The 104,802-nt window shown below is 38.1% G+C and overlaps 2 protein-coding genes across 7 annotated transcripts; one reads left to right on the top strand and one right to left on the bottom strand.

The window, feature by feature from the left end:
- Positions 1-4,695: 4,695 nt before the first annotated feature.
- On the bottom strand, positions 4,696-90,494 carry ROCK1 (Rho associated coiled-coil containing protein kinase 1). Of its 6 annotated transcripts, none has more exons than XM_051610476.1 (34): positions 89,271-90,494; positions 61,427-61,508; positions 57,616-57,716; positions 56,690-56,827; positions 55,300-55,475; positions 52,880-52,964; positions 50,555-50,699; positions 50,110-50,248; positions 49,110-49,201; positions 48,732-48,891; positions 46,034-46,100; positions 41,447-41,520; positions 39,809-39,857; positions 39,098-39,233; positions 38,637-38,728; positions 38,266-38,512; positions 37,281-37,387; positions 36,039-36,189; positions 34,971-35,131; positions 34,193-34,377; positions 33,467-33,536; positions 31,994-32,088; positions 30,011-30,176; positions 27,841-27,934; positions 26,305-26,393; positions 25,872-26,060; positions 25,182-25,347; positions 18,435-18,505; positions 13,240-13,328; positions 11,777-11,855; positions 11,401-11,662; positions 10,443-10,650; positions 7,001-7,042; positions 4,696-6,206 (listed from the first exon to the last, which is right to left on the bottom strand). In XM_051610476.1, the coding sequence occupies exons 1-33, from the start codon at positions 89,361-89,363 to the stop codon at positions 7,024-7,026; spliced, it is 4,077 nt and encodes a 1,358-aa protein (XP_051466436.1). In that variant the 5' UTR covers positions 89,364-90,494; the 3' UTR covers positions 4,696-6,206; positions 7,001-7,023. The 6 variants fall into 6 exon arrangements, 5 of the variants coding, with proteins under 5 accessions (XP_051466436.1, XP_051466434.1, XP_051466435.1 ...); XM_051610474.1 differs by having other exon boundaries at positions 41,447-41,535; XM_051610475.1 differs by lacking the exon at positions 7,001-7,042 and having other exon boundaries at positions 41,447-41,535.
- Positions 90,479-91,856, top strand: LOC127380793 (uncharacterized). Its single transcript, XM_051610275.1, has 3 exons — positions 90,479-90,492; positions 90,750-91,373; positions 91,471-91,856. The coding sequence occupies exons 1-3, from the start codon at positions 90,479-90,481 to the stop codon at positions 91,529-91,531; spliced, it is 699 nt and encodes a 232-aa protein (XP_051466235.1). The 3' UTR covers positions 91,532-91,856.
- Positions 91,857-104,802: the final 12,946 nt, after the last annotated feature.

Here is a 104,802-nt window from a genome sequence, read left to right on the forward strand (position 1 = left end):
TGGGTTCCAGGCGTGCTGGTAGTTTGTCTGAAGGCTGTGATTGAGCAGGGACCAGAGGGAGGAAAAAGAGAAAGCGGTTGTGGGTGAAATGGGGTAATGGCTTTAAACTGAGAGAGGGGGGATTTAGGTTAGATACTAGAAAGAAATTCTTCACTGTAAGGGTGGTGAGGAACTGGAATGGGTTGCCCGGGGAGGCTGTTGATGCCCCATCCCTGGAGGGTTTTAAGGCCGGGTTGGAAGAGGTTTTGTGCAACCTCCAGGGTTAGTGACTTCTCCGCTTGCCTGGGCAGACTGTTCTAGTGCCTGACAACCCTGTAAATAAAGACTTTTTTCCTGATATCCAATCTAAACCTCCCCTGGCACAACAGAAGGCAATTTCCCCTTGTCCTATCACTTGTTACTGGGGAGAAGAGACCAACCCCCACCTTGCTACCACCTCCTTTCAGGTAGTTGCAGAGAGCAATAAGGTCTCCCCTCAGCCTCTGTCTTTCCAGGCTGAACAACCCCAGTTCCTTCAGCTGCTCCTTGTAAGGCTCATGCTCTAGACCCTTCAGCTTCTCGTTTCCCTTCTCTGGACTCGCTTCAGCACCGCAGTGTCTTTCTTGTATTACTTTGACTTGCTTAAAGGAGCTTTCTAGAAGAGCTTAGTCCAGTTCTAGGGTGAGATCCTGCACACCATCCATTCAGGTGGGTGCAAATCCCAGCTGTCTGCCCACATCTGCAGGATGTCTCCAGTCTAGCCGTGTATTCTTAGTACCAACAGTGACCTGTATAGAGGCCATTTATTTGTGACTCCTAAATGAAATTCAAATGCTCTGCACTCTGAAGGTGCAGAGAATACATTTCTCACCCTTGCAGAACCAGGTCTCGCAGACCGTGAGTTTTTAGGATGTAGCAAAGGCACTAGAGGGTGCTGCTTCCCACCCAGAGCTGGCCAGATGTGAGCCAGCTTGGATCCGAAAGCTGGGCCTGTATCACTAGCACAATACTGCTTGCAGGCCAACAGGCCTAGCAGGATTTATTAACGCTGGAAGGTGGTTCAGAGCAAGTCCAGATCTGCTTACAATAGGTTTTTACTCTGTGAAGTCTCCCGTGGCTCAGTTCTGAGGAGCACCAGCAGCAAGTGTGCCTTCAGACAGTACAAGCAGGTGCTGCCACACAGCGAAGGGCATGGGGAAGCAAGGCAAGCCCCTTTGCCAGCCTTGCTTCAGGCACCTCTGTGATGCCTGCAACAAAACAAAGAAGGTAGTTGTCCTGGTTTGAGCCAGGATTAAGCCAATTTTTCTTTTCACTGATTTTTTCTTTCCTTCAGTAAGCTTTCTTGTAACTAGCAACTGTGTGTTCTGCTAGGCTGATAAGACAGTGGAATGTTTTTCTAACTACTGAGGTTTCAAGGTTACATCTTCACTCTGCTGGCTCAGACACTATGGGGAGATCTCTGACCCCCCCGTGGGAGGCTGAGTTAGACAGACAGCAAAATTGGCCAAAGATATTCCATTCCATATATCTACGTAAGCTCAGAGGAAGGACAGAGATCTTAGAAGACAGCTTCCTCCTTCTTCTCGTCGCGCTCTTCCGTCCATGGCCGGCGTCCGGGGAGGACTCTGCTCATCCATCACCGTCGACCCTTAGGCTCGAGCTCTCCTGACCCTCATAACTCTCCGCTTTCTCCAGCAGCGGCTCCGGGATTTCTCGGGACTCTTGCCAGTTCAGGGGAGTGTGGTGGGAGTTGCTGGGGGTGGGGGGAGGCGAGAGGCTTTTGCCCGTATCTGAATATATCTGTATATAATTGTATATATTTTCTTGTGTGATTCATTAGTGTTTTTAATTAAAGCTGTGTAGTTTAGTTTTCAATCCAGCCAAGTCTCTCTCCTTTTCTCTCTCTCCTTCCCTGACTGGGTGGGGGGGGAGGGGATCGAGAGCATTGTTGTCGGACCTGAGTCAAACGGTGACAGTAGTCTTAATTTCAAGTAATCAGAGTCTTAGCAATTAAAATACTGCATTTACGTTTCTTGTTTCCTTTAAATCCTAGATTCATGTGCTTTAAGTCTGATTTCCCAGTCAACTCATATGTTGTAGTGCTTTACCTGTTTAAAAAAAAAATATTTTTTGTGACAAAGGTAAGCATTCCACTTCTCTGCACTGCAAACCTTGACTGCCTCCCAACGAGCACCCAGAAGATGAGGAACAGAAACAAGATACTTGAGCAGGACTGTGGCATGCCCGATGTCCCCAGGGCCATGCAGGACTGAGCAAGGCTGAATGGAGATCACCAGAGCTGGCCTGTGGAGCAGCAGCTCCTCAGAGCTGACTTAGGGGCCTAGGTATGGCACGGCTCAGGCACTGCTACATTTGTTCCGTGTCTCACAGCAACTACAGTGTCAATAAGGTTTGAATTCCCATAATGGATAATGCAGAAAATGTAATGGCTGAGTAAAGAAAAACATAGCTATCCAGGAGATGTTTAAACTAAGATAGTCTCCCCCATGTCAGTGTGACCTGTTCCCTTTCAGAAGTTTTCAAACTTTACTTTCTGGATCACTATGAATGTATATCTGGGGGAAGGATAAAGAACAAAACTCTGTTTGCATTTTTAATGTTGGTAACTAGTACATAAAACACTCCCAGTTGAGCTCACTAGCTCAGAAGGAAGCTGAGCACCTGCTGCCCCACCTCCTCTCGCTGCACAGTTGCTGACTTGCTTCTGGCTGCAGCCTCGGTGGCTGCTGCTGCTAAATCCCACTTGTGGGAGAGGCAGAATCCTTTTCTTATGATGCAGGCTGTTTTGCTAGTTAGCTACTCGTCATTTTCTTTTCCTGTTTCTTTCAGCAGGAATAGGGAGGCTTGAAAAGGGAATGAAAAAGAGCAGATTTTGGCATTCCACCAGTGTTCACGAACTTTCAACCCAATACAGTAGTAGAAAATGGAAGAGGTGGAGGCGAATTAACACCAAAGTATCACCTAAGAATCCAGACTTCATGTACCAAACTGTAAAACTACAGCTTCAATGATATGAACAAAGCTAGGTTGATTTATGCTAGCTCTTCTTAGCTTACACTTTCACATCTCTTGATTACTCCCTGGCACTGTATTAGATGACAGTAGAAAAAATATTCCTGTGAGAGGAATCAGTGACAAGGGTAAAAAGACAATATTCAGAAAAAGTGGAGCTGTAGCAAACAGCAGCAAACCGATTATTTTTTGTCCTGGATCGTAAAGCTGACACTTACTAACAATTTAATAACTGTTTTTTCCCCTGAAATATCTGTTTGCACAGTTGAGATGGTAGGCATTACTTTTCCTAACAGTAGAACCCTTTGGCTGAATTTGTTATTCAAAGTACAGAATATACTTTGAAGAGTAGATAGGCACCTTGCTTACAGTAAACAAGTGCCAGCATCAGTCTACCAGAACACACAAACTGTAATTTGCATGTCTAGACTTTATTACAGCATTTTAGTTACAACTTATCCCTGACGTACAAGTCAATGTAATTTTACACTTCATTATGTCTGCTGCTACTTTCCCAAGCAAGATCAGCGTTTAAAAAGAATTGCAGAATTTCAGCATTGCTAAAAGGCTATAGAAGTGACAGTATGTGCCAGTTTGTAGAGAAAATCCATTTTTTTCGCAATCCTTCCCTCTTCCAACTAGTCATTATCTATTCCTAACTGTTTTTACACTATTTTTCAGATTCATAAAATATGGAGCTACAAGATACGATTTTTTTTCTTTTAGTTAATAAATTATTCAAGCAAGATTTTTTGAGCCTGCAGAGGTAGCCAGTTACACATAAAGGAAAGCAGAAAAGCCTAATCTGGCTCTGTAGAAATACCTGACTATAGGCCTTTTCTATTGCTCTAAATTTCCTATAGTAATATATGTATTTAAGTAAAATGCATTTTATCATCTTACTATATTATTTCCCCTCTGGGTATGTGATTAAAGCAGGTCATAATTATTCCTTGCATTGCTTGACAAGCCAGCAGCCAATGTGACTGGTGGTCTGGAAGGGAATCTTCAGCATGCTCCAGCTGCAGCTTTGAAATTGCTGACATTTCTAATACAGCAAGATCAGCATTACAGGAACTTTCTGAAATTACCACATCGCCTACTTCTATTTATCTATACTTCCCAGTGCTGTGACCTTCAAAGGGCATACAGTCATTCACATGTAATATGTCCTTACTGCTCCACTGTCCTACAGGTCTTGGTGGATTACCCAGGGAGATTTATGGACAGCTAGCTTCATGGGATGCACAGGCTGTTCTGAAAGACAACCAACCACCCCATCCCCCCAAAACACACCAAAAAAAAGTCCAAAATCCCCCGCCAACAAAAACAGTCTTCTATCTTTTCAACAGGATTCAAAATCACAAGTAAGTGGGATTTAATGAAGCTCCAGACCTGTACCACTAAGGATGAACCAATCACAAGGCAAACTCAGGGTGGTGGTTGAACAATCAATACAAATTAGGCTACTGTAGCAGGTCATGAGAATAAGGGAGTGGAAAAAAAAAAATTAATACAGTATTTACTTAGTCAGGTAGAATAGTTAAAAAATGTTTCAGAGTCTCCTGGGCATTATGTTGCAAATGTGCCTTGTTGTGGGGAACTGTTACAATATCTGATTGCTTAGAAAGACATACAAGCTGCAGTCAGGAGAAAACACCATGCCAGTCATTTTCAAAAGGGTCTTTCCATAAATTACTTTATTTCTCATTAAATGAGCACAGAGTCATTACCATATTAATAACAGATATGTTTATTATTACATATCCATCAGTGCGGCTTTCAATACCACTTGAAACATGCAAATCGTCCTAAGGACGAATCAGTTTTCCAGTGCTTCTTATTTAATACACAACTGCAAAGCCATTATAAATTACTGAGGAGGTATTTGGTTAAGAAATAAAATAAAATAAAACCATACTGCCCATACCATGAATGTATTCCTGCTACAAAGCAAGAGTCTGACAGCATTTACTTAAATTCCTGAATAATTACCCAGAGCTTTTGCGTTACATGCTTTTTTTTTTCATTGCCTACACATCAAGACTTATTAACCATAATCAGTCTTTCTTTGTAAGAGGAACTCTCATTCAAAGATTGTACTTAATTTAGAAAATGAATCTAGCATCTACAATACTTCAACCAATTAAAATTCAGTAAAAACCACTGATATGCAATAGTTTTTTAGAGGTTTCCTTTGTTTAGTTTTTAGATTTCTACATTTATAGACATGGCAACAATACAATTATCTCAAATTAAGGCACTAAAAGGACAATGTAAAACCCAGTAAAAGTGTTCTAACAATAATTTACAGTTCAAACAGTGCATATATTTCTTAAATGTTTGTTAACTTAATGTATGTATGTTATCACTTAAAACTGCAAGGCAATACATTATACAGTTATAGAAATTATGTACCCCCAAATATGCTTCCAAACTCGGTGGTTCTTTCCACTGTTAGTTTCTAATGCCTCTAATAGTAAAATAATTCAGTATGGCTTGGCAAAAATGCATAGATTAAAGGCAATTACTTGTTTTTCCTCCTTTACAAACCTGCTGAATCAGTATTTTGTAAAGCGTAATGTAAAATATTTAACACTTTGATCCATTCCATAGTGGGTGGTTAGCATTAAGGCTGTTACGAACTCTGCAGTGAAGGCACTGAAGTTCAAGTGATAAGGCTTCATTTTTAAGCTCGTTCTGCAGTCTTCAAGAGCACAACTTTGAGTCTTGAAAGCAATTGCAGTCCTCATTGAGAAACCTTCCTTCTCTTCTCCATTTCATGTGCTCATCTTGACATAAATATCCCCGTCACAGGGTAAACAGTCCTTTTCTTTCACTGACACGAAGAAAGTTGGCTGCATTTCATCATGATTGACAGGCTTTTTTTTAAATCCAAAAAGGCAGCACCTTTTTTTTTTAATACATCTAGCTAAGCTTTATTTGCTTTAACTTGCATTACATAGTAATAATTAATCTAATCTACCTTTAGGCAAACCCGCAATTAAACACCCTCAGCGTGCTTTTGTGCCAAAGCAAGGAGGAGACAGTAATAGCAATCTTAACCCTGAAGCCTGTGATAGTTATGTTGAAAGGAACAACAGCCCGTCTGCACTGCTCTGTGTGGTTAAAAAAAGCCCTGTTTCTCAGACTGCATCCCATGAGATTCCATTAAGCACTGTACATGTGGTTAGCTGGAACAAAGAAGAAAACAGACAATTAATAACAAATATAAAAATTAGCTTCGTAACACTAGCATAGTGCGTTTGTCAAGAGTTTCCGTGAAGAGAAGTATTTTACGTTAACAAAATATTTTTTCAATTGATGTAGTAAATACTAAGATCATACCTACTCAATCTTCCAGAAACTGTGCTTAATTTCAAACAACAGTAAATGAACACGGAGAACAGACAGATTATAATATTACTGCAGCTTTACAAGTCAACAACAGTAAACAATCATGGTGTATTAATGGCGAATGCAAGGTGACCCTCTTTCACTTGCAGGACAAGAAAAGGCTCCCTAGCGGGCTAAGAGCACGCACATGCAGTTGCCAGAGCTCATCTGATGCGCAGGAGTTTTGGCTGGTTGGTTGTTTTTAAACATGCATTAACTCAATCAGTTGCCCAAGTCCAAATATATTAAAACAAAACACCAACTGTGCTGATACAATGTGTATAAATTAGCATACTAGAAATAATGAAGTATAGATCAAGATCAAGAAGCAGTACTGCAAATGCTAGCAAGTTCATAATGAAGTTCTGATTCATATTTAATAGTGAAAAGTTACTAAAATGAGGAACAGAACTTCAGATGAACTTACATGTGAAGCTCCTTTTAATGGGTCTGATACACATTTCTAAGTCAGTGAAGCGCTGCCTATCAACTGCAAAGAAAGATGGATCAGACCCTAAATTAAATGTACTAATGTCTTAAAGCATGTGTTAAAGTCTGTATCCATTAGACAAAACAGTTAATGCCTGCTTACATGGTAGGACTCCATCACCAAGATCAAGTTCTGCTACGCTGTCTGACAAGAGAACAATTTTCAGATACTTAATAAAAGCTAAACATGTACATCCTATAAATCATCACTGCTTCTTACTCCCAGGTCTTAAGAGGCCAGGATGAGAACTGCAGGGTGCCATGTCTAGAGTTCAGAGAAGATGATCTAACAACTCACTGCCTCATGAAAGGAAAAGGGTCTGTGTTCCTCCACTTTATCACCTTAGGGAAGTACCCTCCTAATTATTCATCCTCAGATTTGTTACTTCTCAGTGGGCTGATTCTACTCACTAGCTCAGCAAAATAAAGTCTACATTTTTTTGACAGTTAGGAAACTGAATTATGGATCTTCATGGAAGGGTCCAAAATGGGTAATTTAGAGCACTTACCCAGGATTCAAGACAGATTAGGAGGGAAGAAGACAGAGAAGGAAAACCCTCCTCCTTAGGTAGCAACAAGCTGTCAGATTTGCTCACCTACTTATTGTGCAATCACCAGCTTAGTGTTCAGTACATAAGATACATTGTAAATGTATTTAATAATCTAAATTTAAACATGTGGTACCTCACCAGTGAATTTTCCTAAAATAAATCCAATGCTCTTTGGTCTAAATAAAAGAGATGGAATATGTAGTAATAATCAGGGCACAGGCTGTCCATACTACATCACAGCAGTGACTGCCTACTTTATAGAACGAACCAACATCAAATTTGTCTGAGAAAGTCACAAAAGCATCCACAGTAGAACAGCTCAAAAGAGACCTTCCTATCTGACCTTTTTCTAATGCTTGTTTGCTCAATGTAAATCTGAATCTTCTCATTGTTTGCTCACATTGCTCTGCAGGTGCCACACAAGGCCCTCTACATTCCAGTCAATCCAGTGGCCGCTGTCTGAGGGGGACAGAGTGTGCCACAAAGCCACCGCAGCAGATCCTCAAGCATCAGCCAGATGTGGGAGCTCCCCACTTGCCTCCTGCACATGTCTCCATGCAGCACAACAGGCTGGCAGCACACACGTCCCTAGCACTCTTGCTGGTCAAGTACTGTGCCTTTCTAAAGTGCTTATGCTCAATATGCTTCTTCCTTCATACTCGGGGCCTACAATATGCAGTGTTAAAACAGAGTTTGCTGTAAATAAATTATACGTTCTAAGATGCTATGTCAGTATTAAAGATCATTAAGAAGCAAGATTTTTAAGGTCAAATATCAATTAAGTCATCAAACTCACTGATGGAGTTAGGCTCAGTCTAAAGAAGTACTATAAATGTTAATTGTATGATTGACATCACAGTCTGTTAGAAAAATTCAAGAAGTTAAAGAGATAAGATAAACAGGCATTAACTTCTCAGGTACCAGAAAATTTTTCTTCCTGAAAATCTGGGAGATCCCACTGGGTAATGGAGAAAGGTGTGAGCAGATGAAATGCAAGGCTGCATTATTCTGAACAGCTAATGTGACCTGACAGTCACTAGCACAAGACAACCACCGTCATCCTACCTCCTTCCATTCTAGAGACAGATTGATGCTTTCTGGGCTCTTCCACAAACCACTGCAACTTCCTAACCCAACAGAAAACCACATGCTTTTCTGCTGCAGGGTTAGGGGTTTTTTTTGCTGATATGCTTGGGTTTTGTTTTTTTTTTCCTTTTCTTTAGTGAAAACATTCCTGGATTAATTCTCTGCTGGAAAATACATCCATTTACTGTGGTAATCTGTGAAGCATGAGCTGACACAAGATAAAGTGCAGGAATGTGCAGCTCTTCTCCTTGTGGTTCTGGGGAGATATTAGGCTCATTGTTATCTCTAGGATCTTAAAAAAAAAAAAAAGCAAAAGCTTTAAAAACAGTGTTTCTCATTTTTAAAAAAAGTTCCCATTCACTACTTATGTATTTCTGTTATTCTCTAACACTCTCACTTGACAAACACCAACAGGATTAATAATGGAAAGTGTCTGAATAACTGATCTCCCCAGACTCATTCCTTTAAGAGCTACCGTAAATTTTCAAATATGCAAATCTTTTCATTCTGTAAGAGATTAGCTGCAAAGTTGTTCTTGCTAAAGGCAACCTCAACCAAGCATTTCTTTTAAGACAGAGTGAAAAAGAATAAATGAAGAACATTATTTTGCTCCCATAAAAACATGTGGATTAAAGTTTCTGTGCTTTTACAATTAGCTCTAAAACACCTGGAAAAAAGTTAAGATCTTGAAATTTAAAACCTTAGAAATCACATTATTATGATGGAAGAAAAATAAAAATCTATTGAAAAGCCAACAGCTGTAAGACACCTGAATACCAGAGCTGTTTTGCCTGTAGTAGCCCCCATCCCCCTTTTTTTCTTTAATTCTGTGTCTGCAAGCACATGTAAATTCCCCCTTCACACCCTAGCATGAGGTATATTCCAGTAAGTGCAATACTGTTCATCTGAAGACTTTTCCAAAAATTGGAAAAAGAACATGCAACAGACTTAGAAGAAAATCTGGTTAGTACAGCATGTTGATACTTGAGGGCCTTCACTGAATATTGTCAGCATCTCAAAACCATGATCACTTAAGTTTTAGTGTTAATTATGGAAACAAGAAAAAACAGCACTCTTTGTATCTTTCAGATTTTTTTCCCTACTCTCCTCAGCAGGAGCATATTCATATACATATATATATTCACAAGCAAAGGTTTGTTTTTATTGCACTTCATGCAAGGAATGTTTGCAGCACATTTATTTTGATAGCACTGACAATCTAGGAAGGCTCTTTGCCTACTGAAACACTAGTTTCCACTTCATACTGTTGACCAGATTTTTTATTTTGGGGGAAAGGAACACAGATACAGTATGAGGAAGCTAATGCAAGTTAAAATACAGCTCACAGTAACCTAGTATTAAAAAAAAAAAAAGCATATTTTGAATCTTGCTCTGCTGAATGCAGAGAGTCACAAGCTATTTACAAAAACAACTGCTTGGATAAGAAAAGACAGGGAAGGAGCAAGCAGGGAGAAAGCATGTATTAATATTTAAGCTGCCTCACACCACAGAGAATCTTTAAGTTCCTCATTTTGCCTCCATTTGCAAAAGACTTATCACACAAGCTCTATTAGTCCATCAATGAATGACTGCATGGATCATCCTTGCAGTCAAATACCATTGCTGATATACTGAGCCTTGCCTTTAAACAGGAAAAAATGCAAACAGCTCCCTCACGTACATGGGCAGGCCAGGCACTGCCATCTCTACAGTACCTTTACAAATACCAAAAACTGATGAATTGACCAGAACAGCACGAGAATTCTGTCCCTTCCTTCAGGATTGAAGCAAATATTTAGACCAGCAGTTCAACAGTCATAACTATGGAATTATTTCACAATAAGTAAGATTTATAATCAGAGATTTTATTTTTAGTTAAAAAGATCTGTAGCTTTTGTAGTATCTCACCTAGTTTTTCCAGAAGTATTTTTAACAACTTTTCGGAATGACTGATTTGCTGAGGATCTTGTAGATAGAGTTCTAGGAGAAGCACGAACAAAAGTAGATGGTGGTGTCTTAGGGATCTTCTTTACTAAATGAGTCACCCACTTCTTCTGTTCATCTTGACACGATGCCAATAACAACATATCTCTTGCTGAAGTTACATCGTAACTCACTGTAAGTAAAAGTAGAAAGATGATTCAGTGAAAACTAGGACTCGTTATCAGAATAAGAATTATGACATACCAGGTGTGCCACTGGAAAGAACAATGGTGCCTGTATACATACTTGTATGGGAACTGTTTATAGATTTTTTGGAAGACAACAAACAGCAGGGGAAAGTATGAACATATTTTCTTTCTGCATTTACCGCTCTGCATTGAGATTATTGATTCTAACATGAATATTCAAGAAATAAGAAAAATTACATCAATTTCATTTTTAATAATCTGGAAAATTGTGTGGGTGCCTTATGGCTGAATTCAGACCCCAAATACTCCACAGGTGCACAGACAGGAAACCTTTATTCCAATTTGTCAAGTGGCTCAAGAACCACTCTTCAAAGGTCTTAGAACAGCTTGGTGATGCTGTCACTGCATTGTCCCTAATGTGAGCCACGTGTAAGGGAGAGAATGGGAAGCAAGGAGCTGCCAACTATTTGGGCACAAACCTCTAGGGACCCTTGTGCTCTTGAAGCCCTCTGCAGAGCCACATCAGTCACACCACCAAAGGCCTCCCTACAGAGACTTGTTACAGCTGCCTATTCATAAGCAGTGTTAACAGTCTATTATTTCATGATTTTAGATGTGAAAGGTGCTACTGAAGTTGAAGAGCAGAAAACTTCTATACTGAAGTGGTTTTATTTGCTTTCAATAGTTTTGCAGGTCTGGCTAAGCACACAGGATACAAAAAGCCATGACTATACCTTTGCATGGTGCAATTAATTCCTCCTTTTTATCCAAGTGGTCTCTGTGGCACTTCACGTGGCATCTTCGACATTCTAGGGCAGCAGGGGGTTTAAAGACATGCCAAAGAGGTTTGGCACAGGCCTCACAGTTGGCTGGAAAGTGGTATAACGTTGGAATAAATTCATGGCCTTTGTGATTTAGAAAATTTGTCTTCTCTGCTGGCTGTACTGCTTCTACCTCCAAATCCTTCCTGCATTCCCCCTCATTAGCATAGAGAATCTGAAAAGGAATACTGCTGTTATTGTTGATGCTCTACAGGTTATTATTCACTTTGCAAAGAATGTGCCCAACTTTTCAAGAGTTAAACAGAAATGAGAACACACTTCCTTTTACCTGGAATATCTTCGGAATTTCTTCAGTTTCAGCTCTGTATACATCTCCTTGAGTTACAGGCCGGACATGAAACAGTTTACTAGATTAGAAGAAACATGAATCAGAAAATGCTAAAAGGATGTGTATGCTTTTAAAACAGCTATCAAAGTGCTTTGAAGTTCTAATAAATCTTATTTATGCAAGCAATTCAATATACTTCATGGCTGCAATATGATTTTAGTAATGAATTCATAAACCATCTAGATCTTGTCTACCCAAGTAAGACCAAAATATTTCATTGCATGGAAACAGTTATCTTGCAATGGGTTCAAGATCCAACATGGCAAATTTACCTGTGGAAAAGGCTTTCAAATTCTTCTTCAGATCACTCGGGAGTCTAACAGATTATTTGCTAGGAAAGCTTGTTGATAACCCTGGATAGAAATAACTATACTAAGTCTACTACTTCTATGTTTTTACTATCAGTTGATAAACAATCAATGCCAGAACATCACAGAAGGAAATCTGGGGCACCAGCTGTTGAAAATGCTACTAAAATTGGAACAAACATCATCTTACACTGCGTCAAGACTGTAAGTCCATCTATCCCAACATCCTGTTTTCAACAGTTGCCGTAACAGATGTTTATAAAAAGAGAATAAGAAACAGCTCAAAGAGAAAATAACTCTTTTCCTGCTTATGAGCAATTGGCAGCTTAAGCACTTCCTGAGTCTGAGATTCCTTCCAGACCACTGTATTTTTTAGTCACCGATAGACCTATTCATGACTTTTAAAATCTTTTTTCAATTACTCCTCTATAAAGTCCCATAATGTTGATCAGCTGTTCAAACATCACACTCTGTCATGTTCCAGTGATGGGCTTCAGTTATTCTTGACACAATATTCCTCATGTATAACCAATGTAAAGGGATCACAATTCATTTATTTTGTCACTCTAAACAGAAACCACCTGGAAAAGCTTGATCAACACTGATCCTTTCTCAGACAGAAATAAAAAGGTATGAAGCAAGGGAATAAGACCTAAAATCATACAGCCAGTTCTCTATCTATCCCACAACTATCATGCCCTTCTTTAGAAAGCAGCTATTGAAGCAACTGGAAAAAACAGTCATTACACTGAATCATAAAAAGCAACAGCATAATATCTAGGTTCCACTGTCTGTGATCCTTCTCTGTCATAATGCGACAAGGCACTTAATTTCTGTACATTCACACCAGTGACAACAGATGGTGCCACACTATTGTGTGTTTAACTTTTTATCTAACTTTTAGCAATAGTAGGACAAAAAGTAGTATCTTCTGTTAACAGCAAACTGAAATAATCAGGCATTTTCCAACTAGCATGGGAAATTAAAAATTATTTAGGGAATTTTTACTTCAAGCTTCTAGATTTGTTATCACTTATCTCTCACACAATGCTTTTTTGCCAACATGTGCCCAAAACTAACAGTAACTTTACTTACTCTATATCTAGGACCATGGATGGATTGGACTGGTCCTTATCCTTTTCATCATTGTAGAACAGTATCTTTTTACTGCTCACCACAACATACTGGGGAAAGAAAGGGTAAAACCAAGTTAAAACTGCATTTTAAAAAGCAACGTTTATCCTACTGTAGTTATGCACATAAGAAACCTAAGTAAATTACGTTTTTAAAACTAATATCTGAAGTATTTAAATCATGATGCAGGCAGCTATACTACTGACAGCTGTGCAATGCTACAAGCTGCTGTTGACTGTGTATTGTCCCTGGAGCACCCTAAAATGCTTGTGACTGGAAACCTATCTGTACACAAACTCATAAATTGCAGTTGCTACTGGCATGTTACTATGAAAATTATCATATCACTGAGAAACTCCTGGAGTGCAGAATCTATCACTTATTGATAAAGTTGTTAACAACTTCTCTAGTTACAGAGACCTGAAGGACTCATTGGTACTTTGCACCAAACTACTGGTAGGCTAAAAGAGATTTTCAAAGCTCTAGTTAACTATTTCCTACACTTTCAATTTAATGGACTGGTAAATAAAGAGCCAAAATGAATCAGCAGTATACATTCCAAATCTAGGAATACATTGAGACAGTAACGGAAAGGTTTGCAGAAGAGAAAAAAAAAGGACATTCTTTTGCTATGTTTCACTTTAAAGGTCAAACCACAGTTTTTTTGCAGAGTGGTAAAGATGTTACAGAACAGAAATATTTGATTTGTTTTTTTTCCCTGAATGATTAAAAAGTTTTTGCTTAAAATCTGCAGATTAATACATTACACCAACCCACGCCACTGAAAAAGTGGAGTGCTCCAGAATGCACAGGATTCTGAGGAGTAAGCAAGAGCTACTGGGAAGGTACTGTGAGTAGTAGACTGCAGGCCTCACTTCCAAGACAATGCCCAAATGCAGAATATGCCTGCAGTGTTCACCCTGTCACTCCAAAAAAGACTTAAGGATCCTAAAGTACACTGCTGCTCACAATCACACAGAATTATAAACATTTGATCATATGAGAGAAAAACAAAGTATGCTGCTCAGACAAAAAAAAATTGTAACCCAGAGGCCAGTCAAGATCAAACACCTCTAACCTAAGCACTTCCCAATAAGTTCAGGCTTGTAGAATTCACTGCTTGTTGCTCTTCACTGGGAGCTGCCAGTCCAATGTCTTGGCTAAACCTGGCCATAAGCATAAGCTCAGTGACAGCTGTGGCAGTTCCCTCCCCTGCAGTTTCAAATGTTTTAGAAACAATGTATTAAAAGGTATGAGGTACTACAGAGGATTAAAGAGAGACAAACTGCTCTGTCTATATTAAGCTCCAGATTCAGGTAGATTATGACCCAGGAGCAGAGGAAAGGACAGAAAGGCAAGAGAGTGAATACACAAACAGTTCATCTTGAATTCCAGTTACTGGTAGGTAACTGAATGGGTTTCTGCACGATGCAGATAATGACAATTTAAGTAAATGGTGTCTCATCCTCCTACAAGAGCTTAAGCCTCCTCATTAAACAGGACTTCAAGTCTGACCGCAAAACCTGAATATGAAAGTTACCTTAACAAGTTTCTAGAATAGCCTTTTAAAAATGCGTTGTGCAAGCTGCGTGCTACACTTATAGATCTTGATTACTGAAATGCCCCTAAAAAAGCCAAAAAGGGTGTTTCCCCACCCCCAACTAAAAGACTTTCAGCCCCTCAGTGAGGTTTCTTTAATAGAAAGCCTGATCAATGTGAATCAGTACAAACTTGTAAGGGTGTGACACTCTTGTGATTTTTCCCCACTGAATCAAGAGTCTCTGCTTGAATTCCTTTGATCTGCTTCAACAGAAAGCTAATGCCTTCCTTGTCTTTGAAGTATGCACCTCTGCCTTTCACAGACAAAAGCAAGGCTTAATAGGACGACTATAACAAATGCAAACTCTGACTGCAATGAAATTCAGTTATCACCCTGTATGCAAGAATAATTCAACTTTACAAAAGTTATGTACAACAGGCTCAATACCCTGTTGTGAATCCCCAAAAAAACCTTCTAACAGTAGTTCTGTATTACAGCAGTTTTTGAAGGGTATTTTTATCATCTCCGCTTGGGATGAAATGAAGTTCCAGATAAAAATATGGCTAACGCATTTTAGTATTAGCTTGAGGTTTATCTCAGCTGTTCCTTCTCAAGTGAGTTTTCACACTCATTACTTTCTAACTTAAGCCATATGACTTGGAAGGCATGGGGCAAAAACATCATTGCTACCGATACTTGAGTCAGAAATCAAGAGAATCACAGAATCTTAGGGGTTGGAAGGGACTTCGAAAGATCATCCAGTCCAACCCCCCTGCCAGGCAGGGTCACCTAGAGCACATCACACAGGAATGTGTCCAGGCGGGTTTTGAATGTCTCCAGAGAAGGAGACTCCACAACCTCTCTGGGCAGCCTGTTCCAGTGCTCTGTCACTCTCACAGGAAAGAAGTTTTCTCTGATGTTTATGTGGAACCTCCTATGTTCCAGTTTGCACCCACTGCCCCTTGTCCTATCACTGGACATCACTGAAAAAAGCCTGGCTCCGTCCTCCTGACACTCGCCCTTAACGTATTTGTAAACATTGATGAGGTCGCCCCTCAGCCTCCTCTTCTCCAAGCTGAAGAGACTCAGCCTTTCCTCATAAGGGAGATGTTCCACTCCATCATCTTTGTGGCTCTGCACTGGATTCTTTCAAGCAGTTCCCTGTCCCTCTTGAACTGAGGGGCCCAGAACTGGACACAATATTCCAGATGCAGCCTCACCAATGCAGAATAGAGAGGGAGGAGAACCTACCTGGACCTACTAACCACACCCTTTCTAATGCACCCCAGGATGCCATTGGCCTCTTGGCTACAAGGGCACATTGCTGGCCCATGGTCATCCTCCTGTCCATCAGGACCCCCAGGTCCCTTTCTCCTACACTCCTCTCCAGCAGGTCAGCCCCCAACCTGTACTGGTACATGGGGTTGTTCTTCCCCAGATGCAAGACTCTACACTTGCCCTTGTTGAATTTCATCAAGTTTCTCCCTGCCCAACTCCAATACCAAATACAGCAGCTCAAGTTGTAACAACTCAGGCATCAATTCAGCTGCACTGCTAAAACAAATTTGAGGTTGCACACCTCCCATAATTAACCCCAAAACTGAAAGTACAAGAGAATTTGGAACCAAAGCACCTGAGGAGGCTGACTAGAATCCAGCTTGTTTCAGACACAGTACAGTTGAGCCAACAGAGCCCACACGTAAGTCAACATGGCTCCTAACTACTGTGTCTCACTGGTTTGAACCTCAGCTAGTTAAAGGCATCTTGTCAGCATGACTAATTTATGACAGGGATGTCCATCTGTAGCTCAAATTCTTTCAAAGTGCAAGAATTATTATTCAAACTAGGAAAGTATGAATGGAGTAACTGCGTAAAATATCTTGAGGGAACTAAGTATGCCTATACTGGGCTTGCCTACAGAAGCTCACATACAGTCTTTCACTGGAGAAGCTGCATTTATCCTAAGTTTAACATTTTAATCATCAGAGGATGTGAGAATGATCTCCATTTCTAGAAGACAACCAGGAAAGGCTGCTGGACTGATCTGACAGGAAAATGATGTGTTATTTTAGATAATCCAGAGCAGAGTAAAGCTACATGACTTGTGCCTAGGCACAGTCTTTTCTGTTCATTGAAACTGCCAGAAGTCTGACAGCAACCTGAAGAATCAATTCTGGATCAACAGAAGCCAAGCAGCTGTAGCTATCAAACAGAACAAGCTGTGGAACAGATTTAGAAATAGGTGTGTTTTGTGAGACACCTGAAGGACCTTCAAACACTATTGGCATTTGACTCAAATATGGCACCAAGAACATTCTTGACCTCACCTTGAAGGCTCCCTGCTAATAGTGCTAATAGTTCTGCTAATAGTGAGACAAGTGAAATGCAAAGAGACCAGAAAACAACTGAAAAGCATTTGAGGCGTCTGTCGCAAACTCTAAGTTCCACCTGTGGTAAGCAAGCAATTTCAACATGGTACTTGTTTGCACTGCCTCTCATCTGAAAATCACTAGTTGAAACAGGGCAGAGCTTAACACATACTCTCTACAAGCTTAGAATAGGTGGGGGTTTTAACTTGCAGGCACATCACCAAGAAGGCAGGTCTAGAACTCAAAACACTTCCATTTTATAAAGAAGGTCATGCTAGTCAACTGGAAAACAGTACAGTAACTAAGGGCCCAATACAAATACTTCAGTACTTTTTTGACAGGAATTAAATTGTTCTCCTTTAAATTTTGTAGGAACCACTTCTAACACTTATATAATGTGAACATGAAACAGAAGCCTTTGAGAAGGATCTTTCAATAGCAGTTTATTTCTTTTCACATTCCTTACTTAAATTCAAAGACCAGTATTGGAAATCACTATTTTTTTTCATGACAAGTTCAACATAACTATTTCATACAAACTGCTTGCAAAATGTACAAAATTCTAGTAACCATGTTCACCTTTGCAATTTGTTACACTAAATGATGTCCAAAGAGAGAAACTGGAAAGCCAGAAAATATAATCATTAGCTGGTTCCAAGCATCTCAATTTGAACGTCTGAAGTTTCAAAGAACGAGATCGTAATCTCTGCAAAGGCAAAACAATACTGCTTTGTTTAGAGTGGGACTTCTAGGACAGAGGTCCAGTTTCTGAAAGTAAACCAGTTATTTTCAAGAGACACTGCCCATTTTAAAAGTAAGGGAGACAGAAATGTCCTTGGAAATCAGGTGTGGCAAATTATAGTGATGCACTCTTCCATGGCTTTCAGAACATGTGTGGTATTCCCTCTGTGCTGTCAAGTTGGACAAAGAGCTTATTTTTCAGTAACGGGATTATAAAGAAGCTTACTTAAAGGAGAAATAAGCTTTTTAATGATTCAAAGATGTCCATTGTAAAGCATTTCCTCACCCACCTGTTGTAAATTTGCACAATGTTGTTACAAGTTTTCATACTGAACTTGTTTTTTTTTTAATTGGGTTTTTTCCTCTTCAATAAAGTTATGTATACATACTAATTCTCTCTAATTATTTTGTTTGTTTCTTAAATATTAGCTGCAAAACCTATTCACTGTATGTCTAACAAACTTTCCAAGGGAGTTGAGGAAGAAAAAAAATAAATCCATTGGTACCTGTTTCTTCCAACCATGCCGCTTGATATTTCCTTTGTTTGGTATTGAAAGCCAACCTTCAAGTCTTGATTCTGGTTTAAAAAAAAAATCATATTAAGTAATTTCATTTATTTATAATAAAGCACAAAAGCAAGCTATTACTATAAAGGAAGATGTACTACATGCAGTAATAGGCAATTACCTATTCAGCAAAGCAGAATAAAAAGCACAGCTAAATAACATGAAGATATGAGCATTTACTTCATGCTTCATCACAAGCTAACACTTGATGATACAGTTACTGCTGTTTTCATGATACCATGAAGCTGTTTTCCTTGATGCCAATATTTAACACTGTATGCAAATAGTTTGCAAAGAGCCAGGCAGGAAAGACTTTACTTTGAAAATGTGTTACAACTTGAACAGAGGATAATTAAGAGATTTTCAATATAAACATAATTGAACATTCAGAGGGGCTATACAAAAATAATCAGCAGGAAGATGCAGCAAGTAAAACAAAAGACATCCACACTTTCCAAGGGAAACAAAAAAACAGGGAGGGCGCACAAGAGCAAGCAAAGCTACACGGGTGTCCCATTACTCACATAAGATAAGCATAGGAGATAAATAAATAAGGAATGCAGGAAGAATCAACTAGATATAAAGAGACAGGAATTTTATTTAAAATTTCAGTAGACGTTTTTCCAAAGAGTAGTGTAATAATGTCTTCTCCTACCACAAAACTACTACAATAATTTAACAATGATACAAAGAAGCATAATGTGAACCATAGGTTTAAGAAAAACCCCTCCAGCTGAGACCAGTTATGAAGCCTAGTACTGAGAAACTGTCTTGATTCCATTAATCTGAAATAACACAGTAATCTCACAATTTTGTAAATGTGAGAATGAAGCAATCAAAACGTCACTCCATAATTATAAATCTATTTCACAATTGAGAAAAATTGTCATTTTTTAAGTTATCATAAAAATGTGATTGGTAAAAAAAACTTGTTAAGTGTACAGAAGTATAGCCAATAGCTATATTTAGCTAATGTAGGCATTCTTTACAATAAGCTTAACTGGCAGCACTGAAAAATGAAAAAAATATTAAGCTAAAACTTGCTGAAACAATCTCCACAAATATTTATGTAAGAAGGAGGTACTGGCCCCTTTTATCCTCAAGGAATAACTCTCTGTGAGATTTAGCGCAGCAGGCTCTGAAAATACATACAAAAATATTAAAAATATAAAAAATATTGTCCCCCCAGGCCCCTCTCCAATTCTTTGTATTCAGTAACATTGGAATAGGAAATCTATTTCCTTCATGTCTGCAGGCACCACAGATGAACCTTACCCTATTTTGAATACTTCAATTTTTTAATCCAGATAAGTTTATTTCATTTTTAGAAATTTCTGAAATATCCTAAAATGTAAGTCCTCTATTGCAAAATAAAATTATTAACTGCTAATAAAGAGCACAGTATGGAAAACTGCAATTCAAAAGGAATACAGTAGTATGGACTAAATAAGTAAGAATAAGGAATAACTAAGCATCTGTAGAAATTGTGACATAGGAAAATCCAGAAAGGTCTAATTATACATTTTAAAAGATGTGCCAGGTACTATGCTGCTTATAGGGACAGTGTGAGTAGAAGTTTTTCTAAGTTCACTTCTATTTCAGCATGTTCTGAAAGAAAGACTGCAGAAGGTGGATGAGCTGTTACAAATTAATTGGTTGACAATATTTTCTGTCTACTACAAGTCTATTTTGCTGAGGAAATTCTATTTGCATGAGATATTATTTCTGAGCTGTGAATAACATCTTGCAGCTGAAAATAAGTTTCTGAATGTACTCCTTTTCAACAAACCTAGCATTTGTCTAGAACTAAATGGACTCTTGAAACGGCAGATGAGCCCTTTCATTCCAACCTTGCCCCAAAGGTTTGTCTCAAGTAATATTTATAGTGATATAAATATAGTAGTATTTCTTTCCCTTGACAGATTTAGCTAGCACAACTAAAAATGCTCATCTGGCCATTTCACAAATATTTGATCCAGAAGAATAATATTTATGAGTGTTCTGATTAAGTAATTAAGAAAATATGGGCTATCTGGACTACAAAAAGGAATCTTCCATTACTTTCTACAAAAACAGGCTCAAAACTATTGCCTGACAATTTCCCTGTATTTTGGAAAGAATCCCAGAATTGAAACTTTGTATTTCTAATCTGGAAAATCCAAGATAGGGCTCAAAAATATCTTATGGCTAGCTGGACCTGAATAGAATATGAAGAAAGAATTCCATGAAGGCTGCAGATCTTATCATTATCTCTGAATATATTTTAAAATGTGGATTTGCATTCCCAACATCACCATGGTTAGTATTCATATTTCAACAAGAACTCTCTTAACATTGGAGACATCAACTGAGACATGAGCTGCTATCTGAATCAATGATCAATAATCAGCAGTGAGAGTTACAAAAAAAGCTTAGAGCTGAACACAAGGAAAATCTTCCTCCAAGTCATGATCTTTCCCATCTGGTGAAGTAAAAGCCTAAGAACAGCCTGGATTGTCTAAACAAGTCAGTCTGTACCTTAGGAGCAGCATATAAGTAGCCCTGGAAGCTACCAGAACTTGGGGGGGTATTTAGCTCAACAACAAACAGAAAACACTTCCAAGTAAGATGCAGCTGTAAGGTGTGTTGCCATGTGAATTCTCTGTATCTACCTTTAAATACAGAAGAATTTTCCTTATTTTTTTCTCAGTATTAGGAATCCATTTCAGTATTACCTTGAGTTTAGTAAAAGAGTACAAAACTTTCTGACTCGAAAATTTTGCAAGATGCTCTTCCTGAGGAATTCTACTCTTCAGTGGCTGGCAACCTAAGCTCCCTGATTAGACTAGACACTACTCCGTATCTTGAACCTCTCTGGCATACAGGAGCACAGTGGAAAATGCCTCTGAACCAGGGGTCTCTCTGGAATTCCACCAACATTACTGTCACACTGTTTCATACCAAGTTTCTTCTCAATTAAACCAGAGACTTCCCAAATTACAGAATCATAGAATCATAGAATCCTAGGGGTTGGAAGGGACCTCGAAAGATCATCTAGTCCAACCCCCCTGCCAGAGCAGGGTCACCTAGAGTACATCACACAGGAAGGCATCCAGGCGTCACCTACCTGAAGACAAACAACTCCACACAACTAAATTGTAGCAAATGAACTGCTGTGGTATGCCACCTTCTGTTTTGAAGACTAATTACTTGGTTTGCAGAAGAATAAGTATGTGCTGCATAATTTCCTCTTTCTGTGGAATGGGATATTTCTGCTTTGAAGACTGGCTTTTTTTTTCCCTCCTTACAACGCTAGTGCACTCCTTCTCTGCCCTCTACTTGGCTCTTTGACAAACATGTGAAATCTGACTATACCAATGTCACTTAATCTCTCTTAATTACGTATATTAAGATCCAGATCAAATCAGAGCCTCTCTCTCAAAAAAGCAGCATTCACGGACATGCTCTAAGCATAGAAAAGTCCTGGTATAATGTATTAGAGTAACACCAGCAGCACAACTGCATTAAAAATCAGAGCTATGTGTAGAGAAAAGGGCAAAAAAGAAGACAAGAAAAATGGAAGGCTAGTGAAAAAGCAATAGTTATGAGAGGTCATGAAAATAGAAGACAAAGAGGAAGACCAAAAGAACTTCCAGTAATCGTGGTGTTCTAATTAACAATAGAAAAATAACAGCTGACTTGAAAAGATCTTCACACACCAAAATTTCTGTCCCAAAATTGAAGCAGCATGTCATACAGCCAGAAGCCTGACTTACACATGCCTCCACAGGTAAAACTGAAAATAACTTACCTTAATGAAGCAAAGAAAGAGCTTAATCCTACAGTCTTTCCAAGACCTAAGACACAATAGGGTCATACAGACATACTACTGTGCTTAAGAAGAAAACAGGGAAGGTGTCTATGCCCAGATGGAGTTTTCAGTATAGCACACAAAAGCCGTTTTGCTGAAAATAATGCCGTCCCCCAAAGGCTGCTATCGGACCCAACACTATTCAGTATCTTCGTAAGTGATCTGAATAATGGGATCAAATGCACCCTGATGAAGTTTGCTGATGACGCCAAACTGAGTGGGAAAACAGACACTTCAGAAGGTAGAGCCACCCTGCAGGAAGACCTGGCTAGGCTGGGAGAGTGGGCTAACAGGAACCTTAGGAAATTCAACAAGAGTAAGTGTCATGTCTTGCACCTGGTAAAATGTAATCCAGGAGTGCAGCACAGACTGGGATCTACTTGGCTGGAAAGCAGCTTTGTGAAAGGGACCTGGGAGTCCTGGTGGAACACAAGCTCAATATGAGTAAACAGTGTGCTGCTGTGGCCAAGACAGCCAACAGTATGCTGGTTTCATCAACAAGGGCATCACCAGCAGAGATAAGTCATTCTCCCACTGAGTTCAGTGCTTGTCAGGCCACACCTGGAACACAGTGTTCAGTTTCAGTGCCCACAATACGAAAAAGATGTGGATACAGGCTGGAGAGGGTCCAGTGGAGAGCCATGAAGATGATGAAAGGACGGGGAAACCTGCATGAGAAAAGACTGCGAGAAATGGCTTTGCTCAGACTTGGGAAAAGAAGGCTTAGGGGAGACCTCAACACCATGTTCCAGTTTTTACACAGAGTCAAACGGAAAAGATGATGGGTGATGAGTGCAAGTACTCCTGGAGAGGTTCCGATTGGACACCAGAGGAAAATTTTTCACAATGAGAACAAACAGGCACTGGAATAATTTCCTCAGGGAAGTGGTGGATTCCTCAACATTGGACACTTTTAAGACTCAGCTGGACAGACTTGCTGGGCCATCTTGTCTAGATGGTGCTTCTTCCAAGAAAGGCTAGACCAGACTGTCCTTGAAGTCTCTATGACTGCAATTATATGATTCTATGAAAACGGCTGAGAAGGAAAATGTGAAAGTTCAAAACTACACTTTTCTTTAGAATAAATTTAGTCTCTTTTCTTGTAGAAAAATGTAAGCTCTCCATTTACAAGAATTCAGAAACTAAATAAAAAAACACAAACTACAGTGTTCTTAATTTAGGAGACAGTTAAAAAATAAGGCTTGATTCCAAATAGTAATTTTAAAGGAAGAAAAAACTGCTTTGGTAAGTAAAAGCTCTGATTTCTTTTTTACCCCCATTCATTGGAATACACTGAGAATTAGTATCTAAAAGAAAGCTCTTGAGAAGTACTGACAGTTCAGAAACACCAGAGGCAGTTCCTAGCAGATAACAGCTGAAAAAAAAAAAAGTTCCTTCATTAATCTAATAGCTCTAAGAATTCCCTATCCCAAGTTTCAAAAATGTGTGGAGGTAACAGGACAGGGTTTAGTTAGCATGGTGGTATTGGGTTGATGGTTGGACTTGATCTTAGAGGTCTTTTCCAACCTTAATGATTCTATGATAAGCTTGGCCCAGATCTTTTTGAAAGAAGAAAAAGTGACATTTACTTTACAAGGTGGCAAATGCCCAAGGGTTTACAGATCAAACTTTGAAGTGCAAAAGGCCTCTTGGGCAGAATGGAAATTGTGAAGAAAAGGATACAACATTATCTGAATGAAAAACTATTCTATAAAATAACTAATTTACATATTAACTAAAAAGGAAATCTAAAAATATGCTAGGGGAAGACAGTACACAAAAATAAGGCACAGAAAGGAGTAACTACACAAAAACATATACAAAGTCTCGTAACCTACCTGAGCGCACTCTAAGATCCCTGGGAATACTCTAGAATGTGGCAATCTGAGCAGCATGAAGTGCATTAACAGGAAAAGAGACACCTAAAGTGATTCTGTTTATTTTTATCTAACTGCTCATCCACTGAGGTCTTAAAATACCAACATGGTATTCTACTTTTGTATATCTGAATATATTTTTCTACAATAAAAATAAGACAAGCATTAATTAAGAATGTCACAATTAATAATAACTACCTAACTATATATAAAAAAAATAACCTAGTGCCAACATATGGAAATGGTTAAGCACAGCATTTTTACCACTAAAAAATGTTTTCTATATCTAAAGATACAGAAGTCGATCATGTGACAGTACTGATTAAACTCTTGAAACACTGGAGAGGGAAGAATCACTAACCAATGTTAACAGTACATTTCAAAATGCATTGCCTGGAACTGACACTACATGGAAATGGCTCACTACACTGCACTATATATTCTTATTTTAATCTGCTAAATCTGAATACATACAACCATTAATGCATTTGGGAAATTCCTACAATTATTTTTCACGTTGGCATTACTGTCACTTGTCACAAAGGTGATACATGACTGTAAGAACAGACAAGACCAAGGCAACTTTGCATTCAAGATACAAAATACAAACATGATATTGTGGAAGGGTTGGCCCTATATTATTTATATTAACTGGACACTGCAAATTGCATACACTAGGCTCAAACAGCAGCAGATGTAAAGATACTCTTTCCACAGAAGTGGATAAAAATTAAGCTAATCCCAAGCCGTTCAGTGGGAGGAGTGATGTGATAAGAAATTAAGACTTAAACATAAACAGCTAAGCTACAACATAACAACAACAACAACAAAAGGAAGTGGACATGTGATATAGAAAGAAACAGCCATATAATTTTAAAGGCAGTAACTTGTTTGAAACAATACCTTCCAAAACTATGTGTATGCACAAAATCAAGTAGTTCAAATATGCTTTTCTCTTACCTGAAAGATTTCCATCTGTTTCATCTGGCTGGAGACTAGCAACACTGGTAGAATCCATTCCTTGCTGCAGGTCCATAATTTTCCTTCGTAGTTGTTCTATGTCACTCTCTTTACTATCCAGCTGCATCTGGAGCTCATTCCTGTACGTAGATTCTTCTGCTAGTTGCTGCATTTATATACACATGCATAGTTACTGTGATACCAAAGATAGGGCAGCAGAATATTCTGAAAACAAAACTCAGTACTTTTTTTTAATTATCTCTAGATACTTTTGATAGCATTAGCATAAATTATTATAGTAGAAGTGTTTGCTCAGCCTTGGGAAGGAGTTAAATATTAAAGATCCAGCAATGCATTTAAGTACAGAACAGTCTGATTAATCCATTAATTACTGCTTGCTTTGAAAGGGAGATCACTTAACAGTCAAATAAACTGCATTAATAGTATCCTACACAGTAGCCAGTTTTCAGTCTTCCTAATATATTAGTAACTTCTACAGTTAAGAATTTAGGAAGAGGAAATTAATGAGAACAAGCACAACTGCACAGTTGCCAAGTTCTCTGCCTCACTAAAATTTTGTAGCCTAGAACATCTGGAACAGAACCTGTAATTTTTTCAAGTAGACTATGAAATGCACATTTTTCCTTTAGAGAAAATTCCATAGTGTGACAAAAAAACACAAGATTTTACCGCTTGCATTTCATTGAGCTCCTTTTGATATTTCACTACCATCTGGTTAAACTTCTCTTTTTCTTGATTAAGCTCTAATTGGAGCTTTCGGTTTTCCTTCTCTTTCTTCCTCAAATCTTGCATGTTAGCTTTCTTCCTGTCTATCTTAAAATCTTTCCGATTCATTATCTCAGCCAGTTTGTTGACAGCCTGTTAAGAAATAGAAAAAGGAAAACCAATAAGAAAAATTACATATGCAAGCACGTTTAATGCAAAACTTCTAAGTTCAAAACTTAATCTTTCAACTGTAAACATCAATAATGCACTTTATACATCACAGTTAATACAAACTTTCTCAAAGAAACTAAGATTTAGTTGCACAAAAAACTATAAACAGAAAATACATCTGATACGCAATGTAATTATTTGTATTATATTGCATTAAAAGTTATACCTGTGTCTTCAGAGTTCTTTCAGTGTTAATGCTCTTCTCATAATGCATTCTAATGTTATTGATTTCCTCCTCTTTTTTCATTTTGTATTCTGTTAAAATAATATTCAACTTTGAAATATTTTAGGACAAGGTAAAAAAGTTCTAAGCTTAATCACTTCTGTAATTTCATCTATTTTTTTCCACCATTTTCCTGTTGTGTCACTTAATATATAAATTACAGTTTACAACGATAAAAGTTACTGGTTTAATGCTACTGTAATGACAGAAAATTAGTAGAAGGATATATTAGAAAGACACCAAGATGGAATACTAAAGCAAATGTATGTATTTTTGTTTCCTGGTGATGACTAAGTTTGTTGTCCCACTTCCTTCCTGTTTGCACTATCAAAAGTGTTTCTGAGGTACCAAAAATTCTTAAGTCAGTGCCCACACTTATTAAGACTGATATGACTGGACTTCAATTCAGTACAGATTCTCAAATCAGGCATAAAGAGAACATGGGGGAAAAAGATTTTCTTTAAACAAGCAGTGACGTTCCCCCCATCCACTAGTTACTCAATTCCTCCAATTTTTCTATCACACTTCCAGTCTGCTCATTTGTTCCCAAAGTTTCTAGAAGTATGCGTTTCGATAGTAAGGATTTATCCACCCTAACTACAAACAGCGAAAGAGCAATTTTCAAGTACGTAAATATAACAAACTGCAAGAACTAAAAAATACTGAAAACTGCTTACTCATCCAAACCCTGCTAATACAGAAATGCAGAACTAAGGGAAAACATTTTATATGCCTTCCTGCCTATACAGTGTTTGTAACAACATTGGTAACATAACTGGTAAGGACTTTACTCTCATAGTCAACAGACATTAAAGCATGCATTCTGATTTTATAATGCTTACTTAAATGGAGAACCAGGAGAGTAAACTGAGTAACAGAGTAACTTCCCATATAGTCAGAATGCATGTAAATAGAATGTCAATCCACTAACATGCATGAGAACACGACTTAGATTCTGCATCTAAGTGATATCTTCAGGAAGTTGAAATACTGATACTGCCTTACTGTAAATACTGGAGACAGAAACCAAAACTTCAATAAACACATTGTGTATAATACGAAAGGAGTAAAACACTCTTCCTTAATAACCTTCGTGCACACACAAAAGCATGGATGGCAGACAGGGAGTAGAAAGACAATATATATGGATGAGCAATCCCGGACACACATTCTTGACTATGCCTGCAGGAACTTAGTGATCACTTGCAGAAACCCACATTTTCCTACCTACTACAGCTGAGATTTTAATCATTTCAATGATAAAAGCAGTCCACGGAAATAAAAGCAACACAGTAGAAAGATAAGCAATTTACATGGAAGATATATTTTCAAGATTTAAACATAGCCTTATTTTTCATCAAGCCCAAAGTAACAGGGAAGATAAGCAGCAATGTCTTCTCCCATTTCCATTTTGCCACATACGCTTCAGATTCAATTGTGCTTCACAACAGATTAATTAAAACTCCAAACGTGACATACCTTCCTCCTGTTTCTTAATTTTTTCACTGATCTCTGAATTCTCCTTTGTTATTAAAGCAATGTCTTTGGTTAATGTGTTATTAGTTTCTTCCAGCTAAATGAAAACAAACACATTTTAAAATAAAGAACTTGCCATAAATTCTAAAAAAATTGGTAACACTATTATTTCAAATACTCTTAAATCTACAGCAGACATTAATTTGGAACTTCTTCAGATTATCTATTAAAAGAAAACCTGTTTAGTTTTCCAACTGGAATTTTTTAAAAACGGAACTTTGAAGCCATCTTCATTTACTAGAAGGCTCAAAATTCATCTGTCCCAAAATTACTATTTTTTTTTAAATGATCTCAACAGAACTGACAACACTATAGTGTGTCATGAAAAGCTCAACTCAAGCAAAATTAGATAGTCAGTTATTAAATGCGGCAATTTTCAGTGAATCTATGGTACTTTGGAAGAACCGGTCACCTAGCGGCCTGATCCAGAAAGAGAAGTGACTGATAGAAGATACAACTCCAGCATTCAAGGCTAGACTAGATTCTTGCCAACTGCTGCTAAGTAATTGTCATACATCATAAAAACAGGTATAAATCAGCATAAAAAGAAAACTTAATTTAGTCTAAGTCAAATAATACATAAGTAAGTATGTACACAGGTCTGAAAAAAGGGAATTCAAACCATTACACTTTGAATGTGTGAGCTACCAGAATACAGCCAGGATAACTTTGCTAATCACTTAACAAATATGTATTAAAACCAGACAGAACTGCATTCCTGAAAAAAGGCTTTATTTGAGCCTGTGTAAATTATTGTGTATTGAGCTGCCTGGCAAAATTATCAAAATATTTGAACCAACAAACATATTAGCAAGAAGGTATCCCTTCAAGGCCATTGAGAGATAGTCTTGTAAATGCTTCTTCAGAAATGGTGGCATTCTGGAAATTTCATGCTTATGAAAGAAAACACAGGTAACAAACACTTCTGCTGCTGTCTTTACACAGAGATGGAACACCCACGGTAGCACTAACAGAAGGCCTTGAGCTACTGACCTGAGTTCACAGGATCACAGAATGGTTTGGGTCAGAAGGGACCTTCAGGATCACCTAGTTCCAAACCACCAGCATAGGCAGAGACACCTCCCACTACATCAGGTTGCTCCAAGCCCCATCCAACCTGGCCTTGAACACTTCCAGGGAGGGGACACAGCCTCCCTGGGCAACCTGTGCCAGTGTCTCACCACCCTCACAGGAAAATTTTTTCCTAATGTCTAACCTAAATCTACCTTCTTTCAGTTTCGAACCATTACCTCTTGTCCTATCACTACACAGCCTTGAAAAAAGCCCCTTCCCAGCTTTCCTGCAGGCCCTTCAGGCACTGGGAGGCCACTGTAAAGCCTCCTTGGAGCCTTCTCTTCCTCAGACTGAACAGCCCCAACTGAACAGCCCCAACTGTCTCAGCCTGTCTTCATAGCAGAGGTGCTCCAACCCTCTGATCATCTTTGTGGCCCTCCTCTGGACTCACTCCAACAGCTCCATGTCCTTTTTGTGTTGGGGGTGATTTATGCTTATAGTTTTACTGAAGTTTTACACCCTCAGAATTCTTAAGAAAATCCGCTTAGCCGACAATAAATGAGAAGAAACAATATTAATAAGTTAACTGTGCAAAATATGTTTTGTTATTTGAAATTCCTCAGTTAAGACATTCATCAACCTGATATTAATACTCAAGAGCTATGCTACAAAATACCATCAAAATCTACAGTATGGGGTTTGTTTGTTTGTTTAAATAGTTTACCAGCAGGAAGAAATTAAAGATTCAAAGGTGTGTGATTTTTTTAAAGAACAAATAACTTTGCAATAAGAGACTAAAACAGCTTCACAAATTTAAAAGATTAAAGAAATACACTGGGCAACGACAAGAAGTTATTACAAAACGCTTAACAACTGAATTGTAGTAATTTGCTGGATTTTCAATCCGGCTTCACTTCTGACTCAGCAAGTCTGCCTTTCTTTGGGAGTTCACATGATGGGACTTAAATGTTTAATGTACCAACCTAGTGCAAAATTCAAATACTTAAATTAGGACCATAACAATTTTATAAATTAAAACAAAAATATAAATTTCCATTTCCAGCTGGAGGTTATAGGTGCTTACAGTGGAAAAACTTACCCTTCTTATGATGCTGTCCTTATCAGTCATTTCTTGCCTATGTCTTGATGCTGCTTTTTTGCTTTCCTGACTCAGTTCAAAATACTGTTCTTCAAGGAGTGCTCGTGCCAACCGTTCCGACTCAGCTTTGGTTTCAGCTAAATCCAACTGGGTAGTGAGCGTTTCTCTGTGAAAAGGACAATAAGATATTGCTCTCCTATGAAAAGCATTCCAAATTCTCAGGAAGACTAACAAACCCATATTACACCATTCAGCTAATTATAATTATTTTAGTTTCTTAAGAAAAACAAGATTTACAAAACCACACTCTGTACAATTGTACCTTTTGATGGTCCACACAAACTAAAGCAGCAGCTTTACTATAATCCAACTGAAATTCCACACAGCCATGAAACACTAACCCTTAGGAAACCAGATGTCAAATTCTCCTGCCTTTGAGGAATAAAAAATAAATTGCATGTACAGTATGGTCCATCAAAAGACACTTATCCCTATCAGTATAATCTATTTTTTCACACAATATTACTGCTTATGAAGATGCGAGCTCCAAACTGTTTGGCCAATAAGGATAATGGCATAAAGCTTCTGAAAACATATAGTGGCTCTATGCAACCTTTCACAGAAAGGCCTGCAAACTCTACAGCCTGAGAGGCAAAGGGCAGTAACTTACGTGTAGTATCTCATTAATATATACATACATTCTAATCAGTTCAGCACATATGCCAAACTTGCTTGGAACACAGGCAGAGCTCCTATATGTTTGCCTGCAAAGGAACCCACATAAAGCATGGTGGCCAGTCCAGCAGCCACAAGTCAGAGGTACCCAGTACCATGTGACACAGCCCACAGGATGCTGAGATAGAAGAGGCAATACATTACTGCAGTGCAGGCTCATGACAGATGCCCTTCCTGCACTACAAAATAAAAATAAATTTATGCAATGAAGTATGTATTGCTTTGGAGTCCACTGATTTGATACACACGTAGTAGATATGGGTCCCTACTATTGAAGTACACTCAGTTTGTCAGAATTCCCATAGCTGTATATAGGTGAAAAATGATGATAATGAACACAAGACTGCGCAAAGCAGTGAGAGAACAGAATAAAAAGAATCTACAAAAATAAGTAAGAAAACAGAAAAAGAAACAAACAAGAAGACTAGTGTCTTCTTCCTCCCTCTTTTCAAGTTTTATACTACTCCTGAACAACTTTGCATAGAAAAGTATTTTCCTCCAACATCATATTTATTAGCTTAACATCTTTTCTTTGTCCATTTCTTAGTGCACTGAAATGCATCATGAACACTGTACATAACTTCCTCCCTTTAGATTGCTCTGCAATGCTGATGCTCAGCTAGAACAAGAGACCCAAAGTTTAGAAGAAACTCTACTTCATGCATAAGGCTACAGTCTCCTCCTTCAGAATGAATACATATTAAGTTAATTAATTGAAAAAACAAGCTTACTTGCTAACTTAAAAACAATGTATCACAATTAATTGTTGTTGGATTAACTGATTTTGCTGTAATCAGAAGTATGCTAAACTTTGAAATATATTGAAATATAAGTATTTTCCTTATATTTTCTTCAAGTTGTCTTATTTCATATAGAAATATACCAAGTAATTATCAGGACAATATAACAAAATTTTAAAAGTTGTTAGACAAGCAAGATGATTACCACAAACTGCAATGTTTTTTCAAAATTTTTCATCTTTCTCAATTCTCAGAACTCATCATTCTTCTTCCAGACATTATAAATGGAGTCCAATCCATTTGTATAACTGTAATAAGAACCATATTTGGCTCTGTGAATCAGTATATGTAACATCCTCGGTATTTGTCATCTTACAAGGTGTTATGTACACTTTTGAGACCTTCTTCTGAAGGAATTAAACATTTTCAGTCTGAATCGAAATCCTCATGAGTGAGACCATACTATATGGAAAAACTTTTGTCTATTTGAGAAATGCAATGGGCATACTTTTCATTTTGCAACTCCTGCATTTTTCTTTGAGTTTCTTTATTCTTTTCATCAATTTCCTCTTTCAGCTCCTTAACCTGAGTTTTGTAAAGTGTCTGCAAAAGAAAGCATAAATAAAAGAAATTAATTACTTAAATTCCATACTGAAATTCTTCATTTTTTGGATACTAGTTTGCTTGAATCTGTCAAATCCCAACACACCAGTACTGTCTTTAATGGAATTTCCTCCTTCCTGCCTGTACAAGATGCTCCTTTCATTTCCCTTGTGTAGTTTTCCATTTTCTACTCTGTTTTCCTATATAGTTTTACAATCACACCTGCTGACAAAAGAGAAGGAAGGCACTAGGACACAACTGAGCAAGTCTCATGGAGACAGCATGACAAAACTTCATCCTCTTGTGGCACCACTTAATGTCTTAAATGTTCGTCAAACAAGACTAATACTGTTCCTATGCTCCTACTATTGTATTCTGTTCATAGTCATGTATATTTTCTCTTAGACTGCAAGTTTTTTATGCACAGACTTTGTCTTAATAACTGATTCAACAGAGGTCTGTCTGACATGAATTACTTCATTCTTAATTACTATATTGTTATTAACACCACCAGTAATTCTGAAAGATAAAATTCGATCTTCTGTAGTAAAGTACTTTTGTTAAATATTTAGACTGAATTACAAATATCTTAACTACATGCCAGAGGAAAAAGAGAAAAATGAATTAAACACAACACTCCAGATCTTATTTGGAGTATGTTATGGAGAAATGCACAAAAATCTGTAACACAATGAAATTACAATCACATGCAGTTCAGTAAACACAAACATTTTTACTGCACCTTCAAGGAAGAAGTTAATTTTAAAAGTACTTTGCTAAGTGAAACGAAACTATCCATATTCACAAATGTATCTGAAGTTCAGCCATTATGGAGCATCTCATGCTGTTGCTTCTTTTCACAGAAATGAAACAGATCAAACTAAATCTGTGAAATACACAATTTGGCTATCTGGAGTAGGAAAGAATGCTCTTTATGGACTCAGGTGCAGAGAATGTATCTTTTTAGAAGGATGACAAATACTTGCAAAATGCTACTGGATGTATGTTTCTTAAATATACTTGTGATAGATCAATACAACGAAATACATTCCAGTAAGCATGCAGATTTGGAACTCTCTACAAAGTTTGCAATTACGTCAGAAAGCATCTCTTTTCCAACCCCAAAAGGGGAACTACTGCGATGAACAATTCAGGTAGGAGTTACTCATAATACATTAGATTTGACAAGCAACTACTAAGTAATATTAGGCAGACTATCTAATGTTCTCTCATTTTTTGTTCAATGTATTTTAAGCATGATTTTGTGAATTACTGATTTATGTCAGATTATTATTTACATTCAAAAAATTTCAGTATGTCAAACTGTTCAATGATTTCATGTCAAGATACAGCACTCATAATTCTTTGCACGTCTTACCGAAAAATACTGCTCAGCTTCAAGCTGATCCTGAAGCTCACGCATTTGACCTTCATTTCCTCTGTACTGTCTTTGAAGGAATACGAAAGGAAAAATGTAAATACTCAGCTACCAACAAATGACAATTTCTAACCAGAACAGCACCTTATGAAGGTTTTACAGTTGGTGCACACAATTTCACAAAGACCAACAGTTTTCTGTATCCTAAAATTCTGATTTAATTACATTCTTAATTCTATCCTGATGATCCTTTCAGCATGTAATTTAGAAGACAAGTACTCTAAATGGAGAAATGTTAAGTCAGCATAAGGAAGATATGACAGAAGTCTAACTAAGAAAAATGTTTCAGTTAGCTTAAGAAACATTAAAGAATGAGGTAGTTAAAGGGAAAAAAAGCTATTGATTTCCATGTAGTAAAACTAAGTCACATATGATTTAATAAGCAGTGTCACAGTCAATCCATAAATAAGTCACTCAAATAAAAGTGGCATATATGCCTTGACACTGAATGATTAGCCAAGAATTGTTCTGCATCATAGCTCATGACAAAAATACTACAACACTGAAAGCTACAAACAGAAATCATAACATGCAGCTAAAAATATTCTTTTCGTTTAGGAAAAAATGCCTACATGCCAGAGAACTTTTTTTCACTAACAGGAACAGGCAAAACAGTACATTTATAATTAAGCAACATTTTCCATTTTACTTCAGATTTTTACTTACTTAGCAAGTTGAGCCAACTCAAATTCCAGTAGTCTCTTTGCTTCTAACAATGTATTGATTTCCTGTTTCAGCTGCTTCTCAGAACCCTTCAAGTTATCTGCTTCAAAAGCTTGTGTCTTTAATTCATTTTGTGCCATTATTCGTTTATTGGTCTCTTGTTCTAGCTGCAGTGTTAGATTCTTTACCTAAACGACAAATTTTTCAATTTAGGAGCGTTTGTTGACCAACTAATTGCATGTGGTTGAAAGTGTTTCATATATGGATTATTTTATGTCAAACAACATTGCCTAGATGCTACATATTGTACGATGTGTCAAAATATTCCTGTATCTCCAAACACTTCAGTGCAACAATCGTACAGATCGTTACAGGATGTATTGATATGACACTGCATGATGATAAACCTTCCCCATACTCAGCTTACTTCAAAGTCCCCAAACAAATGCTTTTCCAGAGAATGAAAACTCAGAATTGCAAACCAATCAGACTACACAGTCAAACCCACAGGAACCTTTTTCCTTTTTAAAAAAAAAACAACAAACAAAAAAACCCACCAAAAAATGCATTATATTAAATTAAGAGCTCAAATATGTAAGGCATCCAAAAGCTAGGAAACAAACAGAAATTACCTAACACCATTTAGGCCAACAACTGTCTTCAGCTCTGCTGAGAGGTGTACTGCACAAAGAGCTCAGTGGGAGTTTTATTTTGTGTTTCTCAATGCAGCAATAATTTCTCACTCATATAGAAAATTATTAGTGATTCACATTTTACTTACTTCATCTTCCAGTCTCTCCTTTTGCTCAAGAAGGTGTTCCAGTTTTTGCTGAGATTGCTTCAGGTCAAAGTCCAGCATGGAACACTGTTTTTCAGCTTGAACTATTAGATTTTCTGCCTTTTCTCTTGCTGCCCTTTCTTCCTTTACTTTTTTTTCCATTTCTAAACAAGATTAGGGAAAGAAAAACAACAAAAATGAGTATGTTGCATCTGCAAGAATGTTTTTGTAAACAAAGTCTTAAATATCCTAACATTTTTCAGGCCCTCTTCTTCAGCTATTTAAGTTCTTCTACTGTTAGATGGACTGATTACTGAGTAAAAACTTCTCTGCATGATTACAGAACAATAAAGCAGAAATGTAATTCAAATTTGCATTCAAAGCACTGGAATGTTATCGTGACAACTGAGACATAAATAGTGAATATTAATAGCAAACTAAAAAAACCACCTTATTCTTGAAGTAATAATTCTGAAATAAAGGCAAAGTTTCAATTCCATGAATGAATAATAGAGGGAAAGAAGTGAAATGCTATCATTCATGTTAGCTTTTTGGGAAGTTACAAATTACACATGCAGATACCAATAACCTTCACCAAGAAAAAATGACAGGATCTCTGATTCATGGATATGCACCTAATAAATGAAACTTCAACACTTCAGACAAGCCTAATACAACACCAGTATTTTTAATGCAGTTACACAGGAGTGAATGATTCAAGAAATATGTCTTGAAAAGGCAGTCTTTCAATTCTGTTTAGCATTCAGCCAGAATTTCAAGATTCAATGTAATTTCAGAAGCCAAGGAAGGCTCTGAATTGCAAATGCAATAAGATACTCAAAACATAAAGAAACAATGCAATTTTTATGACACAAGTACCATGTTAGAGAAAATAATTTTAAAGGTGTACTTTTCATTAAGCATGTTTGACAATTCTCATATGCATTTTCTTTTTACAAGGGATTAAAGACTTGTGTAACAGTAATACATTATAAGGCAATGTGCTTTGAGATACCATAATCAAAATATCTTTTGTTTTGCATTTAACTGAAACTTGCAAGAAACACTTACCACACATTGCAACTGATCTTGCCTCCTCTATTGACTGATGTTTGTCAGTTAACCGAGCTTTAGTCACTTTGTGTTCATTTACTTCCTGTTCTAACCGGTCTTGTAATGATTTGAGTTTGTAATTCAAATCTATCTCTAAATTATTCTTTTCCTAAAGAAAAGGAAAAAAAAAAGTTACTGGATTTCTGTAATACTTCTACAGGATCTCAGGGAATCACAATTCCTTTCTTCCCTTTTTTAGTGTTAACTTTTTGTTGTGAAGACATTATCAATGTTCTTTTCAAAGCTTAATAAAGAATGGAATCAGAACTGTACTCCGTACTCCGGAAAAATCTTCATTCGATTTTTTCCGTAATCTATAAATTCCTAAGATAGCAGAAACTTCTCAGTTTGAATAATTAGTAGTCACTTAAATTGGACATAAACTAACCAACCAACAATACTAGAGCAAAGAGGAATCTGAATTACTGTTACCTGGATGCAGTTCTGCTGTTTCATTGTTGGGACTGCCAGCCATTAACTGTAACTCATGAAACAAGTACTGGAGATGAGCTTTAAGAGATCTGGACTTGCCTTCGGATCACTGCTTCACTTAAGACCAAGTGAGGACAGTAAATGCTTGCACCTTCCCTCATACATAGTCATCTCTCTGCTTTATTTGGATAGACTACATGGCACAGCAAATCTGATCTCAAAATACAGAGTTAACTACGTAGTCTACCTGGAGAAAGGGTACCAGATTTCCTTTTACTCTTTTTTACTTGTTTCTCTATCTTGGGGCAGGGATCAGAAAAGTTAGGGGAATACGCTGTTACTGTTTTTTAGGAAGGAAGGAAAAAAAATGAAATAGTTCAGCTCCAAAATTGATCAAAAGGTCTGTCATCAATTCAGGCAAAATAAAATCCAGTAAAAGGAGAAATTTAAATTTCAGGTTTTTAAAAAGTTCAATGCATAGATTTTCAGGAGACAAGTCTCTGCAGCAATAGTTAGGCAGGCAGAACAAAAATTAATTGCTACAGGCAGAAGGGTTTCATCCACAACAAACAAGAATTTTACACCTAAAGTACTTGAGGACTTTTGAGAATTACCATCCTAATGAGAATCTAGGTTAGCACTATTTAGTTACTGATTTTAACACAAGACTGATTTAGAGCAACATCACAGGACTTAGCAAGAAATATCATTTGAAAATACAGTCAAAAGCTGACAAAGAACATGAGCCTCAACATCATTTGACCATACCTTTTCTGAATGATTAAGCATATCTTGTGCTTGTTTTCTTTCTGCTTCAACTTTTTCAAGATTGTTTTTAATGTTTTTTACTTCTTCTTGTAAAGTTGTAATCCGAACTGTCATAAGACACAAAATATTACTCAACTTAGATCAACAGACTTTTCAGACTTTACTGATTTCTGGGCCCCTAAAACATTTACACGTTAGTTTTTCAGACGTACATTGTAAAGGAAACTGGTATTTTCAGACACTGCTCATGCATGCCGTCAGCAACAATTCACAAAAGCAACTGCATGCAAAAAACTTGTTCATCCTCAGTATCTAATATGCAAAACTTCTTCTATGAATCCAAGTTCTGCTGTGCTATGCAAGAAGCACCTTGTCTGATGTTGACTCCACTAACACATAGATAGCACAGGATGCATCAGCATAAGCAGTCATGAACTAGTGTAGCCGAATAGTTTCTATTACGAAGAATTAGAAGTACAAATGGCAAAACAAACTTCCAAGCATTGTGAAAAACAGGGATTCCAAATCTGCATCCCTTACTTAGCTCTTCATCTTGTTTATAAAGTAGTGTAGAAGCATTATAAAAGAAAACAAATGGAATTTAACAACAAAATAGCTTTCTACACAAATGGAAGAAGAGAAAGTGCAGGGTACGACATCTTGACTACTGCAACAATGCAGTAAGACAAGGTGTTGTGTTTTTTCTACCACTGTATGAACTTTCTTTCTTTTTGTACACCAGACTCAGACTTGTAGTCCAGGCAGCCCCACAATCTTACAACCAGTAGTTTTCCACTCTTTGGTTTTGATATTCTCCCTCCCAAGACACACACGATCAGAAAGCAAAATCCAATCTTCAGAAATTGTTCCATTAAGCCACACATGGTTTGCAGGTTGGCTTTCTTCCCTCTGTGTAACTGTACTTTAGTTAATAAAGTAGTGCTGTCACAGATTTTTTGGTAAAGTATAAATACAGAAGAATTACCCTGTAGTTCTCCAATCATTTCAGATCCATGACTTCTGTCCCTTCGTTCTGACTCCAAAGCTGCTTGCAGTTGGTAATAATCTTTCTCCACCTGGAGTTTTGTGCTTTCTAGAACTCTGCACCTTTCTTGGAGTTCTCTGTTCAGTGATTCTACCTGACTTAAAGACTTGCTCATTTCTGTGTTACCCTTTCTCAGTCTTGCTGCTGTATCTGATTCTGTCCTCAGCAAATCATTTGCTTCTTCTAGCTGTTAAAACAAAATAGACAAGGTTTTCAAATATAAAAACTGGAACCGTTTTTTTACATTTAAATATTCAATGCTGCTTTTCACATCTAAGAAATAATGAAGACAATAAACAGAAGCAACATACTTGTTTTTGTAGTTGTGTTATCTTCTCATTTGTAATTTGTGAATGCTGGCTGATTTTTTTCAAGTCTTCCATCTGATCTTTTAGTGTGGACACTACAGAGAAATTACACCACAAATACATCAGATTAAAACAATTCTTACCTTTTTTTTTATTTTACACAAACACACTCAAAGTCCCAGCATATAAAAGGTTTTTTGTTGACCTTTTGCTTTTTAAGGTCAAGTTCTGTGCTTGCAGAACAACAATGCATATTGTAGAGAAAAGAATTTGAAAGTAAGACCAAAATATTGTAGTCTTGTTAAAATGAACTCAGTAATACTAATAATAAACTCAAAATTTATGTTCATTAATTAAATGAACTTTAAGGTTGCACAGCACTTAAGATTCTAAGGTAGTACATTATTCTTCAAAACACATCATACATCTCTCATTAGTGTCAATCTTTGGACAAGATGACATACCTTCATTTTCCACATTCCGTCTTTTTTCATTCTCTTGTTCAATTTTTCTTTGGTAGTCATTTATTTTGTGTTGCAAAACCATCTTTTCCTTCTCAATCTGAGACAGTGTTGATTCCAAGTTCTTTCTTTGATTTCCCTAAAATTAAAAGCATTAGTGATTCCTATGTACATTCTAAGGAGTGACTGCTAAACCAGTAGCTCTGCAACTAATTAATCAAAGAAACTGATGCATCGTTTCCAATGAACGAGTTTCTGGCTTTCTTGAAAAGGGTTTCAGAAAAGATGGCTTTTTTAAATTCCACATGGCAAATGTATGAAATTGCTAGAAAGTTATCCTTAATGTGGCTGGATGCAAGTAACTATGAAAATTATTATTAAGAGACGACATAAGGACTCAACAGAAAATGACCTGTACATTAATTTTTAGAGTTACTGATTTTGACAAACTCCAGAGAAATTGTGATGAGCAAGACTAAGCAAAACATTTTGCAGAGGAAATAGAATTCAGCATGACTTGCAGATAAAAGATGTCTTTGAAAATATGTACAAATAAAAATGTATCTCTCAATGCTATGTATTGAAATGTGATAGTTTGGTCCAAAATTTGAACTCAGAACATTTTTTTAGACATAGAAGAAACATCCTAAATCATGATAGTGCTATCTGCATTCTTTACCCAACTAAGAAGGCTTCAGGAAGGAAAAAAATTACCTCTTCATCCAATTCTTTCATTATCTTGTCTAGCTTTATGTTTGAAGATCTAAAAGTAAAACAAAATAATTTCAGTAATATTTGAGTACATATTATATATAGTGTTTTTCTAGTGAAATATTCTGGGTCTGTTACCAAAGGAAACACTTATATTTTGGCTAATGCTATTTTGTAATAAACTTTTGAAATTTAAGAAAACAATAAATCATTGGAAATAATTTGTAAAATATATTAATAAGCATTCATCAACTTTGCTGCAGATAATATACGCAAAACTCGAGGTGCCACATTTTCTTGCTACATCTGCAAATGTAAAAATAGTGCATATACACAACAGGCTATCATTAAAAGTAGAATAGCCCGGTGAACTGCTAAAACTTCTAGCTGTGAATTTTCTAAGTATCTAAAACGGTTCTTTAATTCAACAGTATACAGCTCCCTACTACGGATAAAGATACTTGAACAACATAACTTAAAAGTCTCTCTGTTGTGGCAATGTATTAGAACATAGTACTATGAGAGAGTGAGGTTAAGTGCACAGTAAAACCTCAGTTAACTCACAGTAACATTGACACATCCATTGCACTTTTGTAGCTAGCTGTCCTCCAAAGAGATTTAAAAAAAGGACCCAGACAATGTTCCCTGGCAGGTACAATAAGGAGCAGTTACAGCAACTTGGCAGTAAATGGAATGACATATCGGAAGACACAGTTTTGCTCTGACAGCTTCAGTGGTACTGCAGGAAGACAGCTACTGAATATCTTTCAAGCAATTAACATCCTGCCTGTGGAAAGCAATCAGCACACATGAATAGTGAGTTATGTTTAAGTAAGTGACACTGTAACACAGTCTAAATTCCCACCAGACTACTGTCGCTACCAGTTCCCACATAAGTAGTTTGTACAGTGACACACTACGGTCCTAATTCACAAGCCTACATTCCTCCTATATCCTGTACCTAATGTCGCCTCCTTCAGGAAAAGACTTCAAATGTAGAAGGTAGATGAAGGGGATTTTAGTTTACGTGACTGAGTACAAGGTTCTGATTATCAAAAATGAAGAATCCCAATTGTTTGGTCATAAGTGTAGCTGCAAAAAATATGCAAATTCTCATGTAGCTACCACTTTGACATAGCAGAAGCAAGACTTCAGAGAGTAAATAGTTTATCATCTTATTTATCAGTCACAGAAAAAAACCACGTGATTTTCCAACAAGTACCGTGTATTTAGAAGTCAGACCATTAATTTCAATAATCCAATATATGATGCACATACAGCATTTTATGGGGTTTTGTTGATTTTTTTTTTTTTTTTAGAAAAAAACAGTATGATCATTGTTACCTCAGTCCAATAAAACAGCTGAATTGCGAGTATCAGGTAAACTTACATTCTTTCTGAACACTTCAATGTTTGTGTTACATGGGTGCCAAGGAAAACAAACCTTTTTCTTCATACTCTATTCAAGAAAACTATTCAAATATTGTTTTAGAATTACTTAAACCTGTGCCTGGAACTCCTGGGGAGAACTACAATACAACATTCTTAGTGTTAGTCTGGTAATCCCTAAAGCAGTAATAGAGAAAACTGAAGGGTTAGATGTATTTAAATTATGTAAATAATTAAACTTTAAAGTCTCACCTGCACTTTTGCTCCATTTCATCTTTCAACTGCATTTCATTATGTAGTTGTTCTTCCAACTCATAGATCATCTTCTGCATATTTTCCAGCTTTAAATATATATTTTTACATGAAAGAACATGCATTAAATTTTAAAACAAAAAAAGTATTTCAGAATATTCAGTGGTGCTTATGTTGTATCACTTCTATCCATGCACTAAATGTTTACCCTATTAATATGTGATAGCCCCAAAAAATGTCTAAAGATCAGACTAAAGGTATTACTGCAAAGATATAAGAAAGCATTTTAATTGGTCTCAACATTTCTTTTTTTAGCATGAACCACTACATGTATTTTGCAATACATCTTCAAGCTCTCAATGAGTTCAGGAAGCAGAACCAGGCCAGTCTCTTACTAGCAAGGGGGGGGAAATGGTCTTAACATCCATTTAGTCAGAGGTAATTTTTACAGCTATCACTGCACTACGGTTTGAAAATAGTAGGAAATTTCAGATGTTAATATAGAACATTACTGTATAGCAGGTACTGTTTGCCAGCAAATTCAGAAGTTCATTCTTTCAATGTAGTTCCAAAATATCTACCTTCCACATCATCTCTGGGCCAAATAAGCCCACTCCAGTTTCAGCAAAATCCTCAATTAACCAGATGGTGTCAACTTTGAGGAAGCTCATTAGGTCAAGCCCATGCTGACTCACTGTTTTAAACCTTTTTGCTGATCTTGTCAGAATTTCAGCCTTACTCAGCTTTCCCACATTCCCCTCAACTCTCCTAGAACTGCATAGAGAAGCAGTACAGTGCTAACCTAGACTCTCTTCAAAGCAACATATTCAAGTGGCTCTGACCCTTTGCTTTCTTGTTCTTTGTTATAATTTCAACAACTCTGAAAATTGTCTCCTTTTGCACAATCATTCCAGAAAAAGGAGCTACAGAAGAGTTCCCTCCTGCATCTGCCTCTTCCTTTTTTCTTTTTCCCACAACATATGCTTAGAGAAACTAGAACTGTTCACTGAAATAATGGTAAGGAGACAAATTACACTTGTCTCCATTCTTTCTTGATAGCAACAGTAAGTTTTCTAAGCAAGGACTGCCCTTAGTCCTAAACTAAGATTTCAGTTTGCAGACACATTACAACACGCTTTATCCATATTAAATAAGAAAATTATAAGCTACTTTTTACTACCTCCAGACAGGCATTTTCCTTCCTACTTTCAATCTGTTCTCCTTCCCCATGTAGAAGAAAATAAAGCATGGGAACAGTCAGGTGCTCTCCATAACTGGAGATCCTTTCTTTCTTCCATGTTCTTAAGCTCCCCTTAAGTTTTTTTTCAGAGGAAGAACATCAACATGGCAACTGGGGACTAAGCAGAAACTATGTATTTTATACATTCATCACTCTCTTCTATATATTTACCACTACCTATCACAAAGCCTTGTGAAAGCAAGGAAATACTGGAAGAAACAGACTTCTCAGCACCTACAGATCAGCTCTGGAAAACCAATTACAGGTGTGATATAAAACATAACACCATGTGGATGAGACAGTGGTTGTAGTCAAAACCCATGTAGGTGGCCTCTAAATCTAAACTTTGAGGAGAAGGCAAGGAGAACCAGTACACAATACATTTATCTCCTTGGTATGAACCAAGAAATCAAGAAACAAGAATAAAGGCTAGCTCTCACTTTAGTAAAAAGGGACCACAGTTAATAAAAAATTAAAAAAAAAAAAAAAAAAAGGAGATTTCAACATAATTGCTCATCCATTTCTTGGTTACTCATTTTATAGCCCTTCCTGGCAGGCTGCATAAGGGAACTAAATAGGACGGATGAGGAACAGGTCCAAAAAGCCATCTGGCAACTGATGCATTTCTGTATTGACTCCTACTAGTTTGGACAACTTTAGACCCTGCTTGCTCCTTTCTGTCTCTGGATGCTTTACAGTGCTGTACCCCAAGGGGCCTATCTGAGCTTGCTGAGCAGTCTAATTACATTAGTATGAGAAACAGGCCTCCAGAGAAGTTTTGCACAATCTGATATCAATAGACTAAAAAATACCTTAGGAAAATCCTGAGTTACAATTAACTCAGTATAAAAGTATTCCTTTATGGTTTAGTTTGTTCTCAATTTCCATTTTGAGTAAGAGGAGGGGGAGGAAAGGAATATGGAAACGCCTGCCTACAGCAGAGAAGCCAAGAAAAATCCCTCTGGAACTGTGAAACTTTTTTTTTTTTTAAATCAGCACAGAACAGTGTATCTGTTTCTGCACCCTCAACCATGAAGAAAACCGAAGACCCAGTGCAAAAGACTGTTCATCTCCTCTTTCTTCATATCTAAACTGTTTACAGGTGGTTCTGGCACACTAAACCAAAGTATATCATCAGAACTTCAGAGAGGTTTGAAATTCAGTTAGACACTGAATGGCCTCATTCTGTCAAGCTTTACACTCTTTCAAAATGCAATGCATTTGTCAGAAATTTCTGGCACTTGGTCCCTCCGAAAAGACACTCAGTACTATGCCAAAATGCAGATAGACAAGGTAACATCTTGTGTTTCATTTCTAGAACTAATTAATTTGCTAACCGTGTGTCAACATCACCGTTTTCATTGCAGCATGTAATGAAAGAAAAACAGCTGAGAAAGAACTGTGGGGTAAAAATGCCTTGTAGTAAAGAATTAACATTTATTTAAGCCTCTCTGTATCACTCATATTCTTCCAGAGGCTTTACCTCCCAAAACTCTTACAATCACAAGACATTCAAATACACTTGACAATATGAACAGGACTCCTGAGGGATCTTTAACTACATGCAGGTGCCTGTATCCCACTAATTACACAAAGTCATATAAACATAGAACTATTCAGGTTGGAAAAGACCCTTGGAATAACCAAGTCCAACCATCACCCTACCCTACAAAGTTCTCCCCTAAACCATATCCACCAACACCACATGTGTGTGGTGCACAGGTGTGGCCTCACCAGTGCTGAGTACAGGGGGACAATCACCTCTCTAATTCTGCTGGTCACACTATTTCTAATACAAGTCAGGATGCCATTGGCTTTCTTGGCCACCTGGGCACACTGCTGGCTCATGTTCAGCCACTTGTCAAGTAGAACCCCCAAGTCCTTTTCTGCCAGACACTTTCCAGCCACACTTCCCCAAGCCTGGGGCATTGTATGGGGTTGTTGTGGCCCAAGTGCAGGACCTGGCACTTGGCCTTCTTGAAGCCCAAACCATTAACATCAGCCCAACAATCTCATCTATCCAAGTCTCTCCGTAGAGCCTCCCTGTTCTCATGCAGATCAACACTCCTACCTAGCTTGGTGTCATCTGCAAACTTACTGATAATACACTCTGTGCCCTTATCAAGATCATCAATAAAGATGTTAAACAGAAACGGTCCCAACACTGCACCCTGAGGAACACCACTGGTGACTGGCTGCCAGCTGGATCTGACTCCACTGACCACTACTCTTTGGGCCCGACTGTCCAGTCAGCAAAATCCCTTCAGTAACTCTCTTCAAAGCCAATCCAAGGCCACCATACAGCTTTAAACATCTCCAAGTCCAGCTCTGCTTTTAATTTTACCATATCAACAGCCAAATGCTTATGAGCAAAACAAAATGTATGGAACACATCAACATAAAGAAATCAAGACATCAATGCAAAATCAGTTAGCCCAATAAAGTACATAATCAGTTCCTGTCTTTTACAAATTTTCTCTGGGTAATAGCATAGCACATTAACATTTTTATATTGCAAGTTTAAGAGGAACATACATGAACACCTGCTTCTCTTCTACTTTGAATGGAAAACATAACTGAACAAAATACTAAACAAGTAAATAATAGTCAAAGCCAAGATGTTTTCTTTTAGAGATAATTATCAATTTTTAGACTGTTTTCTTCTGCTAAATATGTGATTTGTAAAATATTAGACCATTCTAAAGGAATAGCTTGATTTGCATCAGAACTTACACAGAATCCAAGCAAGCCTTGTTTCCAACACCTCAGCATACCTTCCTGGAAACCTGACTGCCATTTCTTCCTAGATGAACTGCTCTATAAACATGGATTCTCAGTGCCCCAATTTCCAATAGCTTGTGGGGGACCCTTGGGAAGGAGCGGAATACCCAAGCTTGGTACATTATCTGCCACCTTCCACTTAGTTCACAGGAAATCCAGCTTCAGTGTTTAACTGGCGGGTTGCTGGAAAGCATGCACACATCCAGACTCCGTGATTTTCACAAAGTCAGCGTACACCTGGGATCAATAAGGAACTCTAAAAATACTGCACAAACACTCTGGTATTTCTAAAGATAAAAACTGCGATCCAGTTCCACAAAAAGAGTAGGCAGTTTAGGCTATTGAATCCCAATTCAGGAAAACCAATGTTATATGAAGAGCCGAAATTCTGCTTTTCCAGTAATTTCAGTACACAGGCCATACTAAACAGTTAAAATTTATGCATTGATTTCCCATATCCAAGGACTAAAATAGTCTGAGACATTTAGAACTTGAACAGTTTAATCCCATACATGCAATAGATTATTTGCTAGGATCCAACAAAACTGAAAATCAGTGAGACATACCACACTTTTATCGACGCTCGAGACTGTTCTGTTATCGTTGGAATTTTCTGCGGAGACAGCTAAATACCTGTAACAACATTTTTAAAGTTTTATTTTAAGAGTTGTTTAAAAGCAAGGTTATGTGAAAAAAACAGAATACAATCACCCTAAAAAAGTCTCCAGATTTTTTGCTTCAAAATGTGGATAAGCAAATAGTAACAAGAAGATCTTTCATCATTGTATTTATTATACTTAAAGATTAAGGCACATTTAATTGAAAACCTCACATCATTTATTGTAAAGGATAAAGCAGAAAATTGCAGCAGAAGACCTCCAGAAAAAAGGATTTTTGCCAAATACTAATACAACCACTTTGGTTTGTTGGGTTTTTTTAACAGTAATTTAAAAAAATCTAAGTCTTCCATGTTTACAACATTCTCACTGGCTTCCATCCCATAAATATTTACTCAGACACTTATGCAGCAAGTAGCAGTAATGAAGCAAACTCTGCAGAGATTGTGTAACTTCCAACACAGTTACTAAGAATTCCACACATAAAAAAAGTTTGCCCTGAAGCCAGTATTATTTTACATAAGCGTTTTCTAAAAATATCACAAATTTCTATTTGTTATGATTCTGAGAAGTCAGGTAAATAAAAACAAATCACTATCTTTAAATTCCTTTGGTATTTGATGTGATATTCTTGGCCTGATAACTAATCTAGAGAAACAGAAACCACCTCCACCTGCATCAGATAATGAGAGGAAAAACTCTCCAATGCATGAACTGAGGAAGATGGACTAATCTTTTTTGTTTTGCCTGGATAATTTCGAACACATAAAACACCCCTCCAAAAGATCAAGGAGGGTAAAACCAAAGACATCTTCAAAGTTAAGGCCAAATTAAACATCAAGACTGCTTTCAGACAATCGGAAGATGAAGAGGAAACAGAGTAATTCCCTACAGAAAGCGGCTTGCTGTCCTGAGTACTATAAGCCATCGTATTTTGCACACCAGGGCTGCTGAGAATTGAGAATGTGACATTTAAACAGGCACAGCACCAGCTGCATCAGAATCCAGAAGAGAACGCACAAGCCAGATAGGGTTGCAAAGTGTTCTCAGCTAGCAGTTCACTAGTAAAAAACCATACTTCCCTATTTACAATCAATGAGAATGTATGAGAAAGTATTATATACCAGAAGATTGTACTACTTCCTTCAACACCAGAAGTCCTATCATTTTCCCTAGATTTGTTTCTTCAAACTCTTCAGCATACATGAACAAGATTAAGTCAAAGGACAGTGGGGATAAATGTGCAACTTTTTTCAAAATATGCACTAAAAAAAAAAAAAAATTGAACTATTTTCAATACAAAAAGGGAATAAAAGTTAGGATTACAGGTTTAGCAAGTATGTATGGTCACTTCAGACTCAAGACTGTCACACCAGAGTAACAGCAGAAGAATATTACGGGACAATATTCAATCCCAGGACAATATTTTAGTTCTAGTAAGGCTACACAGTTATTACAGTACTTAGTAACAAAGCTCTTCAATTACAGCAAAACACCATCCACTTAGTTCTCTAAATTCCTGATGCTGTCCCCCAGGATGGAAGTCGGGAGAGAACTAGTGTCATTAACAAGCTTCTGTATGCTACTTCACCTTATTGATAATAAACTCCAAAATCTTCCTACAAGGCAAAAATTAAGTCTTTTTAAATTACAGACTAAAATCAGAAAAGTAGGTGAAATTCCTGAACTGCTGAACTCAAACAAACTGTACGCAAAGTTTGCAAGACCTGCTACTCCTCACTATGCAGAAAGCAATTAACAAATCCAACCCTTTACAGAGATGGAAAGAATTTCACCACAAGCTTGGAAAAGTGGTTCCTCTTCTTTCCAAGGATGAAAACCAGATTTATTTCCTTTAAGATTTTCCTATCCAGAAATACTATTAAAACTAACAGTCTCTATCTGACATGGTCTACTAGAAGTTTTAGCCCATTTAAAGCCTGACTGAACATCCATTAAAATTAACAGCATCTTTCAAAGTAAGAAAAAGTTATCAAGTTTTCTGATTGTAGGTATAACAATAATGACTATTGAAAGCATGAATTAATACAATTTTTACTCATGTAATTTAAAATCTAAGCAGCAGTGAAAATGGTAAGGCATCACAATCTCACTCTGCAGTGGATGAGTAAATACTTTGGAAAAAGAAAAAAGGAAACATTATGAAGCAGGTAACAGGCAAGCAGAAAATATTTTCTTTCTAGCAAGCCCGTATTTAATTTATTACATGCTAAAACACTCATGTAAAGTATGGAATCGGCATATACAGCTCAGGAACAGTAATTCACAATAAAACCAAGTGACATTCATACCCCTAATCCATGACTCTACATACGTAATTCAGTCCTTTTCAGGCAGCTCTGCTTAGTAGTGACAACAGTGGATTTTTCCTGCTTAGCTTCTGCAGCACCACTATATAATACTCTTAATGGAGAATAAGATATTCACAAATTCAGCGTGGTGTTTTAAGGTACTGATAACTAGCAGTACTGGTTATCATTACTGAAGTGTGAAAAGAGTAAAATCTATTAGGATTTTGAATCATTATTAGCAACCTGAAAAGGTTTCTCTTACAAATACTGGTTAGTAAGAGTCAGATACAGTATTGACAGAAGATTACACTATTAGCTTGCTTCAGCTTACATACCGACGGTTGCTGTAATATGTGAATCCTACAAAAGGAAGCTGGTTGCCCACAAATGCTTTTGGTATGGGAAACGTTTCTTCCTCTCCTTTGTCTTCTTCCAGATCATCAAAATTACTAGTGTCAATGTCACTACTTAAGTCGGGCACAACTGGTGCTACAGCTAGAAAAAAACAGAACAGAATGTTAATGAACACTGTCCAGGGACACAATCAGGAATTTAGGGGGGGAGGAGAATTTATCTTTGGCGTCCAAGAAATCACTTTCCTTGGTATAAAGTAAATAAAACTTTAAATTACATTAAAAAGAAATATGGAAGTCTTTTTTCTAACATAATGCATAAGGCAGATGACAGTCTATGAAAAAAAGCATTATACTTACTGTCTCTTAGAGTCTCCCAAGCCCATTGATCATTTTTGAAGAAAAGGTGACGTTTTATTTCGTCTACACCATTTCGTCCTAGCCTCACTTCCCTGTTAAAAGAGTGTTTTGATTAAGCATAGAAGATTACATAAATTGTTCTCAAGGAAAGACCCATTCTAAGACATAATCTAACAACAAAGACAAAAAATTACCTCCCAAGCTAAGGTAAGAAATAGACATATCTCACAGTTTCATATGAAGATATCTATAGAAGCCCAGCAGCTACATTTCAGAACACAGTCTGAAGACAGGTTTTAAGTTTGGTCCATAAGATGTCCTGCTGTTACTGTATCACCATCATGGACTAGCTAGACAGCTGACAAGCAGCAGACAGGTTCCACTTTTCCTAGGAGCTCGTGGTGTTGTTTGAATCCCATTCGGCCCAGCAAATGCAGCAGTCCTCCTCCTTTGTAGCACCAGCGCTCAAGCAAAGGTTATGCTTATATTAATAGTTGGTGTTGGTACAACAGGAGTGTATTCACAAAATGAAACAGACCTAACACTCAAATTTTAGATGGGCTTCCTTTGGGCTGACTCTACCCTGATCCTGAATGCCCACTTAGAGCCAGGAGTCCATCAGGGGCACTACTGAAATACACCTTTTGCTTTAGCTTAATCCAAAAGGAATTAATTTTGTGTGCCCCTCAACACTGTGCAACACAGACCAAGGTAACAGTAACTGTTGCTATGGAGTAACACTTCATATTCAAAAAAAATTTGTAATGTAGATGTACCCATAGCAGCAGCACTTCCTTTCCCCCAGTATACATACTACTACCACAAAGAGCAGCATCAACCACTGGTGACTCCTCTCCCAAATACTCACTTCTGTTGAGCAGTTTAGAAACTCACACAAAACACACACACACATCTATATATATATATATGACCTTTCAACATGAGAAGAAATTATCTTAACTAAGGCTTACTTTCATTTTGAGTAAAGTTTAAATCTTACCTGTCAGTTAAAAAAGCACATATAAGGTTTTTTGCCTCTTTAGAAATCTCATTGTCATCAGGGAAAGTAAGGGAGTTCTTATGGTTCATAATCTTACTATATGTTCCAACCAAAGAATCTGCATAAAAGGGTGTATCACCTGGAAAAGCAGCGAGGCAAAAATTAAAAACCATATCAAAAGTATTGTGGATTTGATTTAAAATATTTGAATTACATATGCAACAATGTGAGCAACTAAATGAACAAGAGGCAAGGCCAAACGAACAGGAGGCAAGTTTGAGAACTGTGCCAGAATGCTTCTAAACTGTATTCTGTAAATAACACATGATCAGTAAACCAAAGCTTATGCCAGAAGGTTAAGAAATTAAACAGTTAAAAACATAGTGATTATAACAGAATCTAGTTAAGTCAGTAGTGCAATCAATTAGATTATCCTACTACTCACCTACAAGCATCTCATACAAAAAGACTCCAACTGACCACCAGTCACATTCTCTCCCATAGTAACCATCACCACCCTGAGACTTCAATACTTCAGGAGATATATAGTCTGGTGTTCCCACAGCCGTATCGCATCGTACCATACCTTCCTACAGACAGGAGGAAAACAGCCACGCCCAAACATAAGATCCCAAATTGCAAGCCTCTTCCTAGCGTTTATGCAGCCTAAGCAACATCAGTTTTCATCAACAAATGTTATTTTTCATCAACAAATGGGTATTTTAACATTTTTAAATTCTACGTTACTAAATCCAGAACCAAGCACCAGATTTGTCAAACACAGTGAAAGTTACTTTATAAACCTTAGTTAATATTCAAGAGGTAATGAGAACTGCATGTAGGCTCTGTGAACACTGCATAGCCTCTCCTGCTTGTGCTAGTACGTGTCATATACTGACAGGTTGTACCATAAACAGGGACAACTCTTCAGCATAAACAAGTCAACACCAGGGATTTTGCTGACAGCATCAGCTAAAATGCTGGCTTATGACCTCTGACCCAATACACTTAATACCAGGAAGACTAAATGTAGACAGGGCTTTGAAACTCTAAGTAGACACACTTCAAAACAGGTAACAGGTGAGAAGAGTGTCTGACATCCCTCACATTCCTGAGAAAGGGCTGGCAGAACAGCAATCAAACTGGAGTTGGCATCTAAAATGCTGAAGCTGCAAATACGTGCCCCATTTCAGTGCCATTCAGGCATTTCCGAAATAATCCTATGCCATTCCTAGAAATGCATCAGTAGAAAAACATATTAAAATGCATAAAAATTTGTAACTAAGTAAATACACCAAACATAAAGGGAACCTACAAGAAAGCTGGGGAGAGACTTTTCACGAGAGCACGTAGCAACAGGACAGGGGCTAATGGCTTTAAATTGGAAGAGGGGAGATTTAGGTTAGACATCAGGGAGAAATTCTTCACCATGAGGGGGTGAGACACTAGAACAGGTGGCCCAGAGAAGTTGTGGATGCCCCCTCCCTGGAAGTGTCCAAGGCCAAATTGGATGGGGCAACTGGATCTGGTGGACAATGTCCCTGCCCACACAGGGGGCTGGAACTGGGGGGTTAGAACTATGATTCTGTGATCCTATTAAAAAAAAATAAAAATAAATCCAGTGTTGCCTGCAGAACAAGTTCAGAATGAAGGTAAAATAAGCTCCCATGCTGAGCAGTTTCTCTCCCACAGAGTAACCTTTCTCTTTCAGAAGGCCAGAAAAACCCAAGACTAAGCTCAAAACCACTCAGCTTTGTTTAGAACAGCACAAAACACAAAGTGTTGTTGACTCAAGTTTACTTCTGTAATGCTAACATATCACAAAGTTTCATAAATGTTCCTTTTTGTTGGCACTTGCAGCTTAAACACTAGGATAACGCTTTTCTGCATTTCAAAATTCCTCATTGTTAAAAATACAATCAGTCAAGGATAAATCTCTATTAAATCAAAATAAAGCCACATTTTGTCTCAGCTATTCCACTGACAAGGACTGTTTGTGACTTGAGGCAACTCCTTGAATGTGTGCACTTAACCTGCACTTGTTTTTCACTGGTGGCCTTTACTTACGGCAAAGCAGCTAAATACAATTATTTACTCAAAGCTCCTGGTGTATGCTGAGAACACAATGTGCATATTAAACAGACTCTATTAAGTACCATGTATTTCAGATTGTTATGCACGTATATGTATGTGCAGGCTGAAACAAACCAATCAGAGCTTTATGTAGGGAACAACAGTTCTTCAAAGGACATGAAATACTGTTGAAAACTACTTGGTTTTAGTAACCTCAGGATATATTTTAAAAATTAATAATTCCATGCAATTCTTTAACCTGTTTCCTTCAGATCTGCCCTTTTGCTGTGTCAGCATACGGCTAGTAAGTACAACTGGGACTCACCAACTCGTACATCAGTTCTGATACCTTCATTACTGACACACTACGTACAAATAATCTCACTTCGCATTAACTTTTGAAAACCAAAGACTTAAACAAATAATCCAGAGGATCTAGAGACTATCAAAGGCTTGACTTTTCTCTAGGAAAGTTTCTCTAGAAAATAGTGCAGAAGTTGATTCAGTCCCTAATTCAAGAACCATTTCTGCATTCTACTTTGCCATTCAGTAGAACACATAAAGAATAGTAACGGGAACAGAGTGGAACTTCCAATTCCTCTCATCTAGCTAAAAACTTTTCAGTATATTTTCTTTTAACTTTAAAGTATGTTTTCCTTTCACAAACAGAAAAGCAAAATTAAAAACATATGTTTACCTTGTTCATCTTCATACAAGTACCAAAATCTGCTAGTTTTAAATGACCAGCTTTATCTAGCAGCATATTATCAGGCTTCACATCTCTGAAAGGACAAAAACACCTTTTAAAAAAGTAAATATATCAATTTAACTTACAAAAACAATGATAGTCAACTATTTTTCAGATGCAATATTCCATTAAGAACAAAACCATGAAAGCACCACTATTTCCTCAGTTTTTTTCCTGCTTCTCTAAGTATCACGTACAACACAGACTGCTAAACAACAACATTTGAAAAAATTATAAAGGATGTGGGAATACAATCTTAAGTCACCAAATTTAACACATTTGTACATAAATATTAAACCTCAAGTTCCTAAAAACACTCACTGGTTTAAGTACCTCTCCAGCTACAGAAAAAAATGCATTCTGGTACTGAGTTAGCTATTTCAAACATAGTTTGAGAACAGTTTCTTCTCCATACCACTCCTAGTTAAAAGAACAAATTGATGTAATTTTCAGAATTATATTAATGTGACTGTGGCTCAAAAGCAGTGCTACCTTATGTCCTTTTCCACAAAGTACTTCTGTTACAGTTTTCATAAAGGAACTAGCAAAATTCAACTCATCAATGTTATTAAACATATTGAAGCAGTACAGCAGTAGGAAACAGTTATGAACAAAGCATAACATGAATTTCAGAAGAAATTATAATTCTGGGACCTCAAAGGAGAACTCTAGCCACAACTGTAAAGAGTAGTGTAGTAGATATGTATCAGTATACTTACAGAATAATTTTAGTTGGGAAGGATTTTTTAAGACCATCTGGTTCAACTGCCTGATCAAACTACAGCTAATGAAGTTATGTTCCACTTGCAAGTCATATTGGGTTCATCAGAGCAAAACCCAGTCAAATTTTGAATATTTTTTTCAAGGATGGAGACACCACAACCTCTCTAGAACTCTACTCCATTGTTTGACTGCCCTCATAGTGAAAAAATTCCTAATGACCAGCCAGATACTTCTTCCGCAACCTGTGTCATCCATTGCCTTTCATCTTTTCAGTGTGCACCTCCACGTCTGGCTCCACCTTTACTACAAAGTTCAGAGGATGATTGGTGCTTTTTGTCTCACCTGAACACTGTTCAGGTTGTAAGTAAAAAAACAGCCTCCAAGGAATTGCTGCTAGCTGTTGGCTGGACATTGTACTACTGAGCACAGCCCCTTGTGTTACCTGTTCAAACTGTATCTTTCCATTCTGGCTACATCAAAAACCTGGCTAAAGTCAAGACAAACAACACATACTGCTCTCCCCTCGTCACAGGAGCCATCATCTCACCACAGAAGGCAATTGGGTTGGTAAGGCATGCTTCACCCTTGGTAAATCCATACAGACTGTTCCCAAGCACCTTCCCATCCATGTGCTTGAAAATGGTTTCCTGGGAATTTAGTCCGTAAGATTCCCAAAAACTGCCCTTAGGCTGATCAGCCTGCAGTTACCCTAATCTTCCACTCCTTGTCCTTCTTGGAGCAAGGTGAATGTGTCATTTGCTTCTTCCCAGTCATTAGGAACCTCTGAACTGCTGCAACGTTTCAAAGGTGGCAGAGAGCAGTATCACAGGGATACTAGCCAGCTCCATCACAACCCTTGGTAGATCCCCATCTGGTGCCTTGGACATGTGTATGCCCAGTTTGTGTAATTCAGACTCAGCTTGATCTTCCTCTGCCACAGTAATGCTGGACTCTCTCAAGCTTTGCCATCAGCCAACATTTGATTACTAGTTTGTTTTGCACTGCTCTGGCTTTTTTTTCAAAAGCTTACATGTTGACACTCATCTTCTGGCCAAATTACAAATTCATAGTTTATATACTATGTTTTCCTCAAACTCTTCCTGTATTTTCTGTTGAAAACACTGTTCTTCTGGAGAACTTCTCCTATGAACAGAGGCTGAGAGAGCTGAGATTGTTCAGCCTTGAGAAGAAGACTCTAGGGAGACCTTGCAGTGGCCCTCCAGCACCTGAAGTGCCTACAGGAAACCTGGGGAAAGACTGTTTAAAAGAGCGTGTAGCGAGCAATAGGATGAGGGGCAACAGCCTTAAACTAGAGCAGGGTAGATTTAGATCAGATATGAAGAAGTTCTTTACTATGAAGGTGGTAAAACACAGGAACTGGCTGTCCAGAGGCTGTGGAGGCCCCATCCCTGGAGACACTCAAGGCCAGGCTTGACAGGGCTCTAAGCAAACTGCTATAGTTAAAAATGCCCCTGCACATTGCAGGTGGGTTGGACTAGATGACCTTTGAAGCTCCCTTCCAACCCAAGGCATTCTGTGATTCTGTAACATCACACTTTTTAAAACTGTCTAAACAATAAATGAAATCATTCTGGCAATACCAAGAATAAAACGACACTACATAAGAAACTTTTTTTTTTTTTTACCTGTGTATAAAACCCATTGAGTGAATTGCATCTAATGCAAGTACAACTTCAGCAGTATAAAATCTTGCCCATTTCTCCGGAACATCATAGTTGCTCATTAAATTCACAAGGTCCCCACCAGGCATATATTCCATCACCATGTAAAGGTAACGGTCATCTTGGAATGCATAAAATAACTGTAAAAAGCAAATAAACAAAAAAAAAAGGTCACAGAATGTTCTGGTTATCTTTACTCTTTTGCGTGTTGGAAATCAAATAAATTTCAGTGCAAATTACAGCGTAACAGAATTGCCACCACTACTGCAGGAAACTTGCACTATCCAGCAGACTGTCAAAAAATGAATTAATCTTTAGAGTAAATTACAGCTTTATAATATAACGGAAGGAGCAGAGTCTTGATTAGAAATCAAGATTAGTAAATTTGGTGTAATATATTTTGAGATCATTTAAAAGCATGCTCCTTGCATAAGACAACAAAATGCTTCCTTTTTCACTGGGATGTTAGTTCATAAATATACAAACATGAAACTACTGTATTGCAAACATCTGCCCAATTCTATTTGTGTTATCACTAAATATTTATTATTAATTGGTCAATCTATTATTGTACAGAAAGTGAGCCTAAAATTTAAAGAATTAAGTAGAAATATTTCCCATACAGTTGTCAATGCTCTGTTCAACATGAGTAGTGCAAGCAGATTTAAGTTTCCTAACTCAAAACTTTCTGAAGATCCTAAAAGTACTACTCTGGCCAGTCACTAACAGAGGGATAGTAACATAGTTATCCATTTGACCTAGGTAAGTCTTCAATTATTTTGTTTAATTGTAACCTTACAAAAAAACTTAACATGCTTAAGGGTAAGAACAGTTTACATGTACAAGTTAACATGTGCACACACACGACTTATGATCATTGTGTCAGCTGTGTTCCTCGTAACTTCAAAGCCAGCAGTGCTTCCTAAGAAATTGCCAGTGATAACACTGCAATGAGGAAAAAATAACCAGAGTGGGTGTAATTTGCAGTCAAACATACATACAGAAACTAGGAAATACAGAAGCTGTGTCTTAAGCATATCCTTCTGGTATGCTGGATGCCTCAACAAATTACTACAGAGTAGGCTCACCAATAGGTATCTGGCAAAAAGTTTTAATAATACACAGAACAGCTTATCTTGTAAATGTTCTGACAAAATACAATTTTGAAGCAAGAGCAATATCTGCTATTTCTTGTGTACGTTCCTACTGTTAATAATGTATTTCCCTAACAAACGAATACAACCAAAAAGTGCCTTAAAAAAAGCTAAACTTGAAAACATGTAATTCCAAGTCCTGCAGTGTTGTAATGAAACTATTCTATAATGACAGTATTTTAAAAAGACTATCACTGTACCTGAACAACCCAGGGACTATTAGCAAAAGCCATAATATCCCTCTCTTCCCAGAAGAACGCAGAATCCGATCTTTTTATCATCTCAAATTTGCTTAGAAGCTTCATGGCATACACTCTCCTTGAGGATTTATGCCTCACCTATGAAGACCAACACAACACATTAGTTTGCCACATTAACAAATAAAGGACATCACTGAATATATTATTTTTCCTACTTCACTATTTAACAAGTTTTATAAGAGTATTCACATTTTTATAAAAAAATATGTAATATTTATCTACAGAATAATTACATTCCATTTTCTGACAATATACGCATCGCTCTTGAAATACTTGCTAGAACACAGAAGTCCATAGGTGTAACAGCTGCTTCACAATTTGTAGGCCTTTAAAAGGACAAATATTAGCACCTGTTAAATTCTATAAAGATAAAACTTTAATCATTTTCCACAGTTCACTAGCAGAACTCTCCAGTCTCTCCCACCAGTTCTCTAATTTAATAAAGCAGTGTGAACAAGCCTGGTTGTTAATCTATTGCAAACAATGCACAACATCTCTCGTCTGTGACGACTCTGTCCACAAAAACCTGGTGTAGTCCCTGAATTGGCAGAAATTCTTCTAGTCCTGAAGCTTTGTTCACATGTCCAATATATACAGGGGCAAAGGCTAATTTCCTTGATTACGAAGAATACACATACAATTTTAATAGAGATGCATGACTACAATGCAAAACTAGTACTCACGCACGTTGAGAGTAGTGAAATAAGACATTCTCAAAAACGTTTCCATGGAATAAAAATAAATGAAATTTCACTAAGCTACAAAGGTTTTAATACTATAAACCTGCATCTTCTGAACAGTGTATTTCATAACATGTGAGCAAACACTACAGAATACATTCAAATGTACAAATAAAAACAACTTACCAGCTGAACCTCCCCAAATGCCCCTCTACCGATCACCTTCACCACTTCATAATCTTCAGCTTTCATGCGCAGATCTCTCATTTTATTTACTGTGTCTTTATCTACATAGAACAAAATTCACATTTCATATATAATCAATTTAATGAAACCTATTAATCTCATTTCAATTTTTCATAGTTATTAGAAGACGTGGTGCTTAAAGAAGGGACTTCCTTTTGAACCCACCTTCTTACTGGAAACTTCTCTGCAGAATGCATGATCTTGTTCTCACTACCATAGTAACCAAAACCCAACAAACATAATGCAATTACTCTACTGTACAATCGAATTACTGGAATTCTTAAATTGGGAATTTCTTTACAAATAATTACCTGCAAAAAAAAAGCTATGCAAAATTTCATATCCAGCATGATCTTTCTAGTTAGATGATCAGTAAAAAGATCATTTCTGGATAAACACATCTGAGAAAATACCATAAAGTACACAAACAAGACACTTGAAGAAACTTTTTTTTAAAAATAAGCTTTCAATTTTCTGCACTTTTATTATTTCTTATACTCAAACAAGTAGATTTTAATTTAAAGCATGCAGTGGGAATGATTGCAATTATTTATATAAACCTGTCATTCTATAAATGACAATAATTTACAAACTCCCAGTGGGTAGACTGTCTAATTCCAAATTTGGTCAAAGATTAAAACAGTCTATTTTAATCCATGTGGGTCAACACTGGCATGAGATTACATGGAAAAGCTTCATGCTTCAGCATTTCTAAAAGCAAGGAACATCTACTAAAACGGATATGCTTCTAATAAATTATGCAATGATATTTTATTTTCAAAAATAGTATTTTAGGCCTAAAAACAAGTTTCAAAAGAAGTAAGGACAGGGAAAGAGAAAGGAGGAGAAATGTCATTTTTAAAATTCGTATTTTAAAAAAATAAGGCAAGTGTCAGAAAACTACCATTAGATTTCAACATACACTGGCCATTATCTGAAACAAAAGCAGCATTGGTACAACTTACATTTGGTAAGGTATTATTACCCCAACAGGGACAAACAACTTTGTTTGACTAGATACCCTGTGGTATTACTGTCTAATGTAAAGCCATTCCTTTACAATGCAGCATGCCATTAGCTGATTTCAATAAATTATATTTAAATTGTAAATTCTAACAATTTCACACAAGGATCTAAATTTTCAGTAATTTTACACAAGGATCTAAATTTTCAGTAATTTTAAAAAACAATGCATTGCCTTATTTGCCACAGTGAAAATTGTGGAGGATGAGTAAGACTTCAGGGAACTAAAACGCAGCAATTCTCATGACAACAATTTTCTAGTTATTGTCAACTGGCTGCCTACTAACCTGGCAACAGGTGGCCCAGCACTTCTGAATGAAAAAATGTTGACACTGGTGCAAAAGAAAGCTAGGCACAATATGAAGCCTTTAAATATTTTTTAAACACAAGCCTTGCCTATGGCCGGAACAGAATCAAGGAAAATACATCTGAAGAGCAATCTAGACTAAGGATTTTTAAATAATGCAAACCAAACTTCTAACCAATTGCAAATTGCAGTTTTCTTCTTGAGAGACATATTAATACTTGATTATCTTTAGACAATATGTCACAGTAACAACAGTGTTGGAAGTTTGACCTGTGTATGCTAATATCTGTCAAACAAGGTTTATCAGGCTGCAATATATTTAAACAGGCAGTTCCTTATCTCTCATTAACAGTGGAGGACCAGTCCAGCTTACACTGTGTGAACAGGTGGGGTAGCTCACATGGCAAATCACTACATTCTCCAAATTGCCCTGAAGTTTTATTATAAGCTTACATGCCATCTTGAAGTAAACCGAGTCCCTGCTACAAAGTAGGGCTCTCAACCATCCTGAATATTGTTTTCTTTACATTCTATATGGTTGAAAATTAATTAGGTTCTACATTTGCAAAAATAACTCTCACAACCTTAGCTGCTAAAAGCAGATTTTGGAGGGTCCACAAATACGCAATATAAACCAGAGAAAAATAAGACAGGATATGGACTTGCTCATAGGGCAGTCAGTCTATATTTTACTGGCAGTCTAGAAATGTATTTTAAAGCTCAGGAATAATGGTGTAAACTGTTTGGACAGCTAATATTGCAAAAAATATTTTAAACAGTTTTCTATTTGAACTAAAATAAACACGAAAATGTTCCTGTGTACCTTTTTTTAAAGAGAATTTTCAGACAAACTAGACTACACAGTTCCTTCTAAGGCCAGTACTCACACATCCACAGCTTGCTTTCATATGCCAGCTAACAAAGCAAGCCTATTGTTCAAAAGGCAGTTTGAAGTGAAATAATACATGCTGTTCTCCACCTCCACATTACTTCAGGTCAGTTCTTACGGTATTTGTAATTTATACCTACAAGATATTCAGTATCAGACTGTAAACGTAAGTTCTCTTTTCCATCATTCAGCCCCAACAGCAAAAGTGAAGCTCTCCGAGACTCACTAATGATTTCACTATTCATAAAAATTACATTCAAATTATCTGTTGCAATGAGTATTTCCTCTGCCTAATATAACTTCTCTTTTCTCCCAGAGTTTCACCACACCTTCTCTGTAAATAACTGAGTATATAAAATGTGCATGTAACACAGTGTATGATATCAAATATAGTTTGAACTGTGAAAAGTTAAACAGAACATTTGAACTTGGGCCTTTCAGCAATCTACTTACATGCAAGTGAGCTATTAACTATGTCTAGTGGACTCATATATTCCCACAAATGGGGAGTAACAGAATAAAACCCAAAACCTCACTATCATTGCTTACAATTGCACCAAGCAAACTATTTGATAACAGAATCAGACCCATGATTTTGATGACACAAAGGCAAAAATTATTATAGTCAAATTACTTTCTATTGGCCAAAAAAGCCATTAAATACAACATTTAATTGAGATGCTTAAGCCAGTAAAAGTGTAACAACATGAGCTTAATTTCAAGGCTTGCCCATTCGGTCCACAGAAAGACAAGCAAGCAAGTCCTGCATCAGGAAATGGTTCTGCCATGATTTCCAAAATTTGTCAGTCTGGCAGCCTTCAGAAAATATTTAACTCTAAAATGCCTTTGTGGATGGGTTGTTTGATTTTTTTTAATTGTTAATATTATGGAACCATGACTTCTATAAAAAGAAAAAAATTAACTTAATTCATTTAAAATGCTATTACAGAGTAGAAAGTGCAGGAAATTTGATCGTGGGAAAATATAAGTAAATACAATTCTGCGAACACATCAGCTGTATGCACAAGTAAATACAGCACCTACACAGTGCAAAGATTTAATGGGATAACAATTATACTTTAAAAAATAGTCTACAAAACACGTTCTAGTCCATCAGTGAACTAATTTTTAATATTATTTCTTCACCATGTATACATGTAATTTAATTGTACTGTTAATTTGTTAATGATATATTAGTAAAAGAAATTATAAAGAAAGTTACAGGAATCTAGAGGGTTGCCAAGAACAAAAACAACAGGCCTTTCTCTTAAAAAGCTTTGTGCCACTTTGTGCCACTTACAGTGGCAACGAACTTGTACATTCAATTGCTGGGTATCATATTTGTACAGGTAGCTGTCAGTTCTCACTGGGAAATAAATACAGAATCAGACTCTTAAAACAACATGCACCCAAGAAATTAATACACCCCAAACCCTTGTTGCCATTCAAAAAGCTAGAACCACTTTCATTTTTAACATTTGCTTGTATTTACAGCTTTTTGTTACTTAGTAACTGAAACATTAAATACTTACACCTGTTTAAGAAGTTATCAATATTTTTGTTTTTTCTTAAGGCAGGAAAATCCAAGTCATATACCAAAGCATCTAATCCATCCTGGGGGAAAAAAAAACAACAACAAAACAAACAACAAAACAAAACACAACAAGTAAAATTAAGTGTTTGGAAAAATAATGACACACACTGCTAACTGAAGAGACAAGATAAAAACAATTGTCCCTATCAATTTTCCACACTAGTAACTTACATTTATTTAATGATTCAGTTAGTTATAGGAAACAGCTGTTACTCCTCCACTTTCTCTGGACTCTTCAAAACTTAATTTCCATTCATCCCAAAACAAATATACTTCTATGAATTAATTACCTTGATTAGCTCCACATTTACATTAAAAAAATATTTCCAAATATAAAAAGAATGAGTGGCATTTCTTATGAAGCTCATTATTGTTAAAAAGTCACAACATATAACACAGTAGGCACTTGAACATTAAGTGGCAACTGGCAAACAGGACTATGATGGTGATTTAATTTCAAAAGTCAACTTCTACTTTTTATTCACTGAATTCAGAGAGAATTTTTATGAACAATATATTTGCTTTATACACTGTAACTTAAATCTAGGAAAGAACAGCCACCAGCCCACCTGGCACTACTACCACAGAAAGACTGACAGAAAAATATAACACTAGCAATGAAGACGACAGTTTTAAGGTCTTGTGAAGTGCCACAAACTACCTGACTCTCAGCAAATTCTACAATGGGTATACTTAATTCTTCAGAGGATTGCATCTCCTCAGAGAAAAACTAAACCAGGTATTTTGTTTGAAAACTACAGATATGGCATGAAAAAATCAAAAAATACAGGGAATTGTATCACAAAGAATTAAATAGCATTTAGGGAGTCTCCTTTTGTAACTAGGCAATGTTTAAGTGACAACTGCAAAAAGAGGAAGGTCATAAAATACAAATTAATGGAGCTTAACAAAGCTTCCCAGGTAGTACTGCTAATTATTTCCCCAATTGCTACCTACATGTCTGAGCTATCTGTTATTGATCTGTTGGGAGTGAGATACTAGACCAGACATATCTTTGATCTTATCATTTCTGATCCCTTAGTCCATAGGAGATTTTAAGCCGTAAAAAAAGCAAAACCATTTATTCTATCTCATTTTTTAAGTATGTGAGCTAGAAATTACTTCAGATATGAGAATAAGCAGTAAAATCATGCTGGAATTTGAAAACAGGGCTAAGGAAGTAAAACTACAAGGATAATTAAAATTACTCTAAATGCTAGATGTTATTAAATTTGTTAATTTCATTAAAACATCCCTGTTTTAAGTTACCTCTCCACACAGTGGCTTAGCTTGAACTAAGAAAAGTTACAATGAAAATTACAGAAGTCAAGAAAAACATCATAATATTTTTATGGCACTTCAAATAAAGTCAGCTTTTGCATCTTGAGTGTATTAAAGGATCATCTTTTTGGACTTTCACTACTGATCGAAAGCAAATGGCAACAAAGAAACATTTAGTGGGTCAGTAATATAAGTAAGAGGCCAAGAATAATTTGGACTCAAGACAGATGTAAAAACAGCTCCACAGGGCAAGAGCAACTTTGTGAGAAATACTTTGTAACCTACTAAAAGACATGTTTCCCAAAGGTACATAGTAACTATCCAGGAAATTTGCTAAAGAATTAAAATAAAAATCAATGTTTTGGTAAATTCACCAGAGAAACCCTGATAACAGCTTGTACAGCAGTACAAGCTGCACGGGCAGCTCTATGCATTGAGTCCCATGCTGTGAGAAGCAGTAAGCAAAGAACACCTACGAGGCTGCTAGATCACATCCAGGGAATTTTAAAAGCAGATGAGGGATGATGATGGACTGTCCAGGTTATGTCTCTGCACTTATCTCTTCAAATCTGTTGAGTCAATCACTTTTTCCATCTAACAGAAAACCCTGGATTGCTTTGGGACAGTGCAATTCATTTCAGGTTTTGCTTCAAATGTCAAAATTCAGTCTTTTTCCTTAGAGAAGAGGGTATTTTAAAGATCGAATACAATATAGGGCAAGTGGGAATCCTTACAATTTTTTAACATCAATTTGAGTTTCGTATCATACTTTTTCTTTCAAAATATTAAAATAAGCCTATGCAGAAAGAAGTAAGTACAGAATATGTCATCGTTTCATTGATGTCAGGAATGTTGAATGTTTGTTTCTTGTTAAAAGCTCTAAAATAAAGATTAAAAATAGTATACAAATTCATTTTTAACAGGCAAAAGCAAATTCCAATACTGTTTAACTCAAAACTCACCATGAAAACATCACTCTTCAGAACTCTTTCAAAGAAAACACTTAAGAATAAAAATTTGAAATAAAGATTCAAGCTATTGATCTCTTACTCATTTCAAATTACACTTCAGTATCATACAAACAACATTTAAGGAAATTGTGTGCCAAAAGTTGTTTACTGAAAAGGCTTTTCAAAAATCAGCTCCTCTTTGCAACAACAGCCAGAGAACACACCATCCTCGTTCAAAACATTCATTAAAGAAAAGTAAATCCTTAACTCTCAAAATCATTAAATTCTTCAACTAAAGTATGCTTCTGAAGTAACAATGGTATAGTATTATTTTAATGGTGGACTGCAATTGCAAGATTAAGCACAAGGTTATTTTAGAGAATTGTGAATAACTGATCAGTGCCTAACATAAAACACAGAGTAGCCTTCTTATTTCACTTATATTAGCAAAACTAGAAGGACCTATGAATGCTACAAGCTGCCGCAGTACTGATAAAGGGGGCTAGCACATAAGGATTAAGCAGGATGGGATTGTTTTGTTATTGCACACATCAGTACAAAGCAAAAAACAGAAGCATGGCTATTTTAAATGGTACCATTAAATGGTTCCAACACTTCCCAGGGAGCAGGCATCCACAGCTTCCCTGGGCAACCTGTTTCAGTGTCTCACCACCCTCACACTAAATAATTTCTTCCTAATATCTAACATTCATCAATGCTGAATTTTACCAGCCACACTTGGGCACCAATAAATATTAATTTCTTCTGTGATTTACTGTAGCTTTAATTGTTATTATTATTCTGTCATCATTAATTAATCAATATTCACCATTTTAGATGACTTCTGACTGTGAAACAGCACAGACTTGTTAGACTCTGTTACTGATCTCTCTGTTTTGAATAAACTGATGACCAGCTCTCGTTTCATTAATTCATCTACCCACAAAACAAGCCTAGCCAAAAGCAGTTTAGTTCTTAAAAAAGCTTAAAAGCCTTCTAAGAAGCTTTTTGTTATCCTCATACTCAGCATTTACTTCAAGGAACTCCACTAGGTCTGCAAAGCAAGGTTTTCTCCCACAATAAATGCATTAGCTCTTCCCTATCATTAACACTTGTGGGCTCACTTGTTCTGCTGCTGGGCTAGGGGCTTCTGCATTACCCACAACGTTTTTTTTCTTCAATAGGCAAAATAATTCAAAAGCTATGTACTTTTCCTTTTCCTCACCACTGTTGTCAAAACAGTTTTAAGTACTAATGTAGATACACTCTAAGGTTATACATACAGTTACATGCCTTAACAAGACACCATCATGTACAAAACCATGGATAAAAAACAAAGTCTCAGCAATCTTATTGTTCATGTCATTTTGTCAAAAAACCCCACAACTTTCCTAGTACTACTTTAGCTTTAGAGAGAACCTCCAGCATGAACATTATGAAGTAGGATTCCAGTATGGAAACTCCTCTAAGCTTCTTTATGAAGAAATGTACAGAAAGATTTCTGCAACAGCCTCTTCCTTTACTTCCCCTTCAGATTTTCTAAAAATACAGAATGCAATAACATAAAAGTTCATCTTAACATACACATTAACTATACAATCTATTAGCATTTAATTTCTCAGGCTGTTATGCTAACTTCTCTCATTAGATCCCTCAAAAATGTAGTGGTTTTCTTAAGTTTGACTTAACAGTCCCATATTCATTGGATTTTTTCCCACATTTTGGTCTATACCTATTTCAAAAGTTGTAATGCCTCAGACTGTCAGTCCTTGCACAACTATGCTGGATTGCTTCACTCTGTAACTACATCCCTTAATCTGAAAACTCACTATAATTACATCATGGTTTTCTTGAGATGTATGAAATTATAATAAAGAAGTTTTACAGCAAAATTTACTGTTAGGATATTTAAAGTATATTGCAGCAAGCAACTTCAATTCAACTAAATATATCATCTCAGGATTCATAAGTGATATCAAGTAAAAAATATAGTGTATGATCTACATTATCAGGTTACAGTTACAGCATCTTTTTTTTTACGTCATACACATTTCACTATGACATAGTATCATCTAATGGAAGCATATGATAAATACAAATGTATTAAATCCAGCTGAAACTTTGGTATTGAGACACTTATTAAATATTTATCTAGTATTCAAAGAACTAAAAAAAAAAATCTTAATGGGTATTACTAACATACAAAATTTGCATTCCTTGGACTAACTGGCAGTTACCCAAGTTTAAAGTCTTCACTACTTTTCCTTTTTTGGAGAGACCAAAGTCTTAAGATCTACAACTCTATCCATATTTTAGTTGCTTGCATTGTAGCCATTTTCCTAACTATTTCTATCATAGTAAAGCTTCCCTCCACAATTTAAATTAACAAACCTGACTGATCTTTGTTTTCATATGTTCATTATTTGTCATAATGCCCTGTGATAGGAAAGCAATCTCTGCGATCAACTATCAATACTGCTAGAGATTAATTAAGCACTATAAGTGAGAAGCTAGTTTTTTTATCTTATTTTCAAACACACATGAAAAGTAATACCTCAACTCCATCATTAAAGAACCTAGAAGTCTCTTTGAATTGTTTGAATAATCAGATCTTTGAATTTTCAGAGGAGCCTGGAAAGGCTGAAGAAACTGGTAGAGAAGAATCTCAAAGTTCAACAAAAGGAAATGCCATGTCCTGCACCTAGGGAGGAATAGCCCCAGACACCAGTACATGTTGGGGAGGGGCTGATCAGCTGGAAAGAAGCTCTACCCAGAAGGGTCCTGGTAGACAACAAAGTGGTGGTGAGCTAGCAGTGCGCCCTCAAAGCAAGGGCAGCCAACAGCATCCTGGGCTGCATTAAGCAGAGTATTGCCAGCAGGTCAAGGAAGGTGATCTTTCTCCTCTAGACAGCACTGGTGAGGCCACAGCTGCAGTGCTGTCTCTGGTTCTGGGCCCTCCAGTACAAGACAGACATAGGTATACAGGAGCGAGGTCAGCAAAGGGCCATAAAGATGATTGAGGGACTGCAAAATCTCTCAAACTATGAGGCTGAGGGAACTGGGGCCATTCAGCCTGGGGAAGAGAATGCCTGAGGGAGGAATCTTACTCGTGTATAAAATGGGAGGGAATGAAGAAGATGAAGCCAGACTCTTTTCAACTGTCTACCAACAAGACAAGAGGCAATGGGCACTAATTAAAAACATGAAATTCCATCTGAACAAAAAAAAAACACTTTTTTTACTGCAAAGATGGTCAAATACAGACCAGGGAGGCTGTGGAGTCTCCATCTGTGGAAATACTCAAAACCTGACCGGATGTGGTCCTGGGCAACCTGCTCTATCTGATCATGCTTGAGCAAAGGTGTTGGACCAGATGATCTTAAGAGCTCCCTTCCAATTTAAACAATCCCATTTTGTCTACAACACCAAGCTATGCTTTTGATTTGCATAAAGATAGCTCCTGCAATGAATTATCCCATTAAAAAATATCCTTTTACTCCTACCAGTGGGGCAAGTTATAAACAGGAACACTTCATTACAAGGCTTGACGTGTTTCATGTTTTTCAGCCCTCCACATAAAGTTCACAGCTGCCATTACTCCTTTGTGACAAGGACAGACTTTTTCTGATGCTACTGACTGAACCAAGAGAAAACCTTGGACCTCTCTCTTATACTTTTTTTTTTTTTTTTAATTAAACAAGCAAGTGGAAGTCTACCTAAGAAACAAGTACTAAATCTAAATAGACCTACACAATTCACTAGTTTCAGGCAAGAACACTGTTTGAAAGCCAACTTTCAGGCCAATGCCAATACTGCTGTATTTATCAACCTCTAATAGAGTACACAAAAGATCCCTCTACCTAGTTTTAAGTTAATCACATTTGGTTTGCTGTCCACAGAAAACTGCAATTTATTACCTCAGCTTTTAAGCAGACAAGTTAACGTAGATAGAGTTAAGACACTTCACTTAAGAATTTTCATTACATTGTTAGGTTAGGCAAAGTATACAAACTGACATATGAGCCTGAGCACAAGGCAATTGATTCATCGCTCATTCTTGTTGCCAGCATGATACAATTCTACAGAGCTCGTTACTTCTTAGTATCTTGCAATACTCATGAACAGCTTTTGCAAATTTAGGTTAAATACATAGCCTTTCATAAAGACATTTTTTTAACTCAGTAAAGAGCTAAGAGTTTAATTCCATAAAGGTTTAAAATCTCAGTAAGGCGATCTTGAAACCTTAAGGTAGGATTATTTAAAGTACAGATTATCGCTTTAATTTAATCCTTTTTAAATAATTACTCCATGTGAAATTGCAAACTTCACCCATATCACATTCTGTGCAGTTACATACATAAGTACATGTACTTGAATTCTGTTGAAACACCAAGTGTTCAACATTTTTACTGACAAATTCTCATACACTTACTACATGACTTAGTAAATTATAAGCTAATATCTATATCTAAATATAAATTAATACGGACACACACATATCAAAACACACACTGTCAGTAACATGAGAGCCCACAGACCTCATTATTGCTAACATCCACATTAGCACTGAGGAAAGCCTCAGGTGCAAGGCTACAGACAGTAACGTTCTTTCACAGGCACAAAGTTTTTCTGGGTGCTGTCATTTTTCCACTGCAGCAGTGAATCCTTCCACCTGAACCATCTCCTAAAATAAAATGCAGTGCAAATCTCTGAAATCAACTCATACACAGTAAGCATGCAAGAGCACAGTCAGTATCCAGGACATCTATAATTCAGAGAACCTACAAGCCTCAGTCTTCTGCTAAAACCAAGGGCAAGTCACTTCACACTAGAGCCTCTCTGTCCACTGACTAGATGCAGGAACCTTCGATCTATGAATCTGTTCTGAATTATATCTATTTAATGCACTGTTTTATGCCTAAAACTATGGAAAGTTCACATTGTCTGAAGATGCATTTCAGGGAACATACTTCAGTGGGGTTTTTCTTCCCCTCCAAACTCAAGCTTCTAACACTATACTAACATACTAATTCACTATACTAGGATATTTTATTGCAGTTAATAGTCTTTACATTCAGACATCAATCTATTACATTTGTTTTATCATTTCAATTTAGCATCACAATGAATTCCATTTGATAATACTACATCTTTAAGAACAACTATCTGAGAGAGCACTGTGTTTTCAAGGAAGATGAAGACTATAGACCAAAAATTATTTCAGTAAAATTTGTGGAAAAGAGGTATAATAGATACTGTTTGAAAATAGTTCAGGGAGATGTGTAAGAGCAGCAAAAGCTGATTGCTATTAAGTCAAATGATATAATTTCATTTTGCAGCAAGTGAGGTCTCTGGATACTCGTAGCTTATTTTTCTTAAAAAAGGTTCACTTGCATAGGTTGATATGCTCTGTGGTCAAGTTTCATGAACTACAAAGCTTCTATACCAAATGCAGCACATTCTGCCATCAACAGAACACCTTACATAAAAAGACTAAAACAGCTGAATAACTCTCTGGAAGGCTAGGTAGAAAATTAGAAAATAGATGGCATACTTTAGGCTTAAATGATGTATCAAGCTGTATCAGTCTCATGCTGGGATTAAATAAAGAATAAGTTCAGCTTCTTAAAACTGCCATTTTCAATAAAATGGTATTAAATGCATTGAATGCAAGTACACTTAAAGCATATATATTTTAACAGAGTTAAAAGAAGACAGGAGTACTACTAGTTAAAAAACTGACTGACGTTTATCACCATGGAAGCAACATTCCACAGTGACTTCGTTACTTGGCATTAGGAAGTGCCTCATAGGTCTAGAGTTCCCAGCTACCCTAACAACTGCAACTGGAGATGAGCAGCCAACCTGACATACAGCAGGGTAACACTATCCACAGAAATACCTTGTGGGGGAAAAAAATTACCTCACATCCTCTCGAATTCTCAAAGTTATCTTATTCACCAAAAACATACAGCAAGCCCTGTCCCTCCATCTAAAATGTAATTAGTTAAGAAAATTAATTTTTAAAAAAATATAAGCCAAATGACATCAGAAAAAGTCCTCTGAGGTCTCCAAAGCTTCAAAGCTTCCTTGGTCACCCTGAGAGGGCAGATTCTTCCACAGGCAGCACATATAGATCTACCCCTTCTCATTTAGAAGTCCTAACATTTTCATTTTAAACACACACATGCAGAACTACCATCTTAGACAAATGGAAGTCAATGCTCTCAGGAACACTCACTAGAAAGTAAGAGGAAGATGGATAAAAATTAACACTAGGGATGCAAATGTTGGTACATAACTTCCCATCAATAAAATAGAGAAGACAGACTGATCAGTGATATGAAAGAATAAGGGAAACTGCTGCAGTCCCAGTTCAAAAGTCAGACTTCTCTAGGAAGCAGCCTGGAAGGAATCAGGTAAAGACTTCAATGAAAAGAAAGCAACTTCACAAGTCCGTTAAGAAATAATAGTGGTATTTGGCAAAGGAAACAGAACCCCCTCCACGTCTGTTGATTAGGAAATTGCTGTCTGCCTCTCAGCATTTTTCCAGGCAGGTATCCATGAATCCAGACTCCAGGAAGCAAGCTTTATTCAGTTGGATAAGATGGGAACTAGCAAGACACCAACATGCTCAAAAGAAGAAACATAACACAGTATTGCAAATAACATAAAAGAAAGTGCACTAACTCTTGTAAAAGCTGTTTAATATGCAAACAATTTTAGCTTAATACATTATTGTAGAAGTAAATAGCTTGCTGTCTCCTCTAGCTGCCACACTATCTCTTAGTCTGAAAAGTGCTAAAAAAAAACAAAAAAACAAAGAACATCACTAGCAATGTTTGCAATCTAATAAGGCAGTGGGAAGGTAACATTTTTTTATAAAGCAACAATACCTCATCAGACATACAGTACCTGTTGTCACCCAACCTGGATTATGTTCGCTGCAAACAAGACTGTTAACTATCAATATAAACAATAAGCTATAAAACAATAAAAGGCAAGTTCTACCTTTAGCCTTGACAACTCAGTCTCTGGAGATTGTATTAGTTCAATGACTATGTTTTAGAAAAGATTCTCTAAAAAGCTGTGTCAAAGGAAAGGAAACTCTATTGCTAGTAATACCATCTATCCCACAAAGAACACAACAGTGACTGGAGACAGAGACTAGGCAAACAGAGAGACTAACAAAAACATACTTAATTTTTTTAACAGAGGACAGACAATTATTTTAATAACTTTGCAAGAAAAAGTGAGAACATACTGAATTTTCCAGCAGTCTGGAAACTAGCACAAAATTTTCCTTACTCTCCCACCAAAAGGAAAATTCTTGCCTAAAACTCTAGAACAAGTCAAAATACTTTTTCAACTAGAGGTGAATAACCATGACAGTAGTCCAAGAACGAAGGTTATGAAATAATTATGCCAAAAACACTCTGTAGAAACTGAAATAGTAATTTGTAAAGCTATATGCCTTTCTTCAGTAACACATGCAACCCACAGTATGTAAAAAAAAAGTATATGGGAAGTTGAGCACAAATCAAGCAGACTGTCAACTCTGAGAAGCTTCTTGGATTGTGCAATCTCTTCTCAGAGCTCTAGCTACATTTCTGCGATAAACATTCCATCACAAGCAATCGCACGTCAAACAGATATTTGAAATATGCAACTAAACAAGAACTTAACACTATTTAAGAATTTGTACATCATTGTGCAGTTTCATAATGCAAAGCCTAGCAAAGCTCATGGACTTTTCCATGTATCAATTAAAACTTCACTTTCAATAAAACAGAAGATTTATGTATCCATAAAACCAATGTTTTTCTATATTAATACTTCTCCTTCCATGATTCGCATAGCCACAAGAGCGATTTTCAAGTAATGGTTTTGGGGGTTTTTTATTAAGTAAACTTCCATTAAAACTATTTTAGATATAGATAGGTTATTTCTATTGCCAAGTACTACGATTCTTCAGAACTGACAGGGTTTTGTTACTAATAAGAAGAAAACAGCAAGTTGTTCACACTTTTCAAGGATTTGCCCTGCTAATACAGAAAACAGCACTTCTGCTAACAAATTGTTTCCAGATTCCAACACATTAAATTTATAAATCGACCTACAACTACATGCTTTTACCCATTACCTTTAAGAAATTAAAAGAGTTGTGATATGCATGCTCTCTTTTTCAAAGTCCACCTGAAGAACAAATTATAATATTGCAGACAAGGCAATTAATAACACAAATTTTAATTAACACTGCATGTTTTTCAAGCCACTAAGAGTGACTACTTTCAGGTCAAGAAATACTTCAACAGTATTTAAAACTAATCTCCTCTAAGCATTCTTTTTACCATTTCTGACAGAGTCATGACTTAAATCATGAATGTTTTGGACTCCATGTGAAAAAACAGAGGTGTAACTACAAAATCTAAAACCAACATGGAAACATGGTTCCATATTCAGGTACTGAAATGTCAGAACAAAACTAAAGATGTCCATGAAAACTTAGTGTGGATTTTTCCAGTTCCAAGTTTCTCACATGATAATCAGTAAGGATTTTGGCATAAGAAACACTACAACAATACAAGTCAGTTTACCTGGGATTTTCAAGTACCGTATTTCAAGATTAGAGGAACAGAGGAACTACTATTAATTCATCAGTAGGTTCCAACAGTTTTAATTTTAAAAGGGTATGGAGATGTTGTAATTTATTAGATTTGCAAGTTTGTTTAGGGACACAGAAATAAGTTTTTCTAGGCTACTCTCAAGCCTTAAGAATTAAGCTTGAGGAAAACTAATGCCATTGATTTCATATATCAAGAAACAAGCTATGTCCCAACATTTCCAATACAGTTGCTCAAGCATGAGAAAAAGACAGCAGAACTTCATAAAACAGTTGTATTCAACTTTTAGAAAAGTGGATATTTTCACCAAGCTTATATACGGCTACCGTAGGGATAAAAAATACTAAAATGCTAAGAAACAGCTGAAAAACAATTCTTTCACTAAGTTTTCCAGGTACATTGATGTGAATGAGTAAATCAGCTCTTCTTTAATTCTCTCCTCCCCATGTAACACTTAAGAACTCAGGAAAAACACACACAACCAAGAACATGCAGTAGATTGATATGCAAGTCCTCCAAAGGCATTATTTTCTTTTAGATTTAGAAGAGGGGAGAAACAAAAACTTTGCCCAAGAGGACAGAGAGCCAGGGCTGTCTGGACCACTGCCACTGACATGGAATCTTGTCAAAGTCTCTCTGGCCTGTCCTTACAAGGGAGCAAGGCTGAGCTTGGGCCGATTAACTTAATCTCTACAGGAGATGTGCGTGAGCAGTATTTTTGTCACATCATAAAAGCCTGCCACAAAACAAATTAGAGCACACTAGCATTAAATTTTCTGTTTCTTCGTCCCACAGACCATTCTGAGTAGCTGTTACTTAGTTTCTCGTTAAGCAGAGAGCAAAACTGATTAAAACCAATTAAACTGATTTCTAAAAAGGAAAACAAAAACTAACAAAAGGGTATGTTGGACTTGCATCCAACTTCTATACAATTTTTTCCCAGCAATTGTCTCATGAAAGCATTTTTTCACCATCCAATAAAAATAAATTCCAAAAAACCCCCTAATAAAACCATAAAAAATTACTACCTTCTCAGAAATCTAAATTAACTAAGGACATTGTGATACCTAGTGTGTATGTGTAGATATATATTTGTATGTGTATTATATAAATACATATATAAAAAAAACATTAAAACAGTGGTTCAAAAGCCCTGTCCAGACAGGTCAGGCAGTATTTGGTATTTCCACTCATACAAACTCAATGTTTACAGAACACCTAGTAAAGCAGGTTCCCAATTTCAAAATACTAGAAAATATCCACACGATAGTCCAGAATATAATTAAAAAGCAGTAGTATCATCTCAAGAATTCTGAGTTCTACTTTTGTCAGATAACCTGCACTTCACTTTCCAGAAGTCCCTGCTGAAGCACAGAACCAGTTTCTGAAGAACTACATAAATATATGCATGCAAAAAGTAATTTTGGAAACAGATGCTTGTTACCAAGCACGGTCTTTTTATTACTGAACACACTTACGTAGCCTCAGAGACTTAAGAGGAGACTCAGAAAAGAGTTACATCTTTTGTGGGATTCAAACAAAATGCACTAGCATTGAAGTAAACTCTGTTATTAAAGTTAACTAAACTCTGAATTACAGATAAGCAATTTGATTTAGAAAGGGAAAAAAAAAACCCACAACACAAGCACTTGGCATTGGGAAAAGCCTAATAAGCAGGAAGTGCATGTATGCATTCTGTATACATACATGTATACATTCCAAACAATCAGCATTTAAAAATAATGAAAAAACCCTGACCTATCACTTTCATTTTGATTCACATTTTACAAGCTGCTTGCTTGGCAGGAGAAATAAGAAGAATCAAAAACTGCAACAGGAACACATACACTCTTTTGAACTTGAAAAATCACATATAGATGTAAAACTCTATGCTTAAGACAAAGTCTTCAGAGAAGACAAGCAATGCAGCATTTCACGTAAAACGCACTCAAACCCCTTACTTGCTTCAGTCAAGATACCATACAGTATAATATAGAGAAAACAAAAAACAAACACAAAAATTAATTGCTTTTCTTTTTTTAATCACTCTAGGTCAACATTAAAATCATATCACGTTCAAATGCTTAGAGTTTTCTTTCTTGCTCCTTCCAATTTGTATTTAAGGAACAGGCATGTGAACTAGACCTTTCTTAATAATTTTATCCCTTCCTCTACCTATCAAACTATGACATGACAAATCTCAAGTCTTATATGAAGATAATCCTACCTCATTGAAAAATCTCTTAATCCATTTACTCTCTAGAAGATGACACTCCAGTTTAGCAGATTAATTTCAAATACAATTTTTATAAACACAGGTTTTTATGAATACAGGTTGAAAGGTTATTGTATCACTTCTGATATAATTATATTTCTTATTTGTACATATAGTTGTAAAGAAATAAATAAAATAATTACTAAAAGAAATCCTAATTCAACCTCTTCTCCTTGCCACACCACAGTAACAGTGCTTGAATTTGCCTGTTTGGCACAGCAGATATTGGAGCAGTTACTTTCTTCAAAAATGAATGGAGGATGCCAATAACCTTATGTAACTGCAACTGAGCAAAGACCAAAAGCACTAGCTGGAACTTTGTGTTTTCCACTGAGTTTTTCTGATGAATTTTTACTTCACCTAATACATCTTCTACTGTTAATCATGGCTCCCGTCCTGCCCTTGCCCCTTGAAAAAACAAAAATATAAAATGAAGGTACATTTTAAAAGGCAGATATCTAAGTACTACAGCTACTGCATGAAGCACAAAGGCAGTAGCTGTATTAGATGCTGATTTACAAAGCAGAGACAAGATGCTGCTGCAGCAAGACTGTGTGTGGCCTTGCTCTTCATGGACAATGAGCTGAGGATTGTTGCTGTAGATCATCGTAAGGCCTATCTGATTGCAAAAGCGAAATTTTACAATGAATCTCTGACACTTTGAAGTTCTATTACAGAAGAAAAATCTTTTGTGAAAAAATATACTTAAACTGGAGCCCAATCTGGGTTTTTTGTTGTGTTTTTTTTTTCTTAATTCTTAGGGCTAGAAAGACACTGGATTTAATCGCCAGTTCTCTTTTGAAAGTATATTGATATGCACATTATAAGCCATGATTTTCTAACCAAATAAACTATCTTCAAAGAGTAAAACTTAACTGTTGCTTGATTCCAGTTGACTCTATATGGTAAAAATCTTTCATAATCCAAATTGTCTGTATTAATGAAAAATAATTACATCCCACTTACTGAAAACTTCATTCTATGCCAATTCTTAATTCTTAATTTGAAGAGCTCGATACTAACTGAGCAACTTCTCACCTAAAGCCACGAGACAAAAACCTACTGAGTTGTAAGAACTACTAGCTCCTGCTCGTTCTGCAAGTTTTTCTTAGCTTAGTAGAGATCTTTTTCCATCCTAAATGGATAATTTGAACTTGCTGGTTTAAATCTTGGGAGTATTTTTCTCTCTTTTCAGAGTTTATCTTTGCTTCAAAGGTATTAAATGCCACAAAGAGGAAAAAAAAAAACTCTTCAGGAGGTGCTTTTTCAACTGTTTTTCTTTTAAAAAAATATTAAGATATAATTGCAATTTATAGTTGCCATTTAGGATGAAAAATACTTATAAAACATCAGCAGTTTATCTTTTTGCCCATTTAGAAACTAGATTTGTTATGTATTCATTCTGTGGCTGAGTTTCTTCACCTCTCGACACCACTAGATTTAAAGTCTCCTTAAGTCTATTTTCTGTTTGTTTTGTTGTTGTATTTTTTATTCTGACCAGATTTGATGTTACACAACAAATTACATTAACATTGTGCTGCTCAGCATAGGTATCACATCCTCTACAGTGTCACCCCAGAAAATGGAGCCTTGATAGCTGTAGCTGAGAAAGCTATTTGTACATATAGCATATGTAATTACAGTGTGTTAACTAGCACTGCTGCAAACATTTTGCACTCATTCACAAACTCCACTGATGCTTGAAACCAAAGGCAGAAAAAGACCAAGGGAAAACCAACCATTGAAACACAAGGCAGGTATTTTCTAAAAAGCTTGAGGAATAGCCAAGGTTGGAAGGGATCTCAAAAGATCATCTGGTCCAACCTTTCACAGGAAGGGAGCCCCAAAGAGATTATCCAGGACACTGTCCAGTTACACCTTGAAAACCTCCAACAAAGGGGACTCTCTAGCACATCCCCAGAGAGGTCCATAACCAGTTGTTCTCAGGGTAAAAAAATTTGTCTTATACTGGTATGAAACATCTCCCAGTGCAACTTGTACTCATTGCTCCTTGTCTTCTCCATGTGGCTCCTTCTGAACAGATAGCCTTCAGCCCCCTTGTAGTTGCCCTTTAAGAACTAGAATACTGTGATGAGGTCCCCCCACCCTCTCCAGGGAGAAAAGACCTAATTCCTTCAGTCTTTTCTCATGGGGCAGGTGTTCCAGCACTTTGATCATCTTTGTGACCTTCCTTTGGACCCTCTCCTGTCTGTCCATGTCTTTCTTGAATTGTGGGGACCAGAACTGGACACCACATTCCACCTACAGTCTAACCAGCATCTACTGGGATGGTAAGATCTCCATCTCTGCTAGTAACAACCCTGGGGCTGCACCCCAGGATCCAATTTGCCTTTGTCGCTGGAGCAGCACACTGCTGACTCATGTTCAGCTTGCTGTCCACTAGGATTCTCAGGCCCCTTTCAGCAAGGCTGCTCCCCAGGTACACAGATCCAAGCCTGTACTGAGCTCTTTGGTTATGTTGTCCCAGGTGGAAGGGACAACACTTTGAACTTGCCCTTTGGTAAACTGCATACTGTTCTTGCTCACCCATTATTTCAGCCTGTTCAGGCCTCTCTGCTAGATGGCTCTGCCTTCTGATGTGTCCACCTCACCACCCAGATTAGTGTGATCAGTAAACTTGGTGAAAGTGTTTTCAATCCCATCATCCAGATCTTTTATGAACATGTTGTATAGCATGAAAGCCAGTACTCATCTCTGGAAGATGCTATCTGTGACAGGCTGCCAGCTTAAGTAAAAAGCATTTTAAAATATACTATTTGATGTCTCACTAAAATCAAGTCTAATTCAACTATGTATTAGTAAACTTCATGCAGATAATTCATTCCTTATGCCATTTTGTGGATGGTGCACTCACACATGATAGAGATGTTCTAATATTAGTTTATTTTAATAAAACCTAGAGTAGACAATTGTAATTTCACAGTACTGAAAACAAACTCAACGATTATTCTGAAGCTTAGAGTACTTTAACTGAATTTTCAGGGTTTTTATTTTAAAGGAAAATGTCAAGTCCTCATGTTTTTCATCATATATATGTTTGTTTGTATTTGTAAGTACCATGAATGTACTGAACATAGATCTTTATTTAATTATGATCTCAAATGATTAATGAAGCTTTTCACAAAAAGGCTTTCCTTGAAACCTGTGAAGCACATGCTCAGAAGTAAAAGGCAAGCAATAATTGCACATTAACTCATTAAGGAAGAAAAACACCACCTACTCAATATGTAAGGCTAACAAGAAGAAAAATTACTTCAAAAAACTAAAGAACTTTATTTATTATAGCCTTCAAACCGTTTAGGTCAATGGAACATTTTAGTGATCTTTCCCCCTTTCCTCCAGCAATTATACTACTGGCAACTATGGCAAACAGAACAGTCTCCTGTTACACTACTGAGCATTGGACACTGTAGTTTAAGTTTAACTGCAGTTTAAAATGCATACATCTTCATTTTAACAGTTTCATATACACACACAGAGCTCAAACAGTCAGGCAGTACTGAACTTATTCCATAAAAAGCATCAAATTTTATGAAGCTGCTCTTACTTTACCTTCAATTTTCCACCTAGAAAATACAATAAATCCCTACCATACAGTCTATGCAAAAGTTGAGATTGATGAATGTTACAATCCTTAAAGTTAACGTGCTACCAAAAAAGTTCAGGCATTGTAAAAATTTACTTATTGTATTGAAACAAGGTAATTTTTAGGCTCATTTACTAATATACACTAATACACAGATACACTTTTTTAAACTTAAAAACAGTGTCTTGCAGCCTTAAGTCTATGTTCATATATACCAGTTTCCCCTATTTATCTATGGGAACATCTGTAACTAAAGAAAATACAGTTCTAACTCAAAATACTTGAAAATCTGAAAGCAATGGCTTATATTAATATAGCACAGTTTAACATTGCATCTTCATTGGTATGTTATAAACAGACTTAGCTTCCTTTTGACTTAAAAAAGTTTTAGAAAGTTTAAAAAGTCTTCTTGTAAAGTTTTTTTTGGCCACTGATACTTGCCACACATGTGCTTGAAGCCTGATGTCTGTTTTTCAAACACACCATAGTACTACCAGTGAAATTTTCCTACCTCTCATAAAGAATACAAACAGTAGCTTGCCTCCACACCATCAAACACACAAACTGGGGGAGGAGGCGTGGGGAAGTACTTCCTTATTTTAGATGCAGGAAGTAGAAATTCCAAACAGTCTCAGAAAAAGCATGAAGAAATCAGGAAGCCCTGACTTAAGTCACCATAAGCCAAATAAACAATTACAACCCCAAATTAATCTTTAGTTATAGTCTTCCTAACTTCTCTGCTCATTTTGCAAACCTTGTATTTGCATTTATATCTTATGGACAGACAAAACTACCTTCTACACAAAGAGCGTTTCTTTTTGTTCTTGTCCCCTACCATCACCCTGTAAGTGAAATTTGTGTTCTACAGTTAGGAATGTTCAAAAGGACAGTATCAAAGTCTGATATTGCACTGATGCTCCATTTGCTATTTCATTTACTAGAGTAGGAGGAGAAACAAGAATACACCAACTTCGATTTTAACTTCTGTTTTTTCAGGTGAGATTTTATTGGTATTCAAACAAGAGGAAGTATTTTAAACACAACTACTGACTTTCCATGATCTTGAAGGAAAATCAATAAACAGTTTTTTAAAACTATTAAGAATGAAGTAATTTTATATTAGTAAATATCCACTGCATGTGTTTAAAAATTGAGAGCCTACGAATAGACAGGATTGCCATTACTGACATTATGTCTTTTGTCATTTGCCCAATTAGTCACTCCTCTTCCTATAAGAAGTTGACTACTTCTTTCTTTCTTCTGCAGTAAAAGTGAAACAGAAATTAAGCAATCCAAACAGTGAAGCATATGAGATCTTAATAACAGGCATCCTCCTTCTGCATAAAAAAAAAAAAAATTTAAGTGCCTTGTGTCTTGCAGAGCTGAGGGCACAGGTATCTTGCCCAACTTAAGAACGAGCTCTTTTGGTTAACACTGCTTCCTCTTCTAGATGAAGAAAGGAAACTTTAATAAATCAGTTCACTTGTACATATCTTTGTACACTTCATTAAACCTGAAAACCATTTGTTTATCATTACACAATTCCAAGGCAAGCAAGATCTACCTACACAAGATTGTCTACCCTTAAGTATGAGCTTTAGCTCAAAGCTGTAGTTTACTTGTTAGAAAAAAAAAAGTATTTTCCCATTGTTATGAACAATTTTAGAGATATCAACTCCTCTGAGAAAAAAATATTTTGTGAAAATAAGATTACTTCTGAAAGTATTTCTTCAAAAACTTTTATCCATTTTTCACTTTTGCTAACCCATGACTTCATAAGACCAACTTTTAAGTTAAATGTAAATACTTAACTAATAATTCCTCTTGCAGAAGAAAGCTTACCATTTAATCAACTGTTCATGAAAGTTCTCAGAGTGCAAGTTACTTGATACAAGACCTTCTTTGTGTTACAACTCTATTATTTCAATAAATAATCCAGAATTATCCAGAATATGGTATTCCTAACAAGAATCCCTACAGCTCGTTTCAGGACCACAGTGAGACTAGTTCTGAAGATTTCTCCAACCACCTGATTTTACAAGCCAAAACCATCGTCAAACACCTTAAGCTCACCCTTCACCCAGAAACCATATGCACAAAACGGTTTGTGGGGTATGAGAAAGGCTGAAAATAGCCACAAGCATTTTAGTAAAAGACAAAAGCTCTTCCAGGAAGCACATCTACCTATTCTCTAGAGTGCTAGCTTCTTAATGACATTTCCTATTTCAAATTTGGTGTACTTTAAAATAAACAACACCAAAAAACCCAAAACACACCCACAATCATAAAAACCAACCCAAAAAAGCAGACACATCAACAGTTCAGCTTTCAGTCCAGTGCCCTTAATGGGTATTTTGTAATTTCTGTCACCATCTTTGCTCTGCTAGAGTTGGCAACAATTGCCCCAGTTTCAAACACCATGATGATTGCTGCCAATACTAGCATCATAAAAACTTCAAGACCTGTTAAGTTTATCATCTGGCTGATACCAGTTTCAGCCTTGTATTCCTGATAGAGAGGATATAAAGCATGTAATAGCAGGTTTGAATGCTTCCAAGGCCACCACAAGCCATATGGCTAGTCTGTTGGCAGTTGTTTAATTGCCAATAAACTTGGCAGCAACTGGAGTTTAAGAAGAACAGCAGCTCACAGAAGATGTATTAGAGCAATAAACAAACTCCTAGGTAGATTGAAGTAGCAGTAGAACCTGTCCACTTTGCAAGGGGAGAGTAAATTCTCCCAGTACTGACAGGATTCTTTGCATGCTTACAATCAAACTACCGTCTAAGAATAAATTAGCATAATATTATATACAATATAGTAAGATTTCAAAAAGAAAGAGGGCTCTATGATTCCACCTTTAACACTGACAGCAGGGCATAATATCAAGACTAAGTTGTGAGGCACGAGTATTACCTGCATTTTCAACTACAGCTTCATGTCCTGCCTGGTATTATTGTGTACAACCCGACATCTGTGAAAAGGCACAGGGCAAGCATAACCAGCACCAAGTCACCGTCCTACCTTCAGCCTTGCTCCTCCCTAAAGGATCTTCCCCATCCATTCCTATTTTATCATCTCCTGACTGAAAAGGCGTAACTCCCCTCATAAGTACTTTAACATAGTCACTCCACAGTGATGTAATTAACACGCTGGACTCCATACTCCAGCAAGATGGTTCTTGTACTGTCACCTTGCACTTCATCTTCTACCACAGTCTCTTCTCCGTTTTCACCTTCTCCCCAGGGACAGGTTCCTGTCCCATCAATATCAAGAAGTCTTCACATTCCCACACCAGTAAGAAAGTCACACCCAGCCTTCCTCACAATTTGTCAGAATTATGCCCACAGATAAGAAAACATCATGCTACTAAGTATCAGAATCACAAAAAACTGAGGTGGCACTACTGGAGTGTAAACTGGACAGTAACTCTCTTATTATCTCCAACAGAAAAACCTTCATGTAAGCTGTTTCAACTGCAGTCACAAATTAAATGCAATGTGCTTACCAATTCACAGCAGCTTTCCCCTCAGATGCAAACCCTTGTGCTTAATATCTCCAAATCTACAATTGCTTCCATGCAGAAAGTTCCTTTTGGTCTTCCATGACAGATACCTTTCAGAAGAAAACCATGTAGGCTACAAAGAGGACATAACCTTATTTAGTATCAAATTTTCAATTTTCTAGGAATGGTAAGCGAAGTATCATATATTAATAGCCAGTATCAGATGAATGCCCTGACCATCTTCCTGCACAATTTCCCATTTGAAATAAACATTATCGTTATAATACAAGTCCTACTAACCATCTTCTGAAAAATATAGCTTCCCTAACCACAAAACAGGGAAAAATTTCCTAGCTTGAATCTCCAGTTGTCAGGAGAAGCTTCTGATCTCTTCTTTGGAAAGTGCATTCCAGACGACACATTTAATTTTGTGTAGTTAGGACTTTTTTGGCCATTATTTATTTGTTAGAAAAGAAGCTCAGCCTTCATAGAAACAGTATTTTCAAAGCAGTCAGTGACCATGTGTGAAAACAGCCATCTTGTTATAATGCATTTTATATGTGGACATCTAACATCTATAGACTTTATCAGGAAGTATTCATTTTCCTCTGAATATATTCATACCTTAGAACTTAATACATCTGAATACAATGCAGAATCATGTGAATACTATGCAGCTTTTAAGAGAAAAAGATAAAGACATAATTACTCAGTATTTGCACACCTATTAGAAATCAAGCAGTTTTAGTTATATTTTTTAAGTACTATGACTCACAAAGATCTGTTGGAAAAAACAAATACATATTACACTTGTGTTTCCAGATCAATTAAGTTCTGTAGCCCAGACACACACAAGCTAGAAACACATTTAGGTAGCTGCATTCTACAGTCCAAAATAAAGCCTTGGTTTGTGTAGCACTTTCTACAAAGGTTTCTAAGCATAAGGTCCTTTGCACCAGCTCGGACTATGCAACTGACAAAAAGAAATCTTTCACATTATTTCTCAACTCCATAATCAAATTAGAAAAATGAACACATGCAAGAAATAAAGCTGAAATAAAGAAATCAGCAATTCGATTTAAATTAGGATCTACTAATGAAGAGATCTTTAGTATTGTCCCCAGGACAGTTTGTATTGTATAAATATTGACAGGGAGTGGCAAGCTTTCAGTTAGTTAAAGCCAATCCTTTACAAGATTTTGAGTATCAGAATAGACTTTGACCTGTGCTCCAGTTAGAAGCTGGTACTGATCCTATGCTGGTTCTCCCCTTGCAACATGGGTAGCTAACCAGAGCAAGCAACTGCTGCCTGCCTAGACAGTCTCTAGATTGCTGTTACTGAAGATGCAACACAGCACGTTGCACTCTGCTGATGTTGTCCAGATATCCCTTAATACTAAAAAGCCCAAGAAGAAACCTTACTAGAGATCATACTACAGGAGATCATATCATCTCAGCAGAGCAAAACAGTACAGACAAGACCTCCAAACCACCTTTCATCTTCACAAAGATCAAGTTTCAGTTCTTTTTCAACCACTGTTAATTCAGGTGTTTATTTCAGCAGATCACTGAGAAAGCTTTAGCTTTAGATGGTATTACCAGCATTTGTTTTAAATTACCTATGACTAGGTGTTGTCTGCATAGTGCTTACAGTTTTATCAATATTGTCTCATCAGCCTTCTGGCTTTACTGCTGCTTGAATGACTGGACAAATTAAGACAGAGATAATAGCTTTCAACCATTCTCTAATTTTCTTCTCAAAGAAGGAAGTTCAATTTTTCAGTATCTCTGTTTGGATCTGCAATTTCTTGATGACAAAGGAATTTCAATAAATAGCAACAAGTAACACCCACCAAAAAAAAAAAGTAGAAGGTTTTAATTACATGGTTTGGAACCTCTCAGATTCAAGATAAACATCCTGTATAGAGACAAACATCTCAGTATTATTTGGTAAAAGACCTTAAAAAAGCTTTTTGTTTTTATGTTGTACTAAAGTAAGTCCTAGGGATTTCTGCTAACAGCAGCTGTAAAGCTACCAATATCATCTGCTCACAGTGTTTCTAAATATTTATTAAGTTTTTAATGAGTGGCTCCTGAAGCTATCATTGTCCTCAAAGTCAAACATTTACAGACTAACAGGTTGATTTTCAATTTGTCTAACAAACAAATTCCAGGTGTTTCCCTCTTCCTTCCCATCCCCCCAGAAAAAAACAAAACTCTCTGCAGTTGCCAAGGAAAAGGGCATTGTTTACAAATACTGTTCTTGATTAAGAGCATTTAAAATCTACTATGCAGTTCAGGTTTGTTTGGTTTTTATTCCTCTTTTTGAAACGTGTCTTAACATCAACTTTCTACTATCATTCCTGATTAAAACTTTTTCCAGGAAAAATGAAATAGTTGCATTCCTACAGCCTCTAGTTTTATGAGAAGAACTGTCTAAGTTAACTGTTATTCCTGTATAAAACCTACTATACTTTGTGAATCAAATGCTAACATTTTGACAGCCCCACCATCTCTACTGTTAACTCTCTAGAGGCTTACAGAATATTTAAAAAGTATTCAAAGTGCAACCTGAAATCAGAATCCATCAACTTACTGGATTTCCAAAGCCAATTTGCAGTTGCATTTTACCTTCAATTAACATACCCAGTTAGATATTTTACCTTTCATTTCACATCGACCTATATATTTCATAATCCTTAGTGATGAATGGGCAATATTAACCTGCAATTATGATCAGATTTGCATATAAAGCTTGGATATGGTAAGCTGAAAACAAAATTCTATTCCTAGGTCAGTCAGAAGTCTTATTTCAGATGTAACTACAGAATTGCGTGGGTTGGAAGGGACCTTTAAAGATAATCTGGTTCCAACCCCCACCCTATGGGCAGGAACATCTTTCACTAGATCAGGCTGCTCAAAGCCCTGTCCAACCAGACCTTCAATACTTCCAGGTATGGGACATCCACAAACTTTCTGAGCAACCTCTTCCAGCATCTTACCACCCCATAGTAAAAAACTTTCTTATATCCAGTGTAAATCTACCCACTATCCATTTAAAATTGTTGACCCTTGTCTTGTCACAACAGTCCCGGGTAAAAAGTCTGTCTTAAAAGAGAGAGATACTCGGATCCTCTCTCAGAATATCCCCAAGTCCTTTTCCACAGGGCTGCTCTCAATCCATCCAACACCCAGCCTGCGCTGATACTGGTGATTGTCCCATCAAGCTCAGGATCCTGCACTTGGATCTAAAGAATGGTAGAAACAGTCCAAGGAGATTTAGACAGTCATGACATTTCCCCTTACTTTGAACTACCTCCAGACAAGTTACAGTATTCTGAAGTTGACACTCTGCAAATGTTCAAACTCTGCTTTTTCTATGCCCGAGCTTCATTAGCCAACGGCTATGCTTCTCAGATACAAAGTTTGTCTAGCATTTTATCACTCAGTTTCTAAAAGCATAGTTAATGTGGTTTCAGTGAAGGTGATTTTCAACAATTATTCTGATAGACAAGAACTTCTGAAATAAAGGCACTTTGTGTTATATTATTTACTGGGTTTATTTATTTACCAAATATCTAAACACAAGGTCTTTGGAAGTGCTTTCTAACAAGTTAAGCAGAGTGACAAAAGGTCTAGTGACAAGAGATTTAGAACTCCAAATGTCAGAGGATGAGATCTTCTAGCTTTTTCATATGCAAGACATATCAATGTAAAAATCATTTAGCTGAACACGAAACAGACAACAAACCGAGGAAAAACAGGTGAATCAAGCACTGTAGTTGTGTATTTTTGGTGCAACAAAAATGGAAGCCTCTTAGGACTAGATGAAACAAGTTTGTCATATGCAGTGTTTACTGTTGCTAGTTAATTTGAACCCAAATTGCTGAACAAGTGAAAAATTTGACACCTTTGAAGATTAGGACCATGGACAGTCTGAAGTTTTAAACATCAATTATTCAAGTAATTGACTAAATACTTGAATAACTGAGTTACTGAAGTGTCTAGGTGAAACATGAAAAGACTCTGCGAGTTATTATCAGAGCAGAGAGAGCACCAAAAAGCATTTGCACAAAAAAGTGCTAGATGCTTATTAGTAATCAAAAGCATAGGCAGCTTCATACCTTCCTCCCCACTCATCAAAAACTGGAAGCCCATAAACCCCAAGAATTTAGCAAGAAACACAGAGGAATAAAAAAACCCAAATAAATCTGTTTTTATTCCAAAATCACTGCTCACTGAATACTACTTTCCACTGCTTAATATAATTAATGAGACACTAAGCTCTAGTTACTTACACTGTCTCTAGTTAGCACATCTATGATACTCACCAGCATCTGATCACTGCACACCCTGGAGTGTGACTACCTAATGCAGCCCTCCTCATCTTTAGATCTTTTTAGGACTGTAGGACTCTTAGTATCTGATATTTTGAGAAACAGTACTGCATTATGCTGTGGCACGAGCTTTACACAGAACTTTGGCTTTTCCATGGCTCCTCAAAATAGCCTATCCATTATTCCCCAGCTAGTACTAAATGAAGTGCATGGAAGCCACAGAGAAACAAATTTAGGTACAGACAGTTGCAACTCAGTCCATTTTCTTATTCTGTTTTTATTACAGTTGCATGTCCCTCAGCTTTATGTATTTCCTTCCCACAGCATGTAAATTGAAGTTATATAGTCCTCAGTGTGTCTTTTCCACCTGCTGTTGTCAGCACTCTTCTCCCACACCTTCCTCAATCAGTAACATACCTTCCTTTGTATCAGCTCACCCCATCATCTTAGTGCTCTTACACTACTTCACATATAAATTCAGAATTTCTCTTGCATACAGAACCAAGCTTATGACCTTTACAAACACCAAAATGGTTACAGAACTGATTTAAAGCTTACTGCACACCTGCCTTGCAGTCTACAGAACTACAAACTGATGGGGAAGAAGAGTAAGAATAGAATCAAAATGAAGTAAAGCTGAAGAGGATAAAACCATTCTAAGAGAAGCCAACGGCATCGCTAAGACTCTTCTTCGCATAGCCAAAAAAAAGGTTTCTTCATCTAAAGGAACTCCCACATTTTAAACCTACATGTACAGTGTCAGATGCTGAATGTGTCTGTGTATCGGTTATTCATGTATTACCTCTCAGATACATCTAGACAGCAAATACCTTCGCTCAATAAAAGTGAAAGCAATTATAAATAATATAAATTCACAACTTTAATCCTAGAAAAAAGTTTTCAGATTTAAAAAGTTTTGTAAAAGAGGGGGAGGGGAATTGTATATAGTGTGATTCTACTTTCTGTTTAAGTGTACCAGGCCCAGAGCCTGACAAGTCTCCCTCTTTAACCAGGGGCTGCATGGAAGGGAATGAAGTGTTCATTTCTAAGATATTTTAAGTACAGATCAATGACACCTAAGAATTTCTTCCTTAAAAACATACTCATATAGACTACAATGGATTTGATACATAAATAGTACCTTGGGACAAGAACGACGCTTGTATTGGGAATAATCACACTAAGAACTGCTGTAAGATACTTAAAACTCTTTTGGAAGGGTTACGATGCTTAAATTCTATAGAGAAGAGTCCAAGAACCAATTGAGGATGAGAAAAAAGTCCAGCCACCAGAGAGATTGCTATAGTAACCAAACACATATGAAGTTAACCTACCAGCTGATTTCTTCAGAAGCACTTTCTAATTGGTATTAGTTTAAAAGAATAGTATCTGTAACTAGGGCTAGTTAAACAAAACAAAAAAATAATTCTGATTACTATAAGAAGCTGTCTTTAAATGAATACAGAAAGGTATGTCCAAAAAAATCGCAATTTTTAAAAAAAGTCATTTTAAAGAACATTCTTATGATCTGAGATGCAAACATGTTCAAAAGCTTTACACAAGCATGAGAGGCGCATCCCATCAAGTTCATTCCCAAACTGAATACACCTTAGCTCCAAATCACAATTAAGGTAACTGAAAAGGGACAAACCCTCCGGCTGATTAAGATGTCAAGCAATACAGTTAAAGGTACTATCAACTGCATGTTTGATACCTGCAATCTCCTTACTATCATTGTAGAAAGGTCCCCATAGCATGGCCAGCATTAAAGCACATGATAGCAAATTTGAGTTACGGTTAACATAAAACTCTGGACTCTTAATTGCATCTATACTCGTGACACCTATCAATAGAATCTGGATGTAAACGTGTTGAATTTCACAGTAGTCTTGAGCTATCAAAATTGACACAGTATATTCTAAGCATCAGAGCTCTTCTCATTTGGTGGTTCTAAGATGATAGATCTGTTAAACAGATCAAAAGCAGCAAGTCAACTGGTAGATGTAGTGCTATTTTGCCTTGTGGCAGTAACATCCACAAAAGCTCTGCTTTTATCCAGGGATGTAAGTTTGACCTGCTGACACTTCAGAAGCTCTCACATCAGTAACAAGCTAAACAGAGTATACAATATAATTAACTTGTACAGATTCTTCCATTACATTATTTTCACCTCTCCATCACGTCATGCTCAAGCAGCTTTCTGCTGAGAGCCATGCAGCAGAAGATGAAGAATGACTACCAAGAACTGTTTTCAATCCCACAGCTCCCTTCTCCTCCAACCCCAAATGTTAAGAGTACATACTAGGCACAAATTAAATTAACTTGTTCCCCTCTCTGACAACAGAAAGCCAGGAAAAAAATACACTAAACTTGCTGCAAAGCATAAATTCACTACTATTTAAGGGTATCTCTAAGCATATTTAAGTGGCTAGCTACATGCCAAATTGGTTGTATGGCATATGCATTGTGGAGGTACTAAAATACCATCCACTTTTGTCAAGCAACTACCAAATAATGTCAGGAAGTGTTACGGTTTGCTTTTTTAACACTGACAGCACGGGAGTGATCCACTGAACCATCAGGTATGATCAAGCAGGGAAACAAGCACGCAGCCCTCTATCCCAGGCTAGCACACCACCTAGTTTGAAATGCATTTAAACCCTTATCATTACTACTTGCCCACCTGTAAGGGCGTATTAATCTTAGAGCTGTGTTTTACACGTCATGAGTTAGCGCTTGCAAACGTCTATCCTAAACTGGCTGCGGTTAGACCTGCAGTGCTAAGGACCACATAAGACGACCTCACTCTTAAAAGGCAAAAAAAGTGTTGAAGCTGTTGAAGGTGGACTTGGTATATCAAAGGTGTTTACAGCCTTCCTCTAGCACACTGGACTGGCACTCACGAACTTACGCCTCTGCACAAAGTGTCCACCGCCCCTTATGACAGCTGGTGAAGGAAAGAAAGGTGCATGAAGCGAGAGACATGACAAGTCTGAGGCAGGACTGGGCGGGCGCCTCCTTGGCATGAAAGCCGCCCTCCCTGCACAGAGACATTCACGCACCCTCAGCTCAAAGCTGAGTAAACAAAACACTAGCGCGGAGTTAACCAGAGCGGTGACTCAGCCGGGAGTGCGAGATTCGGTCCCACAGGGTAAGAAATTCGGGGAGACGGGACCGGGGGCCCACTGGCGCTCCCTACTCACCAGCAAACAGTCCACGTTCACTTCGGATTTGGGGTCCTTTAAAGTCACGTCGATTTTTTCAAACCGAGACTCAAAACTTTCTCCCGTCGACATGTTTCCGGAGATTTAAAAGTTTCCCTTATTCCAGAGCAATGCGAGGTTAAAAATAATGAAGTAAAAAAAAAAAAAACCAACAACAACCAAACAGGAACAAGCACGCACAAAAAAAAAGAAACCACAGAGGCTGTAGCAGGCTGAGGAGCGCTTCCTGCAAAATCCCTTCAATCACAGAAGTCTCTGAGGCGAGTCCCCCACGCTGCCCCGCCAAGGGGAGAGAAAACCGAAGGAAAGTCCGCGGCGGTGGGGGGGACACACACACAAGTCTGCTTCTCCCCTCTCCTCGGCGCACGCACACACTTCCCTGGGCTGCTCACAGCTCCGCAGCAGCAGGTTTCCTCTCCCTCCCTCCTCTGCTCGGGCCCCAGCGCCTCAGCAACCTCATTTTCCCAGCCGGGGAAGCCGCCCTGGGAGCCAGCGTAGCGGTCCCTCCTCCTCGCCCTGCAGGAGCGGCGGCGGATCGGTGCCAGGTGCCGGCGCACGCAGCTTGCTTTCCAGAAAACCAGATGTAAAAAACGCGACAGCAATAATAATTTAAAAAAAAAAAATTAAAAATAGAAAATTAAAAAAAAATAATAAAAATTAAAAAAAATAAAGGCGAGAGTCTACAGTCACACCGGCAAGGGAAAAACGAGAGAGAGGACAAACCCGCCGGGCCCCCTCCGGGCGGCGTGTTTCAGCGCCGCGCCGCCGGTCCTTCCGCGGGCAGCGGGCCGGGGGGAGGCTGCGCCCTGCCCGCTGCGGGCGGGCAGCTCCGGGCTGCCAGCTGCCTGCCTGCCTGCCCAGGCCGCCCCGGCCCCGCCGCCAGCGCCCCGCGGGCAGGGCACGAGTCACTTCAGCGGCGGAGCGGCGGCGGCGGCAGCAGCATCTCTCTCTTCTTCCTCTCTCCTCCTCCTCCTCGCTGCGCGGACGCCGGTAGCTCCTTGCTGCCTCCCGCCGCTGCCAACCGCCGGCCCCGCTCCCCCTCGCTCCTCTGCCTGACGTCCGGGGGCGGCAGCTCAGGTCACTTCAGGGCCGAGCGGAGGTTGCAGCGTGGGAAGGAGGTGGCTGGAGGGGAGGAGAGCGCGCAGGGTCCGGCGGCGGCTGCAGGCAAACCTGCGACAGACACCAACATGTCCGCCTTCCTGTTTGAACGGGCGGGGGGGGGGGGGGTGGGCCGGGTGCTGGGACGGGGGCTCACGGCGCATGCGCGGGGGGGGGAACGGCTGCGGGGAGGGGAGGGAGGCAGGAGGTCTGCGCGCGGGGCGGGGGCGCGCGGGGCGGGGGCGCGCGCGGCCGCGGTTCCTCTCCCCCCCTCCCCCCCCCCCCCCCCCCCCCCGCCCTTTCCGGCCGCGCGCCGCCGCCCAACGGTCGCAGGGGGCGCGCGCACGCCGTGCCCGCCAGGCGCGGGCCGGGAGGGGCGGGCGGGGCAGCCCGGGCGGCGCGGGGCCCCGCGGGGCCCCCTGCCCCTCGGTCTGTGCTGCGGTGCCCTCTGTCCCGCGCCCCGTGGCGGCTCCGGCGGGCGGCGGGCGCAGGCCGAGGTGTGCGCGGGGACACGGGCTGGCGCCCCGCCGCGGGGAGCGGCCGCTCCGCTCCGCTCCGGGCTGGGCTGGGCTGGGCCGGGGAAGGACGCTGCCCGCCGCCGGTCTGCCCCAGCTGCCTGGAGGCGCCTCAGAGCTGCCTGGTCCTTCGGGGGAACGGGCGCGGTCCCGCCTCGGCAGTCGGAGCGTTCCACACCTCGGGCCTGTGCTCGCTGCCGGGAGGGGACAGGTGCCTGCAAGCCTGCGAGGGTCACCCCCCTCGGGGGGTCCTGGGAGCTGCTCAGGTCTCCGTGCTGCGAGATCTTCTCGAGTCTGGGCAGCCGGCCCGCGGTGGCCCTTCTAGAGCAGAGGGGCTGGAGAAGTTAGACCTCCAGAGGTCCCTCCCAGCTGCTGCCATCCTGTGTCCGCAGGCAAGTGGAGGCCACTGTCCACAACACCAGAAGTCCACAGCGTTCCGGAGGATGTCCCGACAAGAGCCATGTCCAAGGTAGCACACCTAACTCAGAAAGAATAGAGGGGTACAACTTTAAACATGGAAGCCGTGCAGCAAGCCTTCATGTTTTCAGTTTAAACCTTACTCCCAGATTCCACCAGGGACTGTTTCTTCAAATAAGGAAACTCCAGGAAAGTAATGAGTTAAAATAATAGCAGACAGATGCCACTGTACTGGTTCAGTTCTTCAACTTCCACTGCAGTTCCAGAAATGGCAACGGCATTTTTACAAAGATGACTAAAAATTATGTAGAGAATGACAAGCCATAAATCTCTGGTCACTGAACAGTTGCCAGTAGCAAACCTGAATCACAAGCACCATGAGTTAGTTTCAAAGTCATGGCCAAGAAACAAATTGTCTGTAGCCAAGTGCTAGGGCATTTGAGCTGTTCAGTTGTGGATATTCACCATTTGCTATCTGGCTTTATTCAGAGGAAAAAAAATAAATTGCATTCTCCATTTTGCTTTTTCTTGTGCACAGCTGCTTGCATCTTTTTTGTTTTGTTGGTTTTTTTTTAATGAGAAGTATGTATGGCTAAAGCAAAATACATGCTGCAACAACGCTACACTGATGTTTACTTTCACTCGTTTTGTGCTGGCTATTACCACAGCCCTTTGATTCAGAGGGTTTGGTCGCTCTTGGAAATGCAGATGTTCCATTTCAGCAACCACAGTCCAAAGAGAACAGCTCGTGTACTCCGCAAGCTACCGGGTGTAGGCTTGGGATCACTTCATATATGATGCAGCAACTAATTCTTAAAATACAAAGATGCAGTCCTCACATTATACAAGATGAAAATAATTGTTAGAATTATAGATCCTAATTTGAGTGCTCTTGGGCACCTGGTTTAGGGATTAAAACATACACAGGGATAATGGCAGGCCTCAGCAGGGTGATTTCAAGCACCCGGCTGTAAGGTATACAAAATTCATGAGGCCTGTAATAGAGGAAGGAAGAGAATGCCTGAATCTTCAGCTCGGTGGGCAGGGTCACCCTGTAGCAAAGTTGGTCCTGAGCTGTGCTCCAGATGCTGCTTATGCGTGTTATCCAGTGTCTATAGGAAAAAGTATAGATAGTCTTGGAAATGCAAAACTTCTTCCATCCTCTCCAGGCCCCCCTGCAACAAAGCTACATGGGTCTTACTCTCACTTGCCCATGGCACCTGTGCATTACTTTTTCAGTAAAGCCCAGCTTCAACACAGTAAGTGGAGAGAAGCACCATCCCATCTGCACGGCAACATGGAGAATGCACGGAGATACGGGAGGTGGGTGTTGGACAGGACCAGAGTCACACATTTACTTGCTAGTGAACTTGCCACTAGAACAGTAACACCCGAATAACTCTTCCAGTGTTTGTGGCGAGGGAAGCTGCTGTGTTTGTGTTCAGCAGTGTGCAAACTCAGTGTGTTTCAAACACATCTGTCAGACTGGGGTTTTCTCACGACTGTGGTGGCTTAAAAGTGCTTGTCTGTCTGTCTCAAACAGAACAGAATTTGTGTGGGAGGTTCTTTACCCAGCTGTCTAGGAAACTCTGAGCACTGCTTTGAAAATGTAAAAGGGAGGCTGTGGGCTACAAAGACCAAAAAGGAAAAGAAATTCTAATTTTAAAAGCAGGTATGGGTTAAGTGTCTGGTGTGATAAGAGTGCTCATGTTGTAACTTTAGAGTGTAATGTAATAGCTTCTGATCCAATGAGCGCTCATTTGTGCCGAACTTGGAGCACATTTTCATTAACTTCAGTCAAACTGTACGATTATAAACTTGTGTATTTCTAGCATTGGCCACTTGGAAATCCTATGGAGTTCCATCCTCCGTAACCAACCACAGTTTATTGAACACAGTATTTTAGTTTGTTTTTTCCTTCCTGATCACAAATAAACTAAAAATGGGTAATTTCTTCTTCCTGCATTTGTTGCATTACATGTTTTGGAGTTCAGCTAGCTTTTGTTGAGTGAAATGGAAGTTACTCAACATATGTATGACTTGATAACATTGAGCTGATCAAGCACACCAGCCTGAGAGATATTTTCTCTCTTCAAAATCATGTTTTCTCTAACTCATGAAAGTGTCTCTATTTAAGCCCATGTCCATGCTTAGTAAATAAGCAAACTGGTAATCATTAGTAAAACAGGAATCATAGTCCTCATATTCATGTTGTCTTGCCTCTTTTATAAGATCATTAAATGCTTTTAGTGCGATACAAATATGATAAATTGACACTGACAAGAGCTGATTGTTTGGCAGAGATTGCAATTTCCCGTCAAATACAGAAAATACTAAATTATGGAATTACTACACAGGATTCCTGTAAAACTTTAAACCATACTTGTAAAAAGTGTATGTAATAGCGTTTGTTACATAGATGGCATTCTTGCACATTAAAGTGGTAAGACTGCATCATGAGAGGTTTCAGTAGCGCCCATTTCAGGAAACGATCAAAGAGCAAGAGCAGTGGAATACCTGGCAAGTGTTAGCTGTGCTCTCTCCAAGCAGGTACTTTTGCCCCATCTTCTTGTAAAAAAGCTAAGAATGATTAAGTGAAGGAGCTTGTAATAAAGTCAAATGCCATCTAGATTTTTTAGGTTCCTGACTATGCACCCTCAAAAGGCATGCAGTCTCAGAATGAGCGAAAGGGCTTTTCTGCATCTCTGATGTAACTACTGACTTCAGAAGAGTTACCCAAGGCAGAAATGAGACTATATCCTGTTCACCATATTAGGCCAAGTTAGCAATGCTTGATCTACCTTCACATTCAACTTCCTATTTAGTCAACTTGAAACCTCCAGCAGCTAAATCACAATACATTAAAACTGCCTTTGGTCCACCACCTCTATCCTTGTTTGCCTTATGAAACTGGCTCAGTTTCACCTCAGCTCTAGTTCTCTGTACACTACATAGTCCAGGTCAGTATTGCTCAAAGCTCTGAGATGAAGGCTGCACTCAACAAATCCAGTGCTTGGGCAGAACGTTTTACCATTGCTAAAGCTCATCTGTGCAACCGGAGGGCTTTAACCAGGAGCTCCCTCCTTCAGGCAAGGAGTGATGGCTGCTCATGCAGACATATCTGAACTGACTAGGTAATGTTAAAGTCACACACCACCTTTGATCTCAGTGGGCTTGCAAAATCTGGAAAAAAAAAAAAAAAAAGAAAAAAAGAAAAAAGGAAGGGCTGTGTTAGGTGGTGAATGGTGGTGGCTGTAGGAGGCTAATTTAAATGCACAGCTCCCTCACATCCCCTGGGGGCTCAGCTATGCACTGAAAAAACTCCCCAAGGAATTAGAGACTGTAAGTTTGAGGTGCAAGGTGCTTTGAGTAATGAACACATTAAAATGGTCTACCAGTAAGAGGGAGAGAGAGCAAGGAAATGTGACAAATATTAGTCGTATCATTTAGTATACTGAGGAAAGGCATGTTGGTTCTTCCAGGATGAGGCAAAATGTAGGAATTAGAGTAGAATTAAAATAGACTAGAAATTACCTAGGCAAGAAATAATTGCTAGCAAGAGAAAAGAAATTTGGATAAAATGAATCAAAAGAAAATTTGGCATTGCATATACTCAACAAAAGTAGTATCTTTCAAGCATCTGTAGATGCTGAAACAGTGCAACATATATATATTTATATATACACACATACATACATAAATATGTATGTTTTTCCTGCTTGTCACTAGCTTTAATAAAGATGTGAGGCTTCTGGCATATGACCTTGCATACTCCAGTGTATCCCAGCTTGTTGACAAAGGGCAGTTGCTGTTTCCTCTTACAGTGCAGCTCATATTCAGGCACTGCAGTACTTTTTTTTTGCATCCAGCACTTGAACCCTGAGGAGAAACTGTTCCCACAGTCTGTGCACGGTGAATGGTGAATAAGTAATGGGACACCAGGATCTTTGTTTCATTTTCGTGAACAAGCTAGAAATAGGCCAAAAAAATAAAATATCACCCTTTGGAACTTTTGCAATGGCCTGGGTTGATGGGGAGGGGAGGGTCTGAAAACAAACTGATGGGGAGGTAGTAAAGTGGATGAGATTGTCTGCTCCGGTGCAAACACAGATGCATTTGCTGCCAGCAGACAAGGGCATAGTTGTATAAACAGTTCAGTATAGGCACTCCCAAATAAACTTTTGCTGTATCTGGAAAGGAGGGGAGCTGTGAGCCCAGAGATAGATACAAATATCTGGTCTCCATATGGCTCAGGCCAATATCAACCATGATTGCATATACAGTGCAGGCTCCCTTTGCTTTTATGCTTTGAAAGTGTAGGAAAAAAAAGAAAGCCTGTGACCAATGTATGGTAAAAACTCACAAAGTTAGTTGAAATCAAATCAAAACAAAATTCCACTGGAATGCTGAAAGCTTCATACCTCAGTAAGGACAATTTCCATAGCAAATACTGTTTTCCCACTGAAGCCACTTGGTGGGTACAGAAAATGTTAAGATGCCAGAAATTCTTCTTTTACCCTGGGAAAAAGCTTTTTATTTTCTCTATCCCAGAGCTTTAAAATTATCAGAGTGCTTCTTGCTTGAAATCTTCAAAAACCCAAACAAACTCATCTCTAAGTCAAAGAAAAAACATGGAAAAATATAGCCTGAAAAATGAAGGTTTCAGAAAGTTAGGGGTATGTTAAAGCAGGAACTAAAAATTATTCTTCTGATGGTATCATCAATCAGAATATGAAATATATGTAATATATTAATTGTGTCTTTTTATTTCCATTATAAGTAGATTGATTACCACAATTATAAACCTCTGCAGATTAAGCTATCACGAACCTGACTTCCTGCTCTGCTATTAGTTTGTTAGCTTTGAATCACCTACAAGTGTCAGATTTTTTTTTTCTTGTTTCTCCGGTTCTTAACCCTAAGCGCTCTCTCCCAGAACAAATTTCTCCCACCCCACCATAGTGCTACTTCCCTCACATACACATATCACATTTCCTGTGGTTGGATTAGTTTTGCAGTTCTTGCTCAAATAGTTGTTCTTCTGAAGACAAAAGTTAAAAGTAAACTGGGCTGAGTTTAAAAGTAAACTAGCTTCAATTCTCCTGGCTTTGGTTTTATGTATACTGTTCTAAATATCTACACTCTTTCTAAATGCTTTCCTTTGCTGAACACTATGTCAAATTCATTTTAAAAGCCATGTTTTTATCTTGGGCCTGGGAAATACTCAAGAGTTTCGGATTTCAACAGATATTTAACCTCTAATTTCATAACTGAAATAAATGGAGCCATCTTCACATGATCCCTCTCTGGGCAGAATGGTGGAAGGTGCTGTTCTTGACAATTACAGCTTAAAATTTTGAAACACAAGTTAGAGACAACTTCTTTTATATCGTGAAGCTTCATGGGATTCTATAGAGCTTGTCTTAAATTTAAGGCGCTCAAATGGCACTACATAGACAGTTTTAAAAAAACCCATGTGTTTCATACGACCACCTTCCAGATATTAAAAAAATTTTTTAAGAAGTTTACTTACCAACAAATAATTCAAATTCATTGCAACCACAGGAATTATAAATGAGCCAACTTAGTAGTTTTTAGTGGCTTTTAATAAATAAATCACAGAAGCTGAATTACTAATTTTGTTCGCACTCTGGATATTTTCACTAGATAATCAACTAGCAGTTATTTTACACTAACACTACCACTGTTGCTAGTTTTGTAGTGCTCTACTACACTTCCACCACACTTGTAAGCTTTGAGATAGTCTGGTTTTAGAGGACAGAGAGGATTTACATTTTATTTTTGTTATAATTCTGTTTTCATTCAGGCATAACAACGCACAATGCACAAATGGAAGTTCTATAGGTGTGATCAATAGAAAGAAAACTATGTGTTTGAAAGTGTGAGTGAGCTTCTTCTCAGGTCAAGGGTTAATCAAAGGGTTAATCTCTTTCTTCTCTTCTTCCCCTCCTCAAAGATAAAAGAGGATAAACGTGTTGCAAAACACCATGTGGGTCTGTTGGGTAATTCAGCTCTTAATACTTGGAAGGTGGCAATTTTATATCAGTTTTGCCCCGTTATTATGCTGATTACTTCAAGTCAGCAGTACTGCCTTGAACTGTTTTGAAATGGGGAAACAGGCCCATAGACTCCTAATTTTATGAGAGCAAAAGTAGCCTGACAAAGGCACGAACTAAAGGCCAGGAGCAGGCCTCTTGCTGAGATCCATTTAAAAAGAGTTAGACCCAAGGTAATACCTTCTTGATGGCAAACTTTTAGGCAGAGGGGAAAAAAGAGCCAACTTGCCCACGGAGTCAAATATTGCTCATCCAATAGGATTGGAAAATGGCAGGACTGTCCTAAACTGGGTCGGAGCAAGCACCGGTGTGTGGCACAGGTTAGGAGAGCTTCCAGCCTAGCTGACAGTCCAAGAAACTTTTTCTACAGCACAGAGCAGGATTTTAGCCTGGCACAGGATCCAGCCCTGTAAATCCAGCACAGTCTGCAAACTACATTAGGGGTATTACTAGACCTGATGATGAATTGCAGGATTTCCCTCTAGGTGTAACTGTGTGTTGAATATGAGGGGTGGATGAGTGTGTGGATAAAAGACATAATTATTGGAAAAATCAAGGAAGCAATTAGAAAGGAAAAAAAAATCCTTAGAAAGACTCTCAGATATTTATATGAGCTTGGTTTTTGTGCCTGACATTTAATCTGTAGTCATTTCTCCCTTCTGGAGAGACTGTGTCAAAGGGATGTTTTGGTTTTTTTGAAGGACAGAATTACATTTAAAGTCCTCTGTCCAAACCTTTTGCTGCAATCTCCTGAGAAGTCATGTTTGCCCTTTTCTTCACAGTGGACTTGCAGTGACACTCCTAACATACCACAGTGCGCAGTAAGAATAGATGAGGCTGCCCTGTAAAGAACTGGATTAAAAAAATTACAAGGTGATTGACTCATTCATGGCCTGTGGCCATATGAATGCTTGCAAAATTGCTTCCGGACTATGTTCTAGCACCTTTACCATAGAAACAGGAGGTAGCGTGGCAAGCAGAACTGTCCCTCAGGAGTCTCATAAAATGAAAACATAGCTGTGAAAATGCAGATGCAAAAGCAGTGTTTGTAAGGAATTACATTATTACACCTTTGCATGCCAAACTGTGTTGAATAAATGGAATAAGATAAATGCAAAACTACAATAAGGGCTTTTTAAACAAATTATGGAAACTACTAGTACTATCTTCAAATTATTATCGAGATTGGGTTTGCTTTAATGAAAATGTCTTTTGTTTACCTAATTTTATGTAGTTCACAGCAACATTATATTGCCTGCACTGTAAAATGCCTGCAGCAACTTAGACCATGTCTGCACCATGCTGGCAGACTTGATGGTGTAATCCAGCTGGCAGAAGTCGCAGCAGTTGCATCCTCTTACCCCAAACCTGAGTTGCCTGCTAGCCCTAGGTCATAAGACCAGAAGTTTGTCCTTTTGCCTGCAAAAGTGTGTGCAGAAAAGGGACAGACAACTCCACACCTCCAGACTTACCTGAGCTAGTTTCTAGCCAGCTAGCTGAGGTACCCGCAGCAGCAAAATTTGCCTCCACTTACCGTCGTGTCACTTACTCAGGCCCTGAAGCCTGTGTTGCCCCAGCTTTGTGCAGCTGTTCTTCAGCCAGCTGGATTACGCCATCACATCTGCTGAGCACAGTGTGAACGTGGTCCGAATTGCTGTGGGCATTTTATGGTGCAGGCAGCATCATGCTGCTCCCTCTGTATGGGTAGAAAACCGTGGCCTGGCCACTGCCAAGGAGCACTGGGAACTACTGCAGATGGGGTGAACATGAGACTTTGTTCACTGAAACAAACCTGGGCTCTGTAATAGTTCGGAGATAGTACTTGTCATTTCAGTAATTTGAATATAGGAATTGCAAATAAGAATCCATCCAGTTATAAAAATTCACGCAATTGTGACAGCAACAGTGGTCAGTGATGTTATCTGCACTGCAGGCAAATATGGCAAGAATGTCGTGTGGCCAATATTTCTACTATTTGATGACCACATTATTATTGTTGGTTGGCTGTTAGTATTTTCTTCTTGACTCATTCCTAAAGGGCACTGAAACATCACACTCTTATAACTCGGACAGCAGTTACAGGAACCATCTTTAAATGAGTTTTGCAAACCTGCATCCGAAGCACCTCATACCAGAAGGGTGTGTGCTCTGCATCTTGAAAAACTGAAATCCCCCCGCTTCATTTGATGTGAGCCATGGGATCCAGCCTTCATCATTTGGGCTCCTTGAGTCTGGGCCAAGTCTGAGGGAGAGCCAATTGCAATGCACTGGAGGTAACGTCACACCACAGGAAAATGAGGAAAGAAACATTGCTCTTGTGCAGTGGGGGAGATGATCAGCTATTCACCACCGTTCTCTGCGGCTGGAGGCTTTAATCCCCCCATCCCACCCGCCGCAGCCGCCACATCATTTCACAGCAGTCATCTTTATAGCATCTGTGTGAGCGTGGCGGGGTGCCTTGTACTTCTGAGCGCATGCTTTGTTACTGCCTTTGTCATGTCCTGATCAGACTGTTGCAAAACCCTGTACCAGACTCCTCAAAATGAGTCATGTCTGCCGGCATGGATGTCTGCAAGCCGCCTCTCTCTGCACTGAGGTGCGGCGGCTGTGCAGAAGCGTGGGATAGGACCACTCTGGCACAGCACAGCAGTGTATTTGTTAAAAGAGAACGCCTTAGTGGAACAGAGAGGGGCTAACAGGTCTGCACCAGCTGCCACTTAGCTTCCAGGTAAGATTTAATTGTGACCCTCAAAGCCCTACATGATGGCCTGGCTGCCACAGAGGCTGACCCCCTGTGAAATACATCGCCCCTTGCATCTGCAGAGGGTTTGAAGCTGTGCTCTGGAATGGTAATCCCCCAGAGGGACTTGGGGAGGCAGAACATGATCTGCTCCACACCTCTGGGACCCCAACCTTTCCTCGCTTGTGGCATATTCTGATTTGTCAGGTTTTAGACTCATTGTCTGTGAGGCTTTCCCAGTATGTTGAATCCTGTACTGGGAGAAGGAGCTGCATTACTCATACATAGTTTCAAAACTGTGGGTAAACTGGATGGTTTCATGCTCCCATAGACATATGACTTAATCCTCTTCATCTTCCCAACTTCATGCACTAGCATGGCTAGATTTATAAGATGATCCTCTGCTTCAGAGGCAGATTCATGGTGCTGTATCACCAGTTGAACAAGAATTGCTTCCTTATCACCTGTTAAGTGGAAGGATCAGTGTGTGTTGGAGTGGAGCAGCTATTATCTTTTGGTTTCCGCCTGTCAGTAAATTAACTGCATTCAGATTCAAGAACTTGGCTTTTCTTAATGCGTCTTGTTATTTAAACAAGAAGGAAATGGGTTGGTATGCAAAATTCAAAGCCTCCAGAGCATAGCAGGCTAATACAAGAATGTCTCGATATTGAACAAGTGAAAAATATTTTCCACTCAGTGAATCCTGAGCCTTCCACACCACCATTAACTGGGCTCTTTACTCAGGACATTAATGAGGAAGTTGTCATTAGCAGTGTGCTGAAAAATAAATAACTAATTGCTGAAACCCTGTGGTTTGCTATTATCGTCCAGAAAGGATAAGAAACTCTTAGGCAGCCCAGTCCATTTCAAGCCTTACAATTCACACTCACTAAATTACTAGAACCAAAACCACATTCAGAAACTGTTCCATCCTACTCTGTGTGCTTCCTCACTCTGTTTTCTAGCATCTCTTTCCAAGCCTGTATTGGACACTTTCCTTACATGCAGAAAATAACATCTGTAAGACCTATCTTTATTTTTAAAATGTTTATTTTCCCATAATTGCTCAAAAAAACCCGAATTGCAAAGCTATGTGCAAAGTGATATTGAGAAATAGTAATGCAAATTTACACATCTTTCACACTCAATAGCTGTTTCTAGCAGCCTGCCTTTGTCCTTAGGATTTAATTAAATCTGTCACAGAAAACAGAATTTGCTAGTACTTGACCTTTGTTTTCAGAGTCCTAAAACACAAAAGGCACTTAGAATCAATGACAATGCACAATACAAAACTGCACTCCACTCAGTGCTCAGCACAACACAATACTCATCCTTTCTATGAAGAGACCCTGGGTTTAAGAAGAGTTCAAATTAAGGTACAGAATTCTTTTTCAGGTTGTCCCCTGAAGAATCAGGACTGCCACTTCCAACTGATTATACACTATGCAGTCCAGCAGCACATGATGCCCAACGCTACCACTCAATAATCTCTTTTTCTCACTGCATAAACTACATCACTCTCCGCTCTTTATTTGCCTTCCCAGGCTTCCTTCCTGTCTCTTAACTCCTCGCTTCAGGCTCCTCACCCTCTGCTGGAAGACCAAACATAATCTCCCCGCTCCCATTTCTGCTCCCGCTTCCCCTTCCTCCCTGCATGGCCGCCCACAGTCTGCTTTGCTCCAGCAGCCTCTCTGCTTTTGTTTTTCAGCTGCTCTCTCCTGCATCCTTTTGGACACCACTTATATCCCTTCCCTAAATGCCTCTTTGCAGAGATACTTCACACGATTTCTTTCTTTTCTCTCATTGACTTCTTGCTGGCTTTTCCTCTGCTTCTTCACTTAGTCAGAGATTAGGTGGATTTGTGATGAATAGTCACTAGAGAAAAAGTGAGTACAATTTTAATTATTGCAAAACTCATTAAAACACATCTGTAAATTAACACTCAGGTAAAACAAGAACTGGAAGAAAGCTAATTAAGGGAAAACATCATATTCAGTGGCCTTGAACTGTATAGAGGTCACTGAATGAAAAGCTACAGAGAATAATGTTGCTTCTGGTCATGCTAACAAGGGACATTAAGCCACACATTAAATATATTCCATTAATTAGGAGCAGTTTCAAGTCTGAAACTCTTCTTAGTCCTCGCAGGGAGGCCCACAGTAGGAGAAAGGTGTGCTCTTCCTATTGTGCTGGCCCGCCAGGCCCGTAACTTTTCTTCCTGTTCCTCTTAGTCATTTACTGTCCCACGTGCTGCAAGGAAGCACAGGCACAGCTTCTTTCCCACCCATCAGCAGGCTACACCTCTCCCGGCTATTCATGCAGCTAGGGGAAAGCTCGTCTGCTTCCCTGAGTAAAAAAGGGTCCTTCTGGTGTCTTCTGGAGGAGTGTTGCTCAGCACAGCTTGCAGCCTTAGGGTTCACAGCCTGGTCTTTAGCTTAACTAGAAATCAGGTATTTATTTTTTATTAATTTGTTGTGCGAGAGGAAGAAACAACAAATACAAGGTGATATATTAGAGGGAAATATTTGAAACAATCTAAATTATATTGTAACGGATCTTTTTGCCACCAGTATCCTGCAGAAGGATCACCAGGTTTGCTTTGGCATTTTCAGACCCCCAGTAATACTGGTCAAGATTTACATTGCTTAGGGGCCTCCTGCATATATGGCTTCTGGGATGCCTGGTTCTGGCCCATATGGTACAAATCATATATTTGAAGCCTTCAGTAGGAAAAGTAGGTGTCCACAGCTTACAAAAGCAAGGAAGACTGAGAGAGATGTGCTCCACAGACTGGGCAGCACTGGTCCCATTTCCATCCTCCTTGTTGGTTTCCCTGGAATAGACTATTTTATTCAGAGCAGATTATGCTTGTAGGTCATTTACACAAATTCCTGTAATCTCTGCACAAAATCTGAGGGCTCGCTGTAGCCTTATATTTATATATTTTTTATATATATATATGTATATATATATATAGTGTGTGTGTGTGTGTATATATACATAGAGTGTGTATATATATGGCGGAATCCACCTCTGCCTCTGCGGGGGCCTCTCCAGCAGCTCCGCTGGCAGGAGCTGCTGCAAGGATGTGTGAATCATGAAGGTGTTCCCAATTTCTGTTTTACCAGCTGCCAGGCAAGTTGCATTGCTACAACCCCCTGCCTCAGGGACGTTGTCTTGCTCGTGGCCCTTTGCCGGGCTCTGCACAAGCAGAGGCCTGATTCCTCAGACAGATGAAGGAGGGAAAGGCAGATGTTCTCCCGAAGGAAAAAAAAAAGAAGCATGAACTCGAGACACATCCTGTACCATGACTGCACATGCCTACAGAAAATGCTCCACGTTTCTCTGCTACAGAAGCTGCCTCTCCAGGGCTTGCTTTTCCTTTGATTTTCCTATGGCCAGAAACAACAATAACAGACTGGGAATTAAAACCTGTACCCACCTCTGAAGCCCTCTGCATTCAACAGAAACCAGTAAAAGGTTGTTTTTCTCCAGCATATTATGGTAATCTATTAAGCTATTTCCAGATTGCTTGAACCAAGAATAGCCAGAGAATGTCAAGTCCTCCCGTACATGGCTATATCCTTCACTTCCCTGTGAGATACATTTCCAGGCAAGCCTACAGGACTTTGACAACTACATCAAATGTGCAGATCAAGATTATGCCCAAGAGGTAGACAATTTCCCCCCTGCTGTGTCCAGAAGCAGGCAATATTCTACAACTCGGCTCCTCTGCTGCTTCCCATCACATATGCCAGTCACTGTTGTTTTCGTAATTCTGTCTTCGTCCAGAGTTTTGACCTCTGATTGACTTTGAAGTTTACATACAAGGAAAAACAGTCAGACAGCTGCTAAAACAAGCGAGGAGAGATCAAACGGTTCCAAAAGAATTAAAAACAAACAACTTTTATCTTTTTCTTTTGTGTTTACCAATACGTTAACGAATCCAGATATGTGGAGAGATACACAAACGGGCATACATATATTTAAATGATAACATTAAAAAAATTACATTGAAAGAATAATGTTTAGATTAGCACAGCCGAACATTGAAGGATAAGGAAATTAGGAAAATTAGGAAATACCAGATTAAGATTGCTATGCTAATTTATTTCTGCCACTGGGTGTGATTATCCTGTGTTGTACAGAATGAGGCATGCATCCTGTGGGAAAGTCTTAAATATGACTGTGTCATGGAAGGGTTTCTAAGAAAATATATGCACATGGGGAAGGACAAAAAAAAGGATTACGCAGAGAGTCTTAAATCTGCCATTTTGTAATGTATCAGGAACTGACACTGTAGCTTAAATGACACTATTTCATGATGGGGGCATAGGAAATTGGATGTGCTAGCTTGTCTCTCGGGGAGAAAAAACCTAGAGGAGAGCAGCCCCCTTCAACATGAATAAAGAAATACAGACTCTTGCCATGTATTCAGTAGCACCAGCTGCCATTGCAGACATTTATTTCGGCAACTTTTGAGTGGAGATATGATGTTGTCCCTAAGTAGGAGTAGTTTGGTCCTCATTGTGGAGCTGGAAGACCAATTAGCAGAAATTAGATTTTGTTTCCTCTACCTTACTAAACCTTCCTCACCCTCTTCTCCATTAAATCCAGTCCAGAAATTTCATCCTGCTTTTGCTGTACAGTTTCTCCTAGTAATT

The sequence above is a fragment of the Apus apus genome, chromosome 2 (assembly GCF_020740795.1).
Source record: "Apus apus isolate bApuApu2 chromosome 2, bApuApu2.pri.cur, whole genome shotgun sequence".
NCBI lineage: Eukaryota > Metazoa > Chordata > Aves > Apodiformes > Apodidae > Apus > Apus apus.

Coding starts and splice junctions, on each gene's coding strand:
- ROCK1 (XM_051610474.1), bottom strand. CDS start 89,363: ATGTCGACGGGAGAAAGTTTTGAGTCTCGGTTTGAAAAAATCGACGTG. Junction 37,388..38,265: donor AATGATTGGAGAACTACAGG/GTAATTCTTCTG, acceptor GTCTTATGACAG/TTCGGATTACAACTTTACAA. Junction 11,856..13,239: donor TCCATGGTCCTAGATATAGA/GTAAGTAAAGTT, acceptor CTTCTAATCTAG/TAAACTGTTTCATGTCCGGC.
- LOC127380793 (XM_051610275.1), top strand. Junction 91,374..91,470: donor CGACAAGAGCCATGTCCAAG/GTAGCACACCTA, acceptor CCTTACTCCCAG/ATTCCACCAGGGACTGTTTC.